This window comes from Aquila chrysaetos, chromosome 17 (genome assembly GCF_900496995.4).
Source record: "Aquila chrysaetos chrysaetos chromosome 17, bAquChr1.4, whole genome shotgun sequence".
Lineage (NCBI taxonomy): Eukaryota > Metazoa > Chordata > Aves > Accipitriformes > Accipitridae > Aquila > Aquila chrysaetos.
In genome coordinates, this window is record NC_044020.1 from 22,216,515 (window position 1) to 22,346,863 (window position 130,349).

General features: G+C 42.7%; 5 protein-coding genes and 1 long non-coding RNA gene across 23 annotated transcripts; 3 read left to right on the forward strand and 3 right to left on the reverse strand.

Annotated features, from left to right (window-relative positions):
* Positions 1-9,768: 9,768 nt before the first annotated feature.
* Positions 9,769-19,739, forward strand: LOC115352410 (killer cell lectin-like receptor subfamily F member 1). 2 transcript variants are annotated; one of them, XM_030040548.2, is made up of 6 exons: positions 9,769-9,951; positions 14,112-14,210; positions 15,614-15,745; positions 16,339-16,490; positions 17,372-17,487; positions 17,948-19,739. In XM_030040548.2, exons 1-6 carry the CDS (start codon positions 9,888-9,890, stop codon positions 18,075-18,077), a joined length of 693 nt encoding a protein of 230 aa, XP_029896408.1. In that variant the 5' UTR covers positions 9,769-9,887; the 3' UTR covers positions 18,078-19,739. The 2 variants fall into 2 exon arrangements, with proteins under 2 accessions (XP_029896408.1, XP_029896409.1); XM_030040549.2 differs by lacking the exon at positions 14,112-14,210 and having other exon boundaries at positions 9,770-9,951.
* An 11,692-nt stretch (positions 19,740-31,431) lies between these two features.
* Positions 31,432-44,097, forward strand: LOC115352402 (killer cell lectin-like receptor subfamily F member 1). Of its 3 annotated transcripts, XM_030040530.2 has the most exons (7): positions 31,432-31,543; positions 37,469-37,546; positions 38,676-38,774; positions 39,584-39,724; positions 40,746-40,897; positions 42,251-42,363; positions 43,031-44,097. In XM_030040530.2, exons 1-7 carry the CDS (start codon positions 31,462-31,464, stop codon positions 43,161-43,163), a joined length of 798 nt encoding a protein of 265 aa, XP_029896390.1. In that variant the 5' UTR covers positions 31,432-31,461; the 3' UTR covers positions 43,164-44,097. The 3 variants fall into 3 exon arrangements, with proteins under 3 accessions (XP_029896390.1, XP_040985458.1, XP_040985459.1); XM_041129524.1 differs by lacking the exon at positions 37,469-37,546; XM_041129525.1 differs by lacking the exons at positions 31,432-31,543; positions 37,469-37,546 and adding an exon at positions 38,003-38,059.
* LOC115352407 (C-type lectin domain family 2 member B-like) lies at positions 37,855-54,548 on the reverse strand. 8 transcript variants are annotated; one of them, XR_005934217.1, is made up of 6 exons: positions 53,925-54,163; positions 52,902-52,985; positions 52,012-52,196; positions 50,283-50,902; positions 46,531-46,533; positions 37,855-37,866 (listed from the first exon to the last, which is right to left on the reverse strand). XR_005934217.1 is itself a non-coding variant. In XM_041129530.1 (5 exons), the coding sequence occupies exons 1-5, from the start codon at positions 54,546-54,548 to the stop codon at positions 49,028-49,030; spliced, it is 612 nt and encodes a 203-aa protein (XP_040985464.1). In that variant the 3' UTR covers positions 47,171-49,027. The 8 variants fall into 8 exon arrangements, 4 of the variants coding, with proteins under 4 accessions (XP_040985464.1, XP_029896397.1, XP_029896400.1 ...); XR_005934215.1 differs by lacking the exons at positions 37,855-37,866; positions 46,531-46,533 and adding exons at positions 47,171-47,993; positions 48,921-49,145 and having other exon boundaries at positions 50,802-50,902; positions 53,925-54,160; XR_005934214.1 differs by lacking the exons at positions 37,855-37,866; positions 46,531-46,533 and adding exons at positions 47,171-47,996; positions 48,921-49,145 and having other exon boundaries at positions 50,802-50,902; positions 53,925-54,159.
* Positions 54,549-54,689: 141 nt separating this feature from the next.
* On the forward strand, positions 54,690-93,619 carry LOC115352419. 5 transcript variants are annotated; one of them, XR_005934222.1, is made up of 3 exons: positions 54,690-55,983; positions 58,379-58,889; positions 91,498-93,619. It is a non-coding gene; the product is annotated as an uncharacterized LOC115352419 (long non-coding RNA). The 5 variants fall into 5 exon arrangements; XR_005934220.1 differs by lacking the exon at positions 91,498-93,619 and adding an exon at positions 71,136-72,647; XR_005934221.1 differs by lacking the exon at positions 91,498-93,619 and adding an exon at positions 66,695-66,754.
* Positions 84,494-100,051, reverse strand: LOC115352408 (C-type lectin domain family 5 member A-like). 4 transcript variants are annotated; one of them, XM_041129526.1, is made up of 7 exons: positions 99,691-100,051; positions 97,760-97,828; positions 89,292-89,391; positions 88,372-88,437; positions 87,313-87,455; positions 86,548-86,657; positions 84,494-85,963 (listed from the first exon to the last, which is right to left on the reverse strand). In XM_041129526.1, exons 2-7 carry the CDS (start codon positions 97,784-97,786, stop codon positions 85,816-85,818), a joined length of 594 nt encoding a protein of 197 aa, XP_040985460.1. In that variant the 5' UTR covers positions 97,787-97,828; positions 99,691-100,051; the 3' UTR covers positions 84,494-85,815. The 4 variants fall into 4 exon arrangements, with proteins under 4 accessions (XP_040985460.1, XP_029896402.1, XP_029896404.1 ...); XM_030040542.2 differs by lacking the exon at positions 89,292-89,391 and adding an exon at positions 93,854-93,943 and having other exon boundaries at positions 99,691-100,049; XM_030040544.2 differs by lacking the exon at positions 89,292-89,391 and having other exon boundaries at positions 99,691-100,049.
* A 2,834-nt stretch (positions 100,052-102,885) lies between these two features.
* Positions 102,886-121,216, reverse strand: LOC115352390 (putative DBH-like monooxygenase protein 2). The gene is made up of 13 exons (XM_030040501.1): positions 120,350-121,216; positions 117,433-117,579; positions 115,690-115,851; positions 114,379-114,462; positions 113,001-113,168; positions 111,958-112,060; positions 110,996-111,162; positions 109,104-109,195; positions 106,024-106,120; positions 105,748-105,807; positions 104,606-104,736; positions 104,202-104,316; positions 102,886-103,446 (listed from the first exon to the last, which is right to left on the reverse strand). Exons 1-13 carry the CDS (start codon positions 120,632-120,634, stop codon positions 103,207-103,209), a joined length of 1,851 nt encoding a protein of 616 aa, XP_029896361.1. The 5' UTR covers positions 120,635-121,216; the 3' UTR covers positions 102,886-103,206.
* Positions 121,217-130,349: the final 9,133 nt, after the last annotated feature.

Below are 130,349 nucleotides of genomic sequence, written 5' to 3' on the forward strand. Positions count from 1 at the left end.
CATCTAACCTAAATCTCCCTTGCTTCGACTTGAGGCCATTTCCTCTCATCCTATCTCCAGCCACCTGACAGAGGAGACCAGCACCCACAAGCCAGAGACCAGCTCTGGCTTCAGAGCTAGGAGAACAAAATAGGATGTCAGAAGGATTTACTCAAAGTAACAGCAGAGCTTGTGACCACCAGTTCCTAGCTCTTCCCATCACTGCTGAACATCTACAGTTCCCACTGGTCTGAGAGAAAAGCTGTAGAAGGCCACCAATGTGAGCAGAGCTTTCCTCAGTTTCTCTACACCGTGTTTTAAATTTACTGACTATCTGTGCTGCTTCCTTGCTCAAGCCAAAGACATTGTGGAGCATCCCAGCCACTACAGAAGAGAAAACCTCAGCTGTGCCTTTTACTTCAGGGGTCAGATGAGTGCCCCGCTCATAGCTGCACCGTTGTGTCTTCCCTGTCTTTCCTATTACACGACAATGTTATCCCAAACATACATCCCAGAAAGACCCTAAGGTAGTCTGCCGCAGAGCAGAATTGGGAAATGCAGGCAGCCTGAACTCACATGCACAGCGTGGGCACACCAAGCCTGCTCTGGGCTTCAGGCTATTCACAAAGCCTGCCAGTCCAGCTGCCATAGGGGGTCTGTTCTTAGCTCTCAACATAGTTGGAAAGAAAATATGTAGTCTGATGAGGAAATTGTAAGAAAGATCTCTCTCGTTTGTGCTTTGTCCAAAGGTAGATCTGAAGATGCTTTGCTCGTGTGCTGAGGCTTCTTCTCTCAACCATACAAAAACGTTACATGGGACGTGTAAGGCTCCCTCTCTTCAAAAACATCAAGAGCAAAGGCACATCTGACTGTGGCCTCAAACCCCAAAATCACATCAGGAATCTCACCTCCCCAGCTGGAAAGAAATACAGAGATTTGACAGTCTGCAGTCAGTGTTTAGGAGAGGGAAGTGCATAACTTACCAGAAGTCACATCCCATGACCGATCTGATGCTTCAGACCTCTGTGTAAACACAGGAACAGTGCATCTGCACCTTGTGTTAACTGTTGCCAAAACCAGAAGAAGCACTTTACTCTTCAAAGAAATCTGCAGTGTAGAATGATAGCCTCAAAACAACAAAACTGAGACTGGCTTTGTTTTACAGGAGGCCTAACACAAATTTGATTCCATGAAGAGCAATTAAGTGAGGCATAAATTCAGTATAGGCAATATATTCTCAGAGAACTGACAACTTATGTGTGCTGCCAGTGGTGCTGCGAAGCCAAAAAAGAATTTCTTATTTTAAATGTCCTTTTCATTTTCCTTAAGTCAAATCTAGAAGCACTTATTATCCATCCTCAGGTATTTCTTAATATAATTGCTGAATTTCAAAGACGAGATAAAACCATTATAAGCCCATGAACAAACACACAAATCACATTTATAATGGAAACTTATTGTAAATCTCAGCCGAGGATTTATGAATTCCTATGTGAAGCTTCATTCTACATGCTAACCACAGTAACACATGCTGGGGAACTCACTTGTGTTTGTGGTGGTGATGGTAATATGAAGAGAGAACACACTTGTCTGAGACTTCAGCTAATGACCAAAGCTCACTGAATTAGAAGGGAAAAAGGGCAATTTTGGAAGTGTCCATGGAAAGTTACCTTTCTAAAAAATTTAGTTTCCAACCAGCTCTATTAGACATATTTCTGAATAGTTTTGCATAGGAGCAATCTCTTAGGCCCTAACTCAGTAAGACAATTAATGAAATACAAAGCATTACACAGCAGGCTTGTTAAGTAGCAAACCTTGGGTTTGCTGAGAATTTCTGTGCTGGGCAAACTCCTCTTTGAATGAAATGTCAATATGCCGTAGTAACATTTTAGTGTGTGACCAAGTATCATTGATTGAGCATAAGCATTTCTAGTCTGTCATTTGTGATAATTTTAATAATAAATGAAGGAGCATTTTAATTCCAGGCTGAGGTCACTGCTACTAGCTGCCTATACGAGAGGCTGACATGCAGAAAGATGAGAGCTGACAACACTCAGGGGAACGATCTCTCATAGTTTCATGGAGGAGTTGTATGGATGGGGACAGAGCTTGAAGGGTCTGCTTCTCTTACAAAAAAACTATGGAAGTGTACAAAAGCATAAAAAGAATCCTGGCCAGTGTTGAGAAATTTGCACATAGAAGATTGGAAAATTTAGAATTAAGCTTGCCTTCAAACTCTTAATGCAGATCTTTTGAGTGTATGTGTACTTTCACATAATTACACACTGCTTTCTGCATGCTGAATAAGTAGTGCAGGTAACACTTCCTCCCTTAATTTTTTTCTAAAAAAACTGCAACTGGATATCATGGCTCATTACACAGAAATACTCTATTGGTAATTATAAATAGAAAATTCTGAACTACTATGAACCTATCATTAAAACCTCATTAATATTTATCTTCTGATAATAGGAAAAGCTAAACAAATAGTGACATTTTGCCGAGAATCTTAAATCTAATCAGCCTAAGCCTATTTACCATATAACAAGACATAATTTTTTTCTTAGTATACTATGCAACATGTCCATTTGTTTATTCTTATTCCTTTTAGATATAATGGCAACACTGACTTTGAGCATATTGCTGTTCTGGTCTCTAAGAGCTGCAACGATAGACGTCAATCAGCTCACAACCTTCTGATGAAGAAGAAACATTCTGATGAAGAAAAAAAACCTCTTTCATCATCATTGCTGAAGTTTCATTGATACAAATCAAGAAGTCATTAGTATCTCAAGGTCAAAGTGGTTTGCTTCTCAGTTTGTTGCCAAAGAATATCTGCTTGATCTCCCTGGACACTCTCGGGGAGCTGCAGTCTAGACAACTCATGTCCCTGTTCTGCCTTGGCTGATGTTTGTCTCTCCAGAGTCAGAGTGATCCCCCTGGTTGCAGCTTGCCATTGCTCTTTCTGGAAGTCCTATGACCATGGACAATTTGAGCAAAAAAAAATCAGATCGCTCTTGCAACTAGCTACATGTTTTACATACAATTTTTGTTTCTTTATTAAAAAATATAACTGTGTGGTAAGTGGAACAAGAAAGGGCTGAGAAGGCAGACAAGAAGCCATGAAGACTCAGAAGACTGCTACAGTATTTGCTAGTAGGAGATCCAAATTAATACCATTAATACAATTAATATAATATATATTATACAGCTGTAGTGTCATGCAAACTAATTCAATCAACCCTTTATTTGGAAAGAAGGCTAAATTAATACCTTGCCCTCACACACAGTATTCAATTCTGTTTTCATATGTAATTTCCCTGAAAAAAGAGAAGGGATTTTAAAATCAGATTCTTCTTTTGCAAGCGTAGTGGGTTAAGGAAAGCACAAAATGGATAACGATTAAAAAAATCATGTGCTTTCATTATGGAAAAAAAAAATCCTCTATTAATAGTTGTGGTCTCAAGAACACCTTACAGAAAGTCAGTACCTTGGAGTGCATGCACAAAAAAAAGTCAATCAAGACAAAAAGCATAATTGTAACTCCAAAGGTCTGGACTGGGAGATTGTTTCATTGTTTTCTTGGTGGAGGCAGAATACTATTAGAGCAGGTCTTTAACTTTTCATTTTAGAAGATGGTGTATGCAGTGGGGTTTGGAACCTTTTGCAAATGGAGACAGTGAGACAGAAAACTGAAAGTTGCTGCAACGTCCATTTTTACAGTGAAGCTATTTTAGATTATTGGAAGACGTCATGTCTTTTCAAGTCAAAACTGATCATCACTAAAATCTCATGCTATGGAGATTTTCCTTTCCAGAGAGAAAATAATTGAACTTTTGAGTTCAGAATTATTCTTCAAGAAATTCCCTTGGATGTGTGAGACATGATTTCCCTCTAAATATCTTTCACTAGTGAACGTATTTAACCACATGACGACAAATCCTTTTCTTTATTTGAGTTTGGATTTTTGGGTGGGTTTCTGGTATAAAGATCAGATTTACTGATTGGAAGCATTCCAGATCTCCTTTGAGACCCTTAAAAACTAGACTCACCTTCTGACATGACGAAATTCCTAAGCAAGTTGCATACCACTCTTGGCAGCTTGGCTGTCTGTTTGGTGAGTTCCTTTAGAAGGCTTGGATGAATAGCACCTGACCTTACCCATTTGGGCCAATTAATTTTGCTGGTTTGTTTCATAACCTCTTGCACTGACCTTCTGAATTGAGACACAGCCTCTTGTGTTGTCCATGAAGAAGATTCTAGTCTGGGAACCTCCCCAAGTTCCTTCACAGCAAATACACATGAAAAAAAGCACTGATTCCCCCCCCCCCCCCCGCCCCCCCCCCCCCCCCACTGTGTGCCCTTATCTATAAACTGATCATCTGTTGCCTTACAGACCTTTTGGCAGGTTCCCTGCACCTGAAGAAGGGGGGATTTGTTATTTTTATGTTTCTTGCAAGCTGCTTCTTAGTCTCTTTCTTGTTTTGCTTTATTGTGTTTTCATATTGAATTTTATAGAGTTTATGGTCCTCTCCTTTTGCTTCATTTCAACACCTACCTTTTTGGGTTGGCTTCTTGCTCTTCATAGCCTTTCTTGCCTGTTTGTTTAGCTCTGCCAGCATCGTCTGGATCTATCATCTCAGTAAAAGGAATATAAATATCCTTCCAAAATAAAGAAAAAACCCAAGAGGTTTTGACTTGGATTCACAACACCATGTTGCCAAGAAAGGATGCTTGTTTGCCTTTCCCAGAATTCAATTTGAAAGCTCTTGTTTTCAGTTAGAAGCATAGATTGGACTTCACAAAAGAAAAGGAAATGATACAGCATTTTATATATGCACGTAAGCAGTAGCTTTGAAGTTTTCTTTTTGCTGAAATAAAATGTGAAGTGTGAAGTCTGTTTGAGAAACAAGAGGCAGGATGAAAGAAAGACAAAGCCAGTTCTCTGAGCTTGCAAAAATAAGAGGAACTAGTTTTGTGATCTTGTAAAATACTATGCACCTCAACTGTAAGTACACATATACTCAAAAAAATCCATGTGGACGCTCGTGATTAAATATAACTGTGCCTACATTTTCCTGAATTGCTGCCCTGGCTTGATGTTTGGAGCCAAGTTGCATGCTTCATCCTTCTGTTGAGACAGTGATCTACATTTTCAAGGCTGTCTCTTACCTTCATCCCTGCAACATCGGTATTGGGTTCTACTGCCAAACTGTGAACAACCTTGAGCTTAACTTAACTTACTAATTTATTTAATAAACAGCTCTGTGTTTTTCCCTCTGGCCTCTGCCACAGCTGGAAGACACTTCCTGTAAATGTCTTACTCCTTGACTTTCTTCTGGTACTTTCCCAAAGCTCTCCTCTACTACCGTGGAACTAAAACCTCAGTAATAGCTTAGCTTAACTTTTATGGGATCACCACCCATCATGCACAGCATTATTGGCTTACCCTTCTTGTGTTCTCCATGCTCCCCCATATTCCTTCTGTATCCATCTCATTGGCATATCTTTTTGTAGAAGTAGCTAATAAGCTTTGACAAGGTAAAATCACCATCTTGTCATACATTTGTATGGTACTCACCGTTCCAGGACAGTGTTGCTGCAGTACACAAAATTAATAATAATGCCATCCTTGGCAGAATTATGTCAAAAAACCCAGATCCTTGAAAATACTATAACAAGAAGGGCTGCTCAAAGATTAATATTTTGCTGCTACATAGGATTTATTATGCATGTTAATTGGCTGTATCATTATTGGCTGTGTGCTGCATATATGCATCAATTGCTTGGTTAATTTTTGAGAGGGGATGTTATTATTCTTTTTAGCCTGAAAGACTGTTTTTGCTTTCCTTGGGTGGGTTTTCTGCAATCTTTCTGTGTAGATATACTTCTACTCCAAACTTTAAAAAACTAGTTTAAGAGTGTAAAGGGGATTTAGTACAAGTGAAACAAAAGACTATAATATTCAAACAGTGTATTTACCAGATACTTGACTTTTTAAAACTGGTTTGTTCCTGTGCAGGAGGATAATCCACCTAGGAATCAATTTCTGTCATTATTTCCATGGGTGCTCCCTTGTTATTCTTTTTAAGAGCTTCCTGAGACAACCACAGGATCCACTGCCTTTGATTTACTAGAGTTTTACATAGCTTTGCAAATATACAAGAAAAAAAGGAAAAAGAAAAATAATATATACTGGTAAGATGGTTGTGGTGGGTTGACCTTGGCTGGCTGCCAGATGCTCACCCAGCCACTCTCTCATTCCCTCTCCTCGACAGGACAGGGGACAAAATAAGACAAAAAAGCTTGTGGGTCACGATAAAGGCAGAGAGATCACTTGCCAGTTACCATCATGGGCAAAACAGACTTGACTCGGGGAAAGTTAATTTACTGCAAATTGAACTAGATTTGGATAGTTAGAAATGAAGACAAAAAGATTAAAGCAACATTTTCCTCCTGCTCCCTCTTCCCAGGCTCAACTTCACTCCTTTATTCCTGACTCCACTATCCCTGCCAGCCACCACCCTGAGTGGCGCAGGGGGATGGGGAATGGTGGGTTATGGGGTCAGTCCATAACAGCTTCTCTCTGCCTCTCCTTCCTCCTCACACTGTTCTGCTCCTCCAGCGTGGGTCCTTCCACGGGCTGCAGTCCTTCAGGATAAACCTGCTCCAGCGTGAGTCCTCCATAGACCACAATTCCCGTCATGAGAACCTGCTCCAGCATGGGGTCTCCATGGGCTGCAGTTCCTTCAGGAAATATCCACCTGCTCTGGCGTGGGGTCTTCCATAGGTTGCAGTGTGGATGTCTGCTCCGGCATGGTCCTCTCCAGGGGTTGCAGGGAAACACCTGCTCCAGCGTGGGCTCTCCAGGGGCTTCAGGGGAATCTCTGCTCGGGCACCTAGAACACCTCCTCCGCCTCCTCCTGCTCTCCCCTTGGCGTCTGCAGCGCTGTTTCTCACACTTTTTTCTCACTCCTCTCTGCCTGCGTGGCATTTTTGCCCTTCCTTATGTATGTTTTCCCCCAGGAGCTGCCACCCGGGAGTCGGCCGCTCGGCCGTGCCCTGCGGCGGGCGTTTTGGAGCCGGCTGGACGGGGCCGCGTCCGGCACGGGGCAGCCCCGGCTGCTCCTCACAGAGGCCGCCCTGCAGCCACCGCTGCCGGCACCTGGCCACCAAAACCCGAGACGACCATAAACAAATATAATCCTTCAAAAAGCGCCGTTGCCAGCAGAACGTCCCTTGTGTCAGGGCGCTGCAGAGGGGTCAGGGGCCGGGAGCGGTGGTGGCGGGGAAGGGCCCGGCAGCCTGGGCCTGGGGCAGCCCCAGCCCCGGGCATGGGGCACCCCCCTGGGGCCACGACGCGGGCCTGCGGGTGGGCCCAGCTCGGCGGAGCCCATGGCTGTGGGCAGCTGGACACTGGGCCTGCTACGGCATGGCTGGGGCAGGGGCTGACGGCCCTGGGGGGCTGACGTGGCGTCCTGGGCCTTGGGCAGGCAGGGGGGGATCCCGGGGGGGCTGACATGGGGTCCCGGGTTGTGGGCAGGGTGGGGGGAGCCCCGGGGACTGGGACGGGGACAGGCAGGGCTGGTGGTGCCCTCGGGGTCTCAGGGCAGCTTTTTTGTAGTCTTCGTACGTCCCTTCATCCTTCCTTAAACACTGGAAGCAAAGGGCTTGCGAGAATATATTTCTACGTAGCCAGATGACATAGCTGCGCCTAGATGCTTGTTAGCGAGGAAGGGGGTGCGCATAAAGAAAGCAGTGGTCTGCACCTTAATAGACAAGCATTCGTGACAGAGTCTTATTCCAGAAATCTGCCCAATGAAAACGAAAAAGGGAGAAAACTTCCTTTCAGCTTTTCTTTGCTGATGAAGCATGTGAAGATTCATCTTGTGTTTCTTCTTATTTCATATTGGGGTTTATTTTAGTTTAAAACCAGTAATACCTCCTCAAACATAGATTTGGAAATAGATATTTACAAAATAATTGTAATCTAGAACTTGCAAATATGAAATGTTGTTTGCGGAAGAAGTTTTGGGGTTTTAGAGGCTCCACCTTCCTGTTAGAAATGAGTTCCCAAAAAGCTTTGGGTTAAAAATGACTGATATGTGCATGTAATTCCAGTGCAGTTGAAGCCATGCATTTAAAAAATCACAGCACAGGTCCTGAAACCATGACAGGGAAAAAAAAAAAGCATCATATAAAGAAATATATCAGGTTGTGAACCTTTAGTTTCTGTGTTGTTTCTCTTTACAGTAAGTTCCATACATCTGTTGTGGGGCTGGACGCAGAAGAATCTAAGCGTGTTAAGTGAAGCAAGACTTGTTTGGAGTTGTGTCTTTTTTTAGACCAGCTGTTGCATCTGGTGAACGTAAAAGCTATAGCATGTACATCATTCGAGTGCTGTTCTAGAAACAGTTAAAAACTGCATATTCAAACTTTGTCCTCCAAGCATCTTCTGAGAAAATGATTCAGAAAGCTGGTAACACTGCAAGAGTTTGTCCGCACCGGATACAGGAGAGTTATTTAGCATTGTGATGCTGCATGGTAAGTTCTACCACTTTGTGGAAACAGAGATTATATCTGTTGGTCACTCAGTACCTTTTGTTTCATACTAATCTATCAGCCTCAAGTAGTATGTTTGTGTTTGAAAGACTTCTCTGGAGATCACTTTTTTTTTGAGGTATGTGATTGTACTGCCTTGACCCTGGCTTTCAGGTACTAATCACAATATAGAAGCTGAGGTAAAGTTACTTTGGTTTCCAAGCTTAAATGACCATTGCTAATAATCACAGCTGTTCTGTTTAAGCAATCAGTGAATAATTTGCCTAATGCTCTGGATGCATTTATATTCCTCCAAACTGGGAGAAGTGTTTAGGACAGTACTATTTAATTGCCTACTACAGCTAATGACATAATGGTCTATGTCTCCCATGATGTATCACCACTAGACACTATATGGACACATTAAAGGTGAAGCCAGGATGTAGTCCTGACCCAAAAAAACCCTTGGTTAAAACCTGGTGAATTTGACAACAGCCAGAAATCATTATAACCATTTTGGAGAAAAAAAAAACCCCAACCTTTCAACTTTCTGCTGAATCCTCAATTTCCAGAAAGAAAGATTCCAGACTAGCACTTCAAAGAGCACCAAGAACTTGCTAGAATCCCCAGCTTGGAAGAGACCTTGCACAGTAATTTAAAAGTAAACACCTCCTTGCTGATACATAAAGCCCAGGCTTGCCCTTTTGAAGTGCAACAGGAACATTGCAAACTGTGATGTTTGAACAGATCTGCTTCAGTCTCCATTTAAAGAAAGTCATTAAGTTGCTCAATCTATGAACAGTTGCTCAAGCGGACAGGCACAAAGCAGAACCAAAGATCAATACATGTATTTAAATGCTATTTCCATCTATTTAATGAGACATACACACACAATCTTCCTTTGGTAAAGCAAGATTAATTCTCAGCATTTGAGAAAAACACAGAAATTGAAACAGCTGATTTTAATATAAAGTAAATGAGAAAAGTCTATCAGTCCAGTGAAATAGGCTTGAGGGACTCAAATCTATTCTCTTGTGCAAGAGTGTGCATGCATTGAAAGACTGCATTGGAGGACTGGGATATTGCACTGGAGAAAATACAGTGTTAGTATCTGTTAGAAGGGACTGGAATTTGTCAGAGAATGAGGAACTGAAAAAGAAGAGAAAGAGAGTTCATTGTCTGTGCAGTTTATACTGTTAAGTTCCTTTTCATAGTCCTGCTACTGCATGGCTTCAGCTAAAAGCACAAATGGCTATCCGCTGTCCCCTTCCTGTTTACCACACTCATTTGAAGCATTTCTCATAACCTACTTTGACGCTAACAGTCAAATAGTCTTCAACAGGAAGAAGTGATAAAAAGACCTTGAGATGGAGAATGAAGAGGGTTACACAGAACTTCATTTCAAAGGAAGGAAGAAAAGCTCCAATGCAGGTGAGCATATAAGCATTTATGGTATGCCTTCAGGCTTATTCTGTAAATAACAAATCTCATATTTGACTTATCATAAAAAACCCCACAAATCTGCCAAAATTTTAGTTGGTGCTACTAAAGTTGCCAATGATACATGGCAGTATACAGAGAAATATGATGGACAGTAGATAAAATGCAGTACTAATAGTACCAACAGACCTGAAGCACTGGTGCTGACAGTCCCAGTTACAAAATTGAGACTAAAAGACAGAGGCATATAAGAAAAACAGGAGGCAGTAGCTGGCAGCAAGTTTGGCAGTGGTCTCAGCTCATTGGCCATTTAAGTTTTCTCTGGGGTTTTTGGTTGGGTTTTTTTGTTTTGTTTTCAGGAATCACAGCTAAGAAGAATTTAAGAATAATTTAGATGAAAACTGTAAGACAGTAACTTACTGTCCAGTAAGCTTTTTCAACAGCTTCTGGGGATTTTGTCAAAAGTGTCAGGAACAGCATGGGAGAAAGTACAATGATGTATGCTGGAAGTCTTTGAAGCTCACCCTTGCTAACCTTTATTTCTTTTAAGTGTCCCAGGGAAGAGCTTCTCAGATCATAAATACCAAGTCTTCAGAGCAATTAGACATCCAGTTTCCAGACAGTTAATTAGCTATGATGATCATTTCCTGAGAAATCCTAGCAGCACATTTATGTGAGAACAATTTTTAATAGAAAAAAAGCAAGAGACAACTTCAGTTACTCAGTATGGCAGGATAAACTGTGTGCAATTTTATTGACGTAAATTGTGCCAGTTTGTCTATTATTACAACTTAGCTGAGAGCCTGTTCCCAACTGTAGTCAAAGCACAGAACCAGCAATATTAAAAAAACCCAAAACAACAAACAGAAAACTGATCATAAAAGCTAATATTTATTTAACTAAGAATTTTCAATGATCTTTAAAATATTTGTCAAATTGCACAAAAACATTGCTGTAATGGAGTAGACTGAATATTTCCATGTCAGACAAAGCGTATTGCGGCACATGCACAGAATGGTATGTGAGCACAAACATGCAGAGCACACAGTGACAAAGCCGGGTTTCAAATGCTCTGTCTTCATTGTCTGCCTGCATGATTGGGTAGCACGACACGACAGGGCAGCAGAAGAGAACAGTGCTTTAATTTAGCTTGTTAAAGAATGTACCGCAAGCTGAGTCTCTGCTTGTAGTGAAAGGTGTGCGAGCTAGCTTTACACCAGACACACACACGTAACGGTAGCATGATATACATATGGTATACAGAAGTGTATTCACTGGAGTGGTTAGAAATGGTTGCAATGCCTCATTGGCATAATCTAGTGCAGTATCTGTGCCAGTTCATGTGGTACAGAAGGAAGACCACAATGCAGAGCTCCCCTTCCACCTTGCAGTCCCGTCCGGTCTTGCCAGTGGTGCAAGCTGCAGAGCTGTCTTGAGAAGCTGGGAAACGCTGAGCTATTACCCCATGCTGCGTTGTCAGCTCTGTGGTTATTGCTGCTACCAGAGCTCACCCTGGGTAGCTGAGTGCTAATCCCAGTATTTACAGGAGTCACTGTTACCGTCCTGCCCGCAGTCTAGCCATTGTGCAAATCATGGTAGAGTTACGATTAGACCCCAGATATCCTAATTGCCTTTTTTATGTCAAAATCACTGCATAGCACCCAAAGGAAGAAGGAAATGCACACAGATGCTTAACCATAACATGTTGCATAGCTAGCGAAAAGTACTGCATTCTGTTTACATATACTTACATAATACTTAGCAACATCTAAAACATTGGTGTGTTATCAGTATTATTGTCACACTAAATCCAAAACACACTGTACCAGCTACTAAGAAGAAAATTAACTCTATCCCAGATGAAACCAGGTCAATATGAATAGGGTGGCGATATAAAAACAGTGGTGATTAGCTGTTTGAATATTTAAAGATGACTAGTCACAGATACAGCATTTCCCAAGTAAGTATGATTGAATAGACAAATGAGGAAAAAAGATGTTTGACCTCTGTGCAAAACAGTGATAGCTAGAAACAAGACATGAAGTGAAATTGTTAGTGGAAATGAGTTTATCACGTAGCACAAAGTTCAAGTCATTTCATGATTTGAAATACAGATCCATGCATTACACTTTTGAAATAACAATGTTAAAAGCAGAGAAAATAACAGTGTTAAAAGCAGAGAACTTTTCAAACGGCTGATTCACATCTGATCTGGACCACCAGCATTTGAAATGTAATGGCTTTTAAAGGATACTTCCATGGGGTACTTCCTGATATTATTAACTAGTCAGAGAACAAGTTCTCAACAAGGTATAACATTTTGGCACCCTGTTTTCTCTTCCAAGAATGGCCATTTGCATGAAACAGAAAATCATCCTTCTGTTATTCTCTGACTTTATTCCTGGGTCCTAACTCACGGAAGGTTTGCATGTAAAATCTTTTTTCCCATGAAGTTAAGTTTGGACAAAGAGAACAGTGTGTTATGCCTTGGTCTTTCTAGAAGAACATTCACAAAGTATTTCCTGAAAACACTAATGTTAGAAAGCTAGGAATAAAAATTAACATGACATTTCCTGCATAGCTAGGCAACTTCCATCTGTTCTCCCTGCTCCAAGGAATCATTTGAGGTATCACAGAACATCTTTTATGCCTCAGTTATTTTAAAAAGCTTTGCTGTATTGCAGCCTACATTAACTATATCACTACCCCTTCCAAAAGCACACTGACAACCTGCGGGAATGAGTCCAGTGGAGGGCTCCTGAGATGGTGAGTGAGCTGGAGAAGTGACACAGGAGAGGCTGAGACAATTGGCTTTGTGCAGCCCTAAGCAGAGAAGGCTGAAGGGAGTCTTACCTTTCTGTTTAACTGCCGAATGGGAAGGTGTAGAGAAGACAGAACCAAACTCTTCTTGAAGGTGCAGATTGAAAGACACAAGTTGGAACATGAAAAGCTACAATTTGATACAAGAAAATTTTTCTTACTGTGGTGGTGGTCAAATACTAGGGCAGGAGCCTGGAAAGGCTGTGAAATCCCTACCCTTGGAGATATTTAGAAATTGGCTGGACAAAGCCTTGAGAAACCTGCTGTAAACTGACCCACCTTAAGCAGGAGTCTGGACTAGATGGCCTCCTGACATTCTTTCCAGCCTACATAGTTCTGTGATTCTATGTCAAGATATGTAGAAATCCTGAAATAAAGTGAGTGAGCAAACAGAAGCAGTGGGTTTCACTAGGAAGTGGTATGGCAGGAGTGTGGCAATCCTACAAGAATAAATTTTACGACCATTGGGTAATATTGAGAAGGAAGATTCACCATAACTGCATCCCCAGGCTTTTCTGATTCTAATTAAAAGTCATTTTCTTTGAGTTGCAAGGAAGCTTATTTTTGCATTGCTATTCAGTGACCTTAATCAAGCATCCAGTCTGCAAAGAAGCCCTGTTTAATGCACTGCTACTTAATTTTTCAAACATTTTGTAGTAATTTTCCAGGTGGGATTAGCTGAACATCAAGGACTCAATAAAAAAAAAGATCTCCAAATTATAGCGTGGACTTTGCTAAGGCCTTTGACTTGGCATCTAGTGTACAGGTGATAAAACTAATTAGTGGGTCCTGGAGTTACAGAGTTTAATTCTCAGAGAATCTGCTGGTCCTTTCTTGATTCATAGTGTTGGTATTCATAGCCCTAGAACCTCATTTTTGTTCTTACATGTTATATACACCTCTTTCTCTGCAACCGTTAGAAACTTCAGTTCTTCCTTTTTCATTAAGTTTGTGAGGTTTTCTTTTGCAATGTTTGTTAAGTGGTTGCTGTGATATCTAACGGTCTTCAGGATATCTGCAAATGACATCCCCCTGCTATGAAGAAGCAGAAACTGTTCAGTAGCTACTCAAAACTTCAGATGAACTGGCAAACAGTGAAGACAGCATGAGAAAATTCAAGCCCCCCAAAAGTTTTCATAACTGAAAGTTTATTAGAAGCAAGAACCCCTTGGTATGCAGGAGGCAACCAGAAGGGAAAAAGTAACTGAGACAAAGCACATGGCAAAGTGACAGTGATGGACGTTCTGCCCAAAAGATGTCTAGAGAAACCCAGTTTTATGTTCTGGGTAACAAATCATGCTGTGTTTGTAAAACCCTCTTATTTCTTTCAGAACTTCCCTCTAATTCTTCAGGCTTGCGGTATCTTGCTGCTTTCTCAGGATTTCTGAATGTTGTATTTCTGGGAGCTGTGATCACATTAATTCAGCAATGTGAGTGACCAAGTGAAATGTTTTGCTTTAATTCCTGCGAAACCAACATGTGTCAATCCTTAACTTAAACACGTTTTGCAAACAAACTGTTTTGATAAGGTGACAAGACCAGTCATGCTTTCTGTTATTGTGTTTCTGATGAAGGTGGGAGGGAGTCACTGGCATTTTGGGGCTGTGGATCTGCAGAAAGTCAGTGGCTTTCAGAGAACCGTTGCATGTTTGGGGTGTATGAAGAGCACTGGAGTCTTTCTCATTTTCCAGTCCCCCAATCTGAAAGGCCCTCCTATTCCTTTCCGAAACTAAACAAACCAACAAGCTTTCTAGCCAAAGAATCCATCTATCCATCAATTTGGAAAAACTCTTTTAGTAATGAAACAGAACTCACTCCAGGTATAATGGTACAACTGGAACCCCTGCTATCTCCGCCTCCCCTCATCCTCACAGCCGGTCTTTACCTCCTGATGCCCTGCTTTGCTTACCTTAAGTCTCAGCCAGTCCTCCCTGGTGTGTACAATGGGAATGTGAGCCGGACTTCAGGGATGGGTGAGATAGGAGGCTGGAAGACAGCACACATAGTTGGAAAAGACCTCTCTGAACAGAAATAAAAATGTATGCCTCTGAGTTTATAAAAGTGACCTTTGCATTGTCCACAGAATTTGTGCAGAAGCCCTGGGTCACTGCCAGCATTGATCATGTGTGTACAGATCTTACCTATCCAGCACAGACCTGTGCCATTATCCCTGAGCATCTAAACTTAGACATCAGAGAGAAATGGTTGCAGTTGCCCTGGTCAAGCAAGTTGAACAAGTTGTTAGGTTGCCATCAACAAGCATCTGAATATTGATCAAGGAGTCTAATTTTAGTTTCCTCCTTCAGAAAATCTTGGCCTGGCAGTCCCAATGTTAAGCCTGCTTCTGGACATCCAAATCACTTTGCACATCAAAATCACTTGGGAACACAGGAGAAAATGAGAATTCAGAAGCACTTCTGGGCATAACTATTCTGCAGAGTCAGCTGTTCTCCCATTCTCTGGATGCGAATCCTGCCCTCCCACATCAACCCATTCTTTTCTGAAATAAGCTCAATGCAAATTTTGGGAACTGGAAAATCAAAGGCACAACCATGTTATTTGAAAGACAACTGTTGCATACCATGTTGTCAAAAGCGTGATGATAATGGACTCTCCACCGTCTTTGTGAAGTCAGTCACCTCATGTATTTGTTTAATGTATATGATTTGGATGCTCAACTCTCCACCTCCATTTACAGGAGAGTTGGAAGGACAAAAGAGCAATCTGAGTTTCCACTTAAAGCTCCTATTATTATCCATGGAAAAATACTATGGGGTTTTCTATACAGTTTGCATGTGAGCTTTACATTAAAATGTTGGAGATTCTTGTCCAGGTGACTTGCTATCAAGTAACATGTGGAAGCCCGGAGAAAATCTTTCTGAAAACAACAGTACCTTTGAGGAAGATCTTCATGAAAACAGCTTACTGACTACATTAAAGGAGAGCTTATGCATGCATACAAATGGTAAGGAGATAAAGTCTCACTCATAGTAGCTTAAATGGTTTGAAGCTCTTGAAAAGATTAATATAAATATAAACACCTCCACAAAGGAATTGACCTTTAGATACCAAAATAAGCATGTTTATATTGATAAAGATGTATAAAGTGATCTCTTTTAGAGTTCCATCCTTGAAAATTTTAGTTAAAGCAAAGAATAAAAGCGGAGCAGTGTACTGAAGGTCTTTGTTATTTCTCCATGGATGCCATTGAATTGTACTATTCCTGATGATTTCAGCAGAGCTGGGATTTTATCCATGGCTTTTACCCCAATTATTATGCAAAATATTTAGCACAATTATGTAGAGTTCTGAAATATTTAAAGGCACAGAGTGATCCCTAATCAAAGAATGACTATCCTTATTATCACTGTACAGCAGGGACAACGTGCTTTCTTAAAATGAGCTATACCATCACAATTTCTGCCCTGCCCCTGGTTTAAAGCTTCTTTACTCACTTATTCAAAAGCTGCAGAAAAAGCAGGAGGCAATAATAATGATACCAGTTGTTTAAAAAAAAAAAAAAATTACAAAAATCCCTTCACTCCAAACTCTTCACAGACTCCAGATGTGAACTCTGCCCCATTGGCTGGAAGCTGCATTGCGGGAGATGTTATTTCTACTCAGAAACTCGTGACACCTGGGAAAATAGTAGAAAGTATTGCTCAGGAAAAAAATCTGAGCTCCTGGTTATAGAGGATGAGACCGAAATGGTAAGCTTGTAAGGCACTCTGTGGTTTAAATATTCTTTTTACTTATACCTTGTAAATCGACATATCAAAGTATAGCTTCCCATGTATTTTTAGAAGCCATTTCTAATCCAGATATGCTCATAAAAGTCATTGTCAGTGGAAAATGCTCTGATGATTAGCTTCTGCATGTTAAGAAACATTTGTGTCAAACAGAAGACCAACAGCCTACATTTCATTTAAATAGATGCAATGGTATGCCTAGAGATTATCTCCAGCAAGAAGCAGCTGGCATTTGAAGGATTCTTAGTTCAGAACTAAGCTGTCATAAAGGCTGTTGCCTTTCTTTGGGGGATGGAGCTGCTTCGCTGTACTTTGTACATTTTTAAATGTCAGTACCAGGTCTGCGGCAATAGAAAAAGCAGTTCTGTGGACCAAATCCTAGCCTGTAGTGTGTCTCTCTTGTCCTCCTGATTTTCCTTAAACATGACCAGGTTCAGACACTCACTTCTATAGCACCCAGGAGGGTGAGGTGGCAAGAAAAGAGGAAATGGCTTCAGCTCCTGTAATTCAGATCAGCCTGATCCTCATCTAAAATAAATGTGCTAGTGGAATGGGCCTGGGGCCAGCAAGGAGCCAAAGGTTAGCTCCTTGGTTGCTCCACTTACCATCATTAGCCACGGTACTGGTTGTAGTCGAGAATCTGAATGAATTCCCATGTGGTTTGGGGTTTGGTTGGGGGGGGGGGGCAGGTTGTCTCCTCAGTTTCTTGGAAACATTCTCTGGAATCTTTGGGCATGAAAGCCTTGCTGGTTTTAAAATATTAATTACCACTATACATTACTGATGCTGGAGTTTTATGAAGTGTCATTATTATAAGAGTTCAAAGACATACCTCTCTCCAGGATTTCTTAAACAAAATGAAGGATAAAGACATTGGCTTTGTTTGGACTGGATTAAGCTTTGATGAGAGGGAAGGAAGATGGGTATGGCTCAATGATCCCAAACATCCAGGGCACAGGTAGGTTCATTCTGGAGTGAATCTATGTTGGCTTCTGTGATGTGTTCTGCACTTGCTGTGCCCGGGCTGTTCAGCCATTAGACCACGAGAAAGAAGTAGTAAGATATCAGGGCCCATACTCCAGTTAGGCAGCTCAGCCTATTCTGATTTTTCTCAGTACAGAATTCTGATCAAAACATGCAGTTGAAAAATGAAATTCCTTGACAGCTCTCAGAAAAGGAAGTAATTTTATTAGGAGGTGCCTATGCTGTGTAAGCTTTACACTTACAGCTGCATAAGAAGTAGGGAAACAGAGAAAGGGTGAAGCTTACTAAACAAATAAAACCTGTCTGTATGTCAGAGAATCAAAAGAATGACAGCATAAAGACAAAAATATCCAGTCTGGCTGGTATCACTCTTTGTATATGCAAACAAATTTTTTCAATGGTCCTCATATCTATCTGTTGCTTGGCTCTTGCAGTTTTACAATAAAAGGAAGGAAGAAAGAAGAAAAATGTGCTGTCTATAAGTTGACAGAAATGCATGCTGATAACTGTCACTCCCTGTACAAGTGGATTTGCAAGAAGAGTGCAGTCCTTCTGGGTATCTAAGAAATTGTAAAGTGAAAGTGAATAGCATCTTTGAAGGGTCTTTGAAGGTTTACACCACTTTACAATGGGTAGGATATCTGATGTAAAATGAAGGGGAAATTGTTGACCTGAATTGTGATGAATCAATGCATTGTGATTCAGGGTTGTGTCTCTCTCCTTTTCAGGATGAAGGTATAAAATCTGTCTGTCTTTGTGCACACTGATTGCCCCTTACAGCTATTAAAATAAGCAGCTTACTAATTTTAAGTAACTTATAGTGTCTGAGAGTTGTGTAAACCACAGGTAAAATGAAGGCTTTTTTTACCAGCCTGGCAACTAGATCATACAGCAGACAAAAAGTTGCTGCTGCTACTTCCTTCAGGTGAAGAGGTGATAATCAGTGCTATGCACTTAAACGAGACTGCAGATCTCACCACTGGAGGTCCAATATGGGAAGACAGCATAGCTGTACACAACAGAAAGTCGAGGTCTAGTATTTTTTAAAAAAAGTTTAATTTCATGTATGTCATTCAGTGTTACAGAACCTGGTACTTAAAAAAACCCCACCCATAAATACTTCTTCAATTCGGACATGAGATTTAGTTGCCTGATATGATGTCTTTGCTCTATTAGCATGCTAGAAATGGCAAAATCATATTTATGGGGCTAGAGGGCTATAATCCTTCCTTTTGTTAGTCCATTTCACAGACACTTTTTGCAATTCGAAAATGGATGTTGCAATCCTTCTACATCTCAAGGCTACTGATCAGGATGAGGCAGCAGATCTCAGAGACATTTGCTCTTTTCTGTCTGATCTTACCTTGAGATAACTTGTACAGGTCTGAGAGAAATCTGTAGTTCTTCATTGTTATGTATATCCATAACATACTTAACATTTGATTTTTATAGCTAAGAAAAATCAGTATAATGATTGAAATGATGACTCTAGGATGTAAAGCCAAGTTCCAAACTCTTCTAGGTGAGGAAGATCACTCCGAGAGACACTTCCACTGCATTTTGGACTGTGGTAGTAATGTAGTTTATCTGGTGATTTTCTCAGTGTACAGTACCCTCTCTCTTTATGGCTTCTATACCACGTCAGACTTCAGGTGTAAGAGTGGGGTGTTAGAGCATTTCTGGCAATTGGTTGAAAATTGTTGAAAATTGCTTGGCAATTCCAGAAGACATTGAGCCTAACATAGCATACAATTGCAATGATTCCTGCGAGATGAGTGTTGCTTCTATAGGTATGATGTAATTAAAACCACATCCTTCAGCAGACGTTACTTTACTTATGCATCTATTATCAGATAAATTATACACAATGAGATAATTTGCAATAATTTGTAGGCACTTGATGAACACACAATTGCAATGGTGTTATACATTTCTAAGATTATCTGGCTAGCTCCTTGATAACAAAAAGTCTTTTTCATAAAATCGGTGCATGGTTGTATGTCATACTTGTGTGTAGTTTTTTATATCTCTGTAAGTGAGGAAATTCTGGTTTCCACCATGATCTGTTTTCTACCTAGCCCAGAAGCATCCACTTTTACATAGCTGTTTTATATCTCTGGCATCATATATAACACTACACAAACATGCAGTCTTCTCAGTCCCAATGTTGCAAATGTACATGTAATAGCATACATTCTTCTAAAATAAAATTTACCATTGTAATTATTTCTGTACTTAATTGATTAAGCTTTCCTTTTTGTACCACTTAAATTATTATGTTTTATAAATACACAGGATCACACATCCATGTATGTTTATGCTGCAAATACAAACATCATATATTAGTCACCACGATCACTGTTATTAATGGGAGGCATGTGTATCCTCATTGAGAGAAACAGGGTTTCCCTTGCTTGGAGATGGGAACACCTTACAATTTGTTCCATTTTTCCCCATTATACATAGATGAATATGATGGTCTTGATTTTAACTTCAGTCATGGGAACTGACTAAGAAACCCCAGCATTGTATCTTTTCCACTTCATATATACATATACAACAAAAAAAAAGAAAGCAAAACCAGCTAAACCAAATCAATGCACCCTATAAGTAGCAATACCCTTAGGGTTGAAATGGATTATTCGTTCTTCTGTACTACTCTTTTTTATCCTTCCTTGCTTTTCCATATGCAAGGTGCATGCAACATTGGACACTCCTACTAACACCCTGCTTCAGGCTTACCCTCCTTCTCCAGTTCCACTGCTGCAGTCCCCTGTTAGCAAATGTTACAGGCTGGACTAATGCCAGTGTGTTATTAACCCCTTTTCTCATTTCTCATAATTCTCCTTGCTTGCTGGATCCCTTTTGCTAATTCTATCCAAGCAATAGTTGATCCCACTGCTCAGGCTGATTCACTGTTTGTGGCTCAGGCTAGATACTTATCTGTCAAGCATGGGACTTTTCTTTAGTTTAACCACCCCTTCAATACAGTATCATCATTTAGGGGCCTTATCACCTGCATTATACTAATCTGTTCTGAGTCTAATGTGATAGTGATTTGCTCTGTTCTGTTCTTGACCATTTGTCTGTCCCTTTATGTTTTTACAATGGCTTCAAAAACCAAAGGTTCTTACAGTTTTTCAGCTGGTTCTCTGTTGTGGAGCTCTTTTTGCAATGGGGCAGATGGTAGTGGATAATCGTGCTCCTCCAGACTCTTCCTAGCACAACTGTTATAATTCCGTGTCTTGGGTGGATGCCAGTGTTGTCCAAGTTCCCCTGAAGATCCCTTCCCTGCTTCATAGCTGTGTTTAACGTCCTGGGGCTAGGCCATACACAAGTGTTCAAATGCAACCTGGTCGTAACTTGGGACTTGTTTGCCTCTATTGTTTAGAAGACTATGGGCAGAGGCTGACAACTTTTTCCATGCCAAATACATTTCTACTGTTATGTGTGGCTTGTGCTAATATGTATAATACAATGTGATGTACCCACTTATAATGATCATTTACTACTGCAAAGATTGCATCTCTATCAGTTATTCCGTGAGCCCACCCAGAAGCTGCAGCAGATGCTCAAGAGGAATTCTCTTGATCAGTCATGGTTAAACCAGTATTAGCATCTAACTTAAGAAGCCATTTAATATACAGGTCTTTTGTTTGAAGGATCTGCTTTTGGGGCCAAGACTCTTAATTATTCTGGAATCTGATGAGCAGTAATCATTATTTCTTCCCTAACAACTCAGTCTGACTCTAGTTGTGTATTTCTCCTTTCCCTTCTGCGTAACCATCTTCTGTTTTTACAGTAACCCAGGTAGTGATGGGTGATACAGGAGTCACTCTGAACACTGGCAGCACTTCAGCATCAGAGGCATGTGGACTTTTAGCTTTATACTTCTGTGTGGAAGGGTCACTATCTCAATCAAATCATTAATCACTATCCGCTAAGTCACCATCATCACAAGACGGTGCTTCAGTAAGAGCCATGTCCATGCCTTGCTTTGCACATAATGTTGCTCTACAGCTTCAATCTCTTCTAGGGTTTTACTTTCTCAGTTTTTTAACTCAGCAGGCTCCTATTTCAGCTTTTAATTTCTTGCCTTTGCTTTTGAAATCTGAATTTCCTGATCTAGCCTTCGTGTCACTGACCACATTGCCCATATGCTGTCTCACTTGATCTCTTTACAGGAGAGTTTTGGTGTTAACACTTTAAAGTTTGCAAACTCTTGGTCAATATCTGTGTTATGAAAATCGGGCTCTGAGTGCTTGAGCAACCCCGTTCCCCAATTCCAATACTTCCTATAAAATGGAGATGGAGTATAAGCAAGATGCTTGCCAGGACCACAGGAACACATTAGTTGCATTCTTGATCTTCTGTGATCACTGGAAACTGCCATCCACAGAAAGGCTTTCACAGAAAAGCTGCTCGCAGTCTTTGTTACACTCAGTCTTATTACGGTCCAAAGGGGAATGCACACCTTATACACAAAGTCAAGAAGACATTGTTTGGCTAGCTAAGGCTGTAACAGTCTAATCAGACTATAACAAACAAATTATTAGTCCAGTTACAATAATACTGTCCAAATTATCAGAAAAAGCCTCATTAATATTGCATTAAAATTGCTGACATATACTTCCTAGTAGAGTTCTCTTCACCACTGCAATGCCCCACAAGTCCCACGTCCATGGTACCTGTCTTCCACGAGAAGAACAGGAAGGGGGGGGCGTGGAGTCATCGACTGGTGTCCACCAAGTTGTTTCTCAGGAGGGCTATGTTGTTGATGGAGATAAGTTTTTTCTTTCTCATTCTTGGGTCGAGCCGGAGTTCCCTTTTCTTTGGTTGCTAACATAGTCTGCTTAGTTGCTCTTTTTTCACTGGTTTCCAACTAGAAGTTGACTATCTTTGTTTGACTGTCTTAGTCAAAGATACACAATAGCCTCTGTAGCCTGACTATGGGGGTCAGCAACACCTTTACTGTATGTGGTATTCACAGAGCTAACTAAAAGCAAGTTATACAATTGTTCCCTGGCTGCTAGACAACTGCTGTCACAGCTAAACCAAGCTGAAATCAGCTCAGGCCAAGACAAGTGCAGAAAAATCCTGCATGGACGGATCAAAGCCTGTCACTTTTCCTAGTAATGTGAAAATCATATTTACTGGGTTACAGGGCTGCCTTCTGGTTCTTTTCCATGTTCTCTCACAGCCTTTCTGCAGAACAGTGACTAAGCCTTTCCTATGGATGTAATCTGAAATATTGTATGGATATCAGTAGAAAGTGGTTCATTCAAAGACATATGGAGAATTGTAATCTGAATGCTTGCTCTTACTATTTCTGCATCATGTGCCTTAACTTCCTGAATGCCATTCAAGTTTTTCTGTGAAATACAAATTCATCAGTATTTCTAAGTGTAGTGTCAACTGACTGGTATACTTGCAAAGTGAAAGAATAGTTGTATCAGGATATCCAGCCAAGCCTGGAGAGCTCAGCAGCTTCTTTGCTTTCACTGCTGTGCCAATTTTGCTGGAGCCCAGCAGGCACACAGATGTACAATGAAACATGCTGAATAAATGTGCTGCAGCCAGAAGGAAATATTATGTTGCCTGCCAACAGAAAAGTTCATGTAGCTAATCAAATATTACTGTTAAAGGTGCAAAATAAACAAGCTAAATAACAGATAAATGAAAGATTATCAACTCAGGATATGGTTTGTTCCTATTACAGACTTTTGATCACATTATGTACGCAGGATTTCAAACAGAAATGCAACCAGTTTGGCTGTGCCTAGTAAACCAGAAGAATACAAAAGAGCTTTCCCATACATGTGGGGTAATTGAGATCCCTCTGACCACTAGATTTTTATGCTGAAACCACAAGGGCAGGCTAAGCAGACCTGATTCTTTAGGACTTTAGCACTGTGAGCTGCACTTCCCCGTGAAACACCATGTGCTTTTTCCCCAGCCACCAATTTCTAGCTCCATGCAGTCAGCCTCCTAGTTCACAGCAAACTGTTAGTCTGTTAGCTTGCTGGGTTTGTTCTCCTGCAAAGTTTTACATGGTGTTTTTGTAGGGAGTTAACCTTGTGTCGAAAACCAACCAAGATCCAGGCTTTACTGCTGAAACTTCTCCAGGGGCTGAGTTCAGCCTCTCCTCCCTGTTCTGTGCCTCCCCAGGCGGCACACTGTAGTTCTGCTGAGTTTGACCCTCTGCAGCTGAGAACTGGGCCACTACCTCATATTGGATGTGGTAAGGTCATGTAGTATATTCTTCAAGGCATTTTGATCACCATTTATATTCTGGGATTTAAGCTGTTTCCTTCTGTTAGACAAAAATATATTTACTTAAACTTTATATAGCACATTATGAAAAATATAAAAGGCATGGTCTTCTTAATGGATTCCTAGCTAGTCCTTATAAAAAATTTTATAAATACTGAAGCACAGTGTCCAGTTCCCACAGAATCACTCAAGTGAAAGCTGAGAACAAATCCCTTAGCTTCATGTAAGGTAGTCCCAGAATGAACAAGCACTGGTGATCTAGAGAGCTGTAACTGAAAGAATTAGCTTTTGAATCTTGAAATTATATGTTCAAGAAAAATTCACTCGTGGTTGTGTTTCTGCCTCCTGGGGAAAAATGTGAAGAATCTGCATACTTGTAGTTGTAAAGAAAAAACGCTAGGGAGCACTGGAAGTTTTGCAGAAGGGAGTGCTCCTGGTACTCTCATTTGTTCCCTAAACTGGTCTGAAAAACACATAGTAAGGGCTGGAGGCGCCCAAAAGGGACCTCCAGGTCTGATGTTGGCCATATGCCTCTGTGCTCCTTTAAACTACTGGGGTGGTGGTGGTGGGGAAATTAGAGTCATAAAACCATCAAATATATCGGGGAAGAAGGGACCTCTGGAAGTCTCTAGTCCATAGCAGGGCTGACTTCAAAACTAGGCGATGTCACTGAGGGCAGCTCTCTTGTCCCTGTGGGGTTTAGCCAAGGACAGCCATCACGCAGCTTCTCTGGGCACCCGTTCCAGTGCTGCACCGCTCTCATGAAGGAAGCAGTTTTTCCTTCCGCAGCACTGCTGCATGTGCCCGTTGCCTGTTTTGCAGATCTGAGAAGGGTCTGGCTCCAACTTCTGTATACCCCCCTCCCCATTAAGTGGTGGACGGTGGCAAACGAGACCGTCTGCCCCTGAATCTTCCCTTCTGCAGGCTGTCTGGACCCTGATTCTGGCACTCCCTTGCCACCTCAGTGGCCCCCCACTGGGTTTACACCAGATTGTCAACTTCTCTCTTGAAATAGGATGCTGAAAAGGAGACACAGTGCTCCAGCTGGGGCTTCATGCCTATGTTGAAGAAAGAGAAATAAGCACTTTATAGCTATGCTCTTTTTGCCAGTGCAGCTTTTCCTTATGCACTTAGCTTTCCTTGCCATAAGGGCACTCTGCTTATTCATTGCTCAGCATTTTACGGCATGGCATATGGTGCTTGTTTCCTGTGTTCAGATATCTAGTCACAGGCTTTTTCTGTGTTCTGGTATTTGTTCTAGGCTTAATACTATTATGTGTTACATATGTATATATGTATATACACTTTTATACTCTTTCTAAGAGATTTTTAAGCACTAATAGCCATTTCCTGGTTTGCTGGTGCAGAACTATCCCATCACAGTCAGATCTCATCTCAGTTCCAGATCTCTGCCTTAACAATTGCAGCATATCCAGAGATACTTGCAGAGGGGGGAAATACTCACCTGTCCTACCTTTGAATTTATATTGTAAGCTGATTCTGTCTTTGTAGCTGATGGAGAGAGAGGCAGTTCCAGGGGGCTCGGATAAGGACACAAAATTAGAATGTGGTAAATCTCCTCCTGGACTTCCAAGCTGCTTTCACTTAACTGCAGGAGGCATTAACACAGTTACTCTAACCAAGGCTTAACTCACTAGACTTAGGTGAGATGCTCCTGTACAGTCTTGCTCATTGCTGGAGTCTGGGGAAAGTTAGCATATACACCACTGACACTGCGCATATTGTGATTCAAAAATGCTGGTACTGCTTATAGATACATTTGTCCCTATCATCTGGAGATATTAGGAATATTAAATTAAATGTAGCTCAGTGGCAAATCTAAAATGTTTGTAAAGCTGCTCAATGCGTATTAATTCCAATATCTTCTGGAAGAATTGTAAGCTGTGTGTGATGTAGCCACCTTTTGTCCATTCAATCCACACAATTCATAGATGCTCAGGCTTTTACAACAGCTTTGCTTCCAATTTCATAAGCAGGAAGAAAATTATTGCCAAAAAGCACTATGAAAGTAAATAAATACATTAAATGCCAAAGAATGTCTAGCTCTACATGTGAGTGCATTTACAGGAAGAGCTCTGGAATACATGGGAAGAAGGAAACTGATGTATCTGGATTCAGGTCTTACAGTTTGTGAAACAACAACCTGCAAATACATGATGCATCAATAATCAGCCTGGCCAACTGAAAAGGGGGCTGTGCTGAGGGACAGGAGCGCCGAGCAGTCTTCCAGCCTCTGCCACTGGCCGGCTGCGTGAGCTTGGGCAAGTCCTTTTACTTTTGCCCTTCAACTGCATCCTGGGAATAGTGACATGCCCTTCTTTGCTAAGTGCGCTCAGACCCACAGGTCAAAATACTACCCTAAAGACAACACTTTATCATAGATGAGGGTCAGAAAAGGAGTTCTGCTAGACCTGAAGGAAGGCAGGCTGTGTCTGTATGGCAGAACAGAGCACATTGTGGAAGGCCTAAACAAATAAGACTTCAAGCTGTAAGTCCACATGGTGCAGTGCTGCACTGTGCTGTAGGGACGTATCCGGCACACTGCGTTACGGTGTATTTGCATCGAACCAGGACGCGTTCACTCCGCTGCAGTGCTGTGATCACGCCGGGGTGAACTGCAACTGTACCAGCACCTCTGCTATGTCTCACCTTGCAGAGACATCCTCTTGTCCAAAACACTAGATGCTGTTGTGTAGACGTACGGTCTGCAGAGATATACACCACTTTTTCCCCACCAGCCATTCTCCAAGTCACAGATACAGGGTTCCAGAAGACCAGAACATACCTTATAACATCACCAAGAACATGCTACCTGTGGAATTGGTCCCAGCAGGCTCACTGCTTCAATCCTTTGAAGGAAAACTAACTCAGTAAGCGAGAGTGCAGGAAAGGAGAGAAGCATTATGGCAGGGTGCTGGAAGGGGTGTTCACTAGCTCCTTCCTGACATGCCATCACCAAACTGCCCAGGAGACTGAGCACATTCTCCCACCCACATATTCACCCCACCACTGCTTGGCATTGAAAAATGCATCCAAGGGAATACGTGGCACTCAGAATAAATAATTTGCACAGCAACACCTTTGGGAATTTACCTGAAGTTCAAAAAGACTGTACATGCCCCAAAATGCCTCAAAACCCTGCATAGGCAAGAAACGCATCTTACAGGCTTCTAACCCTGTTTGCTTCCCACCTACTCCAAGTCCTACCTGCTGAACATGAAGCTGCCAACATGGAAATATTCAGCTTGCAGTCAGCAGGCACTGCTGGTTCACTGAGCTCTGGGTTGTTTTTTTTTTTTTTTCTTTTTCTTGGTAAATTCATGGGTTTGCTCTGTTTAGGTGACATCTTTTTTGCTGTAGTGTGGGATAACAGACTTTCATTTATGGCAGGAAGTGTCTTTGGTTGTAGCCCTAGCTCTGATAATTTCTTCTGGGTGCTGCTCCTGCACCTCGTTGTACGACACGGGGTTTAGAATTGAAACCCAAACTGGAGATTTACTCATGGGATGCACTCAATTTAGCCTGGAAGTCTCTGTGTTGCAGCTCAGCCTTCAGGTAGTGGGAAGGTCCATTTTCTTGTCAGAGCAGCAGTTCAAGTTCTTCAAAATGTGCACCACGAGGCAGCTGGAGCCCTGGCTGAGCTGCCTGTTCTGTGGCAGAAGGTGCTGAATTCTGCTTTACAGCCCACGTCACTGTTTTCAGTCTACTTTTGCCTTCGCACGCAATGAAGGACACACTGTCACACCCACAGAAGGGGTGTCATCTGCAGTTGTTATCACATTTACTCTGTGCATGACTGGAACTGGTAACTGTGCTAACACCAGGACATTACTAAGCGACGTTACTCAGGCATGATGGTTAGAAGTGGAGACTCCACGTGCAATCATCAGGAGCACATGCCAAGATGGGGAAGAACGGGAGCTCGTATTCATTTGCCTACCTCAACAGAGCTACAGAAGTTCCCGACTGCCAAACTCTAAATGATGTGCAGAGGAATCCTACACAACAACCCCATCATCTTTCCTTGCAGATGCTGCGAGAGAGTCTGAACCGCCAGCTATCTCCATGCTCTGGCAAACAGTCTGAGAACTCAAGGCTAAAAAATCACTCCCCCGTCCCTGACATGTGGCTGACTGATACACAGCAAGCCCTGCTGTTTTACTGGCCTCGCCAGCGTTCGTGTACTGTAAGCTAAGCATACTGCTCAGGTGGCTGAGAGGAAAGAAGAGGGTGAGGCAAGGCTCTACCTGGTGAATCCAAAAGACAGGAGGTGATTCTGGATCCTGGGAGAAGTTAAGCCACATGAATGCCCAACCCAGATTACAGCTTGTGAAGAAGCATTTTGATATTTGAGTGACTTTTTTCCCCAGGAGTAACAAACCAAAAAGACTATGACATCTAAATGTGAAAAGATGACAGTGGGGGAATGACGAGGCTGAACCAGGCTCTGCTTCTGAAGCATTTATTCTGCAAAATACACCAGCAGATAGCAGCGCGTTGTCACAAGCAAAAGGCGTGTTCATATTCTGGAGATACTCATATCATAAAAGTGCAGCTGTGACACTGTCTAAAGAAACCAGAAGAACTCCATTTAGCAGAATTTACAAGAAACGCCAACAATTTATTTTAAGACACATGGCACATAGCGAAAGAAGCTTGCTTTATAAAATTTAACGTTAGCCTGTTAGCCTCCCTGAAATATTCTGTTAGATCACATACAAGAAGAGGGTTACGGAGAAGCCAGAGGCAGTCTGTTCTCAAAGGAGCACAGCGAAAGGACAAGAAGCAATGGGTACAAGTTGCAGCCCACAGATTGTGACCAGGCAGAAGGAAAAATTTTCGTCCTTCGTGAGAGTGGTGCAGCACTGCAACAGGTGCCCGGGGAGGCCATGGGATCTCTGTCCACAGAGATTTCCCAAACTTGCCTGGCGAAAGCCCTGAGCAACCTGGGCTAGCTGTGGAATCAGCCCTGCTTTGAGCAGGGGTTGGACTAGAGGCCTCCAGAGCTCCCTTTCTCCCCAGATGACTCCACGATCCTGCGGTACGCAGGCTGGCAATGCTGCTCAGCCCTGGAGACCTGACTCGTTGATCTGAGTGGAACTGCCATGCCCAGACACATGGGCAGGAAAGAGGGGGCTTTCCATCATCTTTACAACCAGCAGGTCGTTTTGCTAACAAATTTCTCTTTGTTCTTCAATGGCCTTTTCCTACAACAGCCTGGATTTTTTTCTTCTGAAAGTGCTATTGGCGCTGAGAGATCAGCGGGTCAGGCTTGGTGACCCACATCTGGGTATTCATAAATAAAGCTAGAATTTAAAATGAAAGCAAAGAAAATAATGAAAATACTTACAGAGCTAAAATTATAAACACTAAAGAAAATACTTACCAAATAAAAATCCTGTAGCAGTGCAACATCCATTTTAAAAGTAAGCAAAAAATCATAGTTTTCCAGTAGGATAGAGAGAATTTAAGAAGCAAAGGCTTCTACTCACCTATTCCTTCTAGAAATTAAAAGTTACCTTCCTTTTCATTATCAGTCCTTACAGTGAGCACAGCATGTAGACTTCAAATCCAAAATGAGAACCACAACCGCTTATGGCTATTTTGTAAATTTGATCTGGAAAATAACTGCATGCACTCATCATTTTCTTCAGGCAAATAAGAATCTCCTAGCTCACAAAGGATGTAATTGCCTGGTCTGCACTGCACACTTACTGAGATTGCTCTTGTGTCTGAAAATGTGTTTTTCAGAGGAGAGAGAGGAGAGGAGAGGAGAGGAGAGGAGAGGAGAGGAGAGGAGAGGAGAGGAGAGACATGTTCCCTTAAAATAGAAACAGCATTTTTTTTCCACTAGCTCAAAAAGACCCATGCTTACACCGACTATACATGATTACATCTTGATGGGTTTGAATCATTTAGGAAGGAGTGATGTGAAAAAAGACTGCTTAGGTGTATATGCAGTGATGGAAAGAGAGACTGAGAGTTCAAGCAACCCGTTTGGCCTTCTAGCTCTCCTTTATGGACTAAAGTTTTAAAAAAACCAAATAAGGAAAGTGGGGTTTGGTGTTTTTTTTGGTTTTTGTTTTTTTTTTTTTTTCCATTTCAGAGCCTAAATATCCTGCTGTAAAGGATGGTGAGAAGTTCAAGGGGAAGCAATGGAAACTGATTCAATCAGAGGACAAACGTTTTGTTTCACATTAGGACCAGTCATATTGCTGGTATGTAGGTTGCAATGAAACACACCTTATCAGTATCCAGTTAACAGTATCCACATCTGCATACTGATCACTTTGTGGCTGATGATAGAGCAACAATGATTTAGATATGTTGCATATAAGTTGTACCTGAGCAACACTTCTGAGTAATCTGTTCCAAGACTATCAAAGATTCATTTTTTTTTCCCTAAACCTTTTTGTTTTGCGCTTAACACTGTTACCAATGTTGAAAGTAGGAAGGGAAAAGATCGGTAATATAAGATCACAAAACCAAAATTTTTTCATTTTAATCTAGAGTGTTGTAGTCTTGTAGACAGAAAAGGCAAAGAGGCTATATCACAGAACAGAAACATTATCTTCAATTGACCAATTTAGGTTTGTAAAGCCTATCCATGTGGAACTCTAAAGGAATTTTCTAAAAGTGTGAATAAAGCACAAAACCAATAGCATAGCTCTTAGCAGGAAATGTCAGGACTCTGCATGCACAGGACTTCGTGTCTGTGCATTCTGAAAAGTATTTTTAGGTTTTGGAAGGGCTTTAAGTTTTAATTCAAATCTGTGGGGCTTTTTTTTTTTTTTTTTTTTTTTTTTTTCCAAAATAGAAGACAAAACCACTGTCATCAAAATATCCTGCAGCAAACACGTGGGCCATGAACAAAGAGTTAAAGGCGACTCAGGCTTTCTGCCTGTGGAGCTGCTGGGTCAAGCAGGGAATAGCTCAAGCAATTTAGGAACAGCAGCACTGGTCCTCCTAACTACTGTTACAGTGAAGTATTGAAACATTCACTTAAAAGGCATTGATCACATTACTTTTAATTTTATTTTGAGTTAAATTTAATGCATCATTAATATATTCTAAATTCAGTTGTTAAATCATTATAGTACTTGGTCGATGGAGCAGGTTAGAATTTCAGTTACATTTTTATAGCTCTAAGTGGGGTTACAGTTACATTAGCTCCAAAACATCTTATACCAATACATACCTTGATTATCTGCCTTTAAAGTGGATAGGCTGTGTAAGGTCATGCACATGAGCAGAATACATCCACAACACAGATCATAGTGCTTTAGCTATTCTCATGAGAACCAGCAAGGCTTTTGTACCTATGTAAGTCCATTTTCGGGTATTCCTTGGAAATTTTGCTCTCTTTGGCCAAAAAGAATTTTTTTATATTAACAAAAAGAATGTTTTTTAACCTTCATTTTCTCCTGTGTTCTGAAGGGCAAGAGATCACACAAGAAGAGACAGAATGGTGGCTGAAAATAGGCTTTGAAGCTGTATTGAAAGAAGTAACTTCCTTCCTTTTATCTGTTTCTCAGCCTTCCTCAAAGCCATAGCACAGCGTATGTATACTTCTGGAGGCAGGCAAAGCTAATACAGGATGCAACCCACTGTATTAAACCAGCTCTTTCCATAACTCAGAGGGACTTGCTCATCAATGGCAGGTGATATCACATATGCGGACGTGGCAATGCTACCGAGGGAAAGATCACACGTTCCTTCTCGGACATCAGTTCCAGGTAAAACATCTAACCAGCTCTTGGGCATACACTGTTTTCTCTCTTGTGCTCTTTCTCTCTCTCTCTCTCTTTCATTTTTAAAATTTTCACTGGATAATACTAGAAGGTTGCTATAAAATGCTGCATGCAGAAGTCACGGGAAGGGTGAGAAGTTGCAAATGGTGCAAGAGTTCCTCACGAGATACAAATCAGCAAAGCTACTCCTAAGTCAGTATCACTATGGAGTAGTGTCTCAGTTCTAGCCCCTTGTTTTAAGTAACAGAATGAGAAGCAAAAATTGTTCATTTTTGAATGAGCATAATCTTTTTTTTATATGAACAACATGATCAAAAATCTGTCAGAATAGGCTCCACCAAATTACTACCTAGTCCAAAAATCAGATCAATGCATTTTATGATGTATTCATGGAAAGGGAGTAGTAAATTAACTAGTAAATCAGAAAACTGGTGGCAGTTGAAAGTGCAGTCACTGTCACTGAAGGAAGTACTGAATGACTCCTAAAACCCTCCTGCTCTTCCTCTTTAATTTTCCAGTAGCGATTTTCCCAGAACCACATTACCAATCTGTGATCACTTCATGTATTTGTAAGAAAAGACAAAGAATTAAGTCAATATTCAGTGTAAGGAGATGATTTAAACTAAATTTTTTTTCAGAAACAAAATTTCCCCTACTTGGAAAAAAATGTAATTCATTCATGAAAGCATTTTGTTAAAATTCTGGGTCACAGGTAATATGAATGACAACTTCTTACTATGAGCAAATAGGAAATGCTTGTGGTCAGAGTAAGATGGTATTTTCATGCTTTCAGGGTTCATTAGTAATTAATGTATTTAATTACTTATGGAAACAATGTTGTGTAATGAGCGTTTTTAGAAGATGCTCTACTTACAATGTAGATTAATAGTGATGATGGTGCTCTGAATGCACGTACTTAAATGATGGAAAAAATTATTTCTTTTATGTTTTTACAAGACCTGTATCTAAAACATAAAAATTATTTCACTTTCTTATATATCTAACAGAAAATACTACCTTTGACTGCATGTTCATGCATCCATGGATGTTGTTTGTACTACTGTAACTTGTAGAACACAAAGCACAGAGGGTTTGCCTGGAATTTTACCCAGTTTCTAAGGTGATATAATTTATTTGCAAAGGGAGACAGACATCAAATCTTGATTTGAAGACATCCAAAAATGTCCCTTGATCATGCTGTCTAAAGGAAAACTTGAATTCGAATAGGCCAGGCTTTAGTTTCCAATGAAAGTTCTCATTAACATCTAGATGGTTCTTGTTAAACCTTTGTCGAACGGATTTTAGCACTCAGTATTTTCTCACATGAAGTTACTGGCCACAGGAATCAAGTAATTTCTCAGTATCCTTTTGCCTTTAAATCTTTCACTCTAACTTTCTGAAGAACTCTAATTATTTTTGTGGATGTTTTTCTCTTCATTCTCCAGTGTTTCCATCTCCTTTAAAATATATGGGCACCAGAGATGCACCCAGTATTACTATAAGTCTCAGTTATGCTGTCTCAATTATACAGAGACAAAAATCTCTTAAATAATCTTTCCTTCACTGTTTATAACTCCCAGTATTACTTTCCCCCACCCTTATATCTGGTTGTACTCAAACACATTTTGTTTGACTGGGTTTGAACTTACAGGGCTGTCATTATGGCTGTCTATTTATTGTTTTGTTAACCTTTCTGTTGTTTTCAGATTTTATCAGCAATTATTTTCCACTTACTTTGACACAAATGGAAAAAGCACCAAATAGTATTAAGCAATACTATTGTCATCTGATGACATCTCCCTGATGACAATTGTTTCTCTGTCTTCATCATTAACATATACTAACATGGGTTTTATTGCTATTAAAATAGACAAGAACTTGAGCCATATTACCATGCTTTAAAAATTCAAATGAACAATTTCAGTTGCTTGTTCCGTCCTTGAAGTTTTAATGCTTTGACCAAAATTCATACATACTCACCCAGCTAGTGAGTGTTCTTTTATTACAAGAAATTCTTCAAAAAGTAAGGAATCAATTTTACCCTAGGAAGAATGGGAGAAAATGCAATTTTTCCACAGAATTAGTTCTGTAATTTTTAAGAACCTGATAGGAAATTCAGGAAAAAAAAATCCTGAAATGCGATGGCCATGTTGAGCAGAAACAGACCTAAGCTCAGTGTAAGTACAGCAACGGTTGGCGTCAAGGTTCTCCACTGCACAGCGGACCCTCGCTGAGATGTCCTGCATTTCTTTACAGCTAATGGAGGAGAGTGTGGGAACCTAGCAGGGTGAGCTAGGAACTGCCCAAAGTAGCTGGTAGGATAGAGCAATGACACAAAGTGCTGCTCGGTCAGCTGTTTCTGGGAGTTAGATTCTTCTCGGCAAGCTAGAAGGAGCTCTCTCCTACATGGACTGGGCTCAAGGCTGCTTCGGACAGGACAGCTCCTGCCTACCAAACACGCTTACAGCATGTCCCACTCTACAGGAAGAGGTTTCAAGGCTTCCTCCAGTTTGGAGCAGGAGTTCGAAGCTGATTCTCAAAGTGAGGGTTTCAGCTCCAAGGTGATGGGACTCTCTGTGGCAAGCATCACTAGCTCTCCCTTTGGCACTATCCCGACGCTGTGAAATGTCGGCTGGAGGATGGCTAGTACCCACATCCCTCCCTTTGCCAGATTTTATACTGGTCTTGCTCTTGCCCAGGGATGCCTGACTATCCTGCTGAAAAAGAAGCAGCTTCAAGATGGGCGTGATGGAAAGCACTGCGTGGTTAGAACTCTCACTACGGAGGAGGGAGAGCTGGATTTAATCACCACTGCAAATTCCCCAGATGAATGCTGCGAGTGGCAGATTCCCAGACTTTAGGCACGACTTCAAATCACTAGGCTATGGGAAAGTGGAACATGCCCACCTCCTCCTGGCTGCATTTTGTGCAAGTTTCAGACTATTAGATGCAATTTACTAGAGTAGATACTAAAAAACATGAGTGGGGGGCATAGGTAATTTGCCCTGCTGAAGTATAGCTGCTGTCAAGATCTGGTGCACACAAAAGGTAAACATGCGGGGAGCTGAACTTCTGCCAAGGTTCTCTAGTAGTTGAGTAGGTGTTTTAAATATGTAAAATTTGGATTTGAGAATGAAAGTCCCTTTACAGATCCAGCGCCCACGCCTTTTTTTTAGCTTTTCCTCATCGATGAGAAAGGGATTTGGCTTGGTCAAATCATGCAGAGTTTCTTGGACTTCTCCCAAATACTGTTCTTATCTCAAAATCTGTTCAATGTCTTTTATGAGGATAAAGAAAAAGATATAAAAATCACTGGTGGCACAGTTGCAAAGAATGCATTATAAGTTTGCAGTCTAATGATAAGGAAAGTTCACTCATTGAAAACTATTGTGATACACTTGATAGACTGGACAAACTGTTAAATAATGTTTAACACAACATAGCGATAGAAAATGTCTGCAGCTGTAAGTTTGGGAGGCTGCACCCAGAAAAGTGATTTAAAGGGATTTGTTGTGATCCTGTTCCAACAGGAAAGTCAATACCGGGTTGTTACACAATCAGTTGGACTTCAGCTGTCAGTTGGGTGCTCTGAATTACAAGGTGACTATTGGATGCTCTAGCAGAGCATGTTGAGGAGGAGTTAGTAGGTGGTACTATCTGTGCACAAGCTTTGGTGGGCTAGCAGGTGCTATTATGGTGCATATGCTTCAGAACAGATGTTCAAAAGTAGAAAAGTGTTCCAAAAATAGAAGCAAGGATAAATACAGCCTGGAAATCTATTTTCTAATGAAAGGCTCAGACAGCTTTCACTTCCTAGTTTACTCAAGAATAATTTGAGAGTCACCCGATTGTGGTTCATAAATGATTAAATAGAAGACCTTTCCTCTAGCAAAAAACCAAACCAAAAAGAGTTCAACTCCACCATCAAACCAGCCTACAAGTAGTTGTAGGCTACTATTAGTTCTCCCCTTAGCTTCGTGTTCCCCTCCTTAGCCTCCTTGGCCCCTCCAGGTCCTGACCAGCTCCACCCTTTGCTGGACCCTCTCCAGCTTCCCCCAATCCCCCCTGAATGGGGTAGCCTGCATCTGGACACGGTGTTCCAGGGGTGGCAGCAGCAGCAGCAAGTGGAGAAGCACAGGAACTTCCCCTGCTCTGCAGGCCAGGGCTCTCCTAACGCAGCTTGCGTGAGCTGTGATGGTGAGGGTGCACCGTGGGCTCACACTCAACCTGGCGTCCAGTGGATCGCAGGAGCCCCATGGCTGTAAAGCCCGACTCTTTGGAGGGCATCACCTGCCAGAAGCACTCCCTGTCTGCACATTCACCAAGTAGAAGCTTCCGGAAAACAGAGATGTCTTTCTGCACTTGACAATTTTCATACAGAAATGAAGCAAAATTTCAGTTTTAGTAAGTGTCAGAGATCTCCATCTATACTAGGGCTCCTTGTTGCTAAACTAGGTGAGGGTGCATAAGCATCCGGCAAAATTAAGGTTACGTGGTATTTTAAAGCCACTTGCTGAATTCTGAGGACTTCACATTCAAATGATCATGTGCCAATACACACTGTAATAGAAGTAATCCTTTTTTTTTTTAATATTCAATTTGAGGGGATAATAATTTTTTTTTCATACAGTCTGAGAGAGATTCTTTAACGGACTGGACCTTTATTGAGAGAGAAAATATTTAGTAATAGTAGCAGATTTTCTAAAGGAAGTATTTTAGAAGAAGTGTCTCCATTTATAAGGCTAGTGCATTTAAAAGTTTAAAAGTCCTGACTGTTCTTCTTTGAAAAATATTTACATTCTAAGAAGAAAAACTCTTATGGGCATTTCTTTTTGCAAACAGTTACTCATCTATACAGATAAACATATTTCACAAATTTTCTGTAGTTCATTGAACTAATAAATTGTAATAAAACAAACAGCAAAGTGCATTATGTCAGGTTCTCTAAAGCACAGAACATCTTACCTGTATAAATAAACCTTAATCGCCAGTTAGGTCCTCCGTATTTTTCTTACTGTAAAACCCCCCACACTTCAGCAATTCTCATATCAAATGCTACCTCATTTTAGCCTAATGACACTCTCTTCTTCTGCCAAGTTTTCCCCTGATCAGTGAGATTTTATACAACATAAATTCCTTACTTCTTTTTAAAAGCCCCAGTGATCACAAACTAAGGCTGTAGCACAGAAGCTTATTCTTGATTCAGATGGATGAAATCTCACCATTTATGGAAAGAAGATCAGTCTACCAAAGGTCCAAATATCTTCCATAAAACTAGCCAGTAGCTCTACAAAATACCCCGCTGAAACAAAATTGAAAATATGTTCAGAAAGGATCCATGGGCATCTAACTCACACCATGCTATTTTAATGGCTTTTTTGTTTTGTTTTGGCAACGTGCATCTGCAAAGGGATGTCTTCAGCCATCAGGTCCATTCCTCTGCTATTACAGGCATCATGTAATACCCTGGCATAAACACTGACATAACAGGAATGCCCCCAAGAATCATCTCCCTGCTCCACAAAGAGGTCACGGCTCTGATGCCCCTTAAGCCCCTATGAAACCTCCTGAGATGGCTCAGCAACAAACGAGAGGTTTGCTACAGATAGTACCCAGGTCTTACCCATCCTTCAGTCTATCTGTCTGCCTCCTGGTCCAGCCACACAGGACCCAAGCAGTTCAGGCAAAGATTATGGAGGAGGCTTTTAGTTACTTCCTGACAGCAGCAGGAAATGATAACTCATCATCTTGCCTGCTGTTTCTTAAAAAAGAAAAAAAAAAGCTGAACTAGCAGCTCTGGAAACACATGCCCCTTTTTATACAGACTCGGTCTTCTGTGTAATTCTTTATTGTTTCTCCACTTAATGGCTTGCAGAACCACAAATGTCAGCATTTCCCTACTTCTTACAGGAAACTTGATCACGTACGCTGAGCTGCGCGTGAAGCCGAAACCCAACAGGAGCAGCAGATCAGAGACTTCCGCTTCTGGTAGTGTGCTATTTTGTTTGATTGTTGGTTACTAATTATAGATTTAGTCTTTCCTATTACCCAACAGTAAAACCTGTTATCAAGAGTCTTTATATACAATCTCTCAATAAAGAACTGATTTATCACCCCATATGTTTTTTTCACTGGGTTCTCAGATTATACACTTTCCTTGTAAAAATAACATTGAAAGAGATTTTAAAAATAATTTTTAAAGAAGCTTTTGTGCCCTACATTGAAAATTTAGCAAAGGAAAGTAAAATTCTGCATTTTTTTTGGAACCCTCCTGTAAGTGTCTCTGCAGGAACAGTCACAGGGACACACTTGGCTTTGGAAGTAGCATGATACCCAGTTCTCTTATTTGCAGTTTGTGCACCGATGATTGCCACTCTCTCTGTATTGAAGGACATGTGCCAGACAAGGTCAGGCCCACAGAACTTTGTGAGCTGAAATACATTACAAAATACATCTCAGGCAGCCGGAGAATGGAGCAGTTGCTCATCTCACGCAGGCGAGGTCAGGAAAACAGCAGTTATGAAAGTGCAACTCTGTGGCTTGTGGAAATGGCACCCTGACCCCAAATTTCCTCGGGTCCTGCCTCTTCCTGAGTCACTCTCACAGGCTGCTGAATGCCAAACGGCTGGAGAGGTGCTTGGCCAGATGTACGTCACTGTGCTATGGTGTCAGTATGGGATTTTTTGCCTTTTCTGTGCGTTCAGGCAAGTTAGCACATTAACACAGGAGAGTGTGACCAGAGAGGAGGAACGTACCACAGACCATCCCTGCTGCTTCCCCTGAATTGCTCTGCAGGGTCTTGCAGGGGCTGGGTGGATGGGTGGGAGGAGGTAACGCTTGAAAATATTAAAGGAGAAAGGGAGAATTCTTAATGGAATGATTGATTGAAAATCACTTGCTCTAGCTGAGAAAATGATCTTGCAACTTCATTTTCAGGTATGCAAAATGGATGCAGATTTTTAATAAGTAAAATGTCCCCGCATACTTCAAACAGCAGACTGATTTTAGGCAGATGATTTCTCTGTTGGTTCCACCTAAGAAACTGGCATACATAAAGGCACTGTTAATTTTAATAGTGCAAAGACCTTAAGCCGCTCTTCCTCCTGCCTCCCTCCAGGCTGCCGACACGGGTGCTCAGCCTGGTTCTACGTGGCGCTGGTCCTGGGAGTCCTTGTGCTCGCCCTGCTAGGCATCACAGCCGTACTAGCCACGCAGTGTGAGTAGATCCTACCATCCGCTTCATCTCTTTGTTGCAGACATGGTTAAACCTCACAAGCAGAGGGATGCCAAAAGAAAAATTCCCTTAGTGTTGCGTTAACAGTGTCAAGTTATATGGAAATACAGGAAAATAAATGTAGCGTTCCGAAGGGAACTTTCGCTGCCTGTCATTTAACATATATAGCGCAGATGAAGGGGAGCTGCTGCAGTCTACCTTGTCATCAGTGATGCTGAAAGGCTGTAGAAGCAGATTTGAAATCATTATGACAATCAAAACATTTGGCCTTCCTGACTTAAAAGTTGTATCCATAATGCTACTTTGAGACCATTTAACTTAATTACTTTGTAGGTTTGAACAAATAAAATAAAAATCAGACTTCAGATCATTTCGTTTAATCAGACTTCCCCGGTACTAGTAGTATCATAATCCACAGCATGTTCCAGTTATACAAGAACTGTTGCAGAGAAGATACTCATTTCCTGAGAGAAATGTCTTGAAAAACTTCAGAAAAAATACATACCTCCCAACCCTCCCTAAAATCTCACCAAAATATTACGTATTCTTTAAATATCCAACGATCAAAAATGACAAGCTAATTTTCTTTTCCTGTACTGTCTGTATTATTCAGCAACTACACCCTTTGCCAGACAGTTACACTCATTGAGTATGGCCACAACTGCATGTGTATACCCCTGCAATGTATACACACACATCTCCTCACACTCAGAGTATAACACTGGCTATAAAGACTACATTTCCTTGGCCCTGTTGTTAACCATAATCTCTTTTTTTTTTTTTCCCCAAAGTTTTGAAGGACGGAGCAGGAAAATCAGAAGGTTTGTCCCAGTATGGTCTCAATAGCACTGGCAATGACATTTTTTCAGAGAAGACAGTCTCGGCGGTGCTGCTGAAACAGCTCATGGAGGAACTGTGTGAAGATGGACAGGGTGAGGAAAGTTAGTCCTCTCACAGCACAGAGGTTGTGTTGTGTGCACACTTCTGTTGTCTCTGTTCCCTTTTCTGTGACACCCTGCAGTTTATGGGAACTCACTGGTACTACCCAGGGAGCATGGTGTTCCTGCCTAGAAGTGATGACGGGATCTAAACTAACATTTTAATGACAATAGTTTTGCTTCTCTTCTGGTATAAATAGTTGCGGTACTTTCTTTACATTTCTTTTGGCCAGGAGCTGCTGTCAGAAATGCCATATATCGTAGATCCTCTCCTTGTCCTGGAGAACACTTTCCAGACAATAATTGTTCACAAATAGTGGGAGGGAATTTAGCTTTCCTATCCTTTGGCAAGGATCAGGCAGGGGAAGACCTTCCTGGCCTTTTTATTGTGGATCTATTATTTGTTGGCAAATACTAACGCTTTTCTAAGGACTGATTGTAATGACGTTACTTTGAAACATTAGAGTAAGCCAAGACAGAAAATGTGGGGGACATTCCACCCAGATGCTCTGCGTGAAATGGAAAGTAGACCTGGGAATAGCAGTGTTCCCCTTATTTAACACAGTTCCTTCTCCAGCTCCGTGGATGTAGTTTGGACATCATCTAAGTGCCTGTGCTTTCCGGTTACATCATGCATCCAATCCACACACCGCACATCACGTCACATCGCACGGTGTCTCCTCACAAGGGTTGTATCTGGGAGGACCAAAAGTGTCTTTGCAGCCGTCTCGGTCCTCCCGGTGCTCTCCACTGGGCAGCTGCACAGGGACGTGGGGAGCCCGATGCTGGGTGGTGGGAGTGCAGAAGCGCATAGCACCGTGGCAAGGGAGCGGGAAACTGAGGAGGAGAGTGGCACTGGAGCCTTCCAACCTCTCTCCGCACCCAGCGAACCCATGCTTGCGAGTGGGGACTGGCTGCTTTTGGACCAGCCAGCCAGGCACATGAACATAAAACACTACAATGCAGCTGGAACAAGTCACGGTACGAGCTAACGATTCCCTCTCTCCAGCCACAGGAACAACATGCGAGCTCTGTCCTCCCGGGTGGCAACTACACAGGGGGAGATGTTACTACTTCTCCGAGGAGGCTGTAAGCTGGGATGACAGCCAGAGAAACTGTCTGGCCAGGAAATCCCAGCTTCTTGTCATTGAAGATGAAATTGAGATGGTGAGTCTTGCAGCAGCCCTAAAATTGTGTGACAGGCATTTGCCTTAGCCAGACATTTCTTTAAGTGAACATAGCCCAGATGTCAAATGTGCAGGCAGGCAAGCAAGAGCCCCATCAAGTGCAGAGCATCTGACTCTCCACAGGCAGGATCTTGTTTTGGGACTGTCAACACAGCAGAGCTGAAGAGGAGAAGCACAAGAGATGCAACAGCCAGCAATGTGCGCTTGCAGCCCAGAAAGCCAACCATATTCCGGGCTGCATCAAAAGAAGTGTGGCCAGCAGGTCAAGGGAGGTGATTCTCCCCCTCTGCTCCACTCCCGTGAGACCCCACCTGCAGTACTGTGTTCAGCTCTGGGGCCCCCAACATAAGAAGGACATGGACCTGTTGGAGAGGGTCTAGAGGAGAGCCACAAAGATGATCAGAGGGCTGGAGCACCTCTCCTATGAGGACAGGCTGAGAGAGCTGAGGGTCTTCAGCCTGGAGAAGAGAAGGCTCCAGGGAGACCTTATAGCAGCCTTCCAGTACTTAAAGGGGGCCTACAGGAAAGATGGGGAGGGACTTCTCAACAGGGAGTGTAGTGATAGGACAAGGGGTAACACTTTTAAACTGAAAGAGGGTAGATTTAGATTAGATATTAGGAAAAAATTCTTTACTGGGAGAATAGTGAGACACCGGAACATGTTGCCCAGAAAAGCTGTGGATGCCCCATCCCTGGCAGTGTTCAAGGCCAGGTTGGATGGGGCTTTGAGCAATCTGGTCTAGTGGAAGGTGTGCCTGCCCATGGCAGGGGGGTTGGAACTAGCTGATCTTGAAGGTCCCTTCCAACCCAAACCATTCTATGATTCTAAGTGTGGAAGCCAGAGTAGTTTTGACTGGGAGAAGGAAATGCTGAGGACTTCCCACCCTCTTCCACCACTTGGTTCTGGAAAGAGAGGTCTGATTCAACCACTAAATGGAAATTAAAACAGCCAAACCTCCTTCTCATTTTCCTTTGGGAAAACGAATAGCAAGGTATCACCGAATGGCTCTTCTGAGAAACTCATCATTCCCTGAGGAACAGGTCTTTTACCTTAAAGACCAGGCTTTGCAACTCATTAGAGTGAGGAGCATCACTGAGGGGTTTTTTGGCAGCTGACGGGAAGCTAGTCAGCCTGAGCACCAGCCTGAATTGAACTCTGTGGCTGGTCACAGGCGTATGGGCCGTTGTACTGGGCTGCTTTGCCACGGCTGGATCCCTGCCCTTGCTCTCCATGTGAGGGACCACATGAAAAGCTGTGCCTGAGACAGGACAGTGACCCGAGCACAGCAGAAAAGCTCTGCTGTTGGGTAACATGCTTCTACTTGTTCCACAGGAATTTATAGACAATAAAGAGAAAGACACCAAATATATCTGGATTGGGTTGAAGACTCAAGACATGAAGAAACAATGGAGTTCAGTTGAAGATACCGGAGTAAAAGAAAACAGGTGATGATTTGTGGGGGGAGGGTGTCTTCGGCAATAGCAAAGGTATGGTACTCTGCACAGCAATACAACTCTGAATCCAAGCTAACTTCCCAAAGGACAGATCTAGTCCTGCAGCCTCAGGCACCTATTCAGGGTCTATTTCATGGCCAGTTCCAGGTTAACTGGTTCCTACTGGGCACCTTTGGAAACAGATTTGTTTTCTGCCTGCAAGACCAACCACAGTCACAGTTCAGGTATGCATTAATGCAGAGGGACATTAATACACACTTGTCCCCCTGAAATCGCTGTCAACAAACTCTCTCACTCTACAGACCATGCGTTGACTGCCTCCATTGAATGTGATGCCTGTCACATAGCATGGATGCTGGGATCTGTGCAGCTGAAGGGTCCTTCCCCTCCCTCTTACCATTACAGTTCAGCGTTGTGGCTGCACGTGGAGGTTTTCTCATCCTTCTTACTCTAATATTCCTGAGCATCCGTCCCTCAGCAGCCAGCAGTCTCTGCTGTGGGTACCCATCCCACCTATGCACGGCTGTTGAGGAACTGTACTTCAGTGGGCTACTGAATGGGCATCAACGAAACCTCTCACTCAGGATATTATCAATGTTTTTATCGAGTACTGAATTAAAGCTAACAACTCATTGCATTCCTTTTGTTCTCTCACCAGGATAGCTATAAATAGAATTGAGCATGACAAGAACTGTGCTGTTTACAGAAGAAAAAACATGATCCAAAGAGATAACTGCCAGACTTTAAAGAAGTGGATCTGTAAGAAGAACGCAACTCTGTTGGTGCTCTGAGCCAAATCGTCAGACAACAGGCAGAGCTTTTTGTCAGAAGACCCATTTTACTGATAAAACAACATGTGATGTAAATAATTTTATGAGACTTGCACAGAAATTTGCATTTCGCTGTTCTGTGCTCCCTAAGGCTTTGTCTGATGCAAACAGGGAACTCTGAAGTTGCCAGGTATCAGCGTGAAGGTCACGCAACAGGACTGCAAGTCAGCACGTGTGGGTTTGGGGGTGCTGAGCCTCCCCACGGACAGATGTTGGCAGCAGCTGCCTGAAGGAAAGGGCAGGGGAGAAGAGGTACTCATGTGGGGATGACCACTGTGCACATGAACCGCGTGATGTGCAGGAAAGATGCCATCTGCGGGGGCTGAAGAATGTGTCGGAGCCCACTGCTGTCATATAGATCCCCTCAGGCAGCCGCTGCTGAGCTGAGGCACTGTTTATTTGGGTTTCAGTATTTTAGTGTTTTCTGAAGTTTGTGGGTATTTTCCTTACAGCCTAATTGCAACTTACAGAAGCCACTCGAGGACTGGGAAAAATGCGTTTATTAGTGTCTTCTACTTATTCAGAGCTGATCTGCACAGCTACTGGGTATACAGACACCAAACCAGGCATGAAGTGACTCATAACACTTGTGGTTAATAAGCTGATGGCTCCCATCTTCTTCTGATGCTGAACCTTGGGATCTGAAAGAAAGCTCTTAACTAGGGAAGGGGCTTGGACCATAAGACAGCATCGCAGTGCAAGGAAATGAAGATGATAGCCTGCCTTTCCACTTAAATTTTGTCCCTTTACATTGCAAATTCTTTAATATGGAACCATAGCTACTGCCTGGAAGTTATGATGAAGAGGTACGGAAGCTAACAGGTGGTGAAATTAATGCCTGTGTGTGCACTCAGTAAATACATTACTTGGGCATTCAAGTGTCATGGATACATGCTATTTCTGGATCTAGAATACAAAAATGCTAAGAGCAGTCTGACTTAGTGCCTTAATTAGATTCATACATTTGAAAAAACATGAACAAATGTCATGACCTGATTTTTAAGAAATCAGACATGTCATTTGTGCTTTTAAAACACCTTAGTCTAATAAAGGTAGTAACTTTTAAAAACACCTTGGTCTAATAAAGGTAATAACTCCTCTAGATCTGCAGCTAGCATGTGCCTTTGCAATCAGAGTGACGAAATGCAAGGCAGATATGTGCACCATTGTTGAGATATTTCCGGCAACTTGTGTTGCAACAGTGAGGAAATTAAGTCATGTGTAAAGAGGGCAATTAAGAAAAATAACATAGGGGACAACGGAAATGGAGGTATAACAATAATGTTTTCCTCCTGTTTGCGAATCACATACCTCCTCTTGGGTATTGCCAGGGCCCTGAGTGCTCTAATAGGCCTTAAGGGTCCTCACCAGCCTCTCCTCCTGAGGCTCTCTGGGTCTTCAGCCTCCGCGTGAGCTCTGTTAAAGACGTACCTGCCTCAGCCCCGTCCCCTCTCCCGGATGGGACAGCTCAGTCCTACCTACACGACAGATGGGACAATTCAACTGGTAACTGAACCAACTTCTTCTTTGAATAAAGTATCAAACACTTCTGATGCAAAAGCTAATATTCAGAAAGCTCAAAGGTTAGTCCCCTTTCTAAACTGTGAATCTCTAGTCTCGTATCCTCAGGCTGAGGGGCAAAGCAGCTGAGGCACTCTCATACTTACATACTGCTGTCTTGCAAAGGTGTAAAATCTACTTCTCCGTGCTTACAGACAGGGTTGCTTAAGTAAATTTTCATTTTACCCGCCATAATTCAATTTCAGGCAGGATCTCTTCAAATGCCCCTGAAGTTAACTCTACTGTGTTGTGCTTTCCACAATAAGCAGCTGAATTCTTACCTCATTTCATAGAATTATGCAATAATTTATAGCAGAAGGGACCTCAAGGCCCTTTTGGGGCCAATCAGGGGAAGATTCTAAGTTCCCAGAGTTTTACTATAATTTAATGTACTTTTATTCTAGCCATGTGGGGTTAGCTATGTTTGGAGAAAAAAAAAAAAAAACAAAAAACGAAACAAAACCTAACATTAAAATCCAAGGTACTACTCTAACAAAAAATGCACAGACTGGAATTGAAGTCCTTATTAGCAATGAGAGAGAGAAAAAAGTCCAACGTGGCTTTTGAAATGTAGAGCCTTTAGCTCATCTTTGCTATAATACACATAATTAAAGGCAGCTGCAGTTTCCCAGGTACGTTGTCTCATACCTGCACTAGATAACTACTGACCCTATGGAGGGCTGTGGTTAACATCTAGCAACTCGTGATGAGTAACCAACGGATACGCTTGCACAGGAGCTCTTGGTGTAAAGTACCACGGCTTCAGCGCGCACATGACTGCAGCTGTGGAACAAAACGCTCACGAGCAACACGGTAACACCAACAGACTGACAGCCCTCCACCTACGGACGCTGACGGGTAACACCTCACTTAATGGTGGACAGAGATGCCAGGAAAGTAGTAGGTGCGTGTAAGTGAGAGTTGAAAAGGCAGAGAGGTCTTCAGCGGAAGGAGACACCAAGCACGTGATGCAGTCTGCTGCATTCCGCAGGCACACTACGATGGCTCTTCAGGACTTTGGGGCTACAGATGAAAAAGTGAACCGTACCTTCAGCGTGGCTGACTTCCTTTCGAACAAAAAAACAACACAGATTTACGCTACAGAATGCAGCATCAGCAGCTAAAGACTCATTTGAAAAACTGCTGTTATTCTCACGTTAGAAAAACAACAATAAAAAAAATCCCCCAAACTCAGTGCAGCACACGTGTAGGGAAAAGGATTGGTTTGTTTATTCTAGGCAGAGAAGCAAAGAGTATGAAATGAGTAAGATAAATCTGTCTATCTATATCTATAATATATGTATCTCTGTATCTCTAGAATATATATATTTTTATATAGATATATATTCACCATTGAGAAAATGTAACTTCAGGGTACTTAAAGCATACCCTTCTCCATGCATTGGAGATGACTGCTGAATTGCTGTTTTTATGGCAGATGTTTCTTGAGCCACACCGAATTTAACAAGAAAAACTTAAACTCCTGAGTTGTCTTCTCTAAAATTGGTTGTGGTGTTTAGGTTTTAACAATATTCGTGAAACATCTAGTATTTGAGCATTCTCACTATTACTAATATAATTAAACATGTTTTTGCAGGGCCTTACTGAAGCTCTTACCTACATTTTAAGCAGCCACTAAATCTTGAGCAATTCCACCGATTTAAAAAAAAAAAAAAAGAAAAAAAGAAATGGCCATTGAAGTGAAGTACTTCATCAAACCCCGCTCTGAGCAAAGTGGGTTCACAGCTTGACCATTTCTTAGCATGACAGCCTCTGGATACTAACGAAGATACTAATTGCACCCCTTAAGACTCAGATTACAAAAGAACTTTCATTATAACCTACTGTGCTCACAGTTTCTCCAAAACCTCCTTTAAGAACGAAAATTTCCCAATTTTGGACTCTATCCATAGATGACACTGATGGGAAAAAACCCTAAGAGCGATGTTATTTTGTAGTTGAAGGAAACATTCAGGTAAATTGGCTCATTTAAGAAATGCTAAGACACAACACATTACGCAAATACTCCTTACACCTTACCATTTCTACCAAATTTGTGGAATGTACCTCTAGTAATTCTAATCTAATGCAAATACTCAGAAAACTTTGCAAAAGTGAACTGCGGAAAATTCCACCTTTCCCTCCAAAGTTACTGTATTGTGTGTGTTTCACTACGGGCATTTCAGCATTTCTACGGAAGTACTTCAGCATTTCAGTTAAATGCTTTTTTTAAAAGTCTGACACATTTTGAAGTGTGAAAATGTGTCAGAAGTGTTAGAAAGTGAAGTGCATTCTTTTTTGGGTCAAATGTCTTGTCCCATGTCAACTCCAACATTACGATTAAAGATCTTTTCATATTTGAAACCTGAAAATTTTATTTTGCTTCAGTCTGGTGATTATTTCCCCCCCCCCCTAAATGGGGCCTGAGCTCAAAAACACTTTTAATGGCACAATATTAAGACACAAACCACTGCAATTCAGAGGCTCTGTAAAGGTATTTAGTGAGTATCTTTTCAGGACTATTGCACATAACCATATCCTTCAGAGCCAGTTAATTTAAAAACATTGCAGAATAATCTCCCCCCACAACTAGTTACATATAAATTAACACATAGATTATTAGGCTATTCATATTGTAGAGTCCTGTTACTGTGCCTATAAAGAATACAAGCAATTAAAAAAAGTGTAGTTCAGCAAAATTAGTGCTCCTATACAAATAAAAGTCTTAAAGTCACAAGTTGTTAACAATATCCATACTGCACGGTCCTGTTACAGAAAAGTCCTATTGTCACAGAAAATAATGAAGGCATAAACAAGGTGCTGAACAAACCTAGACACCAATTACATTTGCATAAAAACACAGTGAAGGCAAAAATAATTACAAATAGGACAAGAAACCCTAATGAACCAACAACACTCCAAATAACCTGTCAAACATGGTGCAATTTTACATTCTTAAAAAAGTGAGAAGACACAGTTCTCTTCCCTTCCCTGGAACTACAGTGCACTCTAGTGACTGCTCCAAAAATGGCTCCACTTGCTCCTTCAAGAAGTCCCACTGAGTCCATAGGCTGCTCTGTAGCACCCAGATCACAAAACTAATTTTCCAGATTTTATTCTGAGCAGAGAAGTATTTTGCCCTGTTATACATGTGAATTTCCAACAGTCCTTCCAGGAAAATAAGCCGCTTTGCTTCCTCTGGGTCAAATGGCACTTTAATCTCCAGGTTACCTGCTAGACATGAGTGGACAGAGTTCAGCTGGATTGCCCCCTAATTCTGTTCAGGCTAATAGCAATTCAACAGCACTGGGTGTTGCTGCTGAAAATGATACGCACATGGAAGAAAACACTGATTGTGCATCCAGAAATGTACCACTTGCTCGGAAGCCTCACGCTCCGACAGGCACACGACACGAGGAAACCATGGAGAAACATCCTTTGCTGTTAATTCTCTTATTCTCCACTCATGATTTTGCCTCTTTGCACTGAGGACTATTTCTAACTTTACACCATTAATGCCCGCAGCTTCGCTATTACTTTTTCCATTCAAATGCTTTCCCCATCAGTGCAGATCCTCAGGTCAATAAATACTCTATCTATTCTGACTTTTTTTTGCTAAGTGCTGTGGGAAGGAGAACTTGAGGTGCAGTGCAGCTACATAAATCCCAATGATAATACTGTCAAGTTAATTTGACAAGATTCATGTAAAATAACAGTAAGAAAACATTGGATACAATGCAGAGTCACACAAGACGTACCCCATCAAACCAGGAGAGTGAAATCTGCAATGATCCTGTCTAAAAGAACAGTGCTTATTTCTGCATCACCCTGTATCTGAGAGGCACTGGCTGACCTTCAGGCAGACCCACTTCACAACCCACCCCTGCACACAGAGCTCGGCTAAGGGAAAAGCAGAACGAATACCTCCAACTGCAAACCAAAAGGGAAAAGAAAGAGCAGCTGCTTAGGATCCTACAAAAGAAGAGTTAATGGAAGAAATACACAACAAAAAGAAACTACAGTCTGAGCAGCAGCTAGAAAAATGGGTCAAGGAAATGACTTATCAAGATGCTGAAGCAAGCCTTTTAAATGGTATCTTTAAAAAACAGAGGCTTCCTCCACAGGTGGATAATTCTGGCTACCAGAAAAGTCATTCACCTCCAGGCAGGAGCTGAGACGCATTCCCAGGTCCCAGAGTATAGCCATAGCCTGTGCAGACATCGGATCAGAGTGCTAAGTGTCAGGGGTGGTGGCTTCGGCCACCTTTATTGTGCTAAGCTAATATTCAAGCTACAGACCCACTTCCTGGTTAAATAACATCCAGAGGCCGAGACTCCTTTTGACTCAAGATAGGCACAGTTTCCAGAGCCTTTTACTTCAATCCTGTAAGGGAGAATGAAAGACATGATTACTTTGACACCCATGATCAAATAATGCAATAGAGCAAAGGGAACTACGGGGATCACAAGTTCTCTTTGTACAAAGTCTGATTTACCACAGGCAAGGCATCGCAGGAGGATGATAGCTTGCACTTTGAAGAGAACATCACAAAGATTGCCTTTTTTTAATGGGACCTGGCCCCCAGAACACAAAATCTAGGACTCGCGGTACTCCGGCATCTTGTCTAGTGCTCTTTCATGTGAAATATGCCCTTAGAGCGGAGACTGGAATTCAGGTTTGCCCTTCTCAAGGATGCCGCGCGATCAAGACTGGCTCTGCCTTTGACTTCCACATCCTTCTATACAGCTAAAACGTTCCAACAGAAGCTGTGAAACAAATGCCTCTCTCATTTCCCTCTTCCTCAGCACCGAACATGGCACTATGGTTAAGGGGGTGGTGGGAAACAGGAAGCAATCCTCAGTTTCCACACCGTAGGTGTCCCTATGTAAGAGGTAAGGGTCTCCTTCGCCAACTCTGTTTTCAAATAAAGTGTTACAGCGTTCTGTGAATAGGCCAACCAAACCAGTATGGTCTCTGGAAAAGCCAAGGGACAAATCCCACCAGGGTTCACAGGACTCTTAACAGCAGCTGAGCTTAGACATCAAGGTGTTCACCCTTCTAAAGACAGGAGGGGCAGTTTGAGGAAGCACAGAGGCAGAAGTTTAAGAATATGAAGAACTTCATCACTGAAAATAAAAGCATCAGTGGACGTCTGTATCACAGTCAGGGGATAAGCAAGAGCGGGAAGGACTGCAGTTTTCAACTTGAGATCCCTACGTGCTGCTCACATCTCATTAAATACACAAGGTCTTTATCAGATCAAGCCCTCAAGTCTTCGGGATGAACTGAATAGAGTCACACACCACTAGTTAATGTCACAAACTTCAGAGTATTTAAATTTTCCACTTCTTAAGTTAATTTCAGCCTTGTGAAATCTCAATGCTTATTACTGTCACCAGTAATTCTACCAGTTCCTGCCAGCAGCTGCCCCAGGACAAGAAGCAGCAGTCTCTGAGAAGATGGGACAGCTGTCGGTGGGAGGAACAAACTGTCCCACACTTGACACCGGTGGGATAGAACACAGAGCAGCTCTTGGGACATAAATTCGCAGCTTCACCTTTCCCTCCAGCAGCCTTTTTTGTAGGCAGGTTCTATAAGAAGTATGAAAACATCCCTTAGAAGCCTTCCAAATACCTTTGCTATAAACCTCATGCAGGTTGCATGCAGGTTTGCACTTTTGCAAAATATATTCTATAATGAGGGATTTGTGCTATTGTAATCTTCCATTCCTCCCCCCGTTGCTTTGGTATCTTGATGATCTCTTATTTAGCTTTCACTTTGCTATACTGTCTGTTACCACAAGCTCCTGTCTCATATTGCTTCAGAACCTGGCATTACAGATTTATCTCCTAACTTTCGCCCATCAGTTTTAACAATGCTATGTGAAATCTTCACTGTATTCCATGCTCTCTCCATAGTCATCCCTTCAACATCATTACAGATACTTCTTTCAAGTGACTGTCTATATCTGTATTAGTTATCCTTTCTTACTCCCGTATAATCTAGTATCACCAGCAAAACCCCTCAACATTGACTTACAGTTTATTGTCTAATGCTTTCCCATTTACCCAAAAGAACTCTTCATTTCTTTTATAGAGTCCAATCCACGGGTCTTGCTTTGTTATCTTCACCATAAAACTCTGTAGGAATAAACCCGTATGAGAAAAGAAATTTTGCATGTTCAGTCCAGTTATCAAAATACAAAGTCTTTGATCCAGGGCTAGAAAGCAAAACAATGATCTTGCCTTTCTCCCAGAAGAAACAAGATTAAAAATTAAATCTACAGAGTACTGCAGCATCTGGATCTTGTGCGATCCACATAACTGAAAGAGAACTTACAACTCGATCAGAAATCAAATGGACTCATTCTGAGACAGGATCCCTGCAGCACTCAGATACTGTAGTGACAGAAATGCCAACTATGAGAACGCAAGTATACTACTGAATATTAAGAACTGCTATGGAACTGCAAATGCATCACTTTACTGTCTCTCCACAAGAAAGCCTTCAAAGACCGATGAATGCCTTTGCAGCTAACGCATTTCTCCATCGCTGATACGTCTTCATCGCACTGAGTTTTTCTTATGAGCTAGCAAGGACTTGTGGAAGACATTTTAGGGATTAGTTAAGGAAGATCCTTGCCCCAGTGTGTGCAACAGAACAGACATCTGCACCCACTACGCCCATCATACTGGCGTCTGTGATAGGGCTGACTGACCTAGAAAGAGGCTGTTTTAAAATATCAAGGTCTCTAACAGATGTGGAAGAATATATTCTCCTAGGTCTTTGCACTAGGTGGAATCTTTCCTAACATTGTAGTATAATACAGAAAAGCTGTGGTTAGGATAACCATCTCCTGACTCCAAAGGTCAAGACTAACATATCTACCAACTTGGTTGTCATTAGCCTACCTTGCTAAGAGAGAACCGTTGTCTAATTAAAGATAAATGAGATGCAACAGTGTTTACCCTGGTAGTTGCCTTCAATGTGAGTATTTATAGTTGTGAGCAGCACCAAATTTAACTCAGATAGGCCTCGGGCATTTTCGAAAACATCAACTGCTAAAACTGATGTTTGCTGTTTGCAGGGAGAGGAGGCACGCAGCTTTCTGCAAGCTGTGACTCGTCACGGTCTTTGCATCAGCTTCCAAACCATTCAGCTTAAGAGGCTGGAAGAACACACTGGTTCATTGTGCAGCTCCCTAGAAGTGAGATGGGGTGAAACCAGGACCCCCACTTTGTTCCCTTACCAGTTCCTGATCATTTTCGATCACCAGGAGGGAAGCATTGTGCAAAGAGCAGAGGCTCTGACTGGAGTTCCAGTTGGCTTCGCTCTCTGAGAGGTAGTAGCATTTCCTCTGGAAATACAGCCAACCTGAAGGACAGAGTTCCAGGGAGGGACAGACAGGAAAATCTTTGGCCGAGGAACGGTTTACTGCGAAAAGATAAAAAACAATCTACCTATTTCTTCCAGCTGGAAAAGGTTTCTGGAGCTTTTTAGCTTGCTTTCCGACTGCATCATCGAAATCATCGAAGTCTACCCATAGCATTATTACTCCTGCCCAGCAGAAATAATTATTGTAAACTAATTATATACTCTGGCTCCTGCACCCTTATGGTTGCTGACGTACCTTTAAAGTGACAATCAGGGGCAGGTTGGTAGAAGTAGCTGAGAAGGTGATAATAACGTATCCTCCAAGGATTCTTCTACAACTTATACATTTCTGACAACTATAGTTTTTGCATGTGTTGCTTCCTTGCAGATGAATTACTAGCTTTGTTTATTATAGTGTCATTTCTTTGAAGGACTGATTAGAAGATTAGTTGCAAAGAACAATCTTCCATTTGTCGTTTGTTTTCTTGAACTTGGATTAAGACCAACAGTGAGGTTATAAACTTGAATGCCAGAAGTACACCAAGACTAAACCAAGCACTCCCTAACGCCACTGCAACTAGTGGAGTAATTTCTCCAGCACTTGCTCACAATTTTAAACAATGTGTCACGAGACATCTATTTAACTTTGAGATAAGGTAAGCTTTGAATAAGCTTTTTGAGGTTTTGAGGGACTTCTGACAACCCAAACCTCTGGTTATTTCTAAGGCTAATTATATTTTCTTTTTAAATTATTTACACACTTACCAAACTGAATACACAAAATCAAAATGACGGCAGCAGTAAGGACTCCAGCAACACCTCGCCATAACCAGATATTTGAGAATAGACCTGAAAAAAGAAATGTCAGGAATTTAACAAAAAAAACCCCAAACCCAACAACCAGCTGTCAGGGGAGTAGAGCCCAGGACCCATGAAGCTGTTCCAAAAAAAGTTGCACTCTGTGGAAAGCAGGCTGGGAGCAGAGCTGAAGACTAGAAAGCGTGTGACATTGAGCTTGTTATCACAAAGCTACTTCGCTAACAGGAACTCTGAATTTTAGTTATATCATCCAGAACTTAACCTAATAGTGAGGTAGTTCCCAACACTCCAAAGTGATCGAAAAAGAAAGAAATGAGCACAGAACAAATGAGGGTGAAGACAGTTAAGTCTGAGGTTGACCTCATACCGAAACACGGCACAGATAAGAGAAACAAGCCGTCAGCTCCGGGGCCCAAAACCTCTCAGGCAGAACATCCAGCCTTATCCCGCAGCGACAGCCGTTCGGAGTCTCCTTTTCTCCCCGTCTCCCTTTCAGGAGCCAGCCGCCGGCCGGGTTTGGGGGTGGGAAGGACCCACCGACTTGCCACCGCTGTGTCCCGCGTTCCACGTCGCGGGCGGCAGCGGGGGCCGAGGCGAAGGCGGCCGAGGGGGGGGGGTCCCCCCTCACGGGCGGCCGCTCTGCCGCCAGCGCAGGCCTCTGCCCGGCCAGCCTCCGGCCTCCGCGAAGAGCCACGGCTCCCGGCCGGGTTTACCTGGCCTCCGCGCCCGAGGCGAGCCCCCGGGGGACGCGGGTTCCCAGCCGGCCCCACGCCCGGCACCTCCCGGCATTTCTCCGGTGGGTCTCGCAGCCCCGCAGCTCGATCGGCCCCTCCACGCCGGCTGGGCTCCGCGGGTGGGTTCCAGCGGCCCGGCGGCTCCACGGGAGGTCGCAGGGCAGCGGCAGCCGCCGCCTCCCGCCCCACGGGCGCCCGTCCCTGCCCCGGGGCCGCGGCCTGCAGGGCGGCTCACCCCCGCTCTCGGCCCCCCCTCTCTCCGGCGGGGCTCTGCGGGCCCCACGGGAGCCCCCCGCGGCCCCTTGTCGTCCCGTCCCGGGCTCCTCTCCCTTCGCCCCTTCACCTTTGCGGGCCCCCGACCCCCGCTCCGGGGAGCCGCCGCCGCCGCCGCCGAGCCCTCGGCCTCCCATGGGTGCGGAGCGGGCTGCTCCGCGGGTGGGGAGGGAGATCACGGGGCCGGAACCGCCGGAGGGATCCGCTTCTCCCGGCCGCGGCAGCCGTGGCGGGGGGGGGGCCCCCACGGGTGCATCGTCACGGTGCGTGGGCTCGGTTCTTTGTGGCCGCAGAAGGAAATGGGAAGCGGTTTTTAAGAAGAACTCGGCCCCCACCAGGTCCGGCTGGGCTCCTGGGGGGGAGCTAACGTGGGGGCAGAAGGCTCTCTCTGTCCTTCGGACTTACCTGTTCGTTAGTGAAAACTTGCTATTTTTGGAGGAGCTGGATGGTGATCTGCCTCACCCAGGGGAGCACAAAGCCCGACGGTTCGGGCTGTGGGGATGGAGGTGCAGCAGAAGCCGTAGCATTGCTTGTAAGACAGGGCCACCCGCGTCGGGAGGGTTGGCAGGCGGTGCGGGCGTTTCATCTGGCGTCTCACGCGCAATAACTGGTTTACTGACCGCGGATCTTGGCCGTGTTGCCTGTTCAAATAGCCGGAGGAACGGGGCTCTCTTCAAGGCAACGGGCGGGCTCTGTGCGAGGCTGATGAGGAATTCAGTGACGGTTTATCCAAAACAGGCATCCATCCGTACCTGAGGAGAACGCCTTAAATAGAAAACCAAGAGAATGGAGGGTTACGCTTTATGCTTTCATTGCAGCCTCCAACTGCTTTGATCGTCACGGACTTTGAGCAGTAGTCAGGTGCTGAAAATTATCTCCAGGTGTTTATATTTACAGGTCACAAAGAGCCATATAAACTTTGTATGTCCATAACTATAAATTGACTTGCAGTTGATTTTAGCCTTTGTCTGCAGCAGATGCTCATTTAAGGAATGGACTGGGAGAGCTGGACAGGCCAGCACCCCTGGGATGACACTTGAGAAGAAACAGAAAGGCAAAAGGGTGAAGAAGAACCCAAAACCTATGTGCCAGCAAGGCTTAAAGCACAGTGGCTTCAGGGAAATTGGGGAACTGAAGATGCCTAGGAGAGGGAGAGTGGGAGAGGGAAGAGGTGATGGGTCCAGAGAGCACAAGCTGTAGACACTTCAGGAGGTTTTGCCAGACCTGAGTCCAGAGGGGCAGAGAACGAAAGTGGGGTGTGGAACTAGGGCAGCAGGGAGGTTCGATACGTGTTGCATGTAGAGCAGATTTTGCATACAAGGTGTCGTGGTTTAACCCCAACCAGCAACCAGGACACAAGGATATAGTGGAATACAAATGTTTGCACAGCTGTTAATTCTAAGAACAGGTTATTCAGCATTTATTCACTCCGAAGAAGTGGCTCGCTCTCTTGCCATTCAGTCCTGCCTGTCACTGAGGTAAAAAATAACTCACTGTGGCTTATAACCGCAGAGCATTCATGGATACTCTTTTCACGCTTACTCACCCACTAATACAGAAGATTCTTTCGACAGTTGCAGGCCATTCTCCAGGCTGACACAAAAACCTGAGAACCTGTCACATATTCAGTTGTGAATCATCTGATGCTCCGAAACTACTACGGTTATCAACCCCAGATGCTTATAACTGAGGCACTCGACCTTTACTTTCCCTGGCCGGTTTGGCTAAGACCCCTGCAGACTGACGAGCAAGCAGCCTGCTGCTGTTATTGAGGACGTGTGGTTTGGCAGGCTCCCACCGCCTCAGCCGAACGCTTCGGTGCGGGAGGGCTGCTGCTGAACCACCGGTAGCCTAGTTGAGCATTTGTACTGACCGTTCAGGCCAATCTCGGGGGCAGCGGGTTCGTCCTCACACCCGAGCAGAATGCAGCGTACAGACCGAGCGTAAGAGGGACGCGTGTCCCACCCACGCTCAGCTGCCGGCTCTGCTTTCTTGTGCCTCACCAGCTTGCCTCTGTGAAGGTAAGTTTGCAAATTCCTCTGCACAGGTAACTCCCACGGACATCACTGGAGGCTGTTGGGGTGCTGAGGACAGCTGTTCGGAAAAGGGAAGTGTTTATTTTTGCGGGGAAGAAATGTCTCCCATAAGGTACTGCAAGGGCTGTATATTTATTTTTTTATATGCGTATTTGGTTTCATGGAATGTTCCCACATTTTATAAAGTGACGATTGAAAAAGAAGATGGGAATTTCTTAAAGGAAAAAGGCAAAAGACAAACCAAAACACTGGAAAATTACTTTAAAGTATTGCCATCATCTAGGGAGAAAATGCAATCATGCTAAGTAAAAAGCGTGGCATTTTACAAAAGAAATCGTTTTTTCTGGAGAAAATTTGGCCCCTGCAATACTAGGAGTCTCATGGGACTGACTCCTAAAGTTACAGTCGGATTCTGTGGTGCCACCTCCTGCACCCTGCTACCACAAATAATCTTTGATTACCTTTTGTCACCCACTAACATGCTACCTCTAACTTTTCTGAAGGATTGAATTCAAGTTATGCAAGGGGCAATCACTGCATGTCAGAAGTCTAGAGGCAGAGTATACACGTAGGAAACATCTGTGCTGTGGTCACGGCAGCCTACTGCAGAGGTGCCCGAGTCCGACTGCCACTAAACAGCTCCCACGCGAGTAGCAATCTCGCTGTGGTTGCCCAGACTGGGGTGGACGAATTTACCCTGCTCTTGGTTGGCTTTGTCAGTTCATCTCTATCTCCCTCCCCAGTCAATGGAAGAACTCTTAGCGAGTTCAAAATCTTTAGTTAGACCTTGAGGCATTTGTACCCCAAACAAGACATTGACTTCTGGGATGCTTTGGAAACTTGTAAAGTCTACATATATCAGACAAGTGTTAGTTTCTTAAGGTCTCACCGAACTGGGCCAATCCATTTATTAGAAAAGGAGCTGAATTACTCTTGTGTTTCTTTTTACTTTTTTTAAAGCTAGTAACCCTCCACTGATCCATTGATAAGTATCTCTCATACAGCAAAAAGCACGGCTTATTTGTAATGTTTTGACTGTACTCCCCCAAAGCCTCCTATCTCAGTATGCCTCTGTACCATAGGAATCCTGCCAGTAAATAAGGAGGAGGAAGGTACTGAAACATTTGCTTTTTGCTTACTATTCCTGAAGTTTATTCTTCATCAGTCCTGTGTTCAGCTGAACAAAACCACATTTCTTTCTTAACGGTTATAAAATTTTTACTATTCTAGTGCCTGTTACTTTTTGAAGTGATCTATTTTCAGGATGATACTGAGAGGTTCCTCCAATTCCCAAAGTGAAATTGTTAGACTGGAAAGACAAATGCATTTGCTTATCTTTAAGTTGCAAACATTTCTGTTGTATAACATGAAACTAGTCGGATGAGTAAAAGTAATACGGGAAATATCCATGTTTTACACAGTAAAATGAAAGAAAAAGATGAAGGATGAATGTAGCAGAAATAACGTTGAGCGGCTTATGGGACATCATGTGTGCTTAGTAGTTTGGAACATTAAGAAAAGTTAGTCGCCTTTAGAAAGTATTTGACAGAGGTATTAGCAGATTGTATTTACTGCAGAAGTTAAGTTAGTATTTGAGAAGTACTAAGCATTTTATGAAGTGCTGGGTTGAGAATGCTGCGTATGTCAGACAGCTAGGTCTTTTACACCAAAAAAGCTCAGTCATTCAGCTGCAGAAGTCTAGCAAAATATTATTTTGGAATGTTTTGGAGTAGGAGGCACAAGAGAAAGGAATCCAGCTACATTATCAGCTATGTTTGTATTTTTGGTGAGGCTAATATTCACTAGGACTGTTATTTACTCTTTTATAGCACTTGTGCATTGTTATTATGTAGTAGAAGACATAGCCCCCATCTTCAAAAACTGACAGTCTTACCACTGAAAGTGACCTGGGGAAGGATAGAAATAAGTAGGGAGGGTTTGAGTACAGAAGGGAAAGCACCACAGCATTATAACGACATAAAAACAATTAATACCAGTAAGCTGAATAAAAAAGATAAAAATATAAAAATAAGCACAACGGGGAGCTTAGGGTAGAAACCTCAGATGATAGGAAGAAGCTTTGGCTTTATCTGCAGAACCTGATGGTCTGGCCATCAGTAACAACTAGTAGCTGTACTTCCTGGAAATGTTATCTTCCAGGAAAGTGCAGAATTTCTTTACAGATAATATGTGATTCACCATAGAGCAAATATCACATTTAAGACCTTGAAAACTCACTCACCACATGAAGCCTTTGCAGCCACAAACCAAAAAAGGATCCAAAAAAGTCGAATCGTAGTTTTTGCCAGTTGAGTTTGGTGTCGTTGTGTCCCCTGTACGGGTAGGAGGTGTCAGAAGCGTCTCCCCAAAATGTCTGCAGGCTGAGCATCTGCACCAGGAAGCTCTTAAGAGGCCAGAACTGAAACAAGACCATGCAGCTACATCATCAGCCAGAGGCCTCCACTGCTTCTACTGATAGGTCTGTTCTCAACCAAAGAGGAGAAGAAAGAAGCACACGGAGTGATCACCTGTGACTTGTGAAGTGGTGAGTCATCCTGACATGGGCTTGACAGAGCTACTCGACTCGGTTTCCTGCTCAGCAGCATCCTGTGCAGTTGTCTCATGGCTGCAGCTGGTGGAGCCAAGCACCTTCCATCGAAGGCACGTATAACATTTGGACTGCTCAAAATGGTGTCTCTTCCTGATCCGTATCAGTTTAACAGCTTTTCTTCCCAGCATTGCCTGCTGTAGTGCTGAAGGTGTTGTAGGAAGAGGTGCTGTCCTCCTTGGTGGACCAAAGCAAGGGATGGATGTTGTATGAGAAGTGCACTAAGAGACTGGCATCGGGTAATGGCTCTGCAGAGAGATCAGACCATCTCACGATATGACGAGTATGTGCTAAAAAGGAAACCAATATGTCATTGGTTTATGTGAGCATTGTAATATTGTCAGTGCTCTCCTTCGCTATATTCTTTATGTGTCCTATAAGGCTACTTGCTGTTTTGATACCAGGTCTACATTGGCAGTATGTCATCACTGAACTGTCCATCAGGCAGCAAAGTCCTTTTTGTGCATTGATACATTTATCATTTAGAACTATATAAATTTTTTTTCCAGGCACAATAGTGCATTAACTTCCTTTTTTTTTTGACATAAAATGTCACTTGTCATTGTAAGGTCAATTCACATGTCTTGTGTAGGCATCTGCATTTCTTCACTATCTGTTGAAGTTCTTGATCACCTAAATAATCCAGGGTAGCCTGAAATTTTGCTGCGTCAGTACTCTCTTCCAGCTCAGATACTATTACATTAGTATTAATATTAAATACTTTAGCAACATAACCAAATTAGGTCTGGTGGTGGATTAGACATATATGAAACTGAAAGTAATCCTTATGACATAAATACTCAAAATGAGAGTGAGATGGGGAAAAATAATTGCTGTGCATGGCATGTATGAGTACTACTTGACCTATTTCTGTTTAAAATACTTGTGTTCAATGAGAGTGGCTGATGAGGTAGGGAAAAGATGCTATTGGTGGTTTGGAAACCAGGCATAACTATAAAACTAGAATATCTGTTTCTTTCACACTGAGGTCCTAGGCAAGATTCTGTCTGGTAAATACTTAGAGCAACAGGTATCTCTCCCAGGAAGAGCTTGCAGTCTAAATAGAAAAGGTCTGCATAATGCCAAAGAGAGAAAGGATTGTTATCCACATTTTACAGCTGAGAATCAATGTGCAGAGGGCTACGGTCCTCATGGTTACATAGGAATCTACAGGCAGGAGAAAGAAAGGGGAAGACCCAGTCTTGTGTGTCCTCCTTCCTGTCACGAGATAAATTTCAATAAACAGATGTCTCAATGAAAAGGAAACCACAGAACAAGTTGCTGAAAGTAGATTTGTTATTGAAGGACTGCAATCTCCTAGTCTGCAAGTCGTTTGAATACTTTTTCCTCTCTTAGTATAAAAATGCAGTTTAATGATATTTAAAGTTCTTGGCTTGGGATGTTAAACAAACACTTCCCTACTGTTAATTTCCTGTCCTTAATTAAATTCCCGTCCTTAATTTTTTTGAGTATTCTAAAGCAATCCAAGAGACTATGTTAGACAGCAAGTAAGAAATGTAACTAAATGACAACAAACTGTTCTTCCATCTCTTTCTTACGTACCAACTTAGACCCACAGAGAATGAGGTGGAAAGCAAACTGTACCAGAATATGGATGATTTCTTTAAATGTGGCACTCCTCAGGCGCATAGGAACATCCGTGCAGTGCAGTCGGAAGGACTGTTCTCCAGCAAGCCTGGAGTTAACACCAGCCCTCTGTCCAGCTCCTCTGCAGCCAGCAGAGCCAACTGCATCACATACATCTTTATGGTCTGCAGGAGAAAAGCTCCTGAGACAAATACTACCCTGTAAGGTCTAGGAGAGGGCTGAGAAATGTTTGGAAGTCAACTGCCTAGTGCAGAATAGTATCTCTTCATTGTAAGGACAGAGTAATACCCTTTTTTGTTTGCTGTTTTCTTAACTAAAAAAAAAACAAAATGAAAAAGAGGGGGAAGGGATCAAGAAGGGCAAGGCACAGGGGAGCCTGGAGCATGTGCTTGGAGGGGACTCCGCTTTGTCCTTCCTTCTCTCAGTGCCAGTGTTTGTGGGGTGTGCCGTGGGGTGTGGTGGAAAGGGGCAGCAACTCCCCACTCTGTAGGCGACGTGGGCCAAGGCGATAGTGTGTAGTTGTGACCCACGACTCTCACCGTGTGGGGTGACGGGGAGATCGCCGTGAAGGTGCAGATGGGGATGGAGGCATGGGTTGTGGGACTAGCACGGCAGCTCCTGTGGTTGTAGTGAGGTTGTGGTGGTGACGGTAACTCTCCTGCTTCTGCTTCTGCTCATGCAGGGAGGAAGGTAGGTACTGGGAAATGAGCTTTCTAGGAGCAGGAGTGCATGCTCCTGCTGCTGGAGCACCCAGCTGAATTGGCACCTACTGAATAGCAGAAAGTGTGGGGGGCCAGTCCTTCTTCATTTCCTGGCCACTCTCTCTACTGTTTATTTCCATCCATACGGGTGGTTTTTCCATCCGTAACAAAAATAAATGCTGCCTCCTGCCTCAAAAGTGAGGTAAGAGCAAGAAAAAAAGAAAGCATGGAGAGAAACAACTGATTGCAGAAGAAAAAGCATAAAAACAAAGTGAGGGCAAGGACCACAGGGTTAAAAATAAGGAACTAGAGGAGAACACCAAGCAGAGCACTCCTCACTGCACCTTTTGGTCCTTGAAAGCACCCTAAGAGCCAGCAGACATTGTCCACTGATGCTCCCCCAGAGACACAATAGGGTGAGAGAACAGAAACAGGCCCCACTTTTGTCAGGACCCCACAACAACCTTTCTCCTGATAGAAGGCCAGCTTGTCCAGGACAGGAGGAGCTCAGAGCCATACTCATTTCTGCACAGATTTCCAAGTGCTAATGGTAATGAACGATGCCATTTTCTGCCAGGGGCCAGAAGGGGCAAGCCAGCTCCTAGCACAAGTGACCCAGGTCTTCATCACCTGTGGAGCTGCTCAGCATAATCTTTTCTTAAGTGCTGATGTTCTCAACTACATTTACTCCAAGCAGCACTCTGTGCTGGCTTCTTCTCAGGAGACCTACACAGCTCTGATAGTTTTCCTTTTTTCTGCCATTTCAGTGCGGCACTCTGCATCAAACTAGAAGCTATCAGCTTTGAAAAGCCTCTCTGAAGCAGCAGAAGGCTCTGCCAGAAGACGTTATATTCTGGACAGTGGTTGTGGAAAGGTTGATCTGCAATGTAGAGATGTGGGGCTTGCCCTCCTACCTGCTACATGAGGCATTTGAGTGCCAGCAATCCGCAGAATGGAGGTTGCTGACATTTCCTATCCCGAATGAGCATAACCCAGGTTTAAAACCAGAGCAAAGGCCTCCATCCATAAAGGTGCAAAGAAAAGACTGTCACTGTTGACAGTAAATACCAATACCACACAGTTTATACAACATTTTGAAATGCAGTGCCTGTGCCTTTTACCCTGGCAAACCCTGAACTATGCTGCTGCAATTTTGGGGGTCATTTCTATATTCTACTGGCACAGTATTTCTTAATGAGGAGTGATCCTATAATGTATTTCCAGTACCAAACAACCGTGGAATTGCCACTGTAAATGTCACTTTCCCATTACATTAGGGCTCACGCATGAGGAAAAAACGTTCTTTGCCACTGTGAAGACACAGCTTCAAAGAGATTTTGAGGAGCTGGTATTCAGAGCTGGGCCATGACGAGAGCTGCACACACTATTCTAGCAGTATACATGGCATTGTTCTTGGAGTACAGTTGTTGCTGTTATTGGTTGTTGCTATACAATTGATTGTTGCCATACTATTGATTGATATACTATTGAATGCTGATACTAATTTGTAATAGCTTGAGAGATATAAATATTCACTTTCTTAACCACAGGTATACTTGCTGGAGGTGGTTTTTTTGTGGTAGTTTACTTGCTAGTGGTGATTTGTGTGGCTTTTGTGGTAATCTGTAATAAAGCAGAGAAAGTTAAAGGATAAAAGCCTCCATGTCCTTGCGTATTATGGACTCCTGCGAACTCATGGTCGCGCTCTCCACATACCTGCAGGCTGGGTAACCCTTTGGGTTGGGACAAGGTGTCAGCTCACAGGCATGTCAGAGTTACTGAAACTCTAAAGAAAAGTCTGTGGTGTCTCAAAATCTGCACGATAAGTATGATGTTATAATGACTGTGATCCGACCTGACCGAGGGTATCTGCTCAGAGGTCTGACTCCTCTGCAGAGGGACTGTTTTTACTGGGGGAAGCAGAGCTTTGCCTGCTTTACCAGGGACACCACATTTGCTCTCCTCATCCAAACAGGGGCTGTCCATGCTGCACGCGTGTGCGGTTTACCTCTGCTTCTAGCAATTCCTCTTGCAGCCCCTTCGGTAGGAGGAGGGACGCTCGTCCCCACCTCCACTCCTTGCAGCCCCAGATCCCAGAGCCTTGTAGCGCGGGAGGTGTTTGGGAAGTGGGACTGGCTGGCCGTGCAGCAGAGAGCCTGGAACAGCAGGCGGCACATGCAGAGTTGCAGCTGCCTGCATGCAAGGGAGGACCTGCTGCGGTAATCCTTGGACGGGGGGGGACGTGGCGGGTGGAGGGATCAGGGTTGACTTTGGTCTACCTTGGCTTTGTTGGGGAAACCACTAAACCCCATCAAACTGAAAATGTGCAAAACCACACTGAACGGAGCCGAGTAGTTTATGGTGAGGTGTTGCAGAGATGCACGCTATGGTTCGGGGCCTTGTTCCTGTATGGCTTCGGGTGTCTGAGATACGGACGCTGCAACATGGGTGGAGCTGGTGCGACCTACTGGATCACTTCTCAGCTCCCGGTAATGAATGGCTCCCTGCGGAGTACTTGGTTTGCTGGGTCTGGCTGAGACCAGGGGAAGTTAGGGCTGCAGGAACACTTTGTGCTCTGCTATGCGGTTATAGCTGGCTGACACAAAATGTTTTGGGAGAAAGTTATCCTGTAATGTGTATTGAATAAGCGCATGGTATGGACAAGGAGGTTTTTGATTTACAAAATAATTTTACAGATTTTTTTTAAACACTTTTACAGCCTGCGTTTATTGATGCAACTAATCATGGTCTTAGATGTGCTAGGATGAGCAGAGATAGGTATTTTAAAGAGCCCTTGGGTAGAGGAGGAAACAATAAAAGAAGCTTTCCCAATCTTTCATTGAAGAAATTAACATTATAATGTTAATTTAATATCTGATCATCTCAGCTGTTTAGTGGCTGTGGTCTGCTTGTCTGACTGTCCTGACTGAAAATCCCTTTGCCCTCTCTGCTCTGAGCTCCTTTGACAATACACATTGGATTGCCAGGGTCTCCAGAGGACTCAACCTGAAATAGATAGGCATGTATCTGTGCTGTAGGGGCATTGGCTTCTGAGGGACTCAAGACTCCTGAAACCAAGTCACCAGACTGCCCATGCAGCAAAAAAGGCCAACCACATACTACGCTGCATTAGCAAGACTATAGCTGTCCAGCTGAGGGAGGTGATGGCTCCGCTCTAGTCAACCCCTGTGAGACCACATCGGGAATACTGGGTCCAGTTTGGGATGCCCCAGAGTAAGAGAGACACTGGCATACTGGAGTGAGCCTAGTGGAGGGGTAGGGGGCTGAAGCACATGACGTACAAGGAGAGGCTTTGGGACCTGGTTTTGCTCAGACTTGAGAAGACTGTCTAAAACTAGGTAGTAGGAGAGTGTGGGGAATACAGAATTGGACTCTTCTCAAAGGTGTAGGAACATGGGAAATTCCAGCTTCATAAAAGGGAAAACAATGTTCAGATAATAAGGAACAGGTGCCTGAAAAGGTTGTGGAGTGTCCAGCCTTGGAGATACGGAAAACTTGACTGGACATGACCTTGAGCAAACTGCTCTAACTGGACCTGCTTTGAGCAGGAGGCTGGACTAGAGACCTCCAGGGGACCCTTGTGACTTAGATGACTCTGTAATGCTTTGAAGGGTTGTGGTCAATTTCTTTGTGTACTTGTAACACATGCAGTTTCTGTAAAGCAGGAGGGTGAACCAAGAAATTCTTCCCATCATTTCCTAGTTAGGTTCATGTGTGACTTCAGTTGTTCCAGTTTGGTAAACTCCCAGTAGGCTTGAACCTGTACCTTTAGCATAGACTTCCTTGCTTGATTTTTGTTGGCAATAGCCATGGGATCTTATCTTCCGTGGGATGATTTTGGGAGTCACTGGCACTGTCAGGACTGTGATCTCATTAAAACATTAGGAATCAGTTCTGCAAGAGTGGATAGAGCTTTTAAGCCTTTGGGTCTGTAGCAGTGCTGGTTATAGAGCCCCAGGGTCCTTCCAGTAATGCAGAACAAAATGGGAAACAGTAGGTGGTGTATCATAAACCTCTTCCCATCTTGATTTGATTTCCAGAAATGTTTTCTGTTACCGTATGAAAATGTTGGGAAGGCAGGCTTTCCTACTGAAACCCAACAAATGTTCAAAAGTGTCTCCTTCCCTGGACAAGAGGAAATATTTTGAAATAGGAGGACAAAGAAAGCAGTGGATAAGTGGGGAATAAGGAAGCATCCCATTTGACAGACAAAAAAATAATATTGTCTCTGAGAAGTAGGCAGAGTAGTGAGGGCAGGAACTATGAGTGGAAGACTGTAGCCAGACACTGCGAGTGGAAGAGAGAGAACCGTGTGTAACCCGCCCCCCCCCAAGAAAGCCCCAAACCCCTAGATTGAGGCTTTTCTCTTCGAAGCAATCAGAGAAGCCGCAGGAAGTGAAGCGTAAAGCGTAAACATTCAGAAATGCAGGCACTGTGGTGTCTAAGGGGCAGCCAAGAATTTGACTTCACGTTGGAGAAATGACAGCAAAACCTGGCCTTGTGGTTACAGTCTAAGCAGATCGAATAGGTGAAGGGCGCAAGCAAAGTTAGCAGTCACTTGCTGGCAACTTCGGGGGAACTTTGCAATTTTGGGGAAGGGTGAACTCAGTGAAGTAAAAGTGCAAATGACTCTCAGTTGCTGCGAGTTCTTTCCATGGCTTTTTGGATAGCTGTTTGCAGAGCCTGCAGACTACCTGGCTGCTCTCTGCAGTTCTTCCCCTGTGCAAAAAAGGGAAGAAGACACTATCCTGCTTCCTCAAATTGGGGCAATTTCTTCTGTGCGGCACAGGGTCTCGAGGAACCGAAGGGTGAAATAGGACAGGAACCCCTCCGTCCTCCACAGTTTGTGCCTGTGTCACCAAGAAGTTAATTGGAAGTGAGGCAGAAGAGCAAGTACCTGGAGAAGTGAAAGGCCATCCACTGTTTTCATTTTGTCTGGTTGTAGCAAAGGATTTGTGCCAGGTTCTGAGTTCCTTTTTCTAAACTGGCCCATCAAAGGGCAGACCACTGTTTGTTAGAGTGTTTTAAAACTAGGACTAGTTGCATGCTTTCTCGAATTATGAAAAAAACATACGGAGAGCTCCTTTCGTGTTCTTATTTTTTTGCCTGGGTTTGCATTTTGATTGGAGAAATTAAAACAAAAGGCCTCAGCACATAGTAGGTGTAGATTTTGACATGTATGAGTATTAGATGTGTATTAGAGTGAGGCTCAACTGTAGTGCTTTAGGATAGCGCAGAAATGGGTGGTGATTTTAGCGAATGTGACACCACCTCCGCAGCTCCTGCCTGCTAGCAAGAGCTGTGCATCCGTAAGTAGTTTAGTACAGTCCCAGTGGCTTGTCACTGTTGGGTGTCTGCTCTTGGAGAAGTTTCTGTCTTAGCTTCAGAGTGGCTGTAACATGTACTACTCCGTTTCTTCAGCGTAAGAGGACTTGACCCTGTAGGCTTTCCATGGTGTTCAGGGTTCTCCGTCGTTTGCTCACTGCCGGCACTGGTGGGTGCAGTGTGCAATGCTCTAGAGAGCCAGCTCTGCAGGGTACAATACGGATTTCCTGAGCACAAGGAGATGCCACTCATAAAGCATGCTGACTCCAATATATAGGAGCATAGGAGCATGTTGACTCCAGAATGTAACAGCTGTCAGCATAGCCTGATGCAGTTACTGACCAATTAATTTTTCTCTTGCAGCTCCAAATCAGACCCATCACTTTTTTCTTTTTTTTTTTCTTTTCTTTTTTCTTTTTTTTTTTTTTTCCAGTGAACCCATTCAAGGCAGTGGCACATAGCAATGCACCCATAATTGCCGTTCTGGTGTGACTTTCTGTCCTAGTTTCAGCTGGGATAGAGTTAATTGTCTTCCTAGTAGCTGGTACGGTGCTGTGTTTTGAGTTCAGTATGCGAAGAATGTTGATAACACTGAAGTTTTCAGTTGTTGCTAAGTAGTGTTTAGACTAATGTCAAGGATTTTTCAGCTTCTCATGCCCAGCCAGCGAGAAAGCTGGAGGGGCACAAGAAGTTGGCACAGGAGACAGCCAGGGCACCTGACCCAAACTGGACAACAGGGTATTCCATACCATGGGACGTCCCATCCAGTATAGGAACTGGGAAGGGGGGGCGGGGAATCGCCATGGGGGGGCTTGCTGGGTGCCGGTCGGTGGGTGGTGAGCAATTGCACTGCGCATCATTTGTACATTCCAATCCTTTCGTTATTGCTGTTGTCATTTTATTAGTGTTATCATTATCATTATTAGTTTCTTCTTCTCTGTTCTGTTAAACCGTTCTTATCTCAACCCATGGGTTTTGCTTCTTTTTCCCAATTTTCTCCCCCATCCCACTGGGGGGGGGGGGGGAGTGAGTGAGCGGCTGCGTGGTGCTTAGTTGCTGGCTGGGGTTAAACCACGACACTTTCAGATGTCGCTTCAGCTGCAGCTTTGCAAAGTGTGGCATCAGCAAGCGGTTTGCTACTGTTTTGACTGGCCTGAGTGCTAGTTTGCTGGGTGGATGATTTCAGTGAGGCTGGTCCAGCGATCAAGATGCTTGAGAGTTCATTGTTTGGAGGAACTTGAAACACTTTTATCCTTGTAAGTTGTTTTCAGTACTAGCAAATCAGCGTCAGATTTTGGCAAGAGGACTGGTTCTTTGTTTGATGGCATCTTTTATTAAAGGGGTAGTTATGCCTTTATTCAGTTTTCATTCCTCTAGAGTTGGAAAACACTCTGCTCCTTTTTGCAGTGGCAATATTGTGTTTCTTTCAAACATTTAAAAATGTGTTTCGTGACTTACAGGTTGTTGCCATAGATCACTTAGGCACTGTGTAATAAACCAGTTGGTCAAAACAAAATTGAGTTTCTTTCTCACTGTACTTTTCTCACGTGGCTGCCAGGGAATGAGTGGGGCTGTGTGGTATTCCCGGTCCATGCACTAGGAGCTTTACGGAATGGTACAGGATATGGTGTGCCTATCTGTATTTTGTGTGGAAACTTAGAAAAGTACAGAGACTCTGTGATGCTGTGTGAGAACATGGACCTGTGCTTTCTGCATGGAACAATCTATTTAATGAAGTGTACCATAATTGTGCTAGGCAATGGATAGAGCTCTTAATGGTGAAGAATTAATTTGTGTGGGATGGCATGTTTGCGTGCGTCTGTTTTGCTCAAGATATATCTTTTGTGTTCAGAAATGTTAAGTTCTTGTTACAAGGACTCTATCTTACCTAGATTTTATCATTCTGCCTGTGTAATCTGCTTCCACATCAGTATGAACCCAGACTAATTTCTTGACTAGACAGTTTCTTGACTCATTGTGGTCATTGTAAATAAGACCTGGCTGAAACTAAAGCCCAGAACCATATGATTTTTATTCCATTTGCTGTAAATTCTTTGCTGAAATTCAGTGGCAATAGTAGGGCACAGCCATACATAGCGACATGAATGGTGTTTGCCAAACCTTGAGATTGGCCTGCAGTCTCTGAATTGGTCCAAAATATAAAGAAGCTTCTTTCTTTACCATAAAGTACTGATGCCTTTAGTTGTACAAAAGATTGTCTTTCTATACCTCTGACCCACTGTGGTTGGGAGGAACAGGTGAGTGGCAGCCCAGCTGAGGAGCTGTAACTCAGCACGAGGAGCTTCTGTGAAATGGTGCTGAACGTGCACCACAGAAGAAAGGTAATTCTTCAAACTTTGGAGAATGGCAGATGCCACAGATTCTTTGCTGGGGTAGACAGCAGCGCTGCGGTCTTTTATAGAGACAAGCTTCGCCAGGTAGGAGCTTGTAAGAACAGGGTTTTGTGACTTCCTATACCTTTTTAATAATGCAATTCTCTTTGATGGACAAATGAAGAAAACACATGAGAAACACCACCCAAGTGAGTTCAAGTGATCTGCAAAACCGATGAATGTAGGGTATTGCGTGAACTTCAGTGGAAGCCGTGAGTGAGTGACAATTTGACCTTCAAGAGGTACTAGATCACAAAAGGTTCTTCCTGGGAGGAAAAATAAAAGGGTTTTAAAATCCTTTTGTGCCTTGGTGTCATAAACAGCTGAAGTGATGGGATGGCTTGCCCTCCCCATATGCACACCAGCCTTTGTGCTCTTTGGTTCCCTGTGAGACTGGATTTACTCTGTCAGCCTAGAAAGAAATGATGCATTGTTTTCTTGGGTTGATTTTGTGCTCAGCCAGTGAGCTGTACGGGCTTCCTACAACTCCCCACTCTTGGTTTGGCTCATGCCATTTCTCGAATGTGTCTTTGTCTTTCTTACAAAACTAATAACAGTGCATGAAATTCACCTGTAGGATTTCTAAAAGGATGGTTGTTTGACTCTGCTGTTGAAAAATCATAGCTAGTTTGGAGATGGATGAAGAATTGTTTTGTGTCCATTTATACTAGTGTTTGGACAAGATTATATGCTCACAAAAGAGAATCTGGGGAGACTTGGATGGTAGTCTAGAGTGAAGAGCTCTCTTCAATAGTAATTGCAATGCAATTAGCTTTCCTTTTCTGCAATAACAGAGTGTGGAAGATTTTTCAAATTCTCCCTCAAAGCCCTGTCCTTGGGCAGAAGTAATTTGCCAATTTTGTGTAGCTGCAGTTTACACTATCAAATTCTTTATGCTTGAGACATAGTAATTAAAATTTAACAGAGAGTGGGAAAGACACACAGTAGATTCCTGGCAATTACATTCTAGAAAGTGTTTTCTTAAACTGTAAAGGGATGAGATAATTACAGTAGATAAGGCTTAGTATGTCAGAGCTCTTGGCTGTATATCTTCCATTTATTCAAAGATTTTAATAGTAAGCCAGAAAAGAAAACCACTTTAAAATTTGACAGTCATGGTAATGCCTTCAGCATTTTTTTTCTCACCTTTTATGGAATATTCAGTTGCTTTGCGAGCCTACTTGGTGTGTCCGAACTTTGAGATGCATGTATATCAGCTAGCAGACCTCTCTTTTTTTTTCTGAACACAGTCACACACAGGCAATCATACCCAGGCTTTAGCTCTTGAGTGGATGTTTTTATTTCTTTCATGTTATCGACTCAGGCATCTAATCTGTAGACAAGAGTTGGTGTCTGGACACGGCCTTGTGCTTTACAGTTCCTGGTGATTAGTAAATAGTATTTCACATCCCATTCTAATGCACCCAGTTCTTTTCATGTGCTGTGTAGGGAGCTGAAGTTCTCTGGATTAAACTGGAAGCCAAAGACCTGATGCTCGGTTACTTCAGGACCTTGTATTTCTGCAATGTGCAAGGAAGCACAGTCCGGACCTACACAAGCTAGGACTGTCCAGACGTGAATATTTATAGGATGCACTATGAGGATACATTCCGTGCAGCATGAAAAATTTAACCATGGCAGCATGGGGCTGTATTTGAGTTTGCCCTTCCTCTCTACTGGGCAGTATAGCTGCGGCTGCAGGCACGTGTATGGCTTGTGAAGCCAGCTGAGGCTTTCGCTGTACGTTATACAGTGGGGTTCTGCATTCAGCTTTAAAGTCCAACTCTGTCATTTGCATCTTGCTAATGTGATGGATGGATTGCTTGCAAAAGCTTTGAGCAGCCCCTGTGCATTGTTTTTGTTGTCAGTGAGTCAGCACAGATCCTGGCATCTGTATGTCTGTTCTGAAGAGTGTCCTAGCCATAACGGCTGCGGTGTTGAAAAGAAGCAATAGGGAATTACAGAGAGAATGGGAAGTGGAAGCAGGGATGAGGCTTCACCAGGCAGATTATACTGAGTTTTGTGGTAAGTGCTAAATAAATGCAGTAATAAACAGGAAGTCTGGGGCAGATACAGTATGTGGTAGGCTGGACATGACTGTATCAGTCAGCGTACGCTTGATGGAAAAAATGCGATGAGTATCTTGGCAAGAATCACAACCAAGGGTTTTTAATTTTTAGGAGGAAACAGTGAATGAAAGCAAGGTTCTTAAAAAAACCCAAACAAACAACAAACCCAGAAGCTGCTGTATAGAACTAAGCAAGAAGGCAGTAGTCCGCTAACAAAAAGCAAATACAGCAGCAAGTGGATGAATAGCAGCCAAACCAGAACTCCACACAAAACAGGAAGAAAAAAATCAAACCTACCCAAAAACAAGATGGGGGGGGGGGGGGGGGGAAGAGGGGGGTGTGGTGTGTGGAAACACATACTTTTGTCTCTTTGTGCTGAAAGCTGTCTGAGTACAGGTGTCTCTTCTTACAGATCTGAACTGCTCATGTGCTCTGGATAGGATATTCCTCTGTTTTCTTTCAAAGGATCTAGCAAAGCCCAGGACCCTCTGCTTCAAATATTCTCATACCATGGTATTTATTTTGATGCAAGCAATTGTGGACTCCTGCAAGAGCTGCATTTTGGTCATCCAGGTGCACAGTGCAACTTGCTTCCAACCTGAGTTACCGACTTGAACCTCTACCTACCCAGCCTATGTGGCTGTCACAGAGGAGAGTCGGATGAGCCAAAGGCCTTGCAGGAAAAGTACACGGGGGAAAACAAGTATCTGCGACTTGTGTCTAGTTGAGTGCAAAATGAAAAAGGCAATTTTTTTTTTTCTCTTACCGTGGGGTCTTTTGTCTCACTGTTACAGCTTGCATTTAGCTTTGCATGCAAGGTAAGTGAGCAAAAAAACAGGAAATTACATTTGAGAGACATGAACAGCAGCAGCACCTCATTGAACAAAGGAGAATTTGCAGGAAACACCTATTGTTTTAAAACAAGTTTGGGCAAACAGAACCAAATGCATTTATGCTACAAGAAAGGGACTTCAAGAAACGAGTTCCGTGATTTCCAAGTGAGCAGAGATGTCTGGGCAATGTGACAGAAAAGATTAGGGTACCCACGTACCACATGGTTTAAGCTAATGCCAGTTTCTAGAAGGCTGTGAGAGCTTCCAGTGGGAAGATTACATGAGGTTTGTTCCTTGCATCCCTTTAAGGAAGTGGTTTTTGGGTCACAAATCCCATACTTAGAGAGAGATAGTCTACTGTAACAATTTTTTATTTAGGATGGTACAGCTGAGCTTTTGTTATGCATTTTCCAATTGGATCTTACTGTAAAGAAAAAGCAAAATGGGAATAAATTGTGAAGATCTGCTTTGTGGAAGGCTAAGATTTGCAGTAGTTTTGGCTCATTTTCTGATAAGGATGGAAAACAGAAAGCCAGTCTTTACCTTGGATGAATGAAGAAGAAAGAGAAAGCAAGATTATTTGCTTCTGGCTTCAATTAGGTGTGCTACTATCCCCTGCCAAATTGCTTATCAAAAACAAATGGTGATCTCTCTGCTCAGTGCTGTTTCTCTGTGCTGATGTTCCATTGCCCAGTTCAGCAGCAAGTGTGTATATTCCAAGGTCTGATTTTCTCTGGCAACTAAAAATGGAAAACCACTATATTCTATTGAGCCTTTCCATTTATTTAATTCGGTTCAATATAAAAGTGTATGACTCCATGAAAATTCAGCTTCATTTTGAAAGTGTTTTCCTCAAAATGTAAAGCTGCTGTACATGAGTGCATGTACTGTATGTGTGATTTTTTGCAATGCATTGAATAAATGCATACTTACACACATTTTTCTGCCAGTAAGACTTAGAGTTGTATCAATTATATAACTCCCATTGACAGTAAGAGGAAGTGCAAAATCTATATTTGTTGATCTGTAATGATGTTTTTTCAAATAAGGAATAATAAATCCACTTCCTGCTAAAATGATCAATAATACTGTCCTGGTTTTGGCTGGGATAGAGTTAATTTTCTTTTTAGTAGCTGGTATAGTGTTATGTTTTGGATTTAGTATGAGAATAATGTTGATAATACACTGATGTTTTCAGTTGTTGCTAAGTAGTGTTTCTACTGAGTCAAGGATTTTTCGGCTTCTCATGCCCAGCCAGCAAGAAGGCTGGAGGGGCACAAGAAGTTGGGAGGGGACACAGCCAGGACAGCTGACCCCAACTGGCCAAAGGGGTATTCCATACCATGTGATGTTATGCCCAGTATATAAACTGGGGGGAGTTGGCCGAGGGGGGGGGCCAGATAGCTGCTCAGGAACTAACAGGGCATCGGTTGGTGAGGGGTGAGCAGCTGTGTTGTGCATCACTTGTTTTGTGTATTCCAGTTCTATTATTATTATTATTGTTATTATTATTATTATTGTAATTTTTCATTGTTATCATTATTATTTTCTTCCTTTCTGTCCTATTGAACGGTCTTTATCTCAACCCACAAGTTTTACTTTTTTCCTTGATTCTCTTCCCCATCCCACTGGGGCGGCGGGGGGGGGAGAAGTGAGCGAGCGGCTGTGTGGTGCTTAGTTTCTGGCTGGGGTTAAACCACGACAGGTGCCAAAAATATTGAAGCAGAACCACTAAAAAGGCGTAAAAAGACTCGGCTATCAGCACATCAGTTAGCAGTAGTGAGAGCTGCAGCAGCGTGCAGTCCCATAGCAGCAAGCGGGGCTTTTCTGAAAGGTGGGTACCCTTGGGCTGCCCTAGCCTGGGTGCTTGCGCCTGGGTGTCAGTGGCCTGCCTTACCCTAGCTGTGGGGATGTGTCCTCTCTCCTCTGCCCTGTCCCCATTTCTCCACCCTGTGGTGGCATGTCTCTTGCTGCGTAGAGTGACTTTTTCTTCCTCTTCCAGTCATCTAACAAAGAGTTATCCCTTGTGCTGAGGCCCTCAAGGTCCCTCCCAGTGTGATGGAGACAGCCTTGCCAGGCTGCTCCTCCAGAGCTGCTCTTCTCACTTCTCCATCTCCATGCACCCCACCTGGGACCTCACCAAGTGCTGGGACCAACCTCCTCGCCCACCTCCCCGATGGCTGACCAAGCTAGCCTCCACTCCACCAGGAAAAGCAGCATGGGCAGGCGGATCCTGGCCGCTGTAGGGTCTCCTGCTTCTCTATCTGCTCGGGACGCCAGGGCATCTGGGCACCTTTGGCTGTGCCCCTCCTCTTGCCATCCATGTTCAAGCCCCTCTCTCCATACCCACTTCCTTTGTGGTTGCCCCCCACCCCACCCCCAAGTCGTTCATTCTGTTCATTCTCCTCTTGTTTCTCCCTGCGTTGGCCCTAGGAGGACGTGGCACGTTGGCCAGGGCTGGGTTACTGCCTGGTACGAGGAGGACAAGGACCTTCGTATACGGCTGATGTGGAGAAACCCACACTGCCCTTGGCCATGTTGTGATGGTGCTTCCAGGAGGAGCTAAGAGAGGGGAGCTCCACCGTGGGCAGGGCCTGAGCTTTATAAACCAGGACGGCATCAAATATTTGTCTTCTTGCCGAGTTCCTTCCTCTTCTGTCACTCTCTTTCCGAGGCTAAGGCTCCTCCTTCCCGGCAGGGAAGTCAGTCACTGAAACCAGCAGACGCTGGGGCTTGCGACTCGTCTCTTCCCAGGCAGTGAGTAAATGCTTCCCTCCTCCTTGCCGTGCCGCGCTCCTTCACACAGCGGCGATGATGCCCCACTCCCGAGGTGATGCCCCACTCCCAGCACTCAAGGTCCGTGGTGGGAGATGTAGGGAAAACAAAGAGGGCTGTTGCTCGGGCTCCTGGTGTCTCTGCTGGTGCTGGCAGCTCTGGTTAGTTTTGGTTTCAGGTCCTGGTGTGAGTTCAGCAGAGGGGAATTCCTTTCTGAGGTGGAGGAGGAGAAGGGCAGGAAGAGGAGGAGGGCTTTGCGTGCAATCAGCCGGCAAAGGTGGGGAATGAGGAGGCTGGAGACATCGGAGAACACCCTGTGCCGCTCATGCAGTTCTCAGCAAGCTGCCATATGACTTATTCAGGTGCTGGGCTTGCCAGCGCTGGGTGAGATGAGAATATTTGGCAGTAGGACACAGTTTGGCACCCCTTATTTCTTTTTGCTATCATAAGGCAAAGTTGCTTGAAGTTATGCATGCCAGATCTTGGCAAAAAGTAGTATTTTCTAAAACTAATGGTGCTTCAGATGATACAGGGAGCAATATAGAGCGGCAGTACCTGAGCCTTACTACACCTCGTTGTCCATGGAGAACAGGCATCTTGCACCCTGGGGTTTGGAAAGGTCACTGTCTTCTCCCCACAGCCTCTCCAGTGTGGATGGGTGACCACTTCAGAGAGATTTTCACACCAAGAACAAAAACCTCCACAGCGATTACATCTAGCTCTTATAAAGGGCTCCAAGGCAATCTGCTTCCTTCTTGTCTTGCATAGCTAGGCTGAAGTCAGGGACGGACTGTCAGAAGGTTCAGGACACTTTCTGGTGGTCTGTGGAGAGCTGTCTGAAGAGGACTGCTGCACTTATTGTACTAGCTCTGCTTCTTGCTTCTCCGTGTTGATATCAAAAGCAGTGAACAATATTCTGTGCATTCCTAATATTAAATCTCAAGTAGATAATATTGATATTTATCACTAAGGAGCTTTGCTGTTGCAAATGCTTGAATGGAATACATACTTACTTATAATTACTATTGTAATTTAATTAAAATTTGAGGTAGATGAAAAACATTTGCTCCCAGAAAAAATTCCACTGGGTTAAATGAAAAGTGTGAATCGGTGCTCACCAATGTGACTGAAGTTTCCAGCATGGAGCTGAGATGAACCCAGGGACTAAGCCAGATGCTTGATACCCCAACTCCTGAACTCAGTCTGTCACCATTATCAGTGTGTGAATACAAAATCACAAGTGTATAATATAGCCTGAGAAGAGAAGCACGGACAGGCAAAATGATATGCCTTTGGTAGGCAGAACGGTTTGCAAAATTACGCATTTTATTTCTACCTGGTTTTACGGAGCATGATTTCATCATTTGGGCTTTTGTGGTTTGCTTTTGCAGCAGAGAATGATGGATTTTCAAGAGGAAATTAAACCCATTTCAGATACTTGTATTAGTGAGACCAGTTCTGCGTTATGTGCAAGAGCAGGAATGACAGATCTTCAAGGACCACAGGTGCTTCCCGGGATACCTGCACCGGCAGCCCATCAGACTTACCACATCTTTGTCAGTTACGGTAACTTCAATTCAGCCTAGGTGAGGAACCTTATCCAGAGCCTAGAAGCCATGATTCCTAATGTGAAGGCCTGTTATCATGAGAGGGACTTCATACCAGGTAAAATGATCATTGAAAACATGGTTGAAGCCATTCAAGTCTTTTTCCTCTTGACAGAAGGAGCTTTGGGTAGCAGGAAGAAAAAGGGATTCTCTTCTATTTTCACTTGACCCTCAAAGAATTTCAAGACTAAAGTATCTACAGCCCAAATGTTTACAGTGTAAATATCAAAGGGAAAAAAGTCCTTTCTTCATCTACTGAGGTAGCTACACTTATGCACAGCCCTGAGGAGCCGCCCACAAGGCAAAAGTTAGGGGAAAAAAGTGTAAAGTACAAAGTGGTTGTAAGTGCAGGCATTCAAGCATACAGCAGAGGGCTCGCTAAAGGCTAATATAGGTGAAAATGTCCAATAGAGAACTTCATTTACCCTCCGTTCTAGGCTTATTTGCAGGGGAGTTAAAAAGAGAAGGCTAGGTGATTTGCTGTCTCTTGAGCACAGCATGTTCTTTACCACATACCCTTTAACTAATCTTTACTGTAGGTTGTACAAAACAGATGGGACAAGTGCTCACCTCCAGGTCTAGTCTTCACAATGTCCATAAGGAATTGCCTTGCTGTATATGAGTGTGGGGTAGGAAAAAACCCAGAAGAGTACTAGTGAAAAGGGCAGGAGTGGGCAGAGCTGAGCAGCAGTGGATTCACCAGACACCAGTGTGGATTCTGGAAATTCATCCCTTCTGGACTGCAGTGTCTTTAGATGGATGCTATCGGTGATGAGCCCCTTTCTTTCTGGCCTGGAGAGCTCCAGTGAGAGCAGCTGGGGAACAACAGTGGTCTGTCAGAAGGATGAATCCCTGACTTGTCCTCTTCAGGGGCAGCGTTTTTAGTCCACACGGAACATTTTACAAGGCTGATCTCTGGCTACATCAAGACATCAAGACGTTCCTTCTCTCTTCTGCACCTCAGTGACCCTCTAAACTGCAGTGGGTCATCGGTTATTTTCAGATAGTAGTTGTGGGGTATATACAGTTACAAGAAAAGGGAGGGGATGTTATGCAAGGGGCCTGACTTACTGTGGCAGGGAAAGAAACCTGGCACAGTTGCGCTGACATGCTGCTACCATTGGGCACCACAGCTTGTGCGAATTCCCAGACCAAAACTGCTGGGTCCCAGGTGTTCAATCATGTTGTTACCACTCCTGCTGCTGGCCTGCCCAGCCCAGAAATAAAGCTGAGACATCTGTCCAGATACATCTGAACCAGAGACCTAACTGATGTATCAGGGATATGAGGCACTTTTGTGGACAGGTGGTGGATCAGGTACCAGTACCTTGTACTTACACTGCACTATTTACTTTTCAACTCTGATTGTACTTTTTTGGCTTGTTCATTTTGTAGGCAACCCTTTTCAGTAATGGCTGTTTAGTCAATTTTGTAGCTAGTCTGTCTTTGATGACTTGAGTTTCATATACAAGAAATGCAAATACTTTTAAGTTCTTTGTCTTAAATCATACCAAGATATGGAAGCTTTGAAGTTTCCCAATTGATTGTGAAACTGCATCAGCTGCCTGGCTCAAGCCTTTCAGAGGTTTTGAAAATATGCAGAGTATTATTGTACAGAAACTTTTACAGAGAACATGTTTTACAGCTCAGAAAATCAAATAAAACTTTGATTGGGTCAGTGGCCTACCTTCAATCCAGAATGACCAAAATAATTTAGAACAAAAGCAAAGCCAAATTCTGCTTAAGCACAATGAACTTAAGGAGGGGTTATATAGGATATAAACAGTGGCAACTTTTGGTCTACTGTATCCATCTACGAGTTTTTAAAATAAAGGCTTATAACAAAACACTTGGATAAAAATCAAGGTGATTGATAGTGTTATTCATTGTTTGTTCTACTTGCCTCTTTCATTTGTATTGCTGCTTAGGGGATCATTCTTCTCTTAAGTGCGCTTCAGCTGAAAGATTGATTTATAAATGAAAAGGGTGATATTTTCCATCCAACTTGCAAACTCAGCTTGGATCCAGGAAAGCAAAGCTGGGCTCTTAAGCATTCCCGTCCTAAGCTACAGGCTCACCATTCATATGGTGAACTGATAAATATGATTAAAAGAGGACAAACACATTGCTGTTTATAGTAACCATAACAGAATCAGCTTTGTATCCTACAGCTCTGCTGGCATTGCATATCCGAAAAACTGAGGAAATGCCTGTGTTTACACTCTCCAGTTTTGTGTTTTCAGCTGCCAGCATATGCCATGGTATCATAGCAAATCATGATTTGTTTCTTGTTTTTCTATTGCATAAAATATTTGCAGATTGCTTTATGGGTCAATGGACATAGTTTCTTTTTTCTAATGTAGTCAGAACTGGCTGCCAAAAATGTTCAGACCTTAGATTTTGATAGCCCTCATGACTGGACTAACTCAGGCAATGCTGGTCTCCTCTCAGTCTTACATAGGTGTCCACCTGCATCTAACTTTTAGTTTTTATGCACATATGTAGGTAACACGCACTGAGTCATACCTATCCATACAGCTCTTTCCCAAGTGTTAAGATCATGTACCTTGTGCTTTGTTCTTCTGTGCCATTTGGGGCTTCTTAAGAGTAATAAGTTGTGGGTAAGTCCTGTCTTTCCAACCTGCACCAGTCCTGGGATGCCGCGAGAGCTCTGCTAAATCATCGTAGGTCTTTCCCACCAGAGAACACTATAGTGTCACACTGTAGTGAAGTCTCTAAGCAGCTCAGGCAATTGAGCAACAGTGAAGACCGAGAAAGAGCTGAAAAAGTTAAATGAAGATGACCAGAGTTGAGTGGTCAGCACTGGAGCAACAGCCCCACTACAACCAAAGCCAAGATGGTTAAAATATTCCTGCAATCTGATGACAGCTTATGGGATGTAATATGAACTCTAGTTACTTCTCCAATGCAAATTGTTGTAGTTCTGGTAAATTTATCATAACTTTCATGAGCATTGGCATTTTCCTTATCTTTCCAGCTCCTGGAAACACCTGAATGTGTAAGAAGCCATCTGTGTTTTTTTAAAAGGAAGCACCTAGCTCCTGTGCTTGGGTAAAAAGGATGAGAAATCAACCTCCACGTAATTTAATGTTGAGAATCAGAATGACTGAAGTCAAAATAAATTCCTAGTATTTTAACAAAAAATGTGCTACTCAGCCCCTTGGGAGCTCACACTGTTTGGTCCCAGCAATATGGCAGGGACCATGAATGAATCTGACAGCAACGGGTGCATGTTAGCAATTTTAATAGAGAAGCTATGGAGGGCATGACAGGCTGGGTAGCTCTTTGGTATCTCTATTCACAGCTGGTTTTGTCTATTTATGCCCTGGGCAGCGGCAAATTCTGAAAGGAGGAAAGACTGTGCCTTCTCCAGGAGCATCTGCTCAGCTGGGCAGAGGGAAAGGAGATGCTCCTGGCATGTGAGGCAGGGGTTCTGCAGGTTATCCAGCAACTAGAAAGACGTTTGAGTGGGGGCAGAGAAGAGCTGCGGAGCTTCATCTTGACAATTTTCTGTTATTTTTTTAGCCATTTGGAAGTTGTTGTTGGAACCCAGAAAAGTATGGCAAGCATTGCTGGACTGACAACAGACTGGAGGAAAGGAAGGCGCTATGGGTGGGAATGGCTTGTTCATAATTCCCTTGTATTTGTCTTTTTTTTCAATATCTGGGGTATTGTCATACATTTGCACTAGTAAAGGTTAGTTTTAGTGATTCAAAAAGACCTTTGGGATGCATATAATAAGGGAAAAGTGCAGACTAGTCTATTCTAAAGCTTTAGAGGTGGATCTTTGCACAAAAAACGTCCCCGCACAGATGGCAGTCTCTCTGCCTTTTCGAGCTGCCCTGGAGTTTCCATGTTCGGATACGTGGTCAGTGACTGTGGGATGCTTGCTCTGATATCACCTATGCATACTCACTTAGGAACTCTTTACCTCCCCTAGTCAGCTGTTTTGGACTGTGGAAGTAAATAATGTTTGATTTCTCCTAGACTTACTGATGAAAAAAACAAATGGCTTGTGCTGCTACTCTTGTTTTGACTTTTGGGTGGGAGGGGGGATTTGTTTGTTTGTTTGTTTATGTTTTCAACTAGAAATGCTAGAAGAGTGAAATCTGGTCTAAGGAGATCCCATCAAAGTTCCCAGTGGACCAAAGTTGGACATGGCATTGAAGAGCAGGGGGCTTGTTGTGTCCCCAAAAAAACAGGTTGGCAAGATTCAGAACTGAACAGACTTATTCTCCATTTTTTCTGTCAAATGCATGTGAATAAAAAAGGCAAAGATCAAATGATTTGAACATTCAGAATTAAAATCACTTTCAACTTCAGTTATTGTGGGTTTGTTTCCATGCATCTTCCAATACCACATAGACTTCCAAGAAGATTGGGAGGAGAATGCCTGAATTTCTGATGAAAAAGTAAAATACCCTTATGTATTTGCACAGCTTGTTTATATATAATGAAAACCTATCCAATTTTATAAATACTTTAAAAAAAAAAAAAAGGGCAGCCTTTCATCTCTGTTTCCCTCTTCCTTTTTTTTAAACCTGAGTCATCCTTCATTAACAACTTAATAATAAAAGCTGTTTAAGAGTCAATTGCTTTTACTTAGGAAGATTTCCATAGAGCATGGTGGAAAGGGCTATATTAAATCAGAAAGAAGAAATGAAAAAGGAAGGGAAGAGAGAGTTAATACCCTTAGCACACTCTCTTGCTCCTGTTTTTACACAGCCAGTTCCAGTGTACTTTAAGATAAACCACTGGAATACATCAGTTACTGTGTAACCTCTGAGTTCTTCAGGATCACATGGCATGAAACCCTAGAGGAAAAGATACTACATAATTGAGCCCATGAGCTGCAAAGACTCCTATTTTAGTGCAAGCTCTAGGAGAAAGATGAAGAAGGCACTGCCCAGCCTCAGAAATTTCCTGGTGGAAGAGGAAAAAATAGAAGAAACTATGTTGTTGAAGAGAACAAAAGTAGAACATCCAAAATAGCTGAAAAATCACAAACGCGCTAATAAAACTCATGGGAAATTTTCTTAGGCTGTCCTCTGCTGAGGCCTATTGGAGAAGAGCAGGAATTTATGATCTGTTGAAATTCTTTGGATAAGTATACTTGCGTTTTACCTATGTTTCTACTCAATATGACTTTATTTTTTCCCTTAAGCCCTGAATTCCTCTAGTTTTTAGTGATTTTTTTGTAGTGAATGATAGTGAATAACAATGATCATTAATTTTAGAAGTCTTAACTTTGACACGTCTGTCTTCTAAAGATCACCTTTAAAAAGACGTCTGAACAGCTCTGAAAACTGTTTATTTTCATGCAAGGCACACAAAGTTAGTGGCCACAACTGGTTGAATGTGACTGGAACATGCTATAGAGGCTGCTGAGAGATTTGCTGAAATGCCGGCACCATTCAGTAGCATGCAGACGTGCCATGTGGAGAAGAGCTTACTTGTAGATTGCTTGTAAAATATTTGAAACATCCTAGATCAGCAGGCCAAAGCAATTTGAACAGGTATATGGTGTTTCCTTGACTGATTATGATGCTCACAGAGCTGGTACAAGACTCCTTTTTTCTTATCTACTCTACTGACATATGTTTTTTTCAGTAGTTGTTTATTGTTTACCTCTTGTAATACCTGATACTGCGTATACAAACATAAAATGGAGGACTCGAAGCACCCTGTGCAGTCCTGAATAGGCACAAATAAACATGATGCACTTGGGTTTAGAAAACATATCCAATGCATGGGGTAAAATGTCTTCCATAGCTATGTCTCTGGTGTACCGCAGAGAAGAGGAGCTGAGCGCTGCCCTAGTACTAAATGCCAGTATGTAGACATATATATATATGTTCTTCTCGTCTGTAAACTTCTACATTACTGAGTCACTATACCATTCATTTAAGGAGTTATGAGAATGTATGAAGGAATCAATTCATTATTTTATACTGACATCCATTCTTTTTATTGTAATTATTTTAGAGGACACCTCATTTAAAAGCCACAGCAGTGTGACTCCTTACCCTCCTAATCTTCTTAAGTATCTGCAATACAAACAGATATATTGAATCAAGTGGCACTTACGTTCTGCAATTATGACCATGATCAAAAGTGTAACTTTATATCCAGTTTCCATGTTAAAGTTCTGTTCTTCTCCTATTACAGATCTTATGTTGGCATGATATTCTTCTTGTTTCTTTGCCACCTTGATGTGACAGCCTCTTTTCAGTGAGGAAGAGTTTAAAAAAACAGCCATACTATCAAGGTGCATCCCACTTACTGGGTGACCTTGGTCCTCATCTGCTGAACTTCGCACGGGGCAAGTGTTGTGGACATTTAGCTAGTAAGGAGGTCTGTTGCCAAAGCAATGTCACCAGAAGAGGGGGCAATGCAATTGCAGAGGGAAGTATTTGTTGCAAAGGGGTGCTAATTTTGGCTGGGGAGATTTTCGTTCTATCTTGCATAATGTAGTTTCACGTCTGGGGCTTCCTTTTTCTCTGTTAGCTGAGACTTTGTGGGGGCAGAGCTATGTGGAAGGAAACTGCCTGCTTAGTTCTGTGGCAGGATGAAAACCAAGAAATGGTTGGAATTTATATGCTAGGCTAGAAAGTGTCTTTTGAAGCAAAGAGAATAACTGTGATGGCTGAGTGCATTTGCGTTGGACTATCCCTCCACAGGAGCTAGGAGACAATGATGCGCACAGAGCTGTGAGTAGCCCCGAGGTACCTCTTCTCTAACCCCCGAGGTGAGGTGAGGTCCCGCACAGAAACCCACGCTGCAGGGAAGCACTGGCTGTGGGTGCACAGGCACCATGCACAAATCAGGACAAAGATGTGTGCTAGCATCAGTGGCTGGAGTTCATAAAATGAATTTGAGATGTTGTCCAGTGTGGGCACAGCTGAGGTGGCCTGATGACATCTTAGTGGCATGTGGTTGAGACAGTCGCAGGGGGAATATGATGAGCACTGTGCATCACCTGCCTAAGGCAGAGCAATAGCTCTTCCCAAGCTCACCGTGACACTGTGGGCAGTCACTATCTTCTCTTGGATAGGAAGGGTAAATGCCCTGCAAACATCTGCCAATATCTGAATGTTTTTATAGATATTATTAACACTCTTCTAGGTATCAGTGACCAGGCTTCTGTTCAGTTCCAAAGATACGGTCTTCCCAGGGACCTTTAACTTCACAGATGAGAAGAACCGGACAGGCAATGAGGAACTGGTGCTTGATATGAAATTCTGTTGTCCTTTGCTTCCTCGGTAATAGCTGGCTGCTGAAGCAGCCTGTCTGCACTAACAAGCATGTTCTCAGCTGGAACTGCTGTCATGAACCTGCTAAGACAAGTGTCATGTGCTTACCATGGTGGAGATGACTTTCAGGTGGTTGGCAACATACCCTGTAACACATGCCTCTGTCCAAAAAAGCATCCTGGGCCTTGAAAAGGAAGATGTTTAGCAACATGGCACCCCAGAAAGAATTAAGTCAGGCAATGGGACCCATTTCCACACCAATTTCAGAGTCACTGGGGCCAAGGAACATGACATTCATTGGGTGTATCACATCGCCTGTCACCCACCAGCCTCTGGAAAGTTACAATGAACTGCTAAAGACTATGCTGAGAGTGAGGAGTGCTGGGACATGGAAACACTGGGGTGTAAATTTAGCAGAAGCCACTTGGCTGGTTAACACCAGAGGTTCTACTGACTGACCTGGCCCTTCCCAGACAAAGGCCCTACACACTGTAGGAAGAGGTAAGGTTACCATAGTACGTGTAAGGGAACTGCCTGGGAAAGACGGTGCGGATTGCTCCTCCCTTGGGAAGAGGTAAATCCATTTGTGGGATTGCTTTCACTCAAGGATGTGGGTGCACTTGGGGGGCAAAGTGGAAGGATGGGGAAAACTGGCATGTACCCCAAGGAGATTTAATCTTGGGGGAAAATAAGTCATGATTTGAGTTGTATGTTGTAGGAAGTACTATAGCAGGAACCACCTGAACCAGTGGAGGGTAAGAGCCTAACAAGAAACTGGGCAACTGCAGCAAGAACCCTGCCCATACTGGTTTTAGCACCCAACAATCCCTGACAACATGCCACCTCACCCGTCCTGAGTGACCACCGTAACAGATGGAGTCCAAGTCAGGGACTAAATTAACTGAACACACTTTAATGGATATTTGAATGGATATTGGAATCAACATTTGATGGGGATGGCCTGTAGACTTAAGGGAATGACATCTGTGTATATGTCAAAGGATGGGGTGGGTGTTGATCAGGGGTTATGAGCATGATGCAAATGATATGGAATAAGGGGTGGAGATTGTACTGGTCATGGCTGGGATGGAGTTAACTTTCTTCATAGCAGCCTGTATGGTGCAGTGTTTTGGATTTGTGGCTAAAAGTGTTGATAACACACTAATATTTGTGTGTTGCTGAACGGTGCTTGCACAGCATCAAGGCTTTCTCTTTTTCCTACTCTACCCCTTGCCTCCATCTGCCATGAATGGGCAAGAAGGGCACAGCTACATCAGCAAGTCCAATGGATGAAAGATAGACACTGCATTTATTGACACCATTTAAAAATGTTTTTTAAATACTCCAGGTTCCCACTCATCATCCTTTCCATATACATTTCCATATACATTTCCATATACATATACATTACTCAGGTCATGCAGTTCTTACTGTATTAGGCTTGGATCTTCTCCTGTTTTGACATTGTCTTCCAGTCTGGTGTTATTCAGACATAATCTTATGTCACTTTAGACATTACTATCAGATGTCTGCATTTTGCAGCAAGGCCACTACTGAATGTATTATACATGATATTTTTTTCCAGAAGGCTTGTTAATGATTTTCTATGTGTAATCCTAGTCAAATGTTTTAATAAAACTCTAATTTCGGATGAGTCAGTCATCTCCTCAGAGAAAGCTGACCAGGATGAGCTATCCTTGTGAACATACTCACTTTGGGGTTTTTTTCTCCTGTTGACCTCTGTGATTTGTGTTACCTTTTCCTTCAAAATTTACTTGAAATCTGCCTATGTTATTAAGGTGAGTCTAGCAGTCTGTATTTTGTCTAGATATAAGGAATAGGCAATATCTCTCAGAGATGGTATTTGGGGAGCATTAGCTGGTCCCTTATTCGTAGCAGTCAGTGATCCACCAGATGCCCTGCAGCAGAATAAATTTCATCTGACAGCAAGTGGAAGGTGCTGTCCCTTCATCAGGCCTGCCTGCATCTGTGCTTTACTGGCCCTTTGAAGAAGACTGGGTGCTTTAGAGTCAACAAAGAAAATGAGAATGATCAGATGCCACAGAGTTATTGTATTTACCACCAGCTTTAACACCAGCTGGCAGAAGCTTGTGACCCAGAAGAGTCCTCTGGGATCACAGATGCCTACACATTACTGAGGTCTCATATCAAATATCGCTAAATGGCATTAATTATACCTAGTTTTCCTGCAATTAATTATTTCAAACTTATAAAAATAAATTTAGTAACAAACAGGCCTATTCATGCTCTGAACCTGCTTCCCACATCCGAGGGAAATAGACGCTATTCTGACAAAGTGAAGCGACATTGAAAACATCTTCCTGTTCTTTCAAGATCCTTTGTTTAATTAGGTATCACAAGTGGCTTTTGCAGATTTTTTTTCTATAAGGGTAATAGTGTCATTGACATTTTTCTAAATTTAATTTGCATCATTTAGTCAGAATCTGGCCTTGAACAGATATCTTCCTGAACTGGCAAAGGGGCTTCCATAGGAAAGCTTCGGCGTAGCTTCATTTCAGCCACCGACACCAAATCCAGCTTCCTCAGTCATCCCATGGCCAAGCTCTACAGACATCTTGTTTTTAGCTCTCCTTCTGCCTTTCTAAAATATTTGCAGCTTTTTCACACATACTTTGTGTTGTTAGGGATCCACTGCAAGATGCAGTTTCTACTTTGCCATGTCCAATGACAGTGCAGAAATAGTCAGTAAAGTCTCCTCCAATAGTAAACCTGAACAGGGAGAGAAAGTCAGATCTAGTTGCATTCCTGACCTAGCTGGATGCAATGCAGTCAATATCACTCCCATGAAAGACAGAGTGGCACCTGGCCTTGCTGCTAAGCTATATTATTGTCAGTGGGATTAGAAGCTGCCTTATTGGAATCTTCCTCCCATTCCGTAATTTTCTTCCCCAGACCTCAACAAAAGTATATGGGCTATGGTCTCCCATCCAGAGACCTTCCCTTTCTTTGGTAGCCTCCATTCAATGGTGCTGACATCACGGTCTCTCTTGTACCTGCCTGGTATATCCTTTCTTTCCCTATTGAACTCTACCGAGTCGGATTTCTCCTTCCCCACCAGAACCACAGCTGTGTCCTCTCTTGCCATCCTGATGTGACATGCCTGTGTTCCCACGTGATTTACAGGCTCCCTTTGACTTGTCACAGGGATATGCTGAAGCACCTGAATCTCAAGGAATCAGGTTGCTTCAAATTGCAGTCCCTGATCTCTCTTGTACTCCCTGTTGTTGGCTCAGGTTTTTCCTTTTTACTGGTTCCAGACATTGTATCACAGCGACTTGCTGGAATAAACTTACATGTCTGGGTTATGTTCCACGTCGTTAATCCACTTCCACTTCTCCTCGCTCTTCGAGAATTTGAGACCAAGTAAGTAGTAATGACTTCTTGTTCGTGAAAAAAGGTAACACTAGAAAGGAAACAAACAATGATAATACATTAAAATTACATTTTCTTCACCAGAGGTGCACAGAAGTCTTAGTGCTAAATAGCCAACAGAACTGTGTGCATCCAGCCACACCATCTCTTTCCACAGCTTCAGAGGCTAAACTTTTCCATTTTTATTTAATCTCATCTCTTTTCCTGGGGCTTTTAGGAATAGACTAAACGGAATAATACACTTGTGATACCATTAAAGCTATACATTGTAGTTAGCCAGATGAGACTTGTTACCTGGAGACACTTTTCTATTCTGATTGTGATGGGAAAGCCTTTTCAGTTTTTGTCAGAGCAATGGCTCTCACAAATAAGTGTCTGTTCAACTTGTTGGTCTTGATTTGTGTGCTAAATCCCTTTAAAACATAAGTCAGCTAGGCAGAGAGTTTGCTCTTTCCCATGGGAGCATGCTTGGGGACAGAAGCTTCTGGATGCAAGACTTCAAGCACCAAGATGCACCTTACTGTGAAGGTGTTTGCTACCATACAGAGGTGCTTGCTGTGTGTGGCTAGCAGTAGATTATAGACCCGCAAAGACATCTAACATGAGAAGACACAAGTGTGACCCATCAGCCCTTTGGCATACAGGTCAAACAACCCTAGGAGCAGCCCCATGAATTTATATCTCACCAGTTCTTCGTTGTTGTCAATGATCACCAGGTCTGAATTGTTGTCAGTACATTCTTTACGGGAGGTGTTCCAGTCAATTATTTTCTGCACTGGAGAAAAGAAGTAGCATTTTTCCCCATTTTGTTCCCAGTGTTGGGGGCAGCCTGCAGGAGGGAAGAACAGGTGTGGAAAAATTCATGTTAACACTAACGAAAGGATCCTATTAGAAAAGAAAGGTAAGAGAGTAACTTACAGCCAGAAAAGTACCTGTATGGTCCTACTTAAAATTTTCACCAGACTACCGAGGATCCCTGCCAGTCTAAGATCCCTGTAGCTAATCCCAGCCCAAGAGTCACTAGGCATGAGTCAGAAAAGTAGAATGATGGATAACATTATCCAGCCTTTTAAATCTTTGCTCAGGAAATAAAGATAAATGGTCAGGGCAAGAAGCAGCTTTCAGTTTTCAAATGTCTTATTTGCCTGTTGCAAAACACAGCAATAGTAATGCAACTGAAAGACAGAACATTTCTCTCCATTGCCAGGCTGGGTACCGGGAGAAACAGAGGATGGGACCTGGAAACGGTGATAGGATTCAGGGAGACAGGGACTGCCTGATATAGTTTAGTTGGTTATCCAGCAGCTTGTAAACAGCAAAAGGGAATTGCACTTAGGTAAAATGCTAAGAATGGAGGGGATATTTGAAAAGCAATAGATGCACATTGATCTATCACGCTCGCTACAATGCTGTGATACCAAAGGGATTTTATTTTCATGTCTGTTCACCTAGCCACAGGCTCTTCTGTACTAGCATGAGAGAGTAATCAGTTCTTCCCTCTGAAACAGTAATGCAGTGCTGACCAAGCACTACTTTTAAAGATGATTAAAATGTGAAATGTCTCTGGCCTTGGCAGCTCATCCTATGAGTGTACAGGATAAGGTTGTTTATTCCTGAGATGTCAGGGGTTTTGTCTGTTCCGTTTTCTTCTGAACAAAATCTAGACACTGTCCCCATCCCCCCCCTAAAAAGGCAATCTAACAGGCTTCTGGAAGCTGTCTTTTGAATGATAGAGGATTACCTACCTAGTGCCTCTTCATAGGTGGTGGAGGATGGTGTTGAGTCAGGTGGGCTGCTTGCAGTTGGACGGTCTGGAAATAAGAATACAATTTCTGCTTTGCATGGCTGACCATTTTGCCATACGTTGTCAGAGCTCTTCTGAACCTCTCTGACCCCCACCATCACCCCACACAGAACGCCTACTCCTCACCTTTTGGCTTCTCCATTGAAAAAAACCCAAACCTGTCATACCATACTATGGAGCAGATTTCCAAAGAGCCTAACTCTGGAACTTGACAAAAAATGCTCCGCACGTTTTCAGAGCAGCGGTAAATGTGGTGTACAGTATACACACAACTACAGCAATAAGAAGTAAGAGCTGTCTTTGAGAGATGAGTGCTCAAGCCAATCTGTTCCTGGTTAAGTGTGCTCCCACACCTCTTGGAGCTGCAGTCACTGTCTGCTCCTACCCCAAACAACTGGGGTGAGATATTCAGGCAGAGCATACTTGGGCGCCAGCTGGAAGCTGGTCTAACAGTGTTTCTGCCCCAGACCAAAATGAGACAACAGTGTTCATTTTAGGTTTTAAAGCAGATACCAGGCTGAAATAGCATTGGTTTTCCTCTTTCTTCTGACACAGTGGTTGTGAGGGATTTGTGCTCCACAGGAGGCTTCTGACTCCCAGAAAAAGGGACCGTGGAGGGAGGCTTACAAATTTATTTTTATTATCTGATGACTAGCTAGACTGCATGAATTTATCACAGAGAAAAAGGAAAAAAAGAGTTTTGAGAGGGTGAAGAAAGTAGCTGAGGCCTTAGATGAACTAAACTTATGCTTAGTTTACTAGAGAAGCTCATGTGATTTTCATGTCTTTGGTTTTATCTGTTTACAAACTCCCTCAAGAGTTTAGATCCTGTTGAAAGTATGGAGTTCAGGGATCACTCACAGTTGACAGGCTGAAGGAGGATTATGTTGTTCCAGCTGGCTCTGTGTAGCAGTAAGAAAATCTTGATATTCTCCCAGCTTCTCTGCTTAGGAAACCTCAGCTTTAAAGACACAATTGTTCATGACATGAATGGGTATTATTAGCTCAACTGACTGGGAGTTGTCTATATCAAAGTTTAAAGAGGCATTTTTGAGGTTATTTGGAGTTGAACAATGAAGGGATGAATAATAACAGTAAAGAAATATTAAACTAAAAATTGTAGGGATAGAATTCTTATATTTGAAACCAAAATTGATAAATTCATTTAAAAAAATATATATAAAATGAGAAAAAAGACTGAATTAAAGAAAGTTTTAAGAAACTTGTACCAGAATGGCATGGAGCATGAAAGAACTGACATCTCTGCAGATTTCATACTAGAGGCAAATGATGAAAGAAACAGAGTATTGAAGGAAGAACTTTGTTTACAAGCAGTAAGCTCAAAAATAAGATGAGGGAAAAGAAGCGGAGTGGCCGTTAGATTCAGTGACACCTAATCTCTTCCGGACATTGAAAATTGGTAGTGAAAGGATGGATCCAAAGTATCCAAACTGCAACTAACCACAAGGAAGGTGGCAATCCTGAGCTCTTACTTTCCTTGGGATAAAACCACTTCCCTAGTACCTATGCATCTTGACAGATGCAAGACCCTATAGTGCAGTGGGAATGATATCTTGGAAGGGGTTCAGCCCACCAGAATGTAGTCATAACTATGCTGATAAGAAGTAACTATTGAGTTTGAGAGACGAGCACCTCTGTTACAGAGAATCCGGGTTTGCCTTGTACCCACCTCTGGCAAAAATAGGTTATTTTATCACAAATGTAGCATCTCTTCTTCCAATACATTTTCTGTAGCCAATTTTTTACTGACAAAAATCCTGAGAAGTATTTGTGCCCTTGTTCCAATAAGATATTAAATTTTCAGAGAATGCTGCAGAAGTTAATTATTTCCTCAAGAAACAAAAAATACTGGTAAGGCAAACGTTTTCAGGAAAGGGAACCCCTTTCGCCAAGCACACTTTTGCCTGTTGTGAGAAACCTGACCAGCCCTTAACATGTGGGGATTTTTGCTACCAACTCCATCTCAGAGAGTTCTTCGTAGCCAAAATGAAGCAACTTTTAGCCCTATGACGATCATAAAGAGAATATAGAATTTTTTTGTCTGGCAATTACAAATACCCACAATTGCTGAAATATCCCCTCAACTACTACATTAAATGATTCAGTAGAATACTCAACATTGAAATAATTAACAGATATACACTTATCTTATACAACATATCATTTCTGTCCACATATCTTGTTTCAGTTTTATCTATAGACCGTCAAGGTTTCAGGAACCCCACTGCCAAAAATGTCCAGAAGGATTTCAGGGACCACCAGAGACTCCAAACTGAGCAGTGTCATAAATGAATCTCAATTTTAGTACAAAGGATTAATCAGCTCCTTCCATAAGCCTAGACCCAGACAGTGAGTGATAAAAGGAAATAAGTATGAAATAACAGTATTCTTTTGGGAAATGACTATACTTGCTTTCCCAGAAAACAGCCACTGGACCAAGTTTCTCGGTTCTGTAATTTTGCTCAGGGTTCCCAGCACCTGAAGGGACGTAGGATTTTCTGTACTGTCCTTTCTTTCTTTATAGCATTAGCTCTAATAAGTAGCATTTTAAATAATACCTTACAGAGTCTGAGTGCCTTTTTTTTTACTGGGATCATAATGAGCTGGTGCAAAACAGTTGTTGAACTACTCTTTTACAAATTGTTGAAGTATGAATTGTAAAAGCCACTATAGACTTCAAAAACACACTGCCTAGGAAGTCCTACTAATCTACATTGCTTTTCTGATAGCAAGCAAGAACTAGACTTTCGGAGTTGTGAGAAAAAAGTTTCACTGTAGCATGTAAAAATCAAAGTAGATCAATAAAAGTCTAATTTTGTGGAGACTAAATTGTATGATCTGCCCTGTTCCTTTTAGGGATTAGCTTCCAATATATTGGTGTAGGAGAAGTTGAGTCTTAGATATCACTATTAAAAAAAAAAAAACCCAAGGAAAGATGTATGGCTGAACATTTGAAAACAAAGGTTCTTAAAGCTCTGGTATATAGAATTACATCCAAACCTGTATACAGAGATACACATGATGTAGTATGCATTATATTTTACAGATTTTTAAAAAGGATAACCGTGGTGGAAATAACGAAGGTAAAGCTGAGGACTGAGAACTTGAAGGAGCAACCAAATGTTTGGAAGAGGGGGAAACAGAATTTACTCTTCGGGAAAAGTTCCCAAAACCATGATATGAGCAGATTTCAGAACCATTTCATTTTAGAAAATGAAGAAGCTGGGTTTTGCATATAGCCTGGGCCTGTGGGTGGAAGCCTGAAATAATGCTTACAAAGATACCCTGAAGTCCTTTGCATGTAATAGTACCAAATAGTGGTACTAAAACTACCTAATATAATTTTAAAGCACATTTCTGTGAAAAATTAGAAATGAATGCATACTGGTATGCATTACAAAAATGAACACCACCCTACTGATTCTCCTACTAGATGGAAATTAATTTGCAACACATAAATGGTGGGTCAAGATTTTCTCCTGGAATATTGTCACCTTAACTCTGAAATCTGCCTGAGAGATTCAGACAGCAGCATTACTGAAAATGGTTCAAAGGCACTGAAACCTAACAAAGCAACAATGTGTTATTTTCTAATTGGAGCAACATAACACTGAATTTTGTGGTGCTTTAGTCATATGCTAATTGAGAACATCAAGGCTTTCTTTGCCTTCTACTGAATCCCTACAGCAACAAGGAAAAATAAAACAGAAATATCGGTTTGAAATCATATGTTTTCCATGCATATATGCATTTATACGCATATATCTTGAGGCTGGATATCAGCTCCTGGTTTCAGAAAACAGCAAAATTTAATTCATGTGAAGGAACATTTGAAAACAAAGTCAGACTGCCTTTTCTTGGAAGACCAGCTCATGAATTTCAGGGCCAATTTTTTACTTACTAACAGATAAATTTTCTCTCAAGAAAAAAGAAAATAATATGACACTACTATAAAAATCATAAAAATATCTGGTCAGATTCCACTGAGTAATATTGTTGTCATTTTCATGAACAGAAATGCAAAATGTTTTCTGGGCTGCAGAGCTCTTGTATGATGGACCAATATTAAGCGGTGACAGTTTAGTTCATTTCAACAAGCTGTTTGTCAACAACGGTATATTTGGCAAAACAAAACTGTATGGAAAACTCATACAAAGTTAAAACTTAGAAATAAAGCAGTCAAAATGACAACAGTTTTCATTTGGAGTACAAGTGAAAACTGTATGCTATTGAAATTAAAAACTAATTTGATTTAGTTTCTCAAGTTTGATCTAGATGTCAAGTTTCTTAGGAGCACTTTTTCAGTTCACTGAGACAGTACTGAACCCAAGAAAGCCCAGCAAAGTAACTGCAACTGAAGCCAGACCTGAATCAAAGCCTAATGACTCCTCATTCAACTCCTGATTTAAAGCTCTATCAAACGCTGGTAATTTCACCTTGTTACGTTGTATCATTTTGGGTTTTTTTTTAGATTTTGCCCTTCCTGTGGTATTTTATATTTTATAAAGGTCAGAGCACTGTCAGGCATCTGTCCTTTACTCTTTGCCTTGAAAAAGAAAAAACGATTACCTCCCCCAACCCTGTTTTTTAAGTTCGATGGATCAAAAGTTTTGGCATGTCTTCAACAAAGGGTTTCTCCATGTGCATCTCTGAGTAGGTGGCAAACTCTGGGACTTGAGTATGATTGATTGTGCAAACCTCTTAAGCTTGCTCAACTGTCAAAGGATGAAAAGAAACAAGCAACCACATCTGAAATTTAAAAATGATTCCTTGAAAATATTCAAAAAGGAAAGTATCACGTGGCTCTATTAAAATTTGGTTTTTTCTGATGGAGATAAGAATGCATTCTTTCTAAAAAAAAATAGTGTATCTTTTTATGTAGTTCAAAGATTGTTATGAACTCAGTGATACACATGCAGAGAGACCTAATACTGGGCTTTTATTCAAGTAAGGTGCAAACAAATTCCTTTAAGTTGTGACTTAGCTACCTCTTTCAAATGAGCTTTTATTCATATTTATTTAAAGATGTTTGGTCTTATGGACATCTTGGTGACATGATCATCACCTTGAAATATTCTCACGGATAGCAGTCCTAATACTAATAGGCATTATCTAATCTTGACTTGTTCCTCCAAAACATTTGTATAATAAATTATTTATTGTTTGAACATTGTCAGTTTTTTAATCGGGTTTTTGCTCTTTTCTTTTGGAATTTTAAACTTTCAAACCACTCGACTCTTTTACGGATTTTCTGTTACAGCCACAGTTGGTTAAAAACTACCATCCTGTGCCTTCAAATTAGCCTTCTGTTGCTACTGGTTTTGGATGTTATGACCTAGATGTCAGTCAGTGGGTGAGAGTCACAAATTTATTGTAGTTATTACATTTTTAGCAGGACTTACACATGAGTATCAGACACACCACTAAGACCAGTAGGAGGATTATCACAGCAACCAATACAGCGACACGTGTTCTGGAGCAACAGCTTTTACCTACAGATAGACATTAAAAATAAAGATTAGGGAAACGATGAAAAGGAACCCTTCATCTTCCTTCAAAAATGCCCTTTTCAGGCTCACACTGAGACTACTCTTTCAAGTTAGTCAAAGCCCTTCACTGCTGTTCCTTCAGACATTTGTTTTTTGTGATTGATACGCTGTGGGCACATTTTTTTTCCATCACAGACCTTCAACCTGAACCCTTCTGCCATTGCCTAGAATACTTTGTTAAATTCTGCTGCACTTGATACTAGAGTTAAGTGCTCACTGGGATCCTTATCTACCCTCTCAAAATACCCTTAAAGCAAAACCCAATCAACTTACCAGATAAAGGTCCTGCCATGTTATACTCCTCCACAAAGCAAATTTTTCAGAGGAGTTAACCGTCTCCTCTATCTGTTTTGACTGGTGTTTATGGACTTTTGTTCAGGATTTACTTCAAGGGGATCCTCATGGTATTCATTAGTCTGCCAACTCAGTGGTTACTGGCCAGATGCTATAAAGCACAAGCAGGTCCAAGAGGGGACAAATAATATATTGAGTGGCTGACTGGACTTATCAGACACTGAATTAAAAGGTAAAGGAGAGCTTTCCATGTCTTCCTGCTTCACATATCTGCTAGTATTTACTTACCCCTTCTGCTATCTTTAAAGTTTACAGTGTCTATGTGACAACTAGGATCTGAAAACCAAACTGAAATTGTTGCTGCTATTACCCCTGCTCTGTAAAGAAAACAGTTTTAGATAAATGAGGAAGCCATCCTGAATCTTCATCCTAACTAAGTCAATATGTGGTCTGTTCTGTCTGGTAACCTCATTTTCACACCTACTTGTGCATTACTATTTGAATTATTGAAATGCTAGGAAGCTGTCATACTTAGTATAGTATTAAACTAGACTGATTTTAAACCAGTCTTTGAAAGAAGGCGGCACTCAGGAAGAACTCTGTGCTGTCACGTTTTCTGCCTGAGGAGGTTTGGTCTGCAAATAGTTGCACCCTGAAAACATGTTGATTGCACTAATCAACGAATCTATTTGATAGGTGCAAACTATCTACTGATACACTAGTCCATGTGGTTATCAACAAGACTGGGAAGGGTGGAGAGAAGTTTCAGTGGCAAAATGGAAACTTGTAGGAAGGAAGTTGGTGACCAGGAATCCTAAGGTGACCATTCCAGAAATGGTCCCAGTACCCTATGCAGGACTGGAGGGAGAAAAGAAAAGGCAGCATTTTAGCACCTGGCTGAGAACATGGGGTAAGGATCCAGATTTCTGATTCTTCAAGAATTTGGGACACATCTGGTGCAGAGTGTCCAAACGCTCTGGAGGAACAGATTTCACCTTAACTATAAGGGAGTCAAGCTGCAGGACTTAAAATTAATAAGAGCAAGCTGGCAGGGGCTGAAGGTTGTAAGTAACTCTTAAAATGGGGAAAGGGAAGCTGACATGGGCTAAAGAGCAGTTTAGGGTGATATACCATTATGTGTGACTTCAAAACCACTGTGTCCTCAGGAAAAGGAAAGGTCAGTGTGTAGACACAGTCAAGCAGAAAATGCAAAACTGACTGTCATTTAAATAAAGCGTTAAGAAGCAAACAACAGCTGTTGCACACCTGCTTCTACACATATACTAGAAGTCTGAAAAATAAGATGGGAAGATCTGGAGTGTCCCACCCTAGACTAAAATACTCAGATGTCAGGTACCTGAAAATGGGTGGCTTCTGCCACCTGAGATACCCTCAGATATCAGATAACTGCACAGACCTGGAAGATGTTACACAGGACCTTCAAGAATCTGTGGCCTTCCAGATTTGCCTACTGAAGCCAGGCCAAATGTTCTGATGCTTCCCAGATGGCTCTGGACACCTGTGATTAGGTAACTGAACAGCTTCCCAGTATGTGGTGTATATGAGGAAGTGATTAAAAGGAAGAGAGTCATCATAGTGCTAGACTACCTAAGGAAAAATAGAGTGCTAATGGGTAAAAGAGGGTAACCACAGGAAGGAGAGGGTGCTTATTAAAAAGAAGCTGAAAAAGACTGCTAAGAGAGAATGAAATCCATACAGGCACACCATATATTATTGAAGGATAGCATCCTGGCAACACATGGCCAATACAAGGCACCTACTATGATCTGGGAACAGGCAAAAGGAAGTTGACACAGGTATTAGAAGCAGATTGTTAACTTTCCATAGCTGTAGACATTAAATGAAGGAAATAAATAGAAAATATCACAAACCCTGGGAGATCAAAGATTATGTATAAGAAAAGCCAATTAGGCAGAAAAGAACTTGAAAAGGGAAAGACTTCAACAGAAAAGTACTTGAAAAGGAAAAGACTTCAAACGTGGTTTTGAACACATATGTTTCAAACACACTGTGTCTTCAAACACACCAAGAAAAGGTACCTTGCTGGAGATCTGTAGGTCAGTGGATGGTAGGCTACCCAGGAAGCATTCAGAAATTAAGGTCATAGTACAGAAGCTATATTAATCCCTCGTATCAGGGTTGACTGAGTAAGAACTGGGTAGGTCTTCCAGTTCAGGGCAGTTCCTTGTGAGGAGCCACATGAACTGGAAGACGTATAGCCCAAATAAAAAAATGGATATACTAACAAATTCCAAGAGGCATTAGGTGTGAGATAGCTGGATTACTGATGCCATTTTGTAATCCCACTCTTAAAGCTATCTTTACACCCAGGGACTAGAAGGTAACAGATCTAATGTGAATTAAAAATAAAAAAATAAAAAAGTTCTAGAGGAGATCTGTGAACTTCAGGTTTGCTGTCCTGACTACACAGTCACAGAATCATTTAGGTTGGAAGCGACCTTTTCCGATCACCTAGTCCAAGTTCCCTGCTCAAGTGGCATCAGCTAGAGCAGGTTGTCCAGGACCATGCACAGTCAAGTTTTGAATATCTCCTAGGATGAAGACTGTACAACCTCATGCATTAGGAATTATTCACAAAGAAAATGAACAAAAATCAGGGATGTTTTGTCTGCCATGTGGTTTTATAAATCCATGATTCGCCTCTACCTTCGATCGTGCATGCAGTTCTACTACCCCTGTTTCAAAAAGCATAGCGGAAAACGTTCAGAGAAGGGAAGCAGTAAATGATGGTGTAGACTAGGGTTCTGCAGTATGGAAAAGAGATGACTAAGAAGAAGCTATGTCAGACATATAAAATCCTGAGTGTCATGGAGACCTTGGATAGGATTTGGCTGCTTACTGTCTCTTTCAGGGAACATCAGCTGAAACTAATAGGAGGCCAGTTCAGAGTAAAGAAAATGAAGCTGGTTCTTCGTGTGATGTTAAAAAGAACTGTGGATCCCCTCATCAAAGGACATTATAGAAATCAGGTCTGTGTATAGAACCAAGGGGAGATTAGGCAAGTCTGTAGAAAAGAAATCCACTGAGGTTACATAAATAGAAACACATGTGTCTCAGGAAGTCCCTGGGTAGATGCATGCATGTGAAAGTATTACAGGAAGGTATCATATATGCCTACCCTCGTCTTACTCATCTCTAGTTATTCACTTACAGCTGCTGCTGGAGACAGGAGGCCAGGCTAGGTGGTTCCTTCTTCTGGCCCAAAATAGCCTTGTGTTCCTACACCAGTGAAGCCGACAAGTGGTTAGTTGCATATAATGCAACACATCGACTGCTCCCCGCTCGGGCTGTGTAAAGCAGACAACTGTATCTTCCTGTCACCCATATGGTTTTATATCACTGCATTTCTGGAAAATAAGGAACAGCCTCCTCTCCTCTCAATGTTTAAATTCATACCAATTTAGCAGACAGCTAAAAACTCACCGGACAATGTGTAGCTATCTGCAGCATTTGTGTCTAGGGATTGTACTTTCACTTCTGCATATATAGTACCTAAAACCAGGCAAAAAAAAGAGAACAGAGAAAGATGAGAAACAACTTAAATGGAACAAAAATGACTGAAATGATGAGAAATGCTAAACATGTGACAGCAATTGATTTGTGTGACTGTGTTTAAGTATACCTGAATGATATTTTTGTCCATTGCATTTACACCTTAGAGGACTTGCTATAGGCAGAAACAGATCTGGGTTATCTTCAGTGCAGACAATAACAGAGGAGACATGGGCACACACACATGCATTTCAAATCTAAACAGAAGTGGAGAAAAATGTCTAAGGCTGTCTGACTGTCTTATTCAATTCATATCCATATGCGAGTGGTGAGAATGGCTACAACATCGAAGCAAACCTGAAAACTGCAGATCATGCTAAATTTGAAGTAGTGACTAGTTAATGATAAGATGGTGAGAAAAGTGAAAATTACTCTAAAAGATCTTCAGATAATAAATACAAACGAATATGGAAGGCAGGATGTGGAGAAGGAAGGAAGGGCAGGGACACATAAAAAGGGGGTAGAAAGTAAGAAAGAAATACGATGTTGCAATTTTATAAAACACTCAAAGTCATCCTGATATACAGCACTGAGCCCCTTTGTTTCTATCACCATACAGTGTTAACATCTTCTATGAGTTTAAGTGCATTCTTCTGGCTAATGGAATTAATTGCATTCCTTTGTGAACACTGTATTTGATCCAGGGAATCCATTATCAAGGAGAAAATAGAAAACTGGAGGAAAAAGAAAAGAAGACAGAAGCCAGTGTCTTAACTCTTTTCTCTAAGATATGTGTAATCACTGGGAAATACTATGCATAAATTAAGTGTACGCATGGAAGGAAAGAGTTGATAAGGGTTTTCCAGAAAGGCACAAGCAGAGAAACATAAAAATGCTGTTAAAATCATATAAAAACTGTAAGTAGGAGTACATGGATTAAATCATAAGGAAAATGGAATTTTCAGTCAGGTGGCATCTCCTGTGGGTGCCTGTCAATTCAGCTGTGAAGTAACCTGTTGAAAGAGGTAGTAGAAACACTGGTTTTGGGGCATTAGAAACTCCAGCCATTTGAAAATAGATGCCAAGGGATCACACTTTATGCAATAGACCAGCACAGGATGGCAAGAAATAGAAACTACTATTTCTGTCAAACAGATAGAAAGGGAAGAAAAAAAGAATATGAAACGCACAAAGTGTATGAAGTCTGTTATTTTAGGATGCAATTTTATGCAGATGTAGCAAAAACAGTGCAAAAGTTTGTGCAATAATTCTTAGTGCATTAAAGAACCATAAATTTTAGGTTAGAGTTTTGCCAAGTCATTTGTACTAAGTCAAATTAAATCTGTCCATGAAACATTTTATGCTTGATTTATTAAACAAGTAGTTTGTACAGACAAAGCCAGGAGGAAAAAAACCCAAAGCAATGCCCACTATGCTCAGCAAGAAGAAACAGGCTATTTGCGAGACTGCTTCAAACAACAGAAACATCAGGCACTCCGTCTCCCGGTCGGTTTGCTGCAGGAATCAGTCTGATGCATGAGAACACTCCTGGTTCAGGACCAATTGATGTTCAGCTGTGGAATAATCTCCTAAATTGATAGAAACTACTCTTAATATCACACAAGAAAACTCTCCCTCACACCTGCACCTTAACAAATGAAAAGTAGACCTTATAACAATCCCCCTTTTTTTTTTGGTAAAAAACACTACATGGTCTCCCCACCTGTGCATTTTTCACAGCACTGGCGTTCACATTTCCTTCGTCCTCTTTGGGGCTTTGGTGCTCCACGGCACTCTTTCAAAATACGTGTTTGGGAGGCTGAAGAATACAAAAAAAGCTCAGCGCAGACCGAGTGACCTACCTTGGACTTCAGTGACCTTCTGTAGCCTGGGCCTGGTTGATTCAGTCAAGTTCAAGTCAGAATAAATGAGATTTTCTGACATTCTTGCTCCCCCTTCTCCTTTTTTCCTCTCACTGCTGTTTTTAAGATGGTACTCTGGACTGAGGACGACTCAGCGCTCCCTCCCCTCTCTAACCTTCAGGCGGAAGTTCTTTCCTCTTTCTGCCATACGGAAACTTGCAATGAGAAGGAAAGCCTACTTCTAATTGCTCTTTTGATAGTAGCATGTTAAATGTAAGGTTGTGGCCTTGATGTGGTCGCCTTTGTCAGGAAGTGGTTCTGGCATTGGTAGTATTTTGAGTTTCCAAATCTTGACATCCTGCCCTCCCCTGCTCCCCGCCCCCGCCTTTTGTATTTTGAAAAGACAAGCGTTATTACGTGAAATGGAACAGAAAGCAGAGTGAAGTTCTCACGGTGGGCCCATGGCACATGACGGGGAGCAGCCCTACGGAGTCCAGAAGGCAGTGCTCTCAAAAGCAGACATCTGAAAGCATGATACATTTACCCCTGATCCATAGGGGAATGTACTCGACGCTGCTGAAACAGGACCCTGCCGCACTGCGGGGCTCTGTCGTGTGTCTGCAGCTCTTCTAAACCACAGCCAAGCTGACTTGCTCTGTCCTGAGGAATGTGGCGTTTGTGCAGCTCAGAAACATGTTCTTCCCCTGTGCAGGTAACTTCTGATGGCAAATGGGGATTCAGAAAGTAGAATTGGTCCAGCCAGTTTTGGGAAGGGCGAAGGGTGCTTAGTATGCAAAGTCAGCAACTAGAATAGGGTAGTCTAAGCAAGACAAGTCCTAATGCTTTCCAGGTTTTTAATTCCTGCAAGACTAATACTTTCATAGAGCAGGCGGTGGCAGCTATGTGGACATTGTGTTGTGAATCATCGTTAGGGGAAATATCCTAGCTCATAGCAGCATTTACCAATTGAAAATGCCATATTTAGTTTTTGCGCTGACGGCAGATGTAATCTAACAAGAGAAGCCTGATCTGCTGGTCGGCAGCAGGCTCAATGTGAGCCAGCGGTGTGTGCCCTGGCAGCCGAGAGGGCAAACCCCGTCCTGGGGGGCATCCAACACAGCCTGGCCAGCCGGTCAAAAGAGGGGATTGTCCCGCTGTATTCAGCGTTGGTGCGGCCCCACCTGCAGTACTGTGCAGTTCTGGGCCTGTCGTGGTTTCACCCCAGCCCGCAGCTCAGCCCCACGCAGCCACTTGCTCACACCCCCACCCCAGTGGGATGGGGGAGAGAATCAGAAGGTTAAAAGTGAGAAAACTTATGGGTTGAGGTAAAGACAGTTTAATAGGTAAAGCAAAAGCTGCGCATGGCAGCAAAGCAAAACAGGGAATTCATTCCCCACTTCCCCTGGGCAGGCAGGTGTTCAGCCATCTCCAGGAAAGCAGGGCTCCATCACACGTAATTGTTACTTGGGAAGACAAACGCCATCACTCTGAACGTCCCCCCCTTCCTTCTTCTTCCCCCAGCTTTATATGCTGAGCGTGATGTCATATGGAATGGTCTGGAATATCCCTTGGGTCAGTTGGGGTCAGCTGTCCCGGCTGTGTCCCCTCCCAACTCCTTGTGCCCCCCCAGCCTCCTCGCTGGTGGGGTGAGAAGCAGAAAAGCCCTTGGCTCTGGGTAAGCCCTGCTCAGCAGTAACGAAAACATCAGTTATCAACGCTGTTTTCAGCACAAATCCGAAACATAGTGCCATACCAGCTACTATGAAGAAAATTAATTCTATCCCAGCCACAACCAGCCCAGGGCTCCACCATTTAAGAAGGATGTGAAGGTCCTTGAATGCATCCAGAGGAGGGCAACAAAGCTGGTGAAAGGGCTGGAAGTTTGGAGAAAAGCAGGCTGAGGGGCAACTTCATTACTCCCTACAGCTTCCTGAGGAGGGGATGTGGAGAGGGAGGTGCTGAGCTCTTCTTCCTGGGATCCAGTGCCAGAATGCATGAGAATGGTTCAAAGCTGCACCAGGGGAGGTTTAGACTGGACATCAGGAAGCATTTCTTTACCGAGAGGGTGGTCAAACACTGGAACAGGCTTCCTAGAGAGGTGGTCGATGCCCCAAGCCTGTCAGTGTTTAAGAGGCATTTGGACAATGCTTTTAGTAACATGTTTTAACTTTTGGTCAGTCCTGAAGTGCTCAGGCAGTTGGACTAAGTGATTGTTGTAGGTCCCTTCCAACTGGAACTATTCTATTCTATTCTATGCTAGTCTATTCTATTCTATTCTAAAGCCCTTTGCCCTAATTAAATACAAGGGAGGATGAATGTCTCACTCAGTACTACCAGCCTTGCTGTGACTTGGTTACACTGTGAGTGAGAAGGTATGTCATATATTCCCATAGGAATTTGAAGGGGAAAATATTTTGTGAGAATTAAAATCATGTTACTAAGCACAGCATAGTGATCTCAGTAATGTATGTATTCTTTGGGACACAGCTCTGAGTGTCTGGATGATTCTCTTAGAATCTCATGGATTCTCTTAATGAGCTTGCCTTCAAGGTGAATTTTATTTTTTTTTCTGTCCATGCTTCAGTTTTAGCCAAGATAATTACTAGCTAATAGATGTTCATCAGCCCAATGAGGAAGGAATCCACTCTGCATGGTTAGTTACCCTCCTAATCACTCTGTTTTGCGATGCTTGCTTTTAAAGTCCGAGGGTGTCTTTACCTGGTGTACTAATTATTGTCAAAATAAGCAGAGACTCTGCCTTGGGGAATGTGGAGAGACAATTTGTTGAAAAGTACCAGTATGAATTTTGAAATTTGGAAGAGTCATTATGGTGACAAAGAACATAACTATTATCAGATTTGCTCTTCTAATTGTCATGCATGCATTGGGGGAAAACATAAGAAAATAGAACAGCAAATGATTTAGCTTTTGTAAAATTAGAATTCGTAGGTTTGCTATATGACAGTGTATAAGGTCTATTTTTCAGTAAGCACCGAGCCATTGCCTCATTATTACCTGGCAATCAGCAGGTAAGTTTCCTGCCATGCAGTCATTGATGGATATGGCAGGACTAGTTTTAGAATCAATTTAATAACTAAGGAGCCGACTGACCTAAGTACAGGGAGTATGTAGATAGCTTGAGACTAGATAACGATTACTGAAATGCCAGTGAGCAAATACATATAGAGGCCCATCTATGAAAGCTCTGGATTTAATAATAAAGCAGCAGCTACTGAAGAGATGAGTGTATTCCTGTCTTTACTGCATTATAGTACATTGCTTTTCTGATTTAGAACAAACTGTACTAGAAAGTATTTTTAATGAAAATAAAGTAAAAGCCAATGCCCATTTAAATGCCAATGCCCATTGAACCTATTTCTTCCAAAGGGAGACAATTTTCTATTATGTAAGTATCCTCTCATGTTCAGGGCCATCAGATCTGGAATACTGCGCTACCAGGTGGTAATTACAGAGGCTTCTTCAACGGGCCAGTGATCTGTTTTGGTATTCCGCCCCTCACTTCCCATACTCGGAGGCCAAGATCAACCAAGAAAACACCAGCTGTGTGAGAGAAAGAAGAGGACGTATAGCAGTTTCTTTGGTGGTTGGTGACTCAGAAGTGCATACTGCGGTCAAACGGAGGTTTGCAGTGGCCCTCAGACCTGACAGTGAGAGGTGTCCAGAAATATTGTGACAGGCAGGCCGCTCTGGAATACTAATGTCTCTGATTAAACCACTCTCATTTCTCTGGAGTTCCTGGGGATGGAAGGAAAGAGGGAAAAATAAAATTACATGATCTGTTTCTAACTTGGGAGCCACAAGACTGGCATTAGACTGCAAGTTTTGGATGTGTTTTAGTCTTCTTGCTGTTTGGATGCGTAACTAGCCATTTCAGAGAAAGTCACAACATGGGTCTCCCCTCTGACAGCAGAGAAGCTCTCTGAGAGAGGAGAAGAAGATGGAATTTTGATCCTTTCTCAGTTTAAGAGATTTTTTTTCCCTAATTCACCTCTAAGATGAGTAGGTGCCACACTGATGCACTGAAATGCAGTCAGATAAGTAAGAGCCAGGAAGCTATGTTCCATGTATGTGGATTTTCTGGATCATCGTAACTCCCTTTGTATGCTCCTTGTCTGAAGGACCTTCAGCACTATTTTATTGCTCATTCTGTCAAAAATGCCCTGCCATGGCATCACCCCCTAGGCACTGTTATATTACCAAGACGCAAGAGTGTTTTTTTCTCTTTGGAGAAGAATTTTTAGCTTTTTTAGTTCAAAAGTAAGTGATGACTAAATATATCTTGGACAGTTACTTGCAACTGCAGCCTAAAAGGCAGGACTTCATAATTCAGGTAATCCCTTTCAGTTCCTATAGCCATGGATAAGCTGTGAAGAGCTGGTGTTACCCAAGTTGTTATGTGTCGGCTCTATCTCTCAGCTGTGCTTTACTCTTGGACCATCAGAGCCAAGTCCATTTCCCCACCCACAAATTGCTCAGAAAGGGGGACTTACGTCAATGGTTTTAATCATGACTACTTGATCTGCCTCCTTGGCTGCCTTCTCTGCAATTTTGACAGTATCATTGTCCCAGTCAACAAACTCCATGGCCATCATTCCTTCCACTGCACTGGGGAAAGAGTAAGGGGCAATGGGGGGTTGAGGACAAATGATGAGAAGATAAGGAAGGAGGGGAAAAATAAAACAGGAAGGGGGGAAAAAAGATAAAGGAGAAGAGATTGTTAAAGTATCACAGTTGATAGATTCCTGCAACAAGGGAGTTCAACTTGACAGGTCCAGGTACATGGCTCTTTCTTCCCTACCAGCAACTTTTTATTTTCATTATCTTTTCCATTTGCCATTATTTATAGCCACATTTTGCTATGCTACTTCCAGAAACATGTTGACTCAGGACTCACTCTGAAGCCTCCTGTTTGAGTGCATGCGCAATGTACAGTATGTCAGGGAAGCCCATACAACTGGAGATGTTGTTACGAGGGTAGTAGAAGAGGAATGTCAGACACATCTCATCCATGGTGCTTGGCCCACCCTGCAAAGACACAAGGATGACGCAGAGGTCTGCTGAGACACAACGAGGAGACTATTTCTCCTCAGGAAAGCACTCTTGTTCACAGCTCATGCAGATCCTGTCTGGTGAAAAAAAAAGGAATTTTTTTTTTCCTGAAAGTTAGAAACAGAGGATCAAAGTATCCTCACAAGGGTCTGATAAATAGGTTGCTCTGTGGTTTTCTAACCTAAATCTACTTATCCTCTCCTTCAGGAAAACTACCATATTTTTATTTCAATCTACAAGATCCCAAAATCTGAACCTTTGGGATTCAGGGAACTAACTGGGTGTGACATCCAGAGCAGAATTTTTCAGTTGATCCCTACTTTTGGAATGGGCCCAACCAAATCAAACAGTCTTGCTCTCTGTGAATATAAGCTCTGTAATCCTCTTTAGGTTTCACAAAACCTCTCAGTTTCTTGTGCACGTTTCTAAATGCAATAATGTAATTAACTACTCTGCATGGCATATGCTCTAAAATAAGTTATGAAGCTTGAGCATGACAATAACTGTTTATGTGCGAAGTTCTGCAAAACTGGTGTCTGGTCTGAATAAGAAGAACTAAAAAGAATGTCTTTATGTTTTGAGAAGTGCAGATCAGATCCAGCTGCCAGATTATGTCAGTTCCTGTATTTGACTTCTGCCTGTCCACTAAATCCAAGTGTTCAATGATTGAAAATCAACTTAGCTGCAAGTTTTGCTACTTCCACTTGACATTTTGGACAAGAGTTAGCTTGTATGGTATTAGATGCAAGATAGCTTTGGGATCCGTTCATAAGCCTGTATTAGGAGGGTCTTGCTGGAGAGCTACTATCCAGCTATGGAGCAACCGTGCAAGGCATGCCTCAGTATGTCTATGATATTGTGACTGACACAAATTTTTACCAGGACTGTATTTGCTTGGGGAAGAGATATGTCTGCCAAAAAGATTTTAATGTTGATAAACTAACTTTAAAAGCAATGGAAGATTTGTAGGTAGAAAAACAAACTTACAAAAGTAATCCCTGATCGATCCAGCGTCTGAAAATTGCATTCGACCAGGATCTCATCCCCCTAGGGAACACAGTAGGTCACACCATCAGAGCGGTACAGGCAAAGAACGCAAAAAAACCACTCGCAACATGGGGAACCGGGGAACCGTGTGAAAACAATGGGCCACAGCCTGAGGTGGAAGGAAGGACAGAATATGTCGGTGTGCTCTGACGCATCTGGTACTTGCCACCTCCTCAGCCTGCCCACCCACGGCTACATCCCAGGGGAGGATCGTACTGGTTTGATTATGAGGATTTCTTTCATGTCCCGAATCTCCTGCAGTCTGAAGTCGTACTGATTGTCCTCACAGATGATCCTCAGCTGCTCACCATTCCTGGGGAAGACAAATAAGGAGAGAAAGTTATAATGTTTCCAGGGAGGGCTGTGGAATAACTGATTCCTGGATGAAATAAACAGAGCCAAGAAAAATCCCCTCCAGAAATCACACCTGATCTCTTTTGTACCGTAACTCACAGAATGTATTTTCAGTGACAGTCAGTCCCAGACATAAACTTGAAATTTTTCACCCAACCTTCTTTGGTCTGGAGTCCAAATATAGACTTTCTAAATGTCAGTAATTGTTGTGCCTTGAAACTTTTGCCTTTCAGATGACAGTCTGGGATCCCAGAAGTAAGAACTCCAACATTTGCATTACAAAACACTGTCCTAAATAAAAAGACTCTCTGACCCTAGCAGAGTAGTGTTGGCAGGCTGTTTAGGACCTCCCTTGCAGATGCAGAAATATCACATGTGAATTCTTCCTTGCTATTTCTACAGTGCTTCGTGATATTTCTGCTTAGGTGGTCTCCGCTCTGCTTGAGCGTTGCTTCTCCATCCACATTATGGGTCCTTAGATCTTGCTAAGTACCTCCACCGTGCACGCTGCAAAGTGCATCAAGGCATCCAGCCCACAAATCCTTGTGGTGCTCAGGGCCAGGCTGTCCCAGCGGCTTTTCACGCACCCTGCTTGCTTGTTGTAGGCTCGCCTTGTGACTGCTGGCAGCTCTGAGCAGGCGGACTGGTACGCTCGTGCCACTGTCCAGTTACATCTTGTAGTAAAATGGGTTCAGGAGGGAGGAAGCTGGCTTGGAGGCCAGGCTTCACAAAAGCCCAAGTCAAGAAAGAAGATGTTCTGTCACATGACACACAGTTTATGTATACCGTGAGACTTGCATAAAGAGCAGGAGCCAAAAACTATTGCTATTGTCTGGAACAAAATAGCTCTGGCTAAGTCACTCATACCGGCTCTGTGTGACTTTTGGCCTATGCTAGGATATTCTGGAATTAACACCTAAAAAGGAGACAGGCCTGCCCCTTAAATCGCTATCAAAGATCACAATCTGCTATATTCTGCCAAGGTCAAGCTCCAAAGCTTGTCTGGGAGCTCCACTAATTGGACAAGTGACTAAGAACAACATAGTTATCCTACGTGTTACAGGGGAAAACCCAGAAAAAAATAGTCCCCCCAACTGCTCACTGTGCTTGAATCGTCTCTGTTCAGAAGGTGTTTCAAACACTTGACTTTCTGCTCTGGAGCCTGGGCTTGAGATGGCTTCAGGACATGGTCTTGGCATGGTAAAGTCTGTAGAGGTCCTTTCTTACATATATGCTCATCCTAAGTAAATTGAACTGTTGCCTTAGTCCTCTCTAGGCTGACCACAAGTGATTCCTAGCAAAGAGACAGAAGCTTCCATTTTCTTCTGAAGCCTAGGGAAAACTCTCCTAGCAAAGAGACAGAAGCTTCCATTTTCTTCTGAAGCCTAGGGAAAACTCTCCTTGGAGCATACGCTTGGAAGATGCTAGCTAGTAAGATGGAGGGAGACTTACTCCTGTTCTCTTGCTGTCTAGCATAGCAATCCAAGTGTCAGGCCAGTTTGGGCTGGAGATCACTAGCACTGAAACTGAGGGATGGCTTTGAAGCCAATAGGTTTTATTGATGTCTACTTTGCTCCTTTTCCAAGAGACAACCACATTTGCCAGCTCTAATGTGCTACTCCTGAGAGACACAGACACGCATAACTGGGGAGCAGACATATTCATAATGCACCTTTCAAGTTACAAAATCCCCATTTATTTAGCCTAGGCAGAGCAGATCAAGTTCGTTTCCCAAGGTTCATAAAAGTTTTTCCCCTGCTTCTGCCATGTCACAGTTAGGTTGCAGAGGTTGGTAGGTGAGCATTCTGCAGATACCACTGGCCAGAGAGGGGAAAATACCCATCAGACAATTGTCAGTCCCACTTTTTTGAGGTTGCCTTTGATGGAGCTTCTACTCACTCTGCCCCATTCCTTGACAGGCTGGGGAGCGGGTAGAGAGGCGCAGGGCCAGGGTGTTTAAACCATGTTTGATTGTAGGGTGCCATTGGTGTTTAAGGATAACTGACGAAGGCCATCTTCAAGGGCAGATGTGCCATTTTGGAACAACCTAGATTCTGCTGAATGATATTTCATATGTGTGCTTAGAAGCCAAACAAGACAACACCTGCCCTGCTCATAACTCAGCTTTGTACTGGTTGTGTGGAGTTTCTGCAAAGTGAATCAGCATGTGAGGCAGTACGTGAGACGGTGCAGGGGTCTGCCTCCCTATAACTGTCTGCAGCATGATGCTTGGCTCATGTTGGGTTATTCTGAAATTAGAAACCTAAGGAGGAGATAGGCGTTATACCTATACTACCAAGCACTTAGACCTCTGTGATACCTCTTTGGCCTAAAGCACAATTAATTTTTAATTCTGGGATTTGTTTTGTTTTCAGATTCCAAATGGCTGAAGTAGTGTTCAAATGCTATGCTGCAGACCATGACTGGCTATTGTCATAGCTTGAAACTGAGAATACACGCTTCACGGACTGGGGTGTGATCAGAGAGCGCATAGGGGTGCTGAAGTGTTTACCGGGGGAGGATGGTGAAGGAAACCAAACCCAGTGTAATTTTGCCCATGCAGCCCATGGGAACTGGTACATGCAATCCCCAGAGCTGTGCCTGTGTAGCCTCGGGTGAGTCTGGGCGGCAGGACCAAGCTATGCAAGGGTACCGTCTAGCAGGTGACTAGTGGGGATGAGCAGCAGTCCAGTGCTTGATCTCACTGCTTAGACCTGTTTTATTTAACAGGAAGCACAGTCGCGGTCTCTTACTTTCTCCTGAGCTGATCCTTCTTTCCCTAAGAGCCAGTTCTCTGTACTACAATTCAGACACTGCACAGTCTCCTGCACTGGCAGACGGATGGAGACTAACCTGGGAACATCATTCTCATCTACTCTAGCCAAGAGGCAGGGACTGATCCTGTGGCATGGGCAGCAATACTGTGAGTTTCCTTCTCTTACCGGTATTGAGCAGCTTTCACTCCTCTGCCAGACAGGTGGGTGTGAAGCAAGTAGGCAAATACATGCAAATCTGGAACCAACATCCCATTCATCTGCAGTTCAAAATGAAGTAGGTCAGAGCCTGGCAGTCAGAGCATAACACTATGTTTTAGGCCTGCCCATCAAGTCAAAAGCTTGATGGAACTCATATAAATGTCAGCTTAATTTTTTTTTTTTTTTTTTTTTTTTTTAAATGGAGGCTTAATTCCATTTCCTTATATAGGTCACTACTAATGGAAAGGTTGGTCTGGTGAGCCTTTCTGAAAATTGCTCTTCTGGCTTTAGGTATTCTGGCATAGTTGTCTGAGTCTGTGATATCTCATGCTGGGTACTGTAAGCATATCTTGCTATATCAGCTACGTAAAAAGCAAAGACAAGATATAGGAGAGGTAATAAGTTAAACATGCAGATACATGAACTCTAAGAAAGAGCAGATAATAGAAAGAGTAAAAGGAGAAAGTGTAAGAAAGACACTGATCAACGGACCATTAAAAGAACCATCAAAATGTAAACCTTAAAAGGTTCAAAGAAAATCTTTGAAAATTGATGAAAAGAAGAAAAACAAGATTACTACAGGTCTCATAAGAGAGAGCAAACCTATGGGTTGTTCGTGGGGGATTGTGGGACTGTGCAAAATTTATGGGATATTGTAAGTGGATTGTGGGACTGTGCAAAATTTATTATCGGACACTTAGGGAAGAGGTCAAAGTTAGGGAAAGAGAGAAACAAACATGGGAAATGGAGAGAAGACGTGGAGACTCCAGTTGTACTTAAGCAGACTGCTGGTCAGTATGTTTGTCTGACCAAACCTGGCACCTGACCGCTCCAATCTAGACTATCTTATTAAACTCTGTTCCTAACTATTTTCTGGGTGAGTGTGCTTTCTGTAGTGTGTATATATGTGTGCATGTGGTTTTGGGGTGGGATCCTCCACTAGGCAACTTCAAGCTGGAAGGACCCAAGGTCCAGGGCACAGATGTTTGAAAGGACTTATAGTCTGGGCCAGAAATCGGAGAGACCCCCAAATGTGATCACATACAGGAGCTTGAGTGAGTGAGTGTATGGTGATGTTCCTTTAGTGAACTTTAAGCCTGATTAGCCAGAGAGGAGGAGGACTGGGTCATTTTTGTTCTCCATGCTCGTGCGGGTGCCTGTAAAGGTACGGTCCTCCTGCCCGTGTTGATCTGTTTGTGGCCAGCTGAGTCTGCTCTCTGGGGGTGTGTGTTTGGGTGGGGTACGGGGTGTCTGTATCTTTGGAGTTTGCCCCCAGCCTCAGCACCAGCTGGGCCTGGGAAAGGGGAAAGTGGCAACCTCACATCTAGCCATCCTGGAGGGACCCGTGAATCCCCCTGGATCCCACAGTCCACCAGAGCTGATTATTGTTAGCAGCCTCTTGGCTGTGTTTTGAGGGATGTTAGATCTCCACTCTGGAGGTACCTTCTTGACCTGAGAGAGACCACCACATCCTTCCAGCCTAGTACCTGCCTTCCTGCACCAGTACCACACACCTATGGTAGGACAAAGGCCTCCTGCATGTGGTGGAGCGGAGCCCCTCGGGGCTCTTGGGAAGTCATTACGTCCTTTGGGGTTTGTTTCCCTTTCACTTAGATGGGGTGAATGGGTATTCGAGCCACGGTTCTGACATGCTTACACAGCTCTGCTTATGCTCTTGGGCCAAATCTTGGGTATCTGCTGAGCAGTATTATTGGAAAGGATACTCATTTTGCAACATGCAAAAATGGAGGTTAAGATAGCACCTTGCACCAAACAGCTTTTGGACAAATCTAGAGCAAGATGAAAGCCCAAAGTGAGAAACATCAAGAAGGATTTCGTATAGCTTTCCCCACACTCACTTCATCAAACCGGCTGGAATTGCAAAGGCCATAAGATCTGTAGGATTCTGCCCCAGGAGGAATGAAATGCACAGGGAAAGTGAAGATGCCTGTTTGCAGAACCCCCACGTCATACTTCCGTAGCTCCGGAGTATAGTAGATTCGTACCCCTGAGCTGTCGATCAAGCCTGTAAAAGAAAAATGACCATTCCTTCAGCAATGACTCCGGAAACATTGGAAGTGGGGCCTGAAGCAACAGCACGTAGCGTGTCCCTCTCCCAGTCACAGGCTGGGAGCAGGCACAGATTAACAGGAGGGCCTAAGCCCTCCACCCTACCCCCAGTGCTCTGGTCCACTGGAATGTACGGCCTCGCAGTCGTGCAAGGTGCATGGCTGCACAGACCTTCACTCACAGTGACGATTCATCTGGATCCAGCCCTGCTCATAGTCTCGGATGATTCCCATAAAATCACTCCGTGCTTTTGTTTGCCCTTCGGTAAAATGGTAGCAAGTACCGTGGTGGCAATTCTTCATCACCTGCAATAGGGATTGAGTGCTGGAGGTCGCAGTAGAAGCCTGAGGTGGTCTTATTAGGCTCTCAGGACTTCATCCTGACCCTTGGTACACCTATTCCTCCACAGCCACTCCGTCCCTTCCCACCCTGCTCCTTTTTCCCATGATGCCCACATTTCCCTGACATTTTCCCTAACGCTCCCGCTAGTATCATAGCAGGAAGATGTGCTCAGCTTTTTCGATAGTAAGATGTGTCTAATCTAAGCAGATATAACTGTCTATGTTTCTAAAGTTAAAGTTCTTCCTGAATGGAGGCCTAGTCCAGTCTCTTCTTACTGTCCTGAAGGTTGTACTGAGCAACATATGGAAGTGTTTGGTGCAGAAGCTGGTTTCTAAAAGGCCTGTAGGTGAGGTCTGAGGCCTCCATCCTGAGGCTGTTCTTTGTCAGACAACTGCCCAGCATTACTCACCTGGTAACAAGTCAAAATTGCTGTAATGGATTTCTAGTCGGACGTACTGAGGGTCCCAAGGTGTCCCTATGGAAACGGCAGCTTCATCTGGAAATTGATAAGACTTGTGGAAAGAGGAAGAGGAGGAATAAACTTATATGAAGTAGTTAGTTTTTAACTCTTCTTTGGTGTTTCTTGATTGGTAACTTGCAAAAAGAAAGTTTTTATTTTCTTGCGTCTCTGAATATTTGCTTAGACATTGTAAGGAATCAAAATGTTGTGGGAAATCCTGCCAGTTCCACTTCTTTTCCTTCTGAATTGGAACAAGGAAGAATTTTCAAAATTTATTTTTCATTTATCTTTTTGATTGGTTTCATTTTTATTTTTATACTATATTTAATAGGAAATGGTTATAGTATGTGTACACTCTTGCAGCACATTTCATATCAGTATTGGCACTGCATAACATAAAATCTGAATAAAACTTGTATAAGGGTTTTGTGTAAAACTTATCTCCTTTCTCTCTCCGTCCCCAGGTACGTGCATACTATAGAAATACAAAATACATTTTGATCTGAAGGGCACAAGAGAGATGCTAAAATTTGTGCAGCACTGACTTCTAACTAGGCCACTCAGTCAGAAGGACCAATTTCACTGAACTTTGAATTTTACTCTGCTGAAAAAGAGGCAGAGCCAGTAGGAAAAAAACCAGAAAGTAGGTACACTTCTACCTGTTATGCAAGACTAGCGTGAGGAGAATTTTGTGAAATTAATGGCAATGTTATTAAAAGGTTAGAATGAAAGCCTTAGTGTGTGACATGTGATACTTGTTTAATGTAGATATGATAATAAGATATGCATGTACGCAGAGTATCGACAACTACGTAGAAATTGCCAGCATCACCTGATGCAGCAGAAGTAGTAGTTGAGTGGGGACAGTATGAGGAAACTTCCCCAGTCTGGTTGGCCCTGCAGGACTATGGGGTCTTACTGGACAAGCTGCCAACAAGGGTAGTACTGTTCATAACAAGAAGTGGGGAAGGGAATGGGCCCTGCAGACTCACCTCCCCTCCAACAGCCCAGCCCACAAGCACCTGAGAGCACAGGGCAAAATCTGGATTGGCTCCATAGCAATCATCTATGCCACCGGGTAACACGCTGGCGTTGCCGCAGGCATAAACAAGAATATGATGAACCAAGGTTATGTTGTGGGGTGTTACTACAGGTTCGAACTGTAACCAAGAGAAAGAGTCAAAAAAAGTTATTGTCAACCCTAAAATATTTCTTTACCAGGCAACTAGAAAGAGTGGTTAACCATATCTTAGGTAAACAGATAGAATCTGATTCGCAAAATGGATGGTAAACTGGATGATGGTTTATCTACTCATTTTGGTATGCACCCAGCAGAGTCCATTTTTCCAGAAAGGATTTGCATCTTCCTTTAAAGCACCTCCCCATTTGCATCTTCCCCTAAAGCACCTCCCCTTAATCAGAATCACAGGGCTGTCTATTTGACCTGTTATGCTGGGCAGTGTGGTTCCAGATTAGAAATGTAAATAGTTTACCTTGTACACCATTTTCTTGTCTGCAAAGCAAAATAAGGGACCTTGATCTCAGGTTCACTATAATTCACTGCTCCCTCAGTTGTACCAAAAGTACTATAATCGAGATAGTTTAAAATAAACCCTGCAAATAACTTGTATCTGTTCATTAATCAGTGAACTTTTTACCAGCACTGATGAGATCAGGCGTCAGAATCCTGATGTTACAAGAACTGACTAAAACTCCTGAGTTTGTTCTGCAGAATTACCTGTTAAATGCTTTTTTCCAGGCCATGCAAAGTCTTTCTTATGAAATTTTGCCTTATGCTGTTGCAGCGGAACATCTGTTTTTAAACATTCAAAACTCACAAAACTAAGAAGGGTTGCTTGACCTTGAAGCACAGTCGTCTTAATTTGAGAAGTAAGCTAGACTTGCTTTGGAAAGTTCCTGTTTCTTTCCTTTTCTCTTCATTTTTGCATATTCAATCTTGAAAACAGGACAGCAAAAATGTTAGTTTTGCCTTTTATACAAATATTCTTAGCAATCTCCAAGGACAAAAAGTCCTTTCAATATAGAAAATTCTGGAGGATCCCTTTGCTCTCAAAGATACCAATAGGTAACATGGCCTGAGCTCACTACACTGAGACATTAGACTTGTAGCAAGGTTTCTTCAGGTGTGGTGTACATAAAGACAAAGGTACTTCCAAAGCTAGAAACAAGACAGAGCTTATCTCCACAGGAGCCAGACAAATTAGCCAGCTCATCCTAATGGCAGTGAAGGACAGACAGAATGCTCCCAAATTTATATTAAAATGCTGTAAAAGACAGATTTGTACACATGATTGAAGGAGCAAGTCTGTCCTGTCCTGTTTTTCCCAGTAAGGCAGCGTGCAAGTTTACCTTGTAGATATGGTGTTTCTGCTTGACCACGGGCAGTGGGATAAAGGTACAGGCATACGTGGTTTCTTCAACTGGAACAGCAAACTGGAAAAGAAACACGCAGGAGTCACCTGAAGGTTCTCCTGGCAACTCACTAATGTGCACAGGGAACTGGAGAAGCCAAAGGGAGGCAGTGCAAGGAGAACGAGACCCAGAACTGGAGGGAGCAGGAAGGATGATGCATTCAGCAAGCGACTGCTTGGGTTTTGGTTGCAATAAGTGAGAGGATTACAGGGTCAAGAAGAGGAAACTGTATTCTGGTGAAGGGCAAACACATTTGTCAGCTCCAGCAGGTCTTAAATTCTTTTTCTTTCAGATTTTTTTCTGGTTTTTTTTCCCGAAAGGGAATTGCATTACTAATTTGCCTCTTGTAACATGAACTGAGCGTGGGAAACATGAATCCAGTTCAATCAACAGTTTTAATTGCTGTTTTTTTGGAGTCACAAGCACAACACATGATAGCACTAATCCCACAAATCTTTACACAAAAATAGTGCCCCTCTTTACTATGGAATATTGCCCACGCTGATCAGCAGACTCTGCTGCATCTTCAGTGAGTGCTGACTGTGTGGGCTGGTGCTGTTTAAAGAAGGAAGGTGTTAATGCAATACCACACTGAGTTGGCACTTTTGAACTCCATTTGACAAGGATGGCACATGTACCATGAGGCAACGCTAATGGGGGGCTCCAGCTTTGCTGGTAAATCCTTACATCTGACACTGAGATGCTGCATAAGTTAATAGTGGAGGCAGTGCACGCAGTAGTATGTATTGCATTTTCTGAGCTCTTAGCCAGAATTGTCTCAGAGCATTTAAATGTATACCCATCATTTCTCTTCTCTGTGATGTTGTGTAGTTCCTATGAAACTAAGATGGGAAGCAGTAAATATCTTCAGTATATTCTAGATATTTTTATAAGGGTCCATATGGATGGGACAATAGACCTGTATAAGTATATGCCCAAGTTAATAATTATATTGTAATTCAGTCTATGTTTGGCTCTAGTCAGGGGAACTCTCTAGTCAAGGGAACAGGCAACACCTTACAGCATTTTCCTAACAAATAAGCCCTTTACCCTCCACACATGAAGCCTTCCATTCCCACTTCATTCCCACTCTTGCCAGCTCTATTTGCATGTTTCCAAGATCAGACATGTCCATCTTTTGACCTGTGCAATCCAAACTTCTAGCATGGGCATGATCAACTTTGCAAAGAAAGGCAGAAGAAAGGGAAATTTTTGACATGCCAAGTAAAGTTCTTGTCCAATACTTACATTGTCCAGCCTCAGGTCATAGGTGAAGAATATTTTGGGGTCAGTTAAGTCAGATGGGCCTCTGTACCTCATCAAGAAAAGGGATTTGGAAAATCTTTGGCCTTCAAAGAATTGGACTGTGTCATCAGTGCCAAATGCAGTTATGAGGCGTGCTGTGTCCATCTGTAATGGGAGTGTTTCACTGGAAAATCTCCTTCATTCCTTCCCATCAACCACACACATGTGTATTCACCCTACATCACATGACTTACACCACTGCACACATATTAAAACTCAATCCACATACTAACCATGTGCAATTAGAAGTCACCTAAAATAACATAACTGTGCATATTTGGTACACACCCAGACACTCAAGACAACATGTCAGAACACACAACAGAAAGTAAGCAGTGTAACACACAAGATTTGTCTTGTCCAGACAGAGACATAATGTTTTTTTCCTAAAGAGAGAGTGCTGGCTGGAAAAGACACGAGGAAAACTGTACTCACTGTCATTTCACACACATTATTAAAGTATGCATGGATTTAAAGTGCTGGTATGTGAAATGAAAGAAAGCTGAAAAAAAAGACTGTGAGGGATTCGTTAAAGATTTTAGAACTCGCATCACTTCGGTTTTAAACGTTCAGATACTGAGTGTCTGGATACTGTTCTAGCTGTGGGAGCTGTACAATGGTGCTAAAGATCAGATTTTCAGATCTTTGCATTTTCTGGAGCAAGCAGATGCAGTTCATTTATTTGTATATACTGTTAATGCACTTTGGGCAATTTTTACAAAGAATTACTAAGGGACTTACACAAAAAGCCGACAAAACTGTAGTCCCTTGATTCCCCATCAGCAGCTACTGTTGAGCACAAATGTGCTCAATGATCTGCCTGGACCTGCCCCATCATGTAAGGACAGCAGCAGCCATGGAAGTCTGTAGGTTCTTCCCACTCAGAATGGGATTAGATCTCTTTCAATTAGTAAAGGTCATTAAGGTTTGTGACTACAAGGACATCTAGCCAGTCATTTGCACATGTATTTGAACTGCAGAAAAATGGTGAATGTACACTGAATTCTGGACAAACATTTCTGAGTGGGCTAAGCCTTGGATAATGCTGATTTACCCAGAGGTCCCTCAAGTAAAGATGAAACTGTGTAAACAGTGTCTATATATTCAGAGTTCTGAAATTGTGTGCGTTCATATACTTGTGAACCTTGGCAAAGCATAATTTTGAAAAAATCTCTGACTTAAAATACCAGTTTGGGTTGGCTAAACTTTTAATGTCAGTCAATACCAATACCTTCTCTCTTCCAAGAGAGAAGGACTGAGATTATAAAAACTTTCTGAACTTGCTAAACACAATTCTTACCAAAACACTGCCTTATATTAAGCAAGCAAAAATTTTATCTCCCACACTAGATTGGTTTTTTGTGTCTGGCAAACAAAAGACGGACAGAGAAATGAGCAGGATTTTCAAGAGCTGTGTTCAAGCTTAAGAAAATGTTGAGATTTGTATCTTCCCAATTCTTTGATGGAAAACATTATAAAAAAACCACCAATGACATCAAAATAGTGCCCTTGAAATGGGCATTATAAATGTGGCCGTACGGTTCCATGTATTTCTTTATATTCCTGTTATTGTACTGTTGTGAGAAAAACCTGTCATTCTCAGATCTGATCTGGGGGATCTGGGAATACAGTGGGACGCGAGAGCAGGTTTGTTTGGGATGTTGCTTGAGCAACCCCCTTCCTTACTGTGATATCCTGGTCATTGGGGTCACATGTCCTTAGGTGGCGTTTGAATAGCACGGTGGTGGAGGTCTCATTCTCTGTCACTGACAGCAGTTGGTAGTCCTGGCTCCCATCTTCCTCAAGGGTTGCCTCATCTACCACGTGACAATCCTGGAAAAGGAACAGTGGTCAAAGCAAGAGGGAGAAAACAAGGGCTTCCTACTCTCCAAGAAGTCATGTTTCCAAGTACCACTGGTGGGACCTCAGCAATTACCAAAGCATGTCATTCTCCAAAAAGCTCCTCTGCTTTCACTGGTGATTTCCACAAACCAATGGAAGAGAACTAGCATCCAGTCCTTGCTTTATCCACCTGCTCAAGGAAAGAGCAGCCCCTGGGTCCCATCACCCAGACGATGGCCTGGATACGATGGAAACTGGAGGATCTTCCCTGCTTCCCGAGCGAGTGACCTGCTGCACGCTGGGACATCTTAGTGCATCTGGCTCAACCACACAGGGTGGGAAGTAAAATAAGCAGAGGTAGTTCAAAAGTAAAATATTTTAGGCATACCAAAGCTTCCACTTTAACTCTTAGGTTTTCTATACTGCCTGGAACCTGGGCCTGGTTGTGGATGCAAAGCTAAGCTCTCCTAGGAACTACAAGCTAACCAAAGGTTTTAGCAGCACAGGCATAGTGAAAAAGACAAATACTGCATGACTGAGATCATCAAATACATTTGTTACTTGGTAAAAAGGCACAGAAACATGAGGCAGAGTTTGAAAAGCATCTAAATGTCTAGTTCCTATAGAAATCTCACTGCAAACAGAATGGGCCACAAAAACTGCTGCTCTGAAAATATGAGGTGAAAAGTTGGGACTGTACACACAGCTGCAGAAAGGGAAGACTGACTGAGATTGAATCATATTTTTGTGGCAAAGGAGTTCAGATGACCAGAAATGAGAAGGCAGTGGCTGCAGACAGGATGAAAATCTCAGCTTTTGCCAGATTTCCCAGTATCTCCTCTAATATTCTTTCTTCTTCTTGAATTTCTCTATGGATTTGGACTTTCAGAATACTCTAAGCAATTTTCCTCTAACCCAAATGCTCAGTTTACATAGGGACACATCATAGTTTGAAAATATAGCTTACATTTTCCTAGTGTTTTGAAATACCTGTTGCACTCTTTCATTAAAAGATCCAAACTCAAAGACAAGTAGTCTGCAAAGGAGCTACTTTGAAATAAATAAAATATTTAACATTAAATATACCTTATGAAAGAGGAAGGCAGTAAACAACTGATAAAAACCCCTGCCTTTGTGAAAACAAGCGTTTTGGGCTAGTTTTTCACCCGTTGGACATTACTCAGATAATGACTGTTATGGTTGTAGTAAAGAGGAAAACTAAAACAAAAACCAAGAATGCAAGACAGAGAGGGTTAGAAGGAAGAATGCAAATGGAAAACCCCACTTAAACTCCATTTACAGTAACTAGCAAATTTTTTCTTCAAACTGTCTCTTCCACAGGTTCAGTGGACGTGCTTTACAGCCTACTGAGCAAATGTGGATTTTTGTAGTCATTAATGTGCTTGCTTACTGGAATGTCTCCAGACCTAAATAATTGGGAGATATTTTCTGACATGTAAAAGAGTTGAAAAAAACTTAAAACTTTTGTGGGACCAAAATTGTTTTCTAATATAAACAGAGAGTTTCAGCTACCGATGCAGAAAAACATTGAAAATGTTAAATATCTCTTCTGAAAATAATGAAATATTTAATATTTTTGAAACGAAACACTTCAATTTTTCCTTTCAGGATGTTCTTTTAGGAGAAATTAAATGCTTTGGTTTTACCCAAAATCACTTTTTAAAAAAATCATTATTAAAAAATAAAGAACAAGTGTTTCTTCTAAATTTATCATTTTTTTCCCTGTAGTCATTCACAGCCAAAAATTTCCTGCCTGTGTCACAGTCATAAAAAGATTTCAAAACTGGGTGTTACAAGAATGGTTTTGCAACCAACAACCACAAGTAAGGCTAGCTACCTCACCCCCTCCAAAGTTCACCCATTTTAGACAAGCACCAAGACATATTTCATGCAAAACACATTTTACTGTTGTGTGAAAGGGGAACTGAAAACAGCTGAACAAGATAAAACCACTGTGACTGGTAAACACTTCATAGGTGTAAACTCTTTTTCTTTCTCTATCTGGATAACATTAAACTGCCTGTTTCTCTTTCACAATTAAAACAAAATAAAATAAAACAAGACCCTAGTTTTTTTATTTAGCACCCTCAGTGGCATTTTGTTCCTCTAAACTCCAGTTGTTTTATCAGTCATCTATCATTAGAGGTTGCCTTTACAGACAACGGAAAAAAACAGCAAGTCCCAAGGATGTCCTATCCTATTCCTAAGGGAGACATTTAAGATCATCAGGAAGAAGTAACCTTTGGAGGTGAACATATGTCTCCGCTTACTACGGAGGAAAACAAGTAAATCAACGTTTGAAGAGCTTCAGTGAGGGAAAACATGGGAGTTTCACATCTGACTCTTGTCTGAACTGACGTCTGGTTTGGGTGAATCAGAAGTTACACTCCCAGCGGCCTCTTTTTGCTTCATGGCGGGTGATTGCTTCAGTCATATCTAATTAATTCTAGTTGTGGTTTTCACTTGCAGATGGGATCAGCTTATTTGCCTAAACATCATCTAGTGCCAGCTGGGATACCATAGGGTATCTCAGGTAGCTGCATGGGGTAGCAGGCATGACACAGGACCTGCAGAAGACCTGGGCTCTTCTGGACTGTCAGTCAGAGCCCATGCCAACTAAGGATCTCAAATGGCCTCGGACATCTATCTTTAGCCAGTTGACCCCTTATGCTGTCAAACCAATATACTTGGAGCATGACCCTTGGCAAAGGGGGATGCAGAGGAAGTCTTTTCAACTTACGGAGAAGTAGATGCTGCCATTTGGGGAGACACCTCCTATCACAATGTCAGATCCAGGCAACTCTCCGTGAGGGCTGAATCCAAATGCCACCCAGCCAGTTGTATGGACCTGCAGCTCAAATGTCATCAGCTCCTGTTCGTCATGGTCCCAGCGGAGGTAGACCATGTTTGAAGGATCCAGGAAGATGGAGAAACGCAGCAGTGGAGGTGCAGGCTGACAAGAACAAAAGCATGGGAGGGACAAGAAGAAGAGCATACCCTTGATTCCTGAGAAGAGAACTGCCATCGTCAACAGGACTGCTGCAGTTTCTGAGTCTTGCTGATACCTTGGGCAGCTATTCTGCTATGAGGGGCCCAGTTTATATGGAAGTGCACGAGGCTGGGCCTGTTGCCAGAAAGGAGGAGTGGAAACTGACTGTTCCATATCCAATTTAACATGTAAAGTTCAACACTTTACATAATATGCCCTGGCACCCTGCCTCAGTGAAACCTGCTGGGTACTAGGCCATCCCATATACATCTTAAAACATTTTTAATAGTTGTTTTGTACTACACAACCAAAAAAAGCAACAAAGTGTTTACCTCCTACCCAGTGCTCAGGATGGGTGAATGCTGGCTCTTCTCGCCAAGGAAAAGGGACGCTACTGACTAACTTGCCTTTCTCTTGCAAATGCTGAAATGAACCCTGACTATGCCACCCTATTGTCTGGTGTGGTGACTGTTGGCAAGTTTGTTGGAAATGGGCTGGTGAGTCTTAGTGCCATGGCTTATCAGAGGAAGCTGCTGTGGCACATAAAAAGGGCTCCTGTGGTAGCAACCTGGACTGTACTGGAATAGTAGAATAAGAAAACTGCCTTTGCTCCGGGCGCTGTACCTTGGTGGGAGTGAGTGGAAGGGGAAAAGGGCATCATCTGTTGCCCTGCCTAAGACCTTTCAGTGTAATGACATGAAAAACAAAGAGCCTTAGCTGGTTTCCAACTGGTTCTGCCAGAATTGCCTTGTGCAACTCATGTCCAATTTGCCCAGTTGCATAATCCACTACAAAACATAGCCCGGGTCTGTGGATTTTGAATGATGTGGTAGTTTATTCCTATTTAGTTGTTAGGAAAGCCTAGAAAAGCCCATTTATATTAATCTGCTGAGACAAGTGCTCACAGAACAGGAACAGAGAAGGAGAGATATCTAATCTGATCTTCAGGGACAGCTTAAACAGATCAAACTGCATACAGATTGCTTAAATCCCAGGTTATGTTGCTGACAGTCCTGCTATAGGCAGCAAGTATGTTTGTGGTTTCTTTTGTGAATTAGGTAATACAGTGCCAACATGTTAAATTTTTCTCTGCTCCAGAGAGGCCCTTGACACTGTTTTGGGGGAACTAGGCAGGGCTGAGGGATAGGGTAATGCAAAATGAGTATTTCAAGGCTAGGACAGCACAGGGATATGAAAACTGAGGGACTTCAGCCCCTATGTGGGGAGAACCAAAGACAGAGATAATGATAATGTGGGGAGGCAAAAAGGTAAGGGAACCTGCACGGCTGCATTAGGGTGCTTTGCAGAGCTGCTGGTGTGAGAAAATTTCACCGTTGCTAGTTGTCCATTTTTTTTAAGCAGAAAATCCCTTTCTCACATGGACAGGAGCGTGAGATTAGGGGATGCAATTGAGACACTGCTGGAAGACATGACTATTCCAGGATTACAAGGAGGCATGGTTTAGCTGTGTGACAAAGATCAGAATTGCACGGTTTCTTTGATGGAGCAGGATGTGGTGTTTGCATGCCACTGCTGAGGGGCGTGGGAGAGATACCCAGGAGCAGGAAGATACCACAGATTGGCAGTGAGCAACGTGCCAAAGAAGATTATAAAATTATAGACGACCTGAGTAGAGGAAAGAAGATAAAAACTGCTTCCTTAAAAAACTAAGTGCTCGTACAGGAGCCAAGTGTGAAAAGAAAGAGGAGAGTCAGAACCACAGGTTGTAATGGCACCTCTGAGGATCTGCCTCAGGCAGCAGACATAGACACAGAGAGAGAAGAGGAAAGCGGTGATGTTTCACTGAGTTTTGTCTTTGGGAATTACAATGATGTACAACAAACTCAGGAGATGAAGAAGAATGATAAATGCTATGCCCAGTACTCTTTTGAAATGACCCTGAAGGCTCCTCTGCTGAAATCCTTTGCTGGCAGCACACACGTCCCTGACACACAGCCAACTCCTACCCCCATGTCTCCCCAGCTTAACAGCTCCCTGTTGCAGTGCAGGGTAGGAAGCATAGGAGTCCTCTTATAACCAGTTGAAGCAATGTCAGTATTTCATTTCACAAAATTTGACCTTCTGTTGAGGTTATTTAACACCTTTACTTGTTCTTTTAGGCCAATTTTTAACAAAATACTCAATTTTACAAAAAAAAAGTCACAGAGTCTTGTTTTGGAAATGTGGAAAGCAATGCAACCATCACCTCAAAGACCGCAAGCTGTCAGAATTGGATATCCAGTCAAAGGGATTTATTTAGGTTGCCTTCATGATCAGTGGCAGAGGGAGCCTAGACTAACTTAGACCAAATGTCTCTTTTTTAAATGACTTAGGTGACATGGAATGAATCCAAAATGCAACATTTCTTAAACCCTTTAAATTTCTTCTCATTTTTTAGTATAAAGCTAATCACTCATTTCGATACATTCAGTTCTAATCCCCCCAAACTCAAATTTAGTGTGAAAAACCTCAAAATCTTGCTGAAGATTAGCTATGAGACTTTTAGGGAAGGATTTAATAGGAGAGTAACATGCCTAGATATACACAGGTCTAAACATACACAGGTGCCTCCATATTCGTAAGCTCTCAGTGGGGCCCTGAATTAGGAGACGTAATTCAGTTGCCCACACATAGGTGTCTAGTGCCCTTTGAGATGCCCACTTGTATTTCACGTGGCCTCACCTGCTGCTCCAGGAGGGCACAGGTTTCCTGCCATACCTGTCTCATCTCTCTCAGCTCTGTGTGGATATCTTCCGTCACCAGACCATCTAAAATAGCTAATTATGCACATATTAAGACAAGAGATTCATGCCTGCAGTGACAATAAAAAGCCTGGACAACAGATTGGTATCTCCTCAAAATGAAGGATTAATGAGGGAGAAAGGTAGCATTTTAAAAACAGCTACTTCTGCCAGTGTTCTTGTGTAAGGATCATCAAAGAAGCCTACCTCTAACAATGTTGACTCTTCTCCTGTGATGGGTGATAGGAACAAAACTAAATATTGCTCTTTAAAATGGTTTAACTTACCATTTTCTAACTTTATCCTTCATTTTATCAAGGTGATAAGAACCACTGCTCTGCAGCTATGCTCAGACTAAGATTAAAATCTACTTTATTCTTTACTTTTTGTGGGCTTTACTTTTTCATATTTGGGAAATATGAAAATTATGGACAAATGTTATATTTTGGTTTACAGCAAAATGGTGGGAAGATCACTGCCAGTTAGACAGTAAAGGGAACAACAGTAAAAGCAGTAGAGTTGGTTACTTATTTTTCAAATGAAGTATTTTTCTCCAAAAATGTGGACTTACTGAAACCACAGGTTTTTACATAGACATACCACACTGCCAACAGTTTGTCAGGGAAGGCTTTCAGTTCCAAGTGGAATTAGGGACTGAAAAAAAGAGAAAAAGAAACAACTGCCCAAATGAGCTAATAAGAAAGGACGTTTGGTAGGTTGGTATCCAGCTTCTGCCATGTGTTGTGGTATTTGGAGCAAGGCTTGAAGCTGAATCCTGTATCTCAAGTCAATACACAGTCAACAGAATATCCACTATTTTGGCATCAGTTCATTGCCCCCCTTTAAAAAGTCCTAGCTATATTACCCAAGGAGACATAAAAGGAGGATGTTAATGAAAGGCAAGTGAAAGGACAGTGGCAAAGGGAATGCCCTGGGTGAAAACGAATGGGTTGTAAGCATCAGCAAGAAGCAGGGCATGTCAGTGGGGGAATCAAGGTTTTCAAGACTAGAATAAGTGCAGGTAGCTCAACTCTGTGTCTCATGCCCAGAACAAGGTTTGCTTGATAGAACTTTTTGCAGTGCTTGCAATAATTATAACATTTCCTATTCCCTGAATAAGGCATATTGGTACCTTGCAAGTGTGTAGCTTAGCATGTGTATTAGCTTATCTGCTGAAGAGGGAAGTAGCAAGGCTGCATTAGAGAATTAATTATGTTTCCCGGTTCTCAGCAGTTCAGATTTCAAGTATGCCAAATACTTCTTGTCCCTCCCCATCTTCATCCTTCCCAATGACTGTGTCCTCTAGAAAGCCTGAAGACAATGCAGGACTACTTTCATTTGGGAAATGTATTATGATGCATTATATTGCACTATGAACCGCTGCAGTTTAGGTAGCTATGCTTTGCAACGTGGTGCACAGTACTATATCATACTGAGGTGGGTGCTACCTTCTTATAAGACATTGTATATGTTATTAAATTATGCTCGCTATTTGGAGTAAAATTAACCAGCAGGTTTAAAAATGGCTGGAGACTGATACCGAGACAGATACTTTAATGGAGTGATAACTTGAACCTTTGGTAACTAGGCTAAAAATATCTCTGCATTCAGCACTACGCATTGCTGCACTTCTTTGACAGCCCTCCTTTTCCATGTTTAGATCCATTCCCAGATCCTCTAAGTTTCAAAAAGCTGTAGACTTAGTGAAAGATGGTGCCACGCTGACTTACCTTTTGCCACACGTCTGCAGGACTGCTTCTACCAAATCATATGGGGAGCCCGTAGCAAGAAGTGGAGGAGATATAGGCTGCTTATTGAGTAAAGCATGCAATCCTGAAGGAAAAGTGCTGGCATAGGGGAGGGTTTTTCATGAGCTGCCTTGTGAAAGGACTTCACCTTTGCTTAACATAATTTCTCAGCTCTTTCACCGCTATTGACTTGTTTTTCCATTGCAGTGTTGCACAAACACTCCTGTTCCTGCAGTTGTCCAACTGCAGCTGTGAAAAGCCCTCCCCTTCTTCACATGCTGAAAATCCTGGATGCCCTGAACAAAACTCTGAGGATAGAGAGGTGATCGTTCTCTTTATCTTAAGTGATTTGCAAAGTGGGCTAGGAGGGAAAGAAGCAGTACAACAGCGTGTGAGGGATATTTAGGGAAGGGGAATTGTAGGACTGTAGTTCTTTTGTCCCCTTTCCCTTCCAAGACTTCAAAGGGGTGACAAAAGCAATGTTGAAGGCAGGGGCATCATAGGTTATGGATAAAGACCTTTTGGAACAGATATAAACAACACAATGCCTACATAGTCATTTTGCTGACAGACTTGTCATTTGAAAGCTAAGTGCACTGGAAAAGATAGAGGGTCAAAGACAACCAGTTCCCAGGCTGACAAATTGGCTTTTGCTATCTCACAGAACAAATAGGAGGGCACATGCACACCTACAGCCACACAAATTTATGTCTGCTGATAAACCCTTGCACTGTAGACCAGGAGTAATCAGGGGGGTCTCTACTTGTGGAGGTCACCTGGACAGGCAGCAAAACCAGAGATTCCTTTCTAGTGGGAGGATCATGAGAGGAAGCAAAGAGGTTGTTTGAGCAGTGCGTTGTCTGGAAATAGGCATGGAATGGTGAGAATGAAAAGTGTCCCCTGCTGCGTGACTCCGGCCATGCCCCAGGAAGCAGGAACCCAGCTACCACCCATACAAACACACAGGATCCCACTAAAGAAACTCTCGATTATTATTGCTTGTTTCTTCCTAGCAGAAGCAACAATTCAGTCAATGGCCAATCTTTTGGATGTGAAGAACTAGCAGTTTTAATGTGCTTAAATGATAAAGAATGACTGTAACACTTTTTTATTGTGCAACCTAGTTCCCTGTGTATAATCTGCATTATGTCCATCCCATATAGTGCAGCACCATGCGGATACTGGTGCTGATACAAAGAAACTCCAATCAAGTAAAAGACAAGACTGGGTGTTTCGTTGGAAATAATTGTTAGTGCTTTGTCTATTCACTACTCCTGTTAAACAAGTGATTGGTTCTCACAGCATGCAAGTAATATCCTTGGAGCACAAGGTCACAGAGCTGACAACTGGGAAAAATTTAATTCTAAAAGGTTAAATCTTCCTAGGTTTTCCCTATTGCAAATTACTGTAATTCCTCAATTCTTTGGGCCTACCAATGACTTCACTATGATAAGTCTGCTTTAGAATAAAATCTGTGGAAATAATGTGACCACTCTCAGTTTCTCTGTCAAGTCTCTCTGCAGACTGAAAAATTCAAATGGCTTTAATCCACCCAGTCCGACAAACATTAAAGGTTTGATAAATAAATAAAAGCCAGCATTACAAATAATTTATACTGCTGGTTGGCACCTTGCCCCAGGGTAGATGATCCCCGCTTATTCACACAGATGTTAGAGGAGTCACAGCATGTTATGTGTACATCATGCATCGTGAAATCAAAACAATGCAAAACAAGGGCAAGGGGGAGCAAGGTGCAAAATCTCTGCTTTAGATTTCTTGTACTTTTTTCCGAGAGCTTCTTAGCCGCATTTATTCAGTGAAGTAATTGCTAAACTCATTCTTTTTTTCAGTGTAGTACAGACATACTGCTGCACTCTTGTGGCTCAGGTCTACCCTTATATAACACAGGGTGCTTTTTTTTTTTTGTGTGTGTGTGTGATTTGGGTTGGGGTATAACCCTGAAGCACTCTGTTCCCAGGTAGAGATACAACGTTCTGGGTATAAACAGGGACCTCGCCACTGTCACACACTGTTCTATGAGACGTATTTGGTGGATGTATTACTCTTCTGGGGGGGGGGGGGGGATGTTACAGAAGAGCCATTAGCAATGCATTCAAAATTGGATACCGGCAACCTGTAGTGACACTAGATGGCACTGAAACATTAGCGAAGGATCCAAACCCAGCCTTCAGGCAACACCTCATGACCAGCTGCACTTCTGCATTACACGACTTGGGATTGTGGTGTTTCAACTGTGGTTGCAGATGATATCTTTATTGATCCTGAATAAAAGAACTAACTTACGGATCCAGCACGAGGAAGACTTGGAGACTTAGAGTTAGGATCCCCATGGTCTGGTCTGGGGTCTGGCAATGACTGTGCGTTTGACTTACTTACACCAATTATAATTAGGCAGCCTCCTAGGAGGGCTGGTGAAGCGCAATTATTGCAAAATGCCTTCAATTCCAGAAAGGCAGCAGGGCTAGGAGCATGCATAATCATTATTTTTTTACAGATAACTTTTTCTTAATGAGTTTTCAAAGACAGAGGAGGTATAACAGCTTGTTTACTGAGCCTTTGTGTTCGCACAGCTTGATTTCCTAAAGATTTGTGTCCGACTTCCTGTAAATATCCCCTGTTGCAACAGTGCTGGTTCCTGCAACTTCTCTTCAACACAATGACAGGATTTCCCAGCACTCTCTCTACCATGATGTCCCTTCTAGCCTTACACCCCCAATCAGTTATCTCCGCTGTAAAATGCCCAGCTCTTTGTATGTCCCATATTCCCTAATGGCTTTTATTTGGCCCAGCTCCTGGTCAAGGAGCAGCATATCCTTGCAGCGATGCAGAAACAGATATGTGCTCCCTGCGCAGTCAGCACTCTCATGCTGCTCAGTGGGCCAGTAGAACTGACCCTAACCACATTCTCCTGCTTTTCCCTCACTGGTAACACTGAGACGGTCTCGCTCAGTCAACTTTAGCATGCAGAAGCAAATACTTATGAGAACCCTGTTCCTCTGCCTACCTCAGCTAATATCTGTTAATAAGTTGAAGAGCTAACAAACAGGGGAAGAGGAGACCAACTGGAAGACAGGCAGACCAATGTGCAGAGACAGACAAGGAAGCGGCCACCTCGTCGTCTTGGCAAATGTGGTTAAAAAATGACGCTACATCGTACAGAAACAAAACACGATGCATGGTTTGGGCTTTTCAATTAAGTAAATTGATCACTCAGTCTTTCTTTACTCTATGAGTTTGTGCCGTTACCGTCTGCGGGTGGCTCAGGCAGAGCGGGAGTCAGAGGATTCTTCTCAACATTTTGAAGGTTGTCCACCTGTAGCACAGAGATGAGGAAGCTACCTGTATCTGATGGATCTACTTGTTTCTGCAGAGGAATGTGAAAGCAGTGATGGTATCTGAGGGCAAGATCTTTCTGCCAAGGCATTTCTATTTATTTCTGTCATCTCTGAAAAAAAAAAAATCCAACAATTATCTAAAATAGCCCTTATTAGGAAAGATTTTGAAGATGGAAATCACTGCGGAGGCTGAAGGAATTAAAAAGGAACAGCAGGTCAGCAAGGAAGGGAAGGCAGGAAACACGTGGCAGCCAGCTAGCTCCGGTGAAACGCCATCCGTCTGCCTTCTGTGAATAGAAGGATGATCGAACTGAATTGCAGCCTCAGGTGACTGTGTCACTTTTCCCTCACCACTCAGTGCCTTGAAAAACCCATCAGCATATGATGCTGCTTGCTACAAAAAGCTATTGAGATGTATTAATTGTGAAGAAAATGTGGCTTCAGCACACAAGCCATCGAATGAGGTTTACAGCTTCATTAGGACTAAGCAATACCATCAAGAGCAACTTGGTATAATTGACCCTAAACTTTGCCTCTGAGGTAGAGCAGACAAACACACAAATGCACAATTGTGAGAAGATAATCACTTTAACTTGGAGCAGCCTAAGCAGTCAAGTGAATGTACCACAACAGAGATGGAGACTGAGCAGCAACTGAATCAAAACGGTAAAAATTATAGTTCCAAGGGTATAAGAATCTGACCTTTTATGTTACGTGGTAGCAGGATAAGTACTCTTGCTGTTCTTAGTCCACATTGAACCTTGCACTTAAACATAAACCCTTTGCTTCTTATCTTTTGTGTTACCTGCAAACAAACAGCCAAAGTATTTTCCAAATATCTGCAAAAACCTATCTGAATATTCCCTAAAACTGACAATGAGCCTGACTCCTTCATTCAACTCCCACCAGGGGTGGGACTCCTTCTCTGTGAAATGCGGTAAGGGCTCTGCTCACATTCTGCAAGATGCTCACCCACCCTGGGTGTTCTGTGCAATCACCGAAATGCGATGTATAACAGCACTCGCTTTTCCCGGTACATCATCCTGGTGATGAATGGGAGCATTTTATAGTCTCCAGGGGGGGTTCAGCTGCAAAGGAGTCTCTCTGAAGCAGAGACACAGACAATTCTGGTACTGCAAGCTGGCCTGCTTGTCAGTAATGTCTGCATCACAGCAGGATTATAGTTGTCTGCCAAAATAACCTTATAATTCACTGCTCAATTACACTCAATAATGGGCTATTGCCCTTCCTGGGTCACTCATCTTCCAGGTGTTTCTTCGTGAGTCCCAGGATTTGCCTGAAGCCAAGGGAACGGTCAGGCTGCCTTGCGCAGTCATTTTCCCTGAGGTGACTGTTCGCGTTAACTTTCTATTCAGTAGGGAGCACACCAGCTACAGGCCTTTTGTGGAGCAGTCACCTCTGTACCCTGTCAGATGGCTTGTTAGTCACTGTTACATTAGAACTGTGTGAGGACCGTTTTCATATCCTTCGGGTTTTCCTTTTGCACAAAGAGCCTGCGGGAGTTTGCTGTTATGGTGATTCTTAACACCTACCAACACGTATTTCTCTTGGGACAGCTGCAATATCACTGCTACAGTAGCAGCTGCATTTTGTAGGACAATTCCCTCATTATTTCCTTTTAAATTGCAGTACTATCTATAAGCCACAGTAAAGTGTAAGAGTCATAATGAGATGGCTGCTCTACAAATGCAATGAAAAGACAGTCTATTGTCCAAAGAGCTAAATGTTTAAATTAATTAAACATATAAATCATAGGGGTCATAAAAATCTGTTTTTTTCAGACTATTAAGTTAAACTTCCTGTGGAAGACAATTTTCCTGAATCAAAACAGCTTGCTTTAATCCATCCTTCTTGTTGATATGAATACTGAGTGGAGTCCCTGCAG

What these genes read in the sequence shown, in the direction of transcription:
- LOC115352402 (XM_030040530.2), top strand. Translation starts at nt 31,462, where the DNA reads ATGGCAGGTGATATCACATATGCGGACGTGGCAATGCTACCGAGGGAA. An exon ending in TTCTCGGACATCAGTTCCAG is followed by an intron (nt 31,544 to 37,468) that starts GTAAAACATCTA and finishes TACTTCTTACAG; the next exon opens with GAAACTTGATCACGTACGCT. An exon ending in AGCCGTACTAGCCACGCAGT is followed by an intron (nt 38,775 to 39,583) that starts GTGAGTAGATCC and finishes TTTTCCCCAAAG; the next exon opens with TTTTGAAGGACGGAGCAGGA.
- LOC115352390 (XM_030040501.1), bottom strand. Translation starts at nt 120,634, where the DNA reads ATGGCAGTTCTCTTCTCAGGAATCAAGGGTATGCTCTTCTTCTTGTCC. An exon ending in ATCGATCAGGGATTACTTTT is followed by an intron (nt 104,737 to 105,747) that starts GTAAGTTTGTTT and finishes GTGTCTTTGCAG; the next exon opens with GGTGGGCCAAGCACCATGGA. An exon ending in CTCAAACAGGAGGCTTCAGA is followed by an intron (nt 104,317 to 104,605) that starts GTGAGTCCTGAG and finishes CTCTTTCCCCAG; the next exon opens with TGCAGTGGAAGGAATGATGG.
- LOC115352410 (XM_030040548.2), top strand. Translation starts at nt 9,888, where the DNA reads ATGGAGAATGAAGAGGGTTACACAGAACTTCATTTCAAAGGAAGGAAG. An exon ending in GAAGAAAAGCTCCAATGCAG is followed by an intron (nt 9,952 to 14,111) that starts GTGAGCATATAA and finishes TATTTCTTTCAG; the next exon opens with AACTTCCCTCTAATTCTTCA. An exon ending in GATCACATTAATTCAGCAAT is followed by an intron (nt 14,211 to 15,613) that starts GTGAGTGACCAA and finishes ATTCTTGTCCAG; the next exon opens with GTGACTTGCTATCAAGTAAC.
- LOC115352407 (XM_030040537.2), bottom strand. Translation starts at nt 54,099, where the DNA reads ATGGGAGGCCGAGGGCTCGGCGGCGGCGGCGGCGGCTCCCCGGAGCGG. An exon ending in TCGAAAATGATCAGGAACTG is followed by an intron (nt 50,903 to 52,011) that starts GTAAGGGAACAA and finishes TTATTCCTACAG; the next exon opens with AGTTTTATGGTGAAGATAAC. An exon ending in AAAGCATTAGACAATAAACT is followed by an intron (nt 49,146 to 50,801) that starts GTAAGTCAATGT and finishes TCTCCCTTACAG; the next exon opens with GATTGAAGTAAAAGGCTCTG.
- LOC115352408 (XM_030040542.2), bottom strand. Translation starts at nt 99,772, where the DNA reads ATGTCAGAAAATCTCATTTATTCTGACTTGAACTTGACTGAATCAACC. An exon ending in GAAGGTCACTGAAGTCCAAG is followed by an intron (nt 97,829 to 99,690) that starts GTAGGTCACTCG and finishes GCCTGGTTTTAG; the next exon opens with GTACTATATATGCAGAAGTG. An exon ending in TTGACAACAACGAAGAACTG is followed by an intron (nt 86,658 to 87,312) that starts GTGAGATATAAA and finishes TTTCCTTTCTAG; the next exon opens with TGTTACCTTTTTTCACGAAC.